General features: G+C 45.2%; 1 protein-coding gene across 1 annotated transcript; it reads right to left on the reverse strand.

Annotated features, from left to right (window-relative positions):
• Positions 1–25427: 25427 nt before the first annotated feature.
• On the reverse strand, positions 25428–109681 carry Drgx (Dorsal root ganglia homeobox). Its single transcript, XM_075881553.1, has 8 exons — positions 109315–109681; positions 65249–65350; positions 39515–39606; positions 38257–38358; positions 32337–32566; positions 30775–31212; positions 28261–28496; positions 25428–25982 (listed from the first exon to the last, which is right to left on the reverse strand). The coding sequence occupies exons 2-8, from the start codon at positions 65331–65333 to the stop codon at positions 25561–25563; spliced, it is 1605 nt and encodes a 534-aa protein (XP_075737668.1). The 5' UTR covers positions 65334–65350; positions 109315–109681; the 3' UTR covers positions 25428–25560.
• Between the last annotated feature and the right edge of the window lie 34498 nt (positions 109682–144179).

Genomic DNA, 144179 nt, shown 5'->3' on the forward strand with positions numbered 1-144179 from the left:
TGTGTGTGGCTTTTTATCAGAAAAGTGAAATAAGGTAATGCTTCGCTCTGATTCAAAATCTCTTCAGTGTCTTTTGAATCCCCTCAGTGATTTTTAAAACCGTCATCAATAAGGCGTACAACTAAAACACTAAGTCTATTTCAGCTTCATCTCTAGTAGCATCTACTATCTCTTTTAGGTCAGCGCACCTCACAAGGCCTGAAAGCATGCTGGATGAGTGAACCTCATGGCCAGTCAGAGTAAGTGATGGCCATGATGTATCATGTGCATTGAAGTCACCAATGAGTTCCAGGGGGAAGAAAAGATGTCCTTTTTAGTAGGGTTGAGAGCTGGGCTAGTTGGTGAGACATCATTTAACCATATGATGTAGTAGCGCAATTTTCACGGGGACGAAGAGGACAAGAACACACGACACTCGCTACACTCGCAACTAATTTTATTTCAGAAGCAGCACATCATATATAACCCATAACCCTAGCGACACAGAAAAGAACTACGAACATTGAATAATTGCCAACAGAAGCTTTTGCGCAGACTCAAGCGATAGTACACGGCAGTTACACTTACACTTTAAGATGACATAACTAAAAACATCCCTGGGTAAGCACACATAACCCAGGAAAATGCTATTTCTTCAGCGTAGACATACAAGATATGTATTACAACATCCCGCATGGTCCGCTATTGTCAAGTGTAAAGCAATGTATAACAGAAAAAAACGATGAGTTAGAGTTTGTGTATAAGTGTGGTGTATCGGTGGATGCCTTTCTTGAATTGTTAACCTTTTACCTTAGGTCGACATTTGTTATGTGGAACAAGGCTATGTACCGACAAAAATCCGGTATCACAATAGGCTCGAAAGTAGCCCCGGTTTTAAGCACAATTTATTTAGCAAAAATGGACAAGGCAATAGATTTAAACCTTAAAGGGCTTGCACTCAAAGTGTTTCGGTTTGTAGATGACTTTTTGGTTTTTATTGAATCGGATGGTCGGGATAAAAAGGTCGCAGAAGTTTTGAAAGTCTTCAAGAAAAATAGTAGAGGGCTTGAATTTACTCATGAATTACCAGTCAGTCACAAACTGCAGTTTTTGGATATTGAGTTAGATGCCACAGCAGAACATGTATGCTGGTCATACAATCCGCGAACGGAAAAACCCTTACTTAGCTACCGATCGGCACATTCTAAAGTTGTAAAGAGTGGCATAGCCTTTTCATGTTTGAGAGCAGCCTTGACAAAGTCATGTCCAGAAAAGATTAGCGAAAGCTTCAACCAACAAATTATCAGGCTAAAAAATGCTGGGTACGAAAAACACGTGTTTTGTAGATCGGCTAACAAGCTGATTAGTCACGTACGCAACAACTTTCATAAAAAAATGACAAGTAATGAAAACAGGAAGAACATAGTGTCAGTTCCATATGCGCACAAGATTGCCCATAACTTAAAAAACGTAGGTAATCGCTATGGCCTAGAACTAGTTTTTTCGGCACCCAACAAGCTTAGTAAAATATGTTCCAAACTAGACCGTAAAGTTTCCATAGCAGTAAACACTAATGCTGGTAGTTGTACGGTAAATCACACAACAAAGTTTGTTAAGTGTAGCCTATCAGTCGTGTATTGCTTGCCGCTAACGTGTGGAAAGGTGTACATCGGCCAGACGGGTCGATGTTTGAACACCCGACTTTTAGAACACAAGCGATCATTAAGAACTGACATTCATTCTCACATAAAGAGACACTGTTCCCAGTGTGGCTGCTCACCACTGTTCAGTGACACGACCGTAGTCTTCCGTCATGGAAACCAACTAACCAGAGAAATTGTCGAAGCCTTCCACATTAAAAAAAGAAAAGAAGGATGCATTAGTCAGTCATCGGTTTCGTTAAGTGACCGAGAAGCCAACTACCTCGAAGGACTTAATTGAGATCAGTGTTTGCATGTGTCATACTCTCCTTTTTGTCGTTTCAAAATTTTGTTTCAAACACGTGTGAATTCCCGCAAATTTTTTTTGTTTTTTTTTATTTGATGTTACCCAGGGCTGTTTTTAGTTATGTCATCTTAAAGTGTAAGCGTAACTGCCGTGTACTATCGCTTGAGTGTGCGCAAAAGCTTCTGTTGGCAATGATTCAATGTTCGTAGTTCTTTTCTGTGTCGCTAGGGTTATGGGTTATATATGATGTGCTGCTTCTGAAATAAAATTAGTTGCGAGTGTAGCGAGTGTCGTGTGTTCTTGTCCTCTTCGTCCCCGTGAAAATTGCGCTACTACACCATATGGTTAAATGATGTCTCACCAACTAGCCCAGCTCTCAACCCTACTGAACTTCATTTCTATTACAACGGGCCCTTTTATATGTTCTAACAACTTCATCCTATATGAACCCAGCTCCCTGGTCACAGTCTTGGCTATTTGTGTTTGCAAGGCAAGGGTGGCGTCCTGGAATGCCAGGTACAACGTGTGCCCCAAGGAACTCGTAATTATGTGTGGTTTTCTTCAACCTTCCTCGACACACTCAAGAAGAATATGCCGGATTGTAAAATCCGAATTATGGAGACAGGCAAGACATTTCAAGGAAACTCTGAGGATAGCTTGTGCCGTACGTTACGACAGGGAGCCTAACAGACTCTTCAAGGAATGGTGCAGGACGTCCAACAATTTGGCGGAATGGTTATGGGACAACACGAGACCGCACTTGCCAAAACCAAAAAAGACACAACCTTCAGAAGGAAAAGTGATCGTTCTGGGGGACGTTTCAGTTCCCGAAGAGTACAAAAAGATTCTTGGACTGGGTCCGAAGTTCTGTTTCGAACCATCGCTCTCTCCACCGGAAAAAGTGACACTGGTCAAGACCATGGCGCGTCGTGTGTCGGAGGAGGATCGTCCAAGATTCATCACCGAGTGCGTCGATGTGCTTTTCAGGACAATAATCAGCGACAGAAAACAACATCACGTAAGGAATTTAGTGAACTTTGGTGTAGAAAACAGCTTGCGTTTTCTTACGTCAGATAAGGAAGGTTGTTTGGTTGTCATACCGGAAGGTCTCTTTCAAGATAAGGCGTTGGCAGCCGTAGAAAAAAATTTTGTCCGTGTAGACGTAAAAGCAAACAAGGTTAAGCAAATGGCTCTCACTTTACTAGAGAACAGTAATTGGAACGGCTTGCATCAGCAGTAAAAAGCGGAGGTAGCTTACATCTTGAGTTGTTTTTTGCGGCAAAGACTCATAAAATTGATGTTCCATTCAGAGCCATTGTATCCGAAAGGGACTCGTGGCAACTATGCTTGTCTTCGTATCTTCAGTGTCACCTTAAGACATTGAATGTATCGGATCCTTTCAGTCTGCCGAACTCTGAGGCGTTAGTTTCGTATTTAAGCACACATAACCCAGGAAAATGCTATTTCTTCAGCGTAGACATACAAGATATGTATTACAACATCCCGCATGGTCCGCTATTGTCAAGTGTAAAGCAATGTATAACAGAAAAAAACGATGAGTTAGAGTTTGTGTATAAGTGTGGTGTATCGGTGGATGCCTTTCTTGAATTGTTAACCTTTTACCTTAGGTCGACATTTGTTATGTGGAACAAGGCTATGTACCGACAAAAATCCGGTATCACAATAGGCTCGAAAGTAGCCCCGGTTTTAAGCACAATTTATTTAGCAAAACTGGACAAGGCACTAGATTTAAACCTTAAAGGGCTTGCACTCAAAGTGTTTCGGTTTGTAGATGACTTTTTGGTTTTTATTGAATCGGATGGTCGGGATAAAAAGGTCGCAGAAGTTTTGAAAGTCTTCAAGAAAAATAGTAGAGGGCTTGAATTTACTCATGAATTACCAGTCAATCACAAACTGCAGTTTTTGGATATTGAGTTAGATGCCACAGCAGAACATGTATGCTGGTCATACAATCCGCGAACGGAAAAACCCTTACTTAGCTACCGATCGGCACATTCTAAAGTTGTAAAGAGTGGCATAGCCTTTTCATGTTTGAGAGCAGCCTTAACAAAGTCATGTCCAGAAAAGATTAGCGAAAGCTTCAACCAACAAATTATCAGGCTAAAAAATGCTGGGTACGAAAAACACGTGTTTTGTAGATCGGCTAACAAGCTGATTAGTCACGTACGCAACAACTTTCATAAAAAAATGACAAGTAATGAAAACAGGAAGAACATAGTGTCAGTTCCATATGCGCACAAGATTGCCCATAACTTAAAAAACGTAGGTAATCGCTATGGCCTAGAACTAGTTTTTTTCGGCACCCAACAAGCTTAGTAAAATATGTTCCAAACTAGACCGTAAAGTTTCCATAGCAGTAAACACTAATGCTGGTAGTTGTACGGTAAATCACACAACAAAGTTTGTTAAGTGTAGCCTATCAGTCGTGTATTGCTTGCCGCTAACGTGTGGAAAGGTATACATCGGCCAGACAGGTCGATGTTTGAACACCCGACTTTTAGAACACAAGCGATCATTAAGAACTGACATTCATTCTCACATAAAGAGACACTGTTCCCAGTGTGGCTGCTCACCACTGTTCAGTGACACGACCGTAGTCTTCCGTCATGGAAACCAACTAACCAGAGAAATTGTCGAAGCCTTCCACATTAAAAAAAGAAAAGAAGGATGCATTAGTCAGTCATCGGTTTCGTTAAGTGACCGAGAAGCCAACTACCTCGAAGGACTTAATTGAGATCAGTGTTTGCATGTGTCATACTCTCCTTTTTGTCGTTTCAAAATTTTGTTTCAAACACGTGTGAATTCCCGCAAAATTTTTGTTTTTTTTTATTTTATGTTACCCAGGGCTGTTTTTAGTTATGTCATCTTAAAGTGTAAGCGTAACTGCCGTGTACTATCGCTTGAGTCTGCGCAAAAGCTTCTGTTGGCAATGATTCAATGTTCGTAGTTCTTTTCTGTGTCGCTAGGGTTATGGGTTATATATGATGTGCTGCTTCTGAAATAAAATTAGTTGCGAGTGTAGTGAGTGTCGTGCGTTCTTGTCCTCTTCGTCCCCGTGAAAATTGCGCTACTACACCATATGGTTAAATGAAAAGATGTCCTGCTGATGTAAAAACTCCCTTTAGGGATCCATGCAACTTATCTCGAACTGCAACATCTTTATAATGCTAGTTATAACTCTGTAATACCAATGACATGCTTGCAATACCTAAAAATAATGAGATACCGCAATTGATGCGTCAAGTTATTAGGGCCACCAACGCACTAAATCATTGCGTGTGTATGTGTGAATTGCAGAAGAATTTATTGAAAGGCCAGTTCATACATGATGCTCAGGGGAGCAGCGCAAAAAACGGGATGGAGAAAGATTGAACACACGTCACAACCGCTGACGAACAACTGTGTGTAAATTTATTACACCTGGAAATATATAGCTGAAAACAAGAACAAAAACCATCACGTGCACAAAAGAGTGAAAGGCGAAAAACATTATCTCTTTTTTTTTCAGGAGGGCGAGTGAAGGCTCACTGACACACATGTTGCCTTTCATCTTGATGTGAAAAGCCTCGTTCAGTTTGCGCTGCCTCTTGTTACGATAACTTCAGAGTATCTTGCATTCGCCCTCCTGGAAAAAAATATAATAGTTTTTTAGTAGTTAACTAGTACTTTTCGACTCGTGGCATAATCCTTTATGCGTTTCACTCCTTTGTGTACGTGATGGTTTTTGTTCTTGTTTTCAGCTATATATTTCCAGGTGTAATAAATTTACACACAGTTGTTCGTCAGCACTTGTGTCGTGAGTTCAATTTTTCTCCGTCCGATTTTTCGCGCTGTTTCCCTCAGTATGTGCGAATGTGTGTGAAAGAAAAAGTGAGCAAAAGAAGTATTCTTGGCGAGGCGGGATTCAAACCCACAAACCCAGGATGCAAAGGCGCGTCTCGTAACCGTTAACTAGGCTATCAAGGCACGACAGCAGAGCATAGCATCGCCTCGTATAGTATAGTAATGCAAAGATTAGGGAAAAAGAACTGAGTTCGAGGGGAACATATGTGAAGAAAAATAGGAATTGAGAATTAATACAATATATAGAGAGAAAGAGGGAGAAATACATATAAGGAAAGTGAAATAGAGGAATGAACAGAAAGCGAGGAAAAAGGTAAAAAGAGAATAAGACATGGGGCGGAATAAAAACACAAAAAGAAGGAAACACAGAAAAAGAGACAGAGAAATAGAAAAATGAAAACGTTCCGAGAAATAAACAGTGTGACAATGGCATAGAAAGAAACATATGCAATAAATTATGAAAATGGAGCATGCATAGCCATGCACAATGTAGAATAACGAGTATTGGGAAGAAGAGAGGTGAGAGAGTAAACAAGTAGCCCAGCCAGGATGAGTCAAGTGCCGATCAGCTCGGCTGTGAGCCAGCCTTGTGCGATTTCGTGCAAGCTGTACTTTTTGTCTTTTTTTTTTCAGGTGAATGCATTTTTTTTTTGCCGAAAGAAACCGGAAGTAAGTCCGAGGCTACAGGAAGTACCCCAATACGAACTTTAGCAGTGCATGCAGATCCACATACGCAGCGTTTGATACAGGGAGAGACACGATTTGCCGACCGGAAGACGGCGGGAACGGAACCAAGGATGAAGGTGGCCGCGCGGGCGTCGAGACGGTGCGCGTGCCAGCGTAATAACCGCGCCAGCCTCGCAACAGCGCCGCCGCGGGCTAATGTAAATGGATTGATGGTCAGGCGGCGCACACCTGCTCGAGGCGAGCGAGGCGCGCGCGGCCAATCGAGTTAGCGCTGCATGCGGCCGCAACCGAGTTACCCACATCTGCGACGCGCGGTTCGCGGCGCCGCAGCGATCCCGGGGCCTCCTTCGTCCATAATTAATGCTATGTGATTACGCGCTCCAAAGTGGCGTGGGCGCGGCGCCGCCGAAGCCTTCGTGCGCCGCTCGTCGCTGTCGACCGCTAAATGTATACGCGCGCGCGCGCCATCTCTGTCGAGACACTGGGCCTAGCGAGCGTAGCCGCCGGCACTGCTACCGGTGTTGGTTCATTTTTATTAGCTTCACCCCGTAAACTACAGTGGCGTGCTGAACACGTAATTACTTCCCAAGCGTCGTTGTTGTTCCTCTCCTCCGTCTCTCCCCCTCTGTTCATTTCCCTTCTTTCCTCCTCTCTGTTTTTAAAATGCACACTGCAGAGACGTAATTTATTGCAACAGACAACTCCGTCAAGATAAAGGGGTGGGTCAAGCCTTCTTCACCGCTTATTTTGAAGCGACCAGATTATGAATGGTTGTTTCACTTACGTTTCACTAATTACTCATTACTATAGACAAAATAGCTGCTCGCGAGCTAATGCGCAAGATGAGTAGAAAAGAGAACCTAGCCGCAGAAGTAATGTTCTAGCTTTATTTTGGCCAGTAATATATTCTGCGCAAGTGAAAACTGCGGTGTGCGATGCTTGCTTATCTTATATGTGAAAACGTGCGATGATAGACTGCATTAGAGTTTTATATCCAAAACTTGTGAAACCGATGCTGAAAAAATGCCCAAAATTGAAAAAAAGGAAATCACTGACCAAGCACGTCCAAACCCTTCATACAGATTGTTAACCAGTAAAGCTGAAAACTGCCACCGGCGGTTTTAGGTGTCGCAGCCGAAGCCAAAGCGCCGCTCGAAAAACTCTCTCCGAAAGTCAGCTCCCACCCCTGTGAATGTGTTCCCGCCATTGCCACATTGATGGTGCTCTGCCCGCAACGCCGCATCCTCGGCGCGCCCTTGTCGCTTGCAATCCGCTCCGAAAGGCTGACGGATTCTCGGTGCGCAGTTGCTGCGTGCGCTTTGTTACCCAGCCCTTGATTTCTTGTTCTCAGACTGCTCCATCAGCCACGGTGACAATAAATTCTCTCATGGATCTGCCATCAGCGCTATTCTTTGAAAGTTGTCGGCTGTTCGGGTGTTCGTATGACCTCCCATGTGGAAGAACACACACACACACACACACACACACACACACACACACACACACACATATATATATATATATATATATATATATATATATATATATATATATATATATATATATATATATATATATATATATATATATATATATATATATATATATATATATATAGACCTCCCATGTGGAAGAACACACACACACACACACACACACACATATATATATATATATATGTGTGTGTGTGTGTGTGTGTGTGTGTGTGTGTGTGTGTCAACACGAGGCATGAGGGCAAAATGAATTTGTAAACAAAACGACTGCTTCATATACATATACATATTTGCGTAGCCATAACCGGAGTAATAACGCACGATCTCAAGTAACTTTCGCGTACTTGTGTTGTGTCGGCTACAAACCATATATTTGTCCCCAGATAATGAGGGCTTATGCTCGCTATTTGCGCGGGTGTGTGACAGTTCGCTAACATGCGAAAAGAAAAGAATAATAACAAAGCCTATGAATTCCACGCCGACCAATTGTTGTGTATATCGAGAGGAGGGGTGCAACGGTGGTCATAAATAACAATGAAAGCAGCGTCCCTCGCGCCAGCACCCTACGCAAACTTAACACCCCATCGGCGTTATAGGCAGGGGAGCCCGCGGTCAACTTCTCCCTTCTCAAACACTGTTCCTGGTGGAGCTTTCCGCACATGCACCCTCCTATGCGTGCGCATAGGCAGAGCTGGATGGGCCTCTTCCCTCGTTCTCTGCTGTTTCCGTGCTTGCACAGAGGCCCCAGCCCTCCTCTAGTGCTCGTTATCGCTTGAGTGGTCGTCGAGGGCTCTCCCGCAGCGTCGATTGAATGGAGCAAACCCAAAAACCGAAGTGCGCCGTTTTTACATAGTGAATCGACCGGGAATCATGCACCACTTGTAATGGGACCCTCGAGGCGACATCAGTTTTGTTTTTGTTATTTGGGGTAGCTGGGTTTTTGCTTCTGCTACGCTTCATTTCCGTTTGTCTTGTTACGCTCTGTTTCAGATATGTGAAGGCCACAGGGTCATTTATATAGCTTTACCGTACTCTCTATTTTTCTGCCATTGATTGGGACATTGATCAGGTAATCTATTGATTCATTCACTGTTATCCACAAGTGTCTTATTGACTGATTCATTGATTCACTATTAGGAATTGATTGATTTACTCTGAGCAATTGATTGATTGGTTGGTTGATTGATTGATTCGGTCAGTCAAGTGCGTCATCCAGTGGCGCGAGTGGGCATACAGTCAGCTTGTGCCTGTGAAAATGCACACAAGCTGCGTATGACTGGGAAGCAATTGTGATATTCTAGAATTTCGAGGGATAACAGCACTTGTACCTCTCTCGACGAATGCTCTATTTCGATGTATTATATTGATGCAAATCATGAGTCCTTACGGAAATAATTCAATGAGGTGGTTACATGGAACAATTCTTAGGCACTCCGTAAAAGGGAACATGGAATTATTGCTCACAGTGGGGTGTTATCGAAGCGCACTGAAATATTCGCGTCTACATAAATTCTGCAACGAGTAACTTCGCAAAAATTTGTTAGTGGGCTGGTTGGTATGTGCTCATTCTAATAAACAAGATGCACTTTTATTACTACCATACAAAAATAATAAACAAAAACCTATCAAACCAACACTAAACCAAGGCGAATGAGAGGACATGCACGTTGCAAGGAGTGCTCGTTCATTCGAACACGCCAGTGTCTAGTTGTGTAAGCTGGACTCCAGTGGCTCACGATTACCAGCCCATTCGCTCACAAGCTGTCACTAAATGTACTATACCGAAAAGCGTTTGTTTCACTTCAGTAAAGCGAATATCTATCTATCTATCTATCTATCTATCTATCTATCTATCTATCTATCTATCTATCTATCTATCTATATATATATATATATATATATATATATATATATATATATATATATATATATATATATCGGATCCTGCCCACGGCAAGGTATCTCTTCACCCACTTTTCTTCATATTTACATCGGTCTAATATCTTCCCCTATACTTTTCTTGGCGTTATTGTCTGTTAGATCTTAATAATATTCTGTAAAACACAGAAAAACGAGCCCTTAAGTATACACTTCTTTCCTTAATTCATTAACGAGGGTCTCGTACTGGCAGACTTAGTGCCTTTAGGTTGTATATGAAAGACTATTGGTCAGCTGCCCACTCGTATTAAGTTCACATGCTACGTGACGCCAAATAGGCTCAAAATTAATGTGCTACACTCGCCGCCATGGCCACTGGTGGCGCTGACGGACACTCCCACGTTTAATTCACATATAAACCCAAAAAAGTGGCTGGGGGGGATGGCTGTCGTGGTAGCTCAGTGGTAGAGCATTGAACGCGTCATTCGAAGGTTGCAAGTTCGGTTCCTGCCCACGGCAAGTTAACTTTTCAGCCACTTTTCTTCATATTTACATTACAATTTGGTCTAATATCTTCCCCTATACTTTCCTTGGCGTTATTGTCTGTTAGATCTTAATAATATTGTGTAAAACACAGAAAAACGAGCCCTTAAGTATACACTTCTTTCCTTAATATATATATATATATATATATATATATGCAGTCGAAAAAAGGAAGACGACAAACGTACGAAACGCAGTTTTTACTAACGTTTCGGCAGGTGGGCCTGCCTTCGTCGGAGTAAATGATGAGAGGCCGCGCAGGGCCTATTTGGGCGGCTGGCTCCAGTATCACGAGCATGCGTAATTTTTCGATTTTCATGCTAAGTTGCAGATCAAGAATACAAGTGAATCGATAGATGTGATTGTATGAAATACACGTGACATTTCACAATAGTCATATGGCATATCTTACATACATGGTAAATTGTGTGCATCGAAGCAGGTTTATAAGACAGCACTAAAAAATAAAAAATAAAATAAAATTGGATGAATAGAAACACGCGCTGCGCAGATTCATACAGGGTACCAAAGGACACATAATTCTTGCATGAGAACACAAATCTCTAAGGATAATCTATGAAATGAGCAAAATAAGAAGTGAATAAACAGAAAATTGAAAAGGCAAAGTTGATAAAAAATATATATAATAACTCAATACAAGAATTTTCAAAGGTATGCATGACATAGAAAGGAGACAATGTGTACGCAATAATACGAAAATAGCTGAACAAGCACGGCAGACATCCACCAGTCATTGTTAAGTGTATTAACGAACTAAGGCAACATGCTAGTAAGTGTTCCCGGGCTTTCGTTCATTCCGTTTGAGAGAGTTTGGAATTTATGAATAAGGAATGACTCTCTAATTTCGCGATCATGGTGTGTCTTGAAACCAGATTCAATTATTGTGGCTTGGATGTTACTGAAGGAATGACCTGTGTCGGTGACATGTCTTGAAATTGGTAAGTGAGGAAGGGCATGTACATGAGCTCTATGATTGTTGAATCGGTACCTAAAAGCAGTTTCAGTCTGACCGAGATACTGTAGATGACAAATTGAGCACTCCAGCAGATAAATGGCGTTCTGTGTGTCACAATCGAAATTGCCTCTGATATTTATTTTGAAATCAGTCGCTGTGCTGGTGACACAGGTTGTCGTAGTCATGTGAGCGCACACTTTGCAGCGAGGTTTTTTACAAGGATGGCAACCAACCAGTTGAGTGTTGTCATCACATTTGGTTTTAGACGAAGTTAACAAATCGCGTAGATTTTTGCCTCGTCTGTATACAACTCGTGGTGGTTGTGGAAAGGCTCTTGTAAGGCGTTCACTCTGCTGAAGGATGTTGTGGTGTTTTCGGAGAATACTTGTGACATTAGGCGCCGATGCATTGTGTGTTAAAACTAGGTTTACTTCTGAATGACTATTAAGATTTTTCTTGGTTTTGCAGAGCGCTGTGCGTTCTAATGCGTCGGCCCGCCTCACCGCATCATCGATTAACATAGCTGGATATTTCTGTTTAAGTAGAGCACTGCGTAGTTCTGTACAGTTGGCGTTAAAGTCGGACTGTTCGGAGCAAATTCGCTTAAAGCGTAACGCCTGGCTATATGGTATGCTCAATTTGCAATCCCTCTTGTGGCTACTTTCAAAATGTAAGTACCGGTGCCTGTCAGTGGGCTTGCGGTACAGTTTTGTGGTCAATTGCGTACCATGGATACATACTGTAACATCGAGGAAGTCAATGGTGTTTGGTGAGTATGAGTGTGAAAAGGATATGGAGGGATGAACATTGTTAAAAGCGGAAATAAAAGACAAAAGTGTCGCTTCTCCGTGTGGCCAAATTATGAAAATGTCGTCAATGAATCTCTTGTAGTAAAAGGGCTTCAACGAACGACTCGACAGGAAGTTGTTCTCGAGGATTCCCATGAAAATATTTGCGTAATTGGGCCCTATTTTTGTACCCATAGACGTACCGCTGACTTGGACATAATGCACTCCATTAAACTCAAAGTTATTGTATTGTAAAATCATTTGCAACAGTATAGCCAAAGTGGAGCTATCAATTGGCTTATCAAGAGTGGAGTGATCATAAGCCTCAGTCACGGCGCGTATCCCATCCAGGTGAGGTATGTTCGTGTAAAGAGATGCAACATCAAGAGTAACAAGAAGAGCGTTGATAGGTACAGTAAGGTTGTTGATGTCTGACAGAAAGTGGGTCGTATCACGTAAAAATGACTGGAACGTGGGAGGTATCTGGCTAATCAGGCTATCAACGTAACGCGATAAGCTTTCTGTTACGGTGCCTATGCCGGAAACAATTGGGCGACCAGGGTTATTTTGTTTATGAATTTTTGGTAACAGGTAGAATCTACCCGCGACTGGATCAAGAGGAATCAGGGAAGTTGCCTTATCACTTATTTTTTTATCCTTTATCAGTGCTTTGATTGTGCTACCTAACGTTTCTTTATATTGCGCAGTCGGATCAGCATCGAGTCGTTTGTAAAACGAACTGTTATTTAACTGGTTGTCAGCTTCAGCGATATATTTAATTGTGTCCATAACCACGACGGCGCCACCCTTGTCCGCAGGTTTGATTGTGATATCAATCCGTTCACATAGATCTGCCATAGCTTTCAGTTCTAGATTCGATAGGTTTTTCCGAAAAGAACGTCGCTTGTTATAAGCTTCAATGATATCTCGCGTGACCGCTTTAATAAATATGTCAAGGTGTTTGTCTCGTTGAGACGCAGGTGTCCAGCGTTTAAGCGACGGTAAAGCTGTTGGATCATCGGCCGGAGTCACTTGATCGAAGAAGTATTCATGCAATCTCATATTCCGTGCGAAGTTATCTAAATCTTTATACAACTGGAATTCATTGTAGCTGCCACTTGCAGGACAGAAACTTAAACCACGAGATAAAAGGCTTACTTGTTCTTTGGATAAAGTGGCGCTTGAAATATTGACAATGTTATCGGGAACAGGGGTGCGCGTGATTTCCCGGATTGGGGGTAGGGGCGTTGAAATGGGGCGTATTACACCGTCTCTAAGCAACTTCTTGCTTTTATGTGTATCGAGTACGCAGCGTTTCTTTTGTTCATACGTGTTTAAAGACGATGATTCCTCGGGAGATAGGCTATACTGATTGAGCAATTGTTGCTCCCTGTTTATCAAGGATTTCAGTGAAGACCGGTAGTGGTTTAGCACAATGCCTACTAGCTGAAGTGAAGCATTCTTTAGTGTTTCACGCCACTTCTTTGCATTGCACTCAGATAACTCTGATGTGGCAGGCTGCAGACAGAGACTTAAACCCCTAGGTGGAATAGACGCCACTAAATACGCTTCTAGAGTGGACACATGTAGCTCATAACGTATACGTTTTTCTACAGATTTTCTAATTTTTTGAAATTCTTTAGAACACTTCCAAGGCGCATCGTTGGACAACGAGCGCTGTAGTCAATTATTAGGTTTTCTCTTTAAAACGTCCGAGTATTGCTTTCGAAGAGGGTACCTGAATCCCGTAGAAGGAGTGGCCGCTTTTCCTGGGGCTTGCAGGGTAGACTCAGCTGGCGCCGTGTTTTTTTGGGCAGCGGAGGAGTGGTCTTTCTTGTTGCGGGACGCGCAAGCACGACCAGAAGCTTGCTGCTTGGTAGAAGTTGTAGACTTCAAATCGGCGAGCATGGTGCTGGTTCTTGACTCTGCCATAGACGGCTTGATGCCAGAAGAGCGAGTATTGGTACTCAGATTGTTATTCTTTGATTGCCTTGTGTCACGTTGCGTTTTTCGTGTATTCACGGCCTTTGATGTGGTCTGGTGGCTGATTCGCGTAGTCTGCCCATGAACGCACTCGGGCGAAGAAACACAGTCACTCCAACTCGTTGAGCTCGCCTCACCCGGGGAGTCGAAGCACAGCTGCCTGATGTGACTTGACATCAACGCGACGCCCTCAAAGCTCACGTGCAGTCCATCAGCGGCCAGTACACGCCCGGGTGGTAGCCACTCGAACATGTGGTCCAAAATAGACAAATGACTAAAGCCTTTGCAGAAACTCCGCAATAGGCTGTTGAAGTGGCTTGCCTCTCGGTTGAAACAGTGAACGAACACTGTGTTGTTGTTTCTTCGACGTCGATTCGTGGCTCGTGGCAGGACAAGCGTGGCGTATACATGGCTTATTTCTGGACGCTCTTCGTGAATTACGTCAAGGAGGTGTCGATAACAACGGAACGTTGCTAGCCCACTTTTTCTTGTCAGGTCGTTGCTCCCGACATGAAGAACCAGAGTTCTTGTCGAGGAAGGAACTAGGTCGAGCAGAGACTCAACATCACTTATAAATGCACCCGGCTGTGTTACGAATGCCGGAGTTCCTTGCAGCAGAGGGTCGAAGTACTGGAACAAGTACTTGGTCTGTGAATCGCCCAACACCGTTGTAGATATTGGGACCTTCGGATATTTCCAGATAGTGCGTTTCGACGTTGTCTGCCGGATTTCCATAGCAGGGAAATAGGCGAGAGATAAATCCAATGGTTCCGGTAGGAAATGCAGTCGAAAAAAGGAAGACGACAAACGTACGAAACGCAGTTTTTACTAACGTTTCGGCAGGTGGGCCTGCCTTCGTCGGAGTAAATGATGAGAGGCCGCGCAGGGCCTATTTGGGCGGCTGGCTCCAGTATCACGAGCATGCGTAATTTTTCGATTTTCATGCTAAGTTGCAGATCAAGAATACAAGTGAATCGATAGATGTGATTGTATGAAATACACGTGACATTTCACAATAGTCATATGGCATATCTTACATACATGGTAAATTGTGTGCATCGAAGCAGGTTTATAAGACAGCACTAAAAAATAAAAAATAAAATAAAATTGGATGAATAGAAACACGCGCTGCGCACACAATGCATCGGCGCCTAATGTCACAAGTATTCTCCGAAAACACCACAACATCCTTCAGCAGAGTGAACGCCTTACAAGAGCCTTTCCACAACCACCACGAGTTGTATACAGACGAGGCAAAAATCTACGCGATTTGTTAACTTCGTCTAAAACCAAATGTGATGACAACACTCAACTGGTTGGTTGCCATCCTTGTAAAAAACCTCGCTGCAAAGTGTGCGCTCACATGACTACGACAACCTGTGTCACCAGCACAGCGACTGATTTCAAAATAAATATCAGAGGCAATTTCGATTGTGACACACAGAACGCCATTTATCTGCTGGAGTGCTCAATTTGTCATCTACAGTATCTCGGTCAGACTGAAACTGCTTTTAGGTACCGATTCAACAATCATAGAGCTCATGTACATGCCCTTCCTCACTTACCAATTTCAAGACATGTCACCGACACAGGTCATTCCTTCAGTAACATCCAAGCCACAATAATTGAATCTGGTTTCAAGACACACCATGATCGCGAAATTAGAGAGTCATTCCTTATTCATAAATTCCAAACTCTCTCAAACGGAATGAACGAAAGCCCGGGAACACTTACTAGCATGTTGCCTTAGTTCGTTAATACACTTAACAATGACTGGTGGATGTCTGCCGTGCTTGTTCAGCTATTTTCGTATTATTGCGTACACATTGTCTCCTTTCTATGTCATGCATACCTTTGAAAATTCTTGTATTGAGTTATTATATATATTTTTTATCAACTTTGCCTTTTCAATTTTCTGTTTATTCACTTCTTATTTTGCTCATTTCATAGATTATCCTTAGAGATTTGTGTTCTCATGCAAGAATTATGTGTCCTTTGGTACCCTGTATGAATCTGCGCAGCGCGTGTTTCTATTCATCCAATTTTATTTTATTTTTTATTTTTTAGTGCTGTCTTATAAACCTGCTTCGATGCACACAATTTACCATGTATGTAAGATATGCCATATGACTATTGTGAAATGTCACGTGTATTTCATACAATCACATCTATCGATTCACTTGTATTCTTGATCTGCAACTTAGCATGAAAATCGAAAAATTACGCATGCTCGTGATACTGGAGCCAGCCGCCCAAATAGGCCCTGCGCGGCCTCTCATCATTTACTCCGACGAAGGCAGGCCCACCTGCCGAAACGTTAGTAAAAACTGCGTTTCGTACGTTTGTCGTCTTCCTTTTTTCGACTGCATTTCCTACCGGAACCATTGGATTTATCTCTCGCCTATTTCCCTGCTATGGAAATCCGGCAGACAACGTCGAAACGCACTATCTGGAAATATCCGAAGGTCCCAATATCTACAACGGTGTTGGGCGATTCACAGACCAAGTACTTGTTCCAGTACTTCGACCCTCTGCTGCAAGGAACTCCGGCATTCGTAACACAGCCGGGTGCATTTATAAGTGATGTTGAGTCTCTGCTCGACCTAGTTCCTTCCTCGACAAGAACTCTGGTTCTTCATGTCGGGAGCAACGACCTGACAAGAAAAAGTGGGCTAGCAACGTTCCGTTGTTATCGACACCTCCTTGACGTAATTCACGAAGAGCGTCCAGAAATAAGCCATGTATACGCCACGCTTGTCCTGCCACGAGCCACGAATCGACGTCGAAGAAACAACAACACAGTGTTCGTTCACTGTTTCAACCGAGAGGCAAGCCACTTCAACAGCCTATTGCGGAGTTTCTGCAAAGGCTTTAGTCATTTGTCTATTTTGGACCACATGTTCGAGTGGCTACCACCCGGGCGTGTACTGGCCGCTGATGGACTGCACGTGAGCTTTGAGGGCGTCGCGTTGATGTCAAGTCACATCAGGCAGCTGTGCTTCGACTCCCCGGGTGAGGCGAGCTCAACGAGTTGGAGTGACTGTGTTTCTTCGCCCGAGTGCGTTCATGGGCAGACTACGCGAATCAGCCACCAGACCACATCAAAGGCCGTGAATACACGAAAAACGCAACGTGACACAAGGCAATCAAAGAATAACAATCTGAGTACCAATACTCGCTCTTCTGGCATCAAGCCGTCTATGGCAGAGTCAAGAACCAGCACCATGCTCGCCGATTTGAAGTCTACAACTTCTACCAAGCAGCAAGCTTCTGGTCGTGCTTGCGCGTCCCGCAACAAGAAAGACCACTCCTCCGCTGCCCAAAAAAACACGGCGCCAGCTGAGTCTACCCTGCAAGCCCCAGGAAAAGCGGCCACTCCTTCTACGGGATTCAGGTACCCTCTTCGAAAGCAATACTCGGACGTTTTAAAGAGAAAACCTAATAATTGACTACAGCGCTCGTTGTCCAACGATGCGCCTTGGAAGTGTTCTAAAGAATTTCAAAAAATTAGAAAATCTGTAGAAAAACGTATACGTTATGAGCTACATGTGTCCACTCTAGAAGCGTATTTAGTGGCGTCTATTCCACCTAGGGGTTTAAGTCTCTGTCTGCAGCCTGCCACATCAGAGTTATCTGAGTGCAATGCAAAGAAGTGGCGTGAAACACTAAAGAATGCTTCACTTCAGCTAGTAGGCATTGTGCTAAACCACTACCGGTCTTCACTGAAATCCTTGATAAACAGGGAGCAACAATTGCTCAATCAGTATAGCCTATCTCCCGAGGAATCATCGTCTTTAAACACGTATGAACAAAAGAAACGCTGCGTACTCGATACACATAAAAGCAAGAAGTTGCTTAGAGACGGTGTAATACGCCCCATTTCAACGCCCCTACCCCCAATCCGGGAAATCACGCGCACCCCTGTTCCCGATAACATTGTCAATATTTCAAGCGCCACTTTATCCAAAGAACAAGTAAGCCTTTTATCTCGTGGTTTAAGTTTCTGTCCTGCAAGTGGCAGCTACAATGAATTCCAGTTGTATAAAGATTTAGATAACTTCGCACGGAATATGAGATTGCATGAATACTTCTTCGATCAAGTGACTCCGGCCGATGATCCAACAGCTTTACCGTCGCTTAAACGCTGGACACCTGCGTCTCAACGAGACAAACACCTTGACATATTTATTAAAGCGGTCACGCGAGATATCATTGAAGCTTATAACAAGCGACGTTCTTTTCGGAAAAACCTATCGAATCTAGAACTGAAAGCTATGGCAGATCTATGTGAACGGATTGATATCACAATCAAACCTGCGGACAAGGGTGGCGCCGTCGTGGTTATGGACACAATTAAATATATCGCTGAAGCTGACAACCAGTTAAATAACAGTTCGTTTTACAAACGACTCGATGCTGATCCGACTGCGCAATATAAAGAAACGTTAGGTAGCACAATCAAAGCACTGATAAAGGATAAAAAAATAAGTGATAAGGCAACTTCCCTGATTCCTCTTGATCCAGTCGCGGGTAGATTCTACCTGTTACCAAAAATTCATAAACAAAATAACCCTGGTCGCCCAATTGTTTCCGGCATAGGCACCGTAACAGAAAGCTTATCGCGTTACGTTGATAGCCTGATTAGCCAGATACCTCCCACGTTCCAGTCATTTTTACGTGATACGACCCACTTTCTGTCAGACATCAACAACCTTACTGTACCTATCAACGCTCTTCTTGTTACTCTTGATGTTGCATCTCTTTACACGAACATACCTCACCTGGATGGGATACGCGCCGTGACTGAGGCTTATGATCACTCCACTCTTGATAAGCCAATTGATAGCTCCACTTTGGCTATACTGTTGCAAATGATTTTACAATACAATAACTTTGAGTTTAATGGAGTGCATTATGTCCAAGTCAGCGGTACGTCTATGGGTACAAAAATAGGGCCCAATTACGCAAATATTTTCATGGGAATCCTCGAGAACAACTTCCTGTCGAGTCGTTCGTTGAAGCCCTTTTACTACAAGAGATTCATTGACGACATTTTCATAATTTGGCCACACGGAGAAGCGACACTTTTGTCTTTTATTTCCGCTTTTAACAATGTTCATCCCTCCATATCCTTTTCACACTCATACTCACCAAACACCATTGACTTCCTCGATGTTACAGTATGTATCCATGGTACGCAATTGACCACAAAACTGTACCGCAAGCCCACTGACAGGCACCGGTACTTACATTTTGAAAGTAGCCACAAGAGGGATTGCAAATTGAGCATACCATATAGCCAGGCGTTACGCTTTAAGCGAATTTGCTCCGAACAGTCCGACTTTAACGCCAACTGTACAGAACTACGCAGTGCTCTACTTAAACAGAAATATCCAGCTATGTTAATCGATGATGCGGTGAGGCGGGCCGACGCATTAGAACGCACAGCGCTCTGCAAAACCAAGAAAAATCTTAATAGTCATTCAGAAGTAAACCTAGTTTTAACACACAATGCATCGGCGCCTAATGTCACAAGTATTCTCCGAAAACACCACAACATCCTTCAGCAGAGTGAACGCCTTACAAGAGCCTTTCCACAACCACCACGAGTTGTATACAGACGAGGCAAAAATCTACGCGATTTGTTAACTTCGTCTAAAACCAAATGTGATGACAACACTCAACTGGTTGGTTGCCATCCTTGTAAAAAACCTCGCTGCAAAGTGTGCGCTCACATGACTACGACAACCTGTGTCACCAGCACAGCGACTGATTTCAAAATAAATATCAGAGGCAATTTCGATTGTGACACACAGAACGCCATTTATCTGCTGGAGTGCTCAATTTGTCATCTACAGTATCTCGGTCAGACTGAAACTGCTTTTAGGTACCGATTCAACAATCATAGAGCTCATGTACATGCCCTTCCTCACTTACCAATTTCAAGACATGTCACCGACACAGGTCATTCCTTCAGTAACATCCAAGCCACAATAATTGAATCTGGTTTCAAGACACACCATGATCGCGAAATTAGAGAGTCATTCCTTATTCATAAATTCCAAACTCTCTCAAACGGAATGAACGAAAGCCCGGGAACACTTACTAGCATGTTGCCTTAGTTCGTTAATACACTTAACAATGACTGGTGGATGTCTGCCGTGCTTGTTCAGCTATTTTCGTATTATTGCGTACACATTGTCTCCTTTCTATGTCATGCATACCTTTGAAAATTCTTGTATTGAGTTATTATATATATTTTTTATCAACTTTGCCTTTTCAATTTTCTGTTTATTCACTTCTTATTTTGCTCATTTCATAGATTATCCTTAGAGATTTGTGTTCTCATGCAAGAATTATGTGTCCTTTGGTACCCTGTATGAATCTGCGCAGCGCGTGTTTCTATTCATCCAATTTTATTTTATTTTTTATTTTTTAGTGCTGTCTTATAAACCTGCTTCGATGCACACAATTTACCATGTATGTAAGATATGCCATATGACTATTGTGAAATGTCACGTGTATTTCATACAATCACATCTATCGATTCACTTGTATTCTTGATCTGCAACTTAGCATGAAAATCGAAAAATTACGCATGCTCGTGATACTGGAGCCAGCCGCCCAAATAGGCCCTGCGCGGCCTCTCATCATTTACTCCGACGAAGGCAGGCCCACCTGCCGAAACGTTAGTAAAAACTGCGTTTCGTACGTTTGTCGTCTTCCTTTTTTCGACTGCATTTCCTACCGGAACCATTGGATTTATCTCTCGCCTATATATATATATATATATATATATATATATATATATATATATATATATATATATATATGAGATCTAACAGACAGTAATGCCAAGGAATGTACAGGGGAAGCTATTAGAACCAATGGAATGTAAATAGGAAGAAATAAGAAAGAAAAGTGGATGAAAAAATAACCAGCCGTGAGCAGGAATCGAGCCTACGACCTTATTTCATTGAACGAGGGTCTCGTACTGGCAGACTTCGTGTGTTTAGGTTGTATAAGAGGGACAATTAATCAGCTGCCCGCTCATAATAAAGTTCACGTACTACGGGACGCCAAACATGCGAATTAAGAGTGTTTTCACACTCGTCGTTTGGCCTATAGATGGCGCTGACTGTCACTCCTACTTCTAAATTCACATATAAACCCAAAAAAGTGGATGGAGGGAAGGCCGCTGTGGTAGCTCAGTGGTTAGAGCATCGAACGCGTTATTCGAAGGTCGTAGGTTCGATTCCTGCTCACGGCTGGTTATTTTTTCATCCACATTTTTTTCTTATTTACATTCCATTGGTTCTAATAGCTTCCCCTGTACATTCCTTGGCATTACTGTCTGTTAGATCTCATTAATATTGTGTTAAAACATGGAAAACGAGCCGTTAGGTGTACACTTCTTTACCATATATATATATATAAATAAATAAATAAATATATATATAAATATAATATATATATATATATATATATATATATATATATATATATATATATATATATATATATATATATATATATATATATATATATATATATATATATATATATATATATATATCGTTTTCCTCTTTTTTCGTTCATGTGCATCGGCTCAGTGGTGTGACAAGCGAAGCATCAGTGCAGGTTTTCCCAGGAAATACTCACAAATCGTGCTAAAGCCAATTCATATATACATACCAATTTATATAAGTACAGGGGAAACTCTCACCCAGCCTTGAGCTCCTCTGATACACGCTGACCACCACTGCCCCGGGAATCAGATGGAGAAGGACACTTCAGTGAAAGGACAGGACGGGCGACGAAGCCAGCGTGAGTCACGTGTTGGACATGCTAATCATAATAACTCGCAGACTATAACGCAAGGTAGAAATGTACATAATTAAGGCAGATTTTCGAAAACAAAACAAAACTGCATTGTGTGTAGTCTTCTTCCACTCCCTCTTTATTAGCTTTGTTGCCCTGCCACGATAGCCTTGCACAGGGCCTGTAGTGTAGGGAGCATTAAACATTGTTTTCTTGCATTCAGAGAAGCTTGAACGTTATGTCTGTCGGTGCTTGCTCCGTCTACGTGGTGCTGTCTACGCGTCTATGGTGTGATTTAAAGTTAATTTTTAAAAGAAAAAGCTGAGAAGTTGGCATGAAATGTCACACTATGAAATGTATATCGAGTGTGTTAGTATAGTTATCAGTGATGATGAGGGATGATGATCATAGGACACTGTACGCGATTTACGCACAGACGCACAACACGGTAGCTTTGAACGAAGGCTTGTGAGCTTAGTAGGTGGCCATACAGGACTTACTTCAGCTAAACCGACGTCATAGCGTTTTTAAGGATGATAGTCCTTCTCGGGATACTTGAACGCAGAAAGCTTGGTCTGTCTGTCACACGTTTTAGCTAGCCGGCCAACGTTTAAGCATTTGCTGGAACGCCCAGCTGAACGCCCAGCTATCTTGAACAGGTGGCTACGTTCATAGTTGTGAACATTGTCGATCAAAAATCAAATAAAAACGCATATCTGAGGGGCATCATCAATACTTGATTATTAGCTGTGTGTTCATTTACTAAAAAAAGACATCGATACAAAATTCCAAAGATCTTGGTGTATCTTACGCAGCGCAAAAATGTGATGCTATGCATGACAAAGACGGCTGGCAGAAGACTATAGTCTTTTGCAGCAAAGCAGGCAGATACGCGGTCATTTTTTTAATGAAGCAATTATAGACGTGGAGAGCTTCGAGTAGCCCATATGCACCCACTTCAAAGCCCCTGAGGTCGCGAGAAACCGGGGTGGCGCATCAAGCTATAGGCAGGAAACAGAAACGGTGCGCGGCGGTGGTTTGGTTCCCTTTTCAACAGCGTTCCGCGCTAGCGCCTCCCCGCCTATGAATACGCATTTCCCCCTTCCCACCCTGACGGGGGTGCATGTGAGCTCCCATTGCCGAACCCTCCCGGCTGTTCGTGCTCTAGCTGCCTCCAATAGTGCGTGTTCAACTGTACCAAGCTTGTGTTCCTCCTATATATGCGCAGTGCCTTCTCTGCGGTCGTACGTGCACGCGTGAAGGGCGGGCTGATTCAACCGAACAACGGCAGCGGGTGCGTGAGCTCTGTCCTCTCATACACATTACGTAACACGGTCACTGAATGATGGACTTACCTCTTTCACCGGATTGTGTGCAAGGCCTCAGATGCACCTCGCTTGGACCCCGCAGCTTGCTTTATCCGTTTCTTCTAATGGCGCGGAAGGAGCGAGTGTCGTTTACGCTCCTATTTTTGGTAGTTGGTGAGAAGAGAGCCTACAAAAGTGACTAGTGCACTCAAGTTACGTGCGTGCACAGCTTCACAATAAATGCAGAGATCGGATGGAGAGAAGGCTATATATAAGTAGCTTTCTCGGAGTGAAACGCGACATATAATTTTTAACAAACAAGTGGTATAGGTAGCACGATATAAACAAGTCGTGGGACTACAAATATGGCCTACTTAAAGGTGATGTTATCTCGGATGTTAGTCGACGAGTGAACATTACGCCCACGCTACGCAAACTAGAGACGGTCAAAACAAAAGTATGGGCATTAATTATCTCACTCTCATTAGGCCTTCTTTCTCCCTCGGAGGAGGCACTGTATTTACAGAGGAAGTTAAGTGTCTCATTCGTATAATTTCAGGCCCAGAAGCAGCACTGTCGCTACATAAGAGGCCATAGTGAAAGATTCCATATGATTGTTTCTCATCTTACGTTTTGACCTAAATCAAAAAGTCAAATCGCATTTCGTATGACGTATCTGTCGAAATCCGGCCACTGCTTTCGGATAATAAATGTGCGATCTCCTTGCTCGCTAGATCACCAAAGACATTGCGCCACCTCTGTGAGTTGTTGTGAAGAAACTTTCTAAACTTCCCAGAAGTAGTCGGGGTATCTTTTGTTTTTAATTCATTTGTCTTTCTCAGCATACTTGTGGAGAAAAATGCTAAGGCACATACAACCACAAGAAAATAAAAAGTATGTGAACTACATAGTTTTCTTCACTAACTCATATGACTGTTACGTTCGCAGGTTTGCCCTATTTCGAGGCACATAAACAAGAAACTACTCAGTCAAGCACCAACTACATTATGCCGTTTTCGAAGCAATTTATTTTGTCAGTTCTATACAATTACAACGTGAAATGATGCCAAGGTACAGAACATTGCTGCGTCGCTGATAGTCGCGTTCCGCATGCATCGTATGTATATGTACATGTTTCAAAGGGAAGCTGGGCAATGTGGGTAGAGGAATGGTGCATAATGGCTAGATGGCTAGCTTCCTACAGTCGAACGAAAATTGCTACCACAGGGTTGTCAGATAGGAGTGTGTGCATGTAGATACACATATACCATCGGGCTACTAGCGCAGAGTAAAAGGCGTTGTTCGAACTCTATAAGGTATTCTGTCCCCAAATCCGTCACCTGAATTGACTAGTTTCAGAAATATCCCGCCAAGTGGTCGGAGCAATGGAATATAGGGTGTGAAGAAAACACTTCTGAGATGTAAGCAGAGGAACCTGTTTTTTCTGTTTGTTATTTTCCAAGTTACGTCATCGCTAAGTGCTCCCGTGAATGGACATGCAATATAAAGTCATGACATGATTGAAAATCTATCGCTGTATGCCGAGTCGAAAATTCGGATACACGTAACTAAAACTATCAGTCTGGATTATGAACAAATGAATTCGGCCTCCACTGCTTAGGGCCCGTATTGGGCAACGGTACCATTTTCCTTCTGCTTTCTCCTCTCCCGCAACTTCGTCATAGGATATCACGAATCCGCGTCTCCACTGTCGATTAAATTGGCCACTCGGCAGTACTCTGTGTGATAATCGAGCAAAACTAAAAAAAAAATAATTCTTGACCTCATGCGGCCCTTAAGGTCTCGCCGAGGGAGGGTCGCATCCTGCAGCCCTTGAGTCCATTCGAGTCTCTCAAGTGGCGATAATAAACATCTTTCCTTAAGCTGCAATGTGTAAGCGCATCGGTGACAGATTTCTATACCTGCCCGCACACTTGTTTCGGTCTCTTGAGATAGCTGGGCTAGCAGGAAGTTCCCCTGTATTAGAATGTAGGTGGTAATGAGAGCTCATTGTTGCATTTTTACAGTTTCTGTCTGATACCTAAAGGTGACTACTTTATGATACAGGAACATTCTTTGCTCTGTAGCCGTTGAACGTCCTACGGCTATTGCCATAAAACCTTGAGGGCCGTTAACAACATCGAGATCTCCCTGTATTTTTCGGAAAAGAAAAGCAAAAAGAGCGGCGCAACAAGGATGAAGAGGGGCGATACATTCTACGCTGCGCTATGCGGAATATGTGCCCACTGATGCGTGACCTGCTGCACTGAAAGTGCAGTGTGCTGCGTGGACGCCTAAGCGCTCTCCGACACCGTGACAGCCGGTGGCTTCAGCATGGCCGCTGACTGAAGCATGACTGCCTGTGAGTGCTCGCGGGCCTTGCGCCGCAGCTCGGACACGCTGCTGGTGGTGGTGACTTCGTCAGAGCCGCCATTCACGGTGCCACCCGTGCTGTTGCATCCTGTGCCGCTAGGCAGCGCTGGTGCACCGGAAGTGATGATCGCGCTGCTGCCGCCTCTGGTGCCACTGTTGCCTCCGGCGGCAGCGCTCGCGGCGGCGGCGGCGGCGGCAGCCCCCAATTGGCTCAGCGCCGCAGCCGCGTGGTGGTTATCGGTGGAGGAGGCTGCGTGGTGGGGCGGTGCCGCCGAGTGCGCGGGAGCCTGGTGCGGCGCGCCATGGGATTTGGCCACGCAGCACGCGCATAACGGGTGCATGCCTGCGAAAGAAAATGGTATGGCCACTGCTTTAACGGCGACAACTTATCGTAGTTCCCGTGTGGTCTGCCAACGCAAAAAGAAGACTGACGAAAAATGAAACATAATGTACATATATTTCTCCTAATGAGCTGAAGAGCATTGAAATAGACTGATTCGCACGTAAGTGTTTCAATGTGTTCAACTATGCCACTTACAACACTGGTGACCACCTTACGACAATGCACTCCCTCGCTGGAGAAGGATAGGCCACCCTGGTGCAGTACTTGGCTACCACCTCCAAGAGAATTACTAATGAGCTTTCGGCCCTCAGTACTCCACATTTTACAAGAGCGAGCACTTAGAATAATAGATAATGTGGCATATAATGAAACCAACGCACCTTTGTTCTACAAGTTGGAAATTCTACCTTTCGATTACATTCGGCAACATAAAACCACTATCATCTTCAGTATGTCAATGCACACAGTTTACCTTTCGATGTATCTATCTTTTCCTTCTCCTCCCGCGTCACTAGATGCATGATATTGCGTAATTTTAATCTTCCATCTACTAATGATGTCTATGTTGAATGCTTACTACAGTTCGTAGGAGCTAAAGCGCGGAGTAACCTACCACTTCAGAATAAAGATACTAAGGCTTTCTCAAACACACTGAAAAAATGTTTGCTACATGTAGAACAACAGCGAGGATCATTTACAAAACCTTACACATAGTTTAATGTTTTGTCTGTACATGTTTCTTTGATTGATTAAGAACAAAGTGTAACAATGTTATAATCTTTACATTTCTGTACGTGCTATCATGCATTTACGTCACCTTAAATTCTAATGAAATCTTTCGTGTGTTCTTGTTCGTTTTCCTGAAGAAAAGTTCCTTTAATGTTGTCATGTTTTATGCAAATTGGTATTCTGCTTGTATACCTTCTCCCGTTAGAACCCTTACTAGCCTATGGCTATGAGTCTAATCAGTGTTGTGAATTTACGTGAACTGTATTCAAAACAACCTCAATGAATCTTGAAATCTTGAAATCTACTGAGCAATTTCGAAGCAACTGCCCAAGGCGGTGGTCAGAACTGCGACGCTGCGGAGGGCGCTAAGAATATCTATGTCTGAAGGAAAGAAGTGTAAGTTTAAGGGCCCGTTTTCTTTGCTAACCGCAATACTAATGAGAACTGACAGATAATGATGCCAAGGAAAGTATAGGGAATGTTATTAAAAGTAATTGTAATGTAAATGTTAAAAATGAAAAGTGTAGCAAAAAACAACTTCCCCCCGGCAGGACCCGATTCTTTGACCTTCGAACAACGCGTCCGATGCCGTACAACTGAGCTTCGGTGGTGGTCATCTAACCATCCTGTTTATGGGCTATATATGTGCATTCAAACATGGGAACGTCACTCAGTGCCATTTATTGCTACTTCAGCGAGTATGGATTCCTGTTTTTTTTTGCCAGTTTGCGTGACGTAATACATGATTGCATACTAGTTGGCAGCTGCCCAACAATCCCTCGCATACTTCCTGAGCATCAAGTCTGCCAGAACGAGACCCTGGCTATGAATGAAGAAAAGAAGTGTCTATTGAAGGGCCCGTTTTCTTTGTCAAACACAACAATAATTAGAACTTACAGACAATGATACAAACGAAAGTATTGGAGATGTCATTGGAAGTGTCATTGGAGATGCTATCATCGCTGCTCTGTCAAATATAAAGTTTTAAGTAGTGACGATTCACATTTACGTGAGTAGTATTTGCACCTGTGGGAAAAAAGCACTAACAATTTCAGCGGAAACTAGCTGGTACGACTGTCTTTCACAGGTAAATGTAAGGCACGCATGGGTTCTGCAGGAAGAGCCTATATATTTTTTTGGTTGTAACCGAGTATAAGCTCACACAAGATTTCTCTAAATGCCCATCTCTGTCAATTAATAATAAAATAACGTTATAAGTTTACTACCCCCATAATAGTTGAATTTTTTCCGTATTTCTCAAAATCAACAAGTCGAGAGCAGGCATGTTTGTTTTTAGTAACGATTGCACATCACCTGCAGAAATAAGCGATAAGACTGTAAGCCAAAAGATCACATGCCTTCTTCGATTCACGTGATGCAGTATATATAGCATCTAGTTATTGCGAAACGGGCGCAAAAAACAAAAGCTAGAATGCTTATTTCAATTATCAGATCGTTATTATTATATGGTTATTACCAATGAATATTAATGTCGGATTCAATGGCGATATACGAAATTATATTGGACAAAAAGTCAAAGACAGCGTACCTTTGAAAGGGAAGGAGGCTGCGGCTGCCGCTGCAGCGGCGGCATGTCCCGCAGCAAACTGCGCTGACAGGTGGGGCGGGAAGTACATGGGTGGCAGAGAAAAGCGCGGGTGTGGACCCAGCAGCGAGTCCTGCGCCGAGCATCCCCCGCCGGCCCCGGTTGCTCCTCCCGCTCCTCCACCGCTTCCCGCGCTCACACCGACGCCCGGTGGTCCACCGCCCGGCCCACCCAAACCTCTGCAGCACAACGATTATTTCGTCAGTCACGTCCTACTAGGAGTTGACGGCGGGTTACTTCTAAACGGGAAGGAAGCATTTCTTGGTAAACCAACGACTGTGATAACGACATCATTTTATACCCTCATATTGCGGACTACCAAACGCCTTCCCCATGTGGAGTCTTCTAGGGATGGGCGCGAATCTATGCCGCCAGTTCTCTGACATTACGAAGTCGTGGCATCAATAGGCGTAACTATATGGGTGAAGATGTTTCGACGGCTGCATTACAGCTCAGGGCTGCCTGAGCAGAAGCTCTTTGGTTCTGCACAGAAACCCACAAGCACATGCTTCATCGTGCCAATACAAGCAACCTGATCTGAATGCCCCACGTACAGGCAAACGCGTTGAGACACTTGGTGCCTTTTTCATGGGACAGAACACGCCCCGTTGGTTTCATGACGGGCATACATTATCGTGGTACGAAGCTTGCGCCGCCGTGTGAGTCACTGCTGATGACTCTTAGGTATTTTTTTCGGAACCATTGCGAACTCATTAAAGCTGTCGTATTGTAGCATCGCTAGGCCCTGTCAGAAGAAGACTATGGATATTCTGGATGCAAGTAATGGCCACCATCACGTGGCGGAGCATTCCTATTTTCTCGACATACTTGCACACGTACTTAGACGTCAAGTTTCACTCTAAACTAGCATCTTTTAGGGTTTTCTTACGTCATAAGCATGGCAGCAACGTTCACATCACGCACACAACTACTCGATTAGCAAAAGACGTCGGTTCACACCCCGTCACATTTGGCTCAGCGTCAGACGAGTTGAAATTTAGACCACATGGTTTGTGATACTTGAAGAATTCCAACAAATGAACGGGACAAGAGAAAAGACAATGAGTCATATTTGTTAGTTCCAGTGGTGTTTGCGTATGCCTCTTTCTTGTGTCCCGTGCTTTTGCTGGCTTTCTTCCCGCAGCAACATCAGCCATTGCACGGCATGGTCATCTCCTTGTGGACTGCTCACATAACATCGATTCCCGCAATAAGCGGGATCAGCCGGTATTTTTATCACTAATTTCTTAATCTGAAGAGCAGCATAAATTAAGTTTGAGCCGGGCAACCAGAACTCAACACTAGACATCCATTCACCAACACGTTCGGAACTTAAATAAACGACATGTCAAGTCGGAGTGCGGTGTCAGGGCCACGCAACTACCTCTGTTGTCAAAATTATTTGAACCATGCATTTGCTACGCATTATTCATTAAGTTAAAAATAAAAAAAGTCTCTGACTTTCTTTTTTTGCTATACTGTGGTGCATGGTGTAGAGCTGTATTCTATTTTAGCACAAGACGATACGTTTTGGCAATCTTAATATTTACTGAAGCGTTTGCAATACAGTTTGGCGGGTAACATGCCAAGCTGGATAGATGTTGCTCATATGGCGTTCTCTCTGTATATAACTTGTTCGTCCTCTTCCTCAAAGTATCATTACGGGCAGTAAAATGTCACTCTGGTAAAAAGCCTGGAAAGTCGGTGTGTGATCTTGACAAGCCGTGAGCACAACCATTATATTTGAGTTGAAGGTTATTTTATTGCAATATCAATTTTATGGAAACTGACAATAGGCTGTTGCCGTCGTTGTCACTGTCACCGTCATGCTCCGTATGAAGTAAAAAAGTACAACATCGCCCGCGCATCGTACCTGTGATAAAAGTGTGCGGGTTGGTGCGACGAACGCGCTGAAGAGATGAAATGAGCCTACCCATCTCCGTCGCACGGAGAGCATGTGCGATAACATCACTCCGTGTGTGAGAGTTGCCGTTGATTACTACTAAAGCAGAAATGAAACTTCCCGCCTGTCTTGATCGAGCATGGCGGAATACGGGCAGATTTATCTCGAGCAGCAACCGTGCACTTAGTTTATAAGGGCGCTGAAACTGTGTGTGTCTGTGTGTGTGCGTGCGTGTGTGTGTGTGTGTGTGTTATTGGTTATACTCAAATGAAACATGCACAATGAAGTTTACCCACGTGATCAAAGAGAACTGAGACGTCAGCAGGTCGATAGGCAAAACCGCAAAAATGTTGGCCGAAATAATGTACGTTTTCAGCAAAAGTGGTCACTTTCAAATAAAAACTATAAAGCAACCTTTTAATCTGTGAAATTCACGTTAATTAAACAGCGTCTGCGTGTTCGTCGAATTGTAATTATACCATCAGCAGCAGATCCCGAGAGGTCAATACGCCAATAAATGCCAATCAATGCTTCCATATGTGTAGTACACTCACGAGTCAGCGAAGGCGGAGAACAGCGGGTGCTGGTGCATGCCTCGCAATGGCAGTGACGCAGCGGCCGCGGCGGCAAAAGACGACAAAGCGTCCTTGAAGAACGGATGCTGCTGTTCCATGACAGACGAGACGGACGAGGGCACCGAGGACAGACGGGACGTGGCACTCAAGGGAGGTGGCAGCAGCGACAGCGGGGCTCTACCGGCGGCTGCCGCAGCTGCCAGCAGAGGTGACGAACCCATGGCTGCCTCGTGAGCCTTGGCGAAAGCCTCGAGCCGCGACTGGTCGGCCGCGAGTCGCGATGGGTCGAGCAAAGAAGGCGCCGCACCACCGCCATTGGTCGTAGAGGAGGCGGCGGCTGCGGCGCTTCCAGCCGAGTCCGACTGCGCCGACGCCTGGGACTCGTCGTCGTCCTCCTCGTGCACGGCCAGTGAAGAGCTATGCAATGGGAGGAAAATGTGGGCACGCACCGCGCTTTGGCAACGTAAACCTCAGACATGACCAATAAGTGCAAGCTAGTTGGCTGTCAATTCTGCTAGCTCGACCACTTTAAAAGCTCTCTCCGAGGTAGTAACGAAGCTTTTCCGAACGAAATGCAGACTATGTTGGCGGAATCAAATAGGAGGTGTCATGGCGACAAGCGGATTGCGTGATAAGGATTGCACGACAATGGTAAAACTATAATGCCAAATCGGTAAACATAGTTTCGCATGCGTCTGTATACGGGGCTACGTTTTTTTTTATTTGACGGAATTTAATATTTAGCTCCGGTGCTTGCACAAATGTACTTCGAATAACGAATGAGTGCATCACATCCTCACTGATAATTCAAAGAAATATGTGGGCGTGGTTCCGTGCGATGTGAATTTTTACTACAGTACATCTATTATATCAAGACTGCTAGAAGATAGGGCTGCCTCACTGCCCCATTCCGAACCCTTGTGTTCCGTTCATCTGGGCACTGAAGTTTTACGGTTTCACTGCTGCGCCTTTCTTCGTCACTACTGCGTGGCGGTACCTACGTCTATTATTTGACAATCACCAGGCGAAACTTTCTTTTTTCATATTCAACATTTGTTTTGGCTTCAACATGATATGGTTACCTATATAGCTATTACCATATTGCAAGTATGGCATGTAACCCGACACGTAATAAGTGACCGTTTAAAAAGAAACAACCAAAGCAAATGAAGATTCACGTGTAGGGGGTAACTAAATCATGAAAGATTACGTTGGTTTTGTTCTCCATACTTAGGATGACTGTAAACTGAGTCTGTCACGCATTGCACTCAACTGAAAGTTCGACCTAGCAAGAAAACTAGCTAGTTTCACAATTACTGTTTTGTAACTGTCCCCCCCCCCCCCTTTTTTGGGGGTGGGGTGGGAATTCCCGTTCCCCGAAAGCGTAGCGGAGAATTTTCGACTGGCGAAATTTCGACTAGTGACAAGTTAAAGAAAGATCAGCTCGTAATGGCATCTTGAGTTACATCATGATAGTTGTCTGCCATGGCAACATCGTCGCCATGGGCTGGCCTAAAGAGGTGCAAAAGAAGATCTCGCACCTGCTGTGCACGTTGGGCTTGTCAATCCTTTCGCCAGGGGAAAGTGGACTCGGGGGTCCACCGTTGTCGCCACTTGTGGCCAGGTCACCACCTCCGGCTCCAGTGGCATCAGTGGCCGTACCACCGGAAGAGGCGCCGTCCGCTCCGGTCGCCGAGCGGTCTTTCTCTTCTCGTTCTTTGCGCAGCCGCTCGGCCTTGCGCCACTTGGCACGTCGGTTTTGAAACCAGACCTACAATGCGGTTATATGGCTGTTTGGTGACTTGACAAAATGTACGCCTTGTTATAAGACGGAAATTTTCCGTCAGTATTCCCCCCAAGAGAAAACAGCTGTCTGCAGCCCAGTAAACCGGACTTATCCCGGAAACAGTAACCAAGTTCGTGTTTGGCGGGGCCTTATGCTTAAAACGCGGACCGAGTTTGCTGGTACACGAAGCGGCGCATAGTTCACGCAGCTCATATAGAAATAGTGTCCCAAGCAGAAGGGCTGCCAAGAAGCGGACGTTCACAACAATCTTCTAATGGTTTTAGTGCATTTTATTAGAACGTCAATACAACTAACACCTTTGCGATCTATCCGGATTACTCTCGAAATATACTACAACGTGAACTAATTTCTTTTATATGTCCTTTGCAATAACGCAGGCTATGTTTTGTGTGTTACAGCAACGACTTTTTGGAAGGGAAGAAATGAAGAGAAAAAAAAAGTCTTCTGCGTGTAACGCTGCTTAGGCTACCCAGACAAAATACCGTACCTAGTTCATTTTAACAGAATGCACACACAAAGCTTTTCAGTAAGCAATTTCGATTAGGAAAAATAGTGTTATTTCCTTTGCTTTTGCCATTATTTCGGTAATAATGCCGGTCTCTGTTAAAAAGGTTGACTGTATGCGCCATGGCGTCTGGATAATTGAGTACACGGCCATATGCACTGCGTAACCTGAAATAGTGTTCTGCGTAGCATGTAAGTCCGCTTTCTGTTCACAGTGTCTCCTTTCCACCCACTTTCAATATGACCAGTTGGGGTCGGCCTCCCTGTGAAGATCATAAAGTGGAAAGCGTGTTTGCAAAAGATAGCCTCTATAGAGACGCATTACCAGAATATTACATGCGCTAGAGGGCTTCGTAAGAACAGAAAATGGCTCGTTAATTCTTACAATAAAATACTTATTATCGTTGAAAGAGTCTGTAATAAAAAAAAACGAATTCAGCCCATCATGCCTACTAAAGTATGGTGTTTGGAAAGGCTCTCTGTGACTCGTATAAACTCTTGCGCAAACTTTCTAAATGGTCTTTCACTATTTTTTAAGCAGACAAACATGTTGAAACGCTTTGCGTATGAGTTTGACGCGTAAATTTATACTACTGAGCAAAGTTCAAGGTTTCGCATATTCTGTTTCTTTGCTTTTACTCAATATGGCACACTTCCTACAAGTCCAAACAAGATGAGTAAAAAAACTAATATAAAGAAATTTAATAAAGTTTGAAATATCAAAGCACGGTGAAAGGCAATAAAACAACATTTCCGTGAGTCGAAGTGGGAGGAGAAGAAAACAAATCTTCGATAAATTAATTCACCTTGAATATGGTGTCTCTTATTTAGTATATGATGGTTAATATAGTATACTTTGATGTTGAAGACGAAAACTGGATCGGAGGATGAATACTGATTCCGGATTTCTATGCTAGAAAAGAAATTGTACACGTAAGAGTTTTCAATATTTCTCCAAACGATTGAATACCGTTAGCCTGAATTATTTCAGTGGGTGATTGATTGATATGTAGGGTTTAACGTCCCAGAACCACCATATAAATATATGAGAGACGCCGTAGTGGAGGCTTCCGGAAATTTCGACCACCTGGGGTTCTTTAACGTGCACCCTAATATGCATGAGCCCATGGGCCTACAACTATTTCAGTGGGTGAGTGTTGCAGAGAAAGTTTAAACAGACCCCAAAGCTTTCCTCTGAACCTTTTCGAGACGGGTAGTATTGTTTAGTAAAGGGGTGCCAAACAACGCATGCGGATTCACATTTTCGTCTATGTTCACTTGTACACAAGTAATTTTACACTGCAAGCAGATTTTAAGCTTATATCTTACAATTATAAAAAACGTATCCAGAATAATATGTATCTAGAAGAGTAGAAGAGTAATGTATATAGAACAATGTATCTAGAATACTGTATCTAAAAATCTACATATAAAAATATGCGACTTCCCCTATAAAATATTGGTGATTCGCATATCTTATCGACGCATGGCTGCAGATATTCTTTTTATTTAATGCACCAATCTCTAAATGTGAGATAGTCGGCTGTTGAATGGCGTACTTCTGGTTATCAGTTATTTCGACACACTGCTTATCACTTTATTTCTCGCAGTAAAATGATTATTCTAAACCTATAGTCATTAGTACTAGAATCAGTTCGACTAAGCTTATTCAAAGCAATGGACGAAATTGATGGCGTGCTATGAAGTACAACATGACTTCGCATACTAGAAATGGCTTCACGCGTACACATGCTCACTTCTTCATGGCTTAAGCTCGGGTGGTTGTATGAGGAATAAATATTGCCCTGCAAGAATCTCAAATCAAGGCTTGAACCCTAAGTGCAGTGTATTCCTGCAATATTGTCACATATTTTTTTTATTGGGCTATCACTACGCCGACAACTTTTCGCGCTAATCATCGTCCAGCATACAGCGTTATTGAATCTGCTGACGATAACTTTGTCACGACGGTGATGTCTGAGGTCGTGGGACGGGGTCACGGGCTCAACAATGTATTTGACAGGGAACGTGTGTCTTTTGATACGGCAGGGGCCAGCATAGCGTGCAAAAAGTTTGCTTGTAAGGCCAGAGCGGCATACACAATCAAACGAGAGAACCATTCGGAAGTCTGGTGAAAATGTGCCAACGTCATGTCGCAGTATTTCGTGACCCCTAGCGCCGGTTGTAAGTTTACAAACGAGCTGCTCATTATCTCTATATCTCGCCGCATCAGACACCTGCGTGCATTCGGAAGCGGCGGGTCGGTATGGAAGCAGTGTGTCCAAAATACAAGAAGGCTCTCGGCCGTACAGTGGTAAAAACAGCGAAAAACCAGTGGTAGCTTGTGTGCCAATGTTGTATGCGTGTGGGGCAAATGGTAAAACAGCGTTCCAGTTACATGTTAACCCATGCGACGTACATAGTTATCATGTTACCAAGTGTGCGGCTGAACCCCTGCGTCAAGTCGTTCGTCTGTGGGTGGTATTCGGCATACTTAAGGTGAATGATGCTGCATTCAGCGAAAGGGGAATGGTTAATAGCCTATGAGGATTGCAGGAGATTTGTGGAATGAGCAAGAAAGACGCTTCAAAGCTATGCATCCTCAGCATTGCTGATTCACCGATTCAAGTTGAGTGTCATGCACCTAAGGAGAGATACAAGCCTATAAGTTAGAGCTCTCAGTTCACATGGCTGTCGGAATCTCAAGCTTTCAATGGCCGTTCTGTTGAGCAAGCTTTTATCATTATTCGTTGGCTGTAATAAAACTCGTAGATTCTGCCACCGTAAGGTGTAATTGAAGCACTGCATCGTTGGAAGATCGGGTATTCATGTATCTTCTAATTACATGGTGACTACAGTAAGCGTTATGATGTTCTTAATAATAGCAGCAGAACATGCACAACTTCTGCACTGACTATTGGCCCTTATAAGTGCGCCTCAGCGGCTGTAAAATAAAACGGCACTTCGCACCAGTTTTTGGTGCAAGTATAGTTTAAATGCAGCTAGTGCAACAAGGTGAAGTCATCATTAACATTTTGAACTCTGTATGTTTACACGAATGTACAATCTTGGGAATATACGTAAAATTCAGGTGAACGCAAGAAAATTCAACGACTCTAGCTGTAGGAGATGCAGCACAACACCTTAGTATACAAATGTGGCCTGAATACCTTTAGTGATTACGGAGATTTTGACTGAGGGACGCTCGGAATATCAATGAAATGGCCGTCCGACCATCGCTGCCTATAAGTGCCCTCAAGAGCGAAATTCTCTCGATCTTTGACGTTTTAAATACACCACCATTCAGAGGCGCAACACCAGTCCTAAGGTCGTTTCCATACAGTGAACGCCAGCCATCGGAAGAGACACCTTCAACAGTGCCAAGAGAAATCAGCGTAGAAGCGGAGTATATGATCGCTAATACCACCACTGAATTCCCCCTAATATCCCGAGTGTCACGTTTAAATATTATCGAACGCGGAAGCGCGTTACACGGTCCTTGCACGTCTCTATCCCTCAAGACGTATACGGTCTCTAATCTTGAGCTGCCCTCATCTACCTCTCCAAGGACGGGCAAGGAAGTTTCGGCGCCCGCTCACTGCGCGAGATCCTTTTCATTTGTGATTGCGCACGCACCGCGTGTACGGTTGAGAGCAGAGCAGCGTCAAGCAGGTCTGCGGCGGCGAAAGCAGCCCAAGCGGTTGCCACGGCTTCGGCCGAGGCGACTGCGGCGGCGTGTGATTTACGCGCGCGTCGGTCGGAGGGGGCTAAGTGAAACAAATGAGGCGGATTTTCTCCAGCGCGGCTGCTCTTCGCGGTCCAGCCAAAGCCAGGGCGGCCCCACGACTTTCCCGCCATTGGACGGCCGACTCAATTAGCCCCCGCGTCAGCCGACCGAACCGCGCGCCAGGCTATGACCGCGCCGTCGCTTGGCCGCGGCTCCCGGGTCTATTATAAAGGACCCTCCCCTTCACCCACCATTCCCACCTTTCTTCGCGGCTCGAGTCAAGCGAAGGGTGCAGCGAATGCCCGCTTTGTTTAGCGGAGTGCCAGTCTTGCTGGCTCTTCTTTTGGGCTTTGTTTCCCGACTTATTTTGCTTTTCTCTTCTTCTATTCTACATTTACCACTTATACTTTAGTCACTTTGCGCTGCTCGACAGTGTACTGCAGGTAGCCTGCCCAGTGCAGGTGTGGTGGCTGCTTCGAAAGGACACGAAATGCGCGAACGGCACTGTGCGCTGCAGCTATGCGTTATCCTCTCGCCACGTGCAGGGTAGCAAACTGGACAAACTCTAGTTAACTTTCCCGCTTTTCCCGTATTCTCTCTTTTGAATATATTGCACTCCGAAAGTGCACCTATGTCGAAAAAAATATTATCAGCAGTGTGTGTTCCGGTGAGAAGGGATATTTGACGTTTCATTTGCCTTTTACAAGCGCAGCATGGTAGGTGTTCGTTATAAAATATTGTTAGCAGCTTCGCTAGTGCTTTCAAGTTTAATTGCGATACACAACTTTGCAGCATACTGTGGATGCCGTCCGACTTTTTTTTTCGCATAACATGGGATATGCTCGAGTGTAGCAACAGATGTAGGGAATAAGTTGTGCTTGAGCAGAGTATGACGATGGGCGAGTCGGTGCATGCATAGCTTAACGAAATATTTTTGACGCATCTGAGAACACGGAAGAAAAGGTGAGAAAAGACGGCACAGGGCACCCTGTCCAGTCGTCTTTCACTTCGCTTTTTCTTCTTGTTCTCAGATTCACCGCGAACATTTACTTGATATAAGTCATGCGCTCATTGCATTCATGTCCACCTGGTAGTGCTTTGTGCGTGACACCCATGTTCCCCTTCTATTCCACCAGTCCTAGATTCGTCTGCAGACTGGCATTTGCTTCAAGGCATGCCAATGGCATAATAAATAAAACACTTGCTAAACCGCAGGTCGTGGGATCGAATCCTGGCAGCGGCAGCAGCATTTTCGATGCAGGCCGAAACGCGCGAGGCCCGCGTACCTGGATTGTGCACGTTAAAAAACCTCATGTAGTATGGAATTTCCGGAGCCTTTCACTACGTGTCCCTCATAATTATATCGTGGTTTTGGAACGTTAAACACCAACAGATATTATCTATCGATGGAACGCTTTCCTACCTGGACCCTAGCCTCGGTGAGGTTTATCTTCATGGCGAGGTCCTCTCGCGTGAACACGTCCGGGTAGTGGGTCTGAGCAAACGCCTTCTCCAGCTCCTCCAGCTGCGCAAAGATAAAAAGGAGGTGGCGTATCTGTATTAGCATATCATCGCAGTTTACCGTTGTTTGGCATACGTCATCAATACCAGATGTGTTAAGAAAGCAGCCACTCATAAAAAGTTTCTAAATGCACAATTCACGTGGCCTGTTTTGGCAGCCCAGCTAAAGCGGGAACTTCTTTTTTTGCTCACACAGAGCATAGAAGTAGCGGCTCCCCTCGTCGCACCTTTTAAACCTCATTAAATTGGCTGCTATAGTTTTTTTTGTGTGTTGGTGCGTGAACATTTATACCGACAATGACGAGTGTACAGTCTACCTTGTACAGCCGTGGCCACTTCTGTGTAGAGCAGCCGGTTTTTGCTCTGCAGGTCTTAACCTTGAGGCAGTTTCAGGCTCTTAAGTGGTGTATCAGGAGCATGCGTGGCCTAGTTGTCAGGCTGACCATGTCAGAGCCTGATGCTGCCTCAAGGTTTTGCCCCGCAGAGCAGAAACCGGCTGTTCGCGTTCTCTACACAGAAGTGGCCGCGGCTGTACGTCTTGTGGCTCTTGTGAGACACTTAAACATCAAATTTTAGTGTACCGCATTCTTTATGCAGCGGGCATTGCTAACTTGGTTATATAGAGTCATTGGACTTGAGTGCGCTGCCCCTGCTAACTGCCTTTTTCCGTAAATGTGCGCTGCTCGACGTGGCCGGGCTCACCGAGCCCTGCTAACTTTTGTAAACGAAGCCGATTTAGCATCGTATATGTAGGCAGTTTTGCTTGTTAATAATAATTATTCTTCTACCCATGTGCGTTATTTCCTTACTCTCATATTTTCTTTCTTCGGTATATCTTCATCTCCTCTGTCTATTCACCTCATCTTGAAGCAGCCGGCAGGCACTGTCACCCTCTAGATGGTCGCTGCCACCATACTCTCTCCATGTTTCCTCTGTATGTTTGTGTACGCTCAATAAAAAATATAACAATAGAGGAACATGCACTCTCTTACCATCGCCTGTTTTTTACTTCTTTAACAGTACAGTTATCCTGCACAAGACTGGTGATGTCTTCTCCTCAAGATACCAAATGCACGCTTAGGAAAAGAACAAAATGGCATAGACAAGCATGTGTGCATCTGCGGGCTTGTTGGTGCAAAAACAGGAAAGCATGAGCTCACCTGTTGGACGGTAAACGTCGTCCTGTTCCTTCGCTGCTTTCTCCGCACGAAGGCATCTTCGTGAAGCTCCGACTGGTATCCATAGCTACCATCTGGAGAAAAAAAAATGTAATACAGGCTCACCCCTGAAGGATTCTATTAGTTTCATAACATTGAGTATCGATGTAGACGTGCATGAATGTACAGGGTCAGAAATTAAACCTTGTTAACAATACGTGTTTTCTAAAAAAAATTAGAGCTTAAAAACCACACGGACGACAAAATTTGGGAAACAACACGTGCGCTACGTTTTGTGTTTCTCCTACCTGTGTGCGGGTGGTTCTTATGAGCTAAAATTTCGTCAACATCGTGATAAATGTTCCTCTGCACGAATTATTTATAGTATGTATGTATGTATGTATGTATGTATGTATGTATGTATGTATGTATGTATGTATGTATGTATGTATGTATGTATGTATGTATGTATGTATGTATGTATGTATGTATGTATGTATGTATGTATGTATGTATGTAATATCAGCGTCAAATGAAACCCGAACAGCGGCAAGCCTTCCTGATGGTATAGTGCGTGCCGTCCACTTATCACCATGAACAGGCGCGCGCATTCTGTTCGGCAGCTCTACGCATATATGCGTGCCTGTCCATGGTGATAAGTGGACGGCATGCACTACACCACTGGGAAGGCTAGCCGCTCTTCGGGTGTCATTTGACGCTGATAGTACGCCTGTATGCATGTGCCTATGTATCCCAATATTCGGTGGTAGGACACCTTACTCTTTAATGGAAACTACATAATTTAATCGAGTTCTTTCCTCTTCTGTGGACGCACTGTCGTGGCCATTTCTTCATCTTCATCGCTAGCTTTTGAGATATTTTAGTTTACAACACCAATTTGTTAGAATCGGAATACGTTACATGTAGCGGTTAAGTCTACCACGAGTGTTGCGCTTGAACAGATGGTAACATGGTGTTGTATCTTCGTAACGCACACAGATTCCACGTAAGTTAGATCAAATTTACTTTCAGTTTCAAGAACGCGTAGCTTAACAATCATTCACGCGCACGTTGGTTATGCCACTTCTTTAATACTTTTATTATCATGATGAAAGGAACCTGTCGGATATTGGTAATTTGTTTTAGAGCCATTACCACACATAAGACATGGCCGGTGGTGGTACATCTGATTTATTAGATGCGAAGCAGCTTATGGCGGAGTTCGATTCGATATGTGGTGTTACCACCCTTATTGCGCATGCGCGTCCTCCCCTTGTCTCTCCTCTCCCACTGTCCCCTCTCTCCCCTCCCGTAACGTCTACACCCCTACAGCGCATGCGCTTCTCCTGCACCTATGTCTCCTCTTCTACGCTCCTCCCTCCCTCTTCTCTAGGAAACGCAGGCCCGAGCGCACTAGTGCGTTCGGGCCTGCAAGTGGCTGTTTGAGGCCGCGTTCACACTTGGGTAATGAAGAAAAAACGAAAACGCCAGAGCGGCCGGAAAACCACGACCGCGCGTGTCGATGTTGTTCACATTCGTTCTGCCCCATCCCGCCGCCGCTGCCGTCACTACCTTGACAATTAATTCGATTTTGCCTGCTTTCTGAGAACTGAAGTTCGTATTCTAGTCATAGACACAGAGTAGTGAGAAGAAACAGTTCGCACCTTTTCAAACGTTGTTTTGGGAGATACGCCAGCAGAAACGACACGAGCGAACGCATCGGCAGCGACGGCGCGGTTTCGACCAGCTGTACACAAAAGCGAGACATGTTGAGGCATGCCGACTCGCTGCCACTGCACCGCCTACTTCCTGAGTTCTCGGCGATCGTAATCCAAGTCAGGCTCTCGATGAACGCGTCCTCGTTGAGGCCATCAAGCTTCGTCGGGCTGCACGGGTAGTTTGCGACTTGAGCCAATGCGAGCCACTTCCGACGCTTGTGCCACCATGTTGTATATGCGACCGGCTGGTCAGGTCACGTAGTTTGATCTAGCGCAGCCAATTCTGTGAAGCGGAACCCGGATTCAGTTTCGCGTGGTGGACAAATTGGTCTCAGACCGAATATTGCGCGCCGGCTGCGCGTCGTGGTTTTCTGGTCTCTTGGGCGGCGAAACGAGCCAGTTTCCGGAGGGTTTCGCTGGTTTTGCTTTCTTCAAGGCCAATTGTGAACGCGCCCTAAGAGGTTGTTGTCTCGCCCTCTTACACTCTCAGCAATCGCGAGATGGCGTCGGGGAACGAGATTCTGCAGACGCACGATAAACCCACGTGCCCCCACATCACGTGGCGATGAACCAGCTTGGCTTGCTCCAAGAAGATTACGGGACTAGTAAAAACAACACACAAAAACTACAGTGAATTTATGGTCTGCTCCATTTGCAAGGGTACGTTAACATTGGACAAGGTGCCTGTGATGAAGGCTACTTTCAGTCAACCCATGAGCTGCTACGCATTCTACTCATGGTTTCCCATAGTGCGAGGTGATGTAATTTTTTCATGAGAACCATAATACCCAGACAACCTTCATACGTATTTATCAAGTTATAAAGGGTACTCAAATTACGCACCCACCCCGGTGTTCTAGTGGCTAAGGCACTCGGCTGCTGACCCGCAGGTCGCGGGATCGAATTGCGGCCGCGGTGGCAGCCTTTTCGATGGTAGCGAGAAAGGTTGAGGCCCACGTGCTTAGATTTAGGGGCACGGTAAAGAACCACATGTGACTAAAATTTCCAGAGCCCTCCACTGCATACTTCAGAATAGTATGGTGCTTTTGCGATGTTTAACCCCAGCAAATATTATTATACTCAAATTACTGCCGTGCTATGGAAAGCTTTTAAAAGGTACGTGCGAAGTTGAAAAGCCAATTGCGCAACATTGTTACGAAAGCATTCAGGTGAGATCAGTGCACCTGACGCTGGTTTATGTCACCACCTCTCTAGATTCTCTTGTCATGGTGGTGCCATGGGCTGTGCTTTGCCAACGTCTGGAAACCGAGTATGGCAAAGTGTGTTTAGATTCATCTATTCCGAAAGCGTTTCACCGTCTGTCATCGCCCTACCAGACTCAAGGAGCACTTCAAGCAACAAAGCAAACAAATTCATGCTACGCTCATTCAAAGTGTAGCAAAGCAATGGGCGTTAGTCACTTAGTGCGTGTGGCTGGTTATGCAGACGAAGAATCTTTTATGCAGGATTTGTCCGAATAGGGATACCCTAACAGGGGAAACTTACAAATACACAGAGGTACCAAAAATTTAAGTGGGTGGGAAAGAAATAAAATTCGAGTAGAAGTAAAAAATATATGACAGAGACAACAGAATGTGCAGCTTCGGGCTCCTAAATATAGTAACGAAGCACACACCTTTTAGCGAGACCCATAACAATAATGAAATAATGAAATCTACAGATTACATAGTTACACCGACTCACCAACTCTTTCAGCCCACCCACAGGTTCACCCTTCCGTAGTACGTATGCTGCCATAACTGAACATAATTATTTGAAATGACTCTACCAAATCATCAAATGAACATACTAATCAGATGCATGTGCGCGTTCATCAATATACATATATACATATTTATATATAAATATATAAATATATGGATATACATACATACATACATATATATATATATATATATATATATATATATATATATATATATATATATATATATATATATATATATATACGGTACTTTGTTTACACGTAACGTAACTGTGTTCAAATTGATATAGACGACATGCAATTGCAATCATTAAGTGAGACATGAACTGCTCTAACACGTCAACATGCACCGCGTAAAGGCTGCTCAACCGTTTGTATATTCTATCGTTACCGCGTATTCGGCTACAATCAAAAGTAGCAACGTTCTCATCATTTTATGTTACAATACACCTTTGCTAAACAAGGTGCAGGGCGTGAACGCAAACACTGCTTGACACAAGGTTATGGGCCTTGATCGTTGCTTCAAACAAGAGCTTGTTTGAGGATAAACGTTTTGTGGGCTGGAGGTAAAACTGATTGCCTGCATTGCATTTAAGCACTAGAGATAACAACAGGAACAAGGTACCGTAGGGGCGGCCAATGTTTTGATAGGATGAAATATCCTTCTAAAATTCGCCTTTTTATCCTTGGCCTGTTCGACATGCATAGCATATAATATAAACCACTTTGCCAAGGTTTCACTTCGCGTAGTCGCCAACGTCTGCCTTCCATCTGCACAACTTTTCTTTCTTGCCACTTGATGAAATTGCAACCACTAATGAAGCATTTGGACGACCTTAGTTGTGTGCCTAACAAAAAATATACTGGAGCGCGACCCACACGGTGGAACGGAGCAAATCCAGCTTCGAATTCTCCGTTCCTGCTGTAATTAAAAACCACTGTATTCCTGGGAAAATGTGGGCACATCATTGTTGAGCACTTTCGAGAGTGACCAGGTAATCTAAACATATTGTCAGAGTGACCTTATGAGAGCCCGCACTCAGAAATGCTTCCCATGGAAAAACGCTGAGCAATCAGCATAAAGCTGCTTAGCAGGAATATAGCAGGATTGGAAAAAAATCCCGACGCCCATTATGTGTGTGCGTCGCCTGTCTTCGTATACGCACCTGTGCAGTATGCATATAAACCACACCCGTTGCGAAGGAGAGGCATTGAGCCTTCACAAACAAGCCGAGCAAAAACTGGTACAATGAAGGCTTATGAGGCCTATACGTTGTTTAGTCCCCCATCAAAACACGCCTAAATGCTGAACTTGCACGGAAACTAGCACTAGCAGAACGGTATGCCTAGACATAATACCAGGAGGTCCGTGAACCTACTGACACGTCGCCCTAGAAGACGCATGAACAAAGGGTAGGGCGTCAACGCACGGGCTATTTGGCACGAGCGAGACTCTTGCGTCGAGGTCGAGAAAGTTGTAACTCCAGCGCCTCAGGTACGCTGCTTTTGCTTGCTCATGGTTCCTTGAGTGAGATAAATTGTTGACAGCACCAAGAGGCTGTACAGACGTAACCATTGGCTACGAGGAACACTTAACACATCGGAACTTCGGCGACATCAAGGAACGAAATGACATAGGGACGCCTGATTTTGGATCGCTACCCTATTTTTGTGGCAGCTGCGGCTCCTGGAGATCTTCGAACGGGAGGCCACAGCTCTTCTTCGAGGCTAACTACATTACGAGTGCTTCTCAGAAACGTGTTACTCTGCCAACGTTGTGTGGTGAACAGGTTTATGACGTCGTTTGCGCTGCCGTTCAACACAAGCAGCCAAGTTAAGTGAGCTAAAATAGCCACGAGTCAAGATTATTAAAGCTCACTTCAGTTGCTTGGCGGGTTATGTCGTCTGCAGAGCATGCCCCAACTACGTGACCAATAGCACGAAGAAATAGTGATTACGTCACATCACTCAAGGAGTTAAGAGCACATTGCAATTTTGGAAAAACCACATACACAGCAGTGCATCCGACATAGCTATTGTTGTCACGCTGCGTTTCGTTTCGCTTGATCTCTTCGGAACGAACAGTTCAGGCAACGGCTGTTCACAGAAAATGACTTGTCGTTCAAGAAAGCTTTTTACCTTAAATTTGTGAACTGAAAACGCTTTCAATGATAAGAGAAACAAGAAAACCGAACTTTAAAATATTTATGAACTATATGCGCGCACAATTATCAGCCAAACAGTAAAGCAAGGTCGCTAAAGTAGTTGTGTTCAAAAGAAGGAATCAGAATGAAATATACAGGACGCAAACTTTACAAAAATGAACTTGTGGGTGAGCGTGTTGAAATCATAGTGCCATCATGATCATCATTATCATTATTATTTTTTAAACCACCACGCCACGCCTCTTTCGCAGCTGAGGCTAGCTCACGCTGCGCTAGAACAGAACTAGCTCACGTGCCTGGCGCGTCGGACGCTGGCAGCCACTGCGGCTTTGCTTCAACGCCTGGAATAAAGTGGCGAAATCGGCACAGCCCTGTCGGCCGCCTTCTACGTCGTGTCACGTCTCTCTCCTCAAGCCGTACCTAGATGTTTGGGCAACAATTCAGGAAATGTGTGCCGACCTTCAAGGTGCGTCCGGTGGGCGGCTATGCGCTGCTAGCATTGAGATGCACAGCCTGACTCGGAAACGTGCAAGTGTCAGACGGCTTCTTGCAGCTACTGCAAGAAACGCAGGCACAACGAAAAGGCGTGCCTTAAAAAGTGGAAAAAGGGAAGAACGAAAGATAAAGATAACATCCAATATCCCCGGAAAGAGACTTCGACAGCTGCTTCAGCGCTAATCCCAACACAGCAGGACTCCCCAGACAAGACGTACACATAGTGCACTTCACGAGTTCGACATCTTAATCGGCGCGCCCAACACACAGCTCATCACTCAGCAACGCATACGTGCAAGTCCTTAGATTTTGGATTCGACTCAGGTGCAGTTTGCACACTTATTAGAAAGGCCACGTTCAAAGCCACGTGACATGACACACCATACCTTTAGACAGACAACATTTTACTACGGGCATCGTCAGACTAGTTCCTTCAAGTATTCAGATGGGCAACAGTGGATGAAACTAACATGAACCGGGCTTTAACATTACCGCTTGTGGCCATCAAGGCCACGAGTTCTAACCTACTCAGACGATATAAAGATCACGAGCATGAACGTATAATCACACGAAGAACTTCTTACGAAGCTCTAAAAAAGTACCCGTCTATGCTCGACGTGCACATCTCAGGGCACGTTCATCCTGCGGTACAGCTTTAACTTGCAAAAGGAGTGCAAACATATATTCGTTCGAAAGAAAAACGGGTCGTTGCGAATATGCAGCGACTACCCATCGCGTGATGAACCAGATGCCAAAGAGGCCGTTTACTTGCGTCCCACAATCGGTGAAGTGCTCAAAGCTACGTGAAGGAAGGCAAGGTCTTCAATATCCTGTATTTGGCGCATGCGTACCAGGAACCTAACACAATGCCAGAGACAGCAGAGCTGTTGACTCTGAATGTGCTAAAAACGCCTTACAGGATACAATGGTTATCCGGCAGCTGCGGCAGCTGCATTTCCGATGGAGGCGGAAATGTTGTAGGCCCGTGTGCTCAGATTTGGGTCCACGTGAAAGAACCCCAGGTAGTCGAAATTTCCGGAGCCCTCCACTGCGGCGTCTCTCATAATCATATGGTGGTTCTGGGACGTTAAACCCCACATATCAATCAGGATACAGCGGTTACTTTAGGAATCTTTGCTGCACCAGCCATTTTTCAACACTTCATAGGTACTATGTTGTCTGGCGTTACAGGCGTTCGCACATACTTAGATGACGTTATCATCCGTAGAACAGACGCCACGGAACATGCTGACAGATTGGAAAAAGCTCTGAAAACGGTGCGCAAGTGCAACCTTCGCCTCGGTAAAAAACATGTGCTGTTTTGCAATGTGACAAGTTTCTTTTCTGGGACGCCGAATTGTCGAAACAGGCCTGTAAACCAGCAAAGGGAAAGCTCAAGTTATAAAAGAGGCCCCAGCACCAAACTTCAAGTAATCAAATGATTAATTTGTGAATATACTGGCTTTATTTCTACAAAATATTCTCGAAGAACAGGGCAAAAATTACCAGCTGTCTCTACCAGCTTCTTCAGAAGGACGCCACGCGTGAACATGGGAGGTGAACATCGAACAGCATTTCGTGAATTTAAGAAATCGCTTCTCAGTGAGTCCGTACTGCCACACTACGACGAACGAAAGGAGCTTCGTGTCTTATGTGACACCTGCCATATTGCATAGGAGCTGCTCTCTATCCCCGTGATTACCATAAAATATAGGTACCAGGACATAGTTCGCCTGCTGGGCACGCCGGGACATATTTTTAGGCCATCTGTGTATAAGCTACAACGCAAGCGACTGGCTGAATTCATACATCCAGCAGGTATAGGCAGGCCGCGAAATCTTAAGCAACGGCAAAGTTGCAGGCACAAACGCCGGAGCAGATTAGCAGGTTATGAGGAGCTTACTGAGCGTGGAAGCGTGGCAAGGTCGCAGCTATGGCAACCGCTGCCTGTGTGTGAGATCTTTGCAAAACCAAGGAAAACATGCATTTCGCTCATGATGACTAGGCTGACAAGAGCTAAACACCACCATTTTTGTGCTTTCATCCCTATTGGCATCTGATTGGCTGCGGGCTCGCAGTGAGACCGTCATAGTTTCAGCACACAACTTTTATCTGAGGCATCATTAAAAATGAGTGTTTCCTGTCTTACATTACGATTCGGCCAACAAGCTGACCCACCAGACACCTCTTTGGTATCTAATAAGCATTTAAAATTAAAAAAAATTATCTTACTCAAGCAAATCGAAAGCTGTGTCCTTCAAGTTAGATATCAGAGATACGCTTGCAAAGAATACTAATGAATGACCAAACCAACGAAACCTTAACCAGATCAATATATGGGAAATAAAACATATAAAACATAGAGTTGAAACTTTCTACTTTCATCTTCGCCAGTCTTAAACAAGAAAAATAAGTAATAAATAATAACTTACGTGCACAGAGGCGCAATGGCGCCGGCGTAATTCGTGCCACTCTGCGGTGTACAGGTATGCTCAGTCATGGAGCTGTCTATACACCAGCGACGAGGGCTTCGTGAGCCTTTAAATAAATGAAATCCCGAACGAGTGGCAGTGCCTGCAAGCTATTCGTAGATGTTATCTCGCTTTATTAGTATTTTTTCTCGCGCGTAATTCAATATCATATGAGGAACGCACTTTGGTGAAAAGTGCGTCCTCGGAATCGAGAACCGAATACGAAAAAGAATATTAAAAAAAAAGAAAGCTCCGGACGAGTTACCCTCGAGCTTCAGGAAAAAGCAGAAAGACAAACAGAGTGGAAATAAAAGACGTGACGGCGAGGGTATGACATTACTTAAGTCTTTAAAGCGTCGCGTCGAACAAATTGGCTTTCCCAGTTATATAGCGTCGCTCGCCGCGTAGGGGCGCCAGTAACCGAACGCCATGAAGAAAGAAGGGCGCCGCATTTTCAGTTACTCTGGCGGCGCTTTCGATTCTCCCACCACCCCTCTTTTCGCCGATTCGTCGGTGGTCTGATAGATAAAACAGAAAGTAACTTGAAGGAGACAGCAGTCGAAGAGAGCGAAATAAAGTTTAAGGTGGAAAGAGAACGACAACATTGGGGAGGGAGCGAGGTTTAGAAAGTGGTAACACGAGAGGCGGGGCAGAAACGGAGGGCAGTGGCTGTCAGTATACAGCCGCCCGGAGTGCGAAAGGAGACGCTTTCGAGATCTTGTCAATAAAATATCACTAAGCGCTGTTTTTTTGTGTTATTCTCTTCCTTTCTCTGCCTCTTCTCTTCGCCTTTTTTTCTTTTCTTTTTCAATACTTATCCACGAGCGACCCCGGGACGGCAGGGTACAGCCTCCTGCTGGTTACAAGTGTGTGCGTCGCGGCGCCTCAATTTTCTGTCTTGCTTCTAGCTTTTGTTCTGTAAAGCACTCGCTATTTATTTATTTATTTTACGGTGCTCCGTCATGCCATCCGCATGTGTTCCCCTTTTGATTGCCTTAAATTGATAGAGCCACCGCGGTGGAAAGGGAGAGTGATAGATGCGTATTATGATGCATATTGCAGCGTGCGCGTGCTCTCAGGCTTGGGGTCTCCCCCCCCCCCCCCCCCAACACCACCACCAACCCTGAGCGCCCATCAATATATACATGTAACGCAAGACGCGGTGGGCGCGCGTGAAGGGGGAGAGAGTGTGCGCTACCGAGTTTGGCTAATGCGCCTAACGGCCCGGCGCACTTTGAAGTCGTCCGCGGTGAATAAGCATATGTACGTTGCCGCGAGCGCGAACGCGCGCACAGACGAGCGGAATAAGTTGAGTGGGTTTGCGCTGAAAACTCGATGAAGTTCCTCTGCGCTGCATTGGTGAACACGCGTGTAGTACACACACACGGACGTGCTATGTACACGAGACGCGGTTTGAGGGCGGCGACGGCCGCTAAGAACCGCTATCGAGAATTGATGGGTTCTCTGGAGTGCTGGCTGGCGCAGACAGCGAAGAAGACATTAGACACTGATTCGATAACCAGAGCTAACGCTATGCCGCGAATACTCGTCGACAGCCAGCGGCTCGGGTGTCAAATGTGCATCGCCCATAACGCTCGTGTCAAATCGTTGTTCAAGAATCGAATCGAGTCTTTCAGCCTTTCTTTAAGCCCCGCGTTTCGGTATGAGTGCTTCAAATATGGCATTATGCTGATTGTCTCGAAAAACTTAACAGCAAGGTGATTTTGTTGGGTTTGCAAAATCTCCCAGGCATGTATTTATAAATACGTTGTGGTTCTTTACGTTTTATTTGTTTGGAACGCCCCTATGCATGACGCGGCATCAAACTACAAAGATCATACTGTAAATATGTGTCACTGCAGATGTTATCTACATTCTCTGCTAAAATTAACGAATGAAAAAAAAGAAGTAACAGAAGACACCACGCGATGGTAATTGCGAATGCTTCTGCGAGTGTATTAAGACACCACTCGCACTCATTCATACTCATCAGTGGCGTGATCAAAAATAGGTTTAGAAAGAGGTTCGATGACTCTTTATGCATGGTATACTGTGTGTGTGTGTGTGTGTGCGTGTGTGTGTGTGTGTGTGTGTGTGTGTGTGTGTGTGTGTGTGTGTGTGTGTGTGTGTGTGTGTGTGTGTGTGTGTGTGTGTGTGCATGTGTGTGTGCATGCGTGAGTGCGAGTGCGTGCGTGCGTGCGTGCGTGCGCGCGCGCGTGTGTGTGTGTGTGTGTGTTGACCGGACTAGGGGGTTGACCTCCCCTGCCCCCTCGTCATGCCGCGGACATTGCAGCCTATTACAAGAAACTCTCAAAAAGAAAGAATAGAGAATTTTCTTCATCGTCACCTTGGCGGCATACAATTTTTGGGACCAATAAGTTTAGTCTGGTAGAATTTTTTGCAGTGAATGGTTGAAGCTGTCAGTGTATAGGCGGTTGTGAACGCGCATACTTGCGTGAGGGACGTGTTACAAGTGTCGTATGTAGTTTGCGGGGCAGTCACTTTACTGCATACGATTTCAGTACTAGAGGCTCCGAGTTCGAGTCCCGCCGTCGGGCCACATTAAATGCGTGCAGGATTGAAAAGTGACGTCATTCGCTTAGATAACACATAAGTTGGTGTGTCGGTCAATCGATCTTTTGGTCTGTATTGCAGGAACTTTAAGTGAAGAAGTGCTACCCACATTTAAAGAACGCTGTCGGGAAGTAGCGTCTTGGCGTTGTGAATGTCACGGTGCTATGTGGCCTGCAGACAGCTTCAAAGGAATTCTCGTGAAGAATGCTTCCCATTACATTATCGATAAAAATATTCAAAATATCTGTCTAGAACATCGGTTTGTTCATAAAATTCGAGCAGTTCTGATCGTTGCGCCTCACTGACGAGAGCGCTGCTTTTGTGCGAGAAGAATCAACCAACGGCGCTCTTTAAGAGCATACCAGCTTCATGTATAACACTCTAACTATGGCGTTTTGTATACCGTACGACCAGTGGGAAGCTTGGTCAAATAGGTCATGGAAACCATGCGTTCACTCCGAAAAACGCCGCGGACCAACGACTGACCGTTTTTCAGCTGGGGTACCTACAGGAATAAAGTCTACGCAATTATCTATGTCATACATGCAGAGTAGGCTTCATGTGATGCTGCTCGAGCAAATCAGCGCCGTATATACTTGACCTGTGACACTTATACCGGCATAGCGTGCTTAGAGTACCTGCTGTCGCAGAAGTATTGTCCATCGTATATGCAGAAACGAATGAACAGTACCACCGTACCTTTGCGGAAAGCGATGGGTTGTACACCCATATATACATTCACCTTACAATCTGTCTAAGTAGTGTGCTCTCATTTCAAAACAGTCATGTATCACCAACTCGCCCAAGCAACTATATTGACAAATTACAATATGCAGCTTCACAAATCGCCAACAGAGGAATGGCTGACACGCGTACACATAGTTTACGAGGAACAGACGAAGTCATCGAACACTTCTTTGCTGTTGTTCTTTTTATGACAGTCAGCGCCACTCTATCAGTACATAATTTAACTGCCTTGAACAACGACAAGCCGTATACGTTGCGTATTTTTGTGCGTATGTCTTTGTGCATATATGTCTGTCTGTGAACAACCTCTCGACAGGTCAGTCACGTCATGGCTGTATTCGCCATGACGATAGTTATAGCGTGAGAACAGAACGACGACACAGAGACAAGAAGGACACTTGTCTTTCATGTCCTTCTTGTCTCTGTGTCGTCGTTTTGTTCTCGCGCTATAACTATCGTCATGCCATACCAACTAGCCCAAGCTGCCACACTTCTAAATGTACTCGCCAGTGCGAAATACATGGTAACCACACATTCTTCGTTTGATAATTTTTCTGGGAAGCCTTGAGGGGAAGGTAGGTAACCGAATGCTTGAAGGAAACGAAGAATGTCGTATCGATTACACGGTGAAATGTTCATGTAATATGAATGGCAGTAAGGTAATGCATTATGAGAAGATTGCCAGTCGTGTATTGCAGAGCCGTAAACGCAGTCGAAAACAGCAGATAATGAGAAGTTTTGAATAGATAGCTAAGTGGTCAATTCTTAGAATTGAGCGAGCTGACGTAACTCAGAGGTATGCACAATTTCATGCTAATGAGACGAGACTACTTCAGCGCTTATTAATGGTACTGCTGTTTGTGGTGAATACCCACAGAACTACACCTAAGTGTAAATAAAGTTGCTTTTCTCTACATTTCGTAAAGTTCGAGTATGTTCATAGTCAAAGGCAAGTTTATTTTATGTTTCGAACTGACGCACACTTATTACTGGTTTTCCTATACATATTGTTATCAGACAATGTCCCATTGACACCGGCGATGCCTCCCCTGTCCATCGGTGGCCATACCGCGTATCTCCAAACGAGCGTCACATAATTCAAGCAGAAGTCGACAAAATGCTCGCCAGAGACATAATTGAGCCATCATGTAGTCCATGGGCTTCACCTGTAGTTCTTGTCAAAAAGAAGGACAACACTTGGTGATTCTGTGTTGACTACCGACATCTGAACAAGATTACTAAAAAAGACGTCTACCCGCTACCGCGCATAGACGACGCCGTGGATTGTCTTCACGGCGCTAATTATTTTTCGTTCATTGATCTAAGATAAGGGTACTGGCAAATCGCTGTCGACGACATGGACCGCGAAAAGACCGCTTTTGTCACGCCCGATGGTCTTTACCAGTTTAAAGTGATGCCCTTCAGGTTATGCAACGCTCCGGCCACCTTCAAGCGGATGATAGATTCTCTTTTGCGTGGGTTCAAATGGTCAATTTGTCTATGTTACCTTGACGACGTTATCGTCTTTTCTCCGACCTTTGAGACCCACCTCGACCGCCTATCCTCAATACTGGCTGTTTTTTCGCAATGCCGGTCTCCAACTGAACTTTTCAAAGTGCCACTTCGGATGCCAGCAACTAACCATGTTGGGCCACCTTGTCGACTCCTCTGGTGTACGCCCTGATCCTGATAAAGTGCGAGCCGTGCGGAACTTTCCCATTCCGACCTACACCAAGGAAGTCCGCAGCTTTCTTGGTCTGTGCTCGTACTTTTTACGTTTTGTGAACAACTATGTGGAAGTAGCCCGTCCTCTCACAAACTTACTGAGAAAAGATGTCTCATTCACAATGGGTGCTGCGCAGGCTACGGCGTTCTCTACAATTATTGCATTACTAACAAAACCACCTGTTCTGGCCCATTTTGACAACGCCGCCCCTACAGAAGTCCGCACCGATGCCAGTGGCCACGGAATTGGTGCTGTTTTGGTCCAGCATCAAAGCGGTGGCGCCCGCGTTATCGCCTATGCCAGCCGTCTCCTCTCACAGGCAGAAAGGAACTACTCAATCATCGAAAGGGAATGCCTTGCTCTCGTTTGGGCAGTAGCAAAATTTTGGCCCCATTTACACAATCGACATTTCACCGTCACAGCCGATCACCACGCACTTTGCTGGCTCGCATCCTTGAAGGACCCCACTGGGCGTCTTGGTCGATGGTCATTACGACTCGAAGAGTATAACTACTCGGTGTCCTACAAATCTGGCCGCTTACACCATGACGCTGACTGCTTATCTCGGAATCCAGTGGACCCACCTGAGGCGTTGGATGAAGCGCCAAGTGTCCTGTCTCTCTCCACTATAAGCAACATCCGGAAGGAACAGCGCCGAGATCCTGTCTTACGTAACATTATCGAGAAGCTTCATTCTGCAGCACCCGATCCGTCTACTCCATTGTTCGTGCTCAAGGATGCCACATTGTACCGTTACAACGTCTGCCCTGATGGGCGCGAACTGCTCCTTGTAGTATACCTTCCCACTTACGTGCGAGCGTGATCAGCCCGCTTCACGACGCTCCCACTGCCGGTCACCTCGGCCTGTCTCGGACGTATGACCGTGTACAACGTTGATTTTACTGGCCCAGTCTTTATCGCTCGGTCCGCAGCTACGTCGCCTCATGCGACCAGTGTCAACGCCGAAAAAAAAAACCTTCGGTGAGCCCTGCTGGGTTCCTCCAACCACTTGACGTTCCCTTTGATCCGTTCTTTCGATTTGGTCTTGACCTCCTAGGCCCTTTCCTTGCGTCCACTTCTGGGTATAAGTGAATAGCTGTTGCGACGGATCACACAACGCGGTACGCCATTTCACGGGCTTTACCAACCAGCTGTGCCACAGACGTTGCCGATTTCCTTCTGCACGACGTCATACTTCATCATAGTGCACCACGCCAACTTCTCACAGATTGTGGGCGCTATTTCCTTTCCCAAGTAATTGACAACCTGCTTCGCTCCTGCGTAACAAAACATAAATTTACGACAGCCTACCACCCGCAAACTAACGGACTGACTGCGCGATTCAACCGGACTTTGACAGATATGCTCGCCATGTACGTATCGTTCGACCACCAGGACTGGGACGTTGCGGTGCCCTTTGTTACGTTCGCCTATAATTCCTCACGCCACGATGCAGCTGGTTTTTCACCTTTCTATCTCGAGTTTGGCCGTGATCCAACTTTACCGTTTGACACCATCTTTCCGACAGCCGTTGACTCGATGACCGAATACGCCCGAGATGCTATCACCAGAGCTCGAAAAGTACGAGAAGTTGCCCGTCAGCGCCTCTTAGCATCGCAAGATCAGCAGCGGCAGCGTTACAACTCCCATCATCGCCAAGTTTCCTTTACTCCGGGTTCTCTTGTGCTATTGTGGACTCCAACCAGGCACGTTGGACTTTCTGAAAAACTGCTTTCCCGCTACTCGGGACCCTACCGCGTATTGCGCCAGATGACAGATGTGACCTACGAGATAGCCCCGCTCGAGTCTTCCTCCTCCCCTTCACTGTCTACAGACGTTGTTCATGTATCTCGCCTTAAGCATTACCACTCGGCAACATCATAGAAAGCACCGAGACGGTGCTTCAGCACCCGGGGGTTATGTTATGAGACAATGTCCCACAAAAGCAGTTAGATAGGTGCGGAGAAAGACGACATGATTTTGGTGTAGGGCCCCTTTGTGGGTATGCGCCAGGGTAAGAAGGATCATCATCTTCCGCTCTTGTTCTTCATCTTGGCTTGCGCGTTGGCGTGGTGTAAATATATCTTGAAACGCCTAGTATCGCGTGTACCTTCACGTAACAATATATTTCCTGGCCTACTTACACCGACCTCACTACAGCAGTCGCAGAAAGCACTGTAGAAATGTTTACGTGGGGTAGAAAACTAGAAATTCCTCTACAAGACAGCTTCACTATCTCTTACTCATTTTTTTCAGTTCATATCTCGCATAGTCTTCGCTTCATGATGAAGTTTATCCTCCTATAGAGCTTCAACTGCAATCACAAATTTGTCAGTACACTTCAGCGTTGCTATACCCCTGACGATTGTGTCCACAAGGTCATACTCCCCTTAAGTCAAAATGGCTGACGCACGTACATGCAACTTATGCGGGACTGAGGAAGCTACTGAACATGTGCATGATCTTGTTTTCAGTATGGCATTCAGCATCACTCTATCAAGACAGCATTATACTGGACAACTTGGAAGGCAATATACCCGTAATATGGACGTATGCATCCATAGCACAGTAAAATGACCAGGGCCTTGCTAGTGTGCTTGAAATCGCGGTAGGCCTCGCGCTTATTTATGCACTTGGTGAGCATGCATCTTCAAATGTGCGTGTAACTAGTGTTCTCTCTCTATCTTTATCTATCTGTTTTCAATTCCTAATTGCCTTTTTTAAAAAGGAAACTGTCCGCGAGTTTGCATGCTTAGCTTATTTTCTTTTACTTGCTCATCTCTATCTCTCGTTGCCTCTCAAATAAACACCATGGGAGCATTTGGCAAATTATAGTGTAGCTCATGCAGTTTACCCATGACGTAAGTAAATGTAAAACCCTGCGTACAGGGTCCTTGAATATTTTCAATAAAAAATTGTCACTGTTCGTAAAGTGATGGAAACTAGAAGGGCTAACACGGACATACTTCGCATTAACTATTTGCTTTTCATGAAACATAAAAAAGAAATACACACAGAAAAGGGCTGTAAACAACGTTACAACTCTATAGTGGCTGGTTCTAATTTGACATCACTATTTAAGAGTCCAAATCATAATCCGATTTCGCTGCCTGTAAAAAAGAAAGCCCGAATATACTTTCATTGCTGGCAGTTAGGGTCCGGGGTAACATTTGATACTGCTGCAGCCCTCGAAGCGTAGCCGGGAGAGTGGCTCGACACCGGGTACCGGAGAGTAGTCAAAGTAGGTCCTGTCCAGATGGAGTCAAGGTTCAACTGCGTCGAACTCTAGGTCAGCTTCGTCGAAATGTCACAGCTGTATCCCTAGATTACTTTGGGTTCAATTGTGCGAGAGCAGCCTCTTTTGCTGCCGCGCCAGTGCGCACGGTGTTTACACTGAACTTTGTCCGGCGCCGGGACCACGGGGCCTGCCTATAGGGAGCAACTTCGCGTTTTCTGCAGTATGATATCGGGGGCCCGCTTACGGAAATGGCTCCAAATTCACATTGTCTGACGACGTCTTCTATTGGCGCAAATTCACTTTGAGTTTGATTATTGAACGAAGTCTATTCAAATATGCACACCCATGACAGTATTCCAACAAGGCCACCTAAGAAATCTTGACTATGGATTAACTGTGACCCCTTTCCTGTTAAAAACTTGAATTTACTACACGAGCAGTGTTTTTAGGCGTAAAGAGAATATTGCTCATTCTTTGCTGGTTGGTGCTTAATTAAAGCGAGCGTGATATAAATAAGCAAGTTAACACAAAGCTGTTCGTTTGGAAGAGCGTTTTTGATTTGTACTTTCACGATGTAGTTTATGTTATATCGACATTTTTCGCATTGTTGCTTTGAAAGCTTTTGGCATGTGTCATGTCATCTTTTTTTACTTGCACAGTATGATAATATCATTATTCTTGCACTCTCTTCCCAAGGAAACTGTGTTTAAACACACGAGAAAATGTACAACCACAAACTATAGCTTGTGCCGTATTGTAACTCCCACATTGTTTTTTGCTTTATACAAATTGCGGTCAAGATGCAGGCTTATGACACGTACTTATTTTGAGCCTAAATGGATGAAAAAGTGGCCCGCAGTACTTGTCTAAATAGCGTTCTTATTTCGGTTTATTGTCGCACTCTCAAAATGGCTGTTTATTAAGTGCGCGTTACGTCTAAGGGTGAAGTTTTATAGGAGAAGTTTTACAGCACCTCAAGCATCAATTATGCCTCTTTTGAACAGGATTAAAAAGGTAAAGAACAAAATACCGCAAATGATCAAACACTCGTAGAATAAACTATGAAAATCAGAAAAAATAAGTAACCACCAATAAAGGAAGGCGGAGGGCGTTGAGAAAAAAAATCTGAAGCAGGTACCAACAGATAGTGGTTGATGCCACCTCTCTAGTCCCAATCGCTACCATTAGCTTAAAGGAAATGACAGAAAACGCATTTCAAACGCATGACACAAAGCGCTCAGTAGCACTCTAGAAATTGAGGTATATCGCCAAGCAGCGCCGCTTCATCAGCGAATGAACAATAAAAGCAAAATAATAAATGTTACGGAAGGAGTGGCACTCTTGCGATGCCATCACCCCACTAACGTTTTCGAGCACGCATCTGTGCAACTTTCTTCGCGATGTTAAGCACAGAGAGCGGGACGCGGCGACTTTGAAATTTGACATTGCGTGCGCACGCCTGTAGTTTTCCATAGATTATGCGATTTCTTTCTTAACTCTCGACTTATCGCATCTCGCGAGAAAAGCAGGCGCCTTCCTGCTGGAGGCACAACTAAATTTTAGGACAAATCTCGTCAGAGCGTTGTGGAAAAGAACGTTTTCTCTCAGCATCCGTTGCGCGCGCTATACTGTCGTATACAAGGCAGCCGCGGAGTGAACCAGCCTGCCTCGGCACTCGCGCTGAGCTGACGACATAAACGTATTTACTCCTTGTTTATACGGCGCCGTAATGGGCTTCTCTCGAGCATGTGGAGTGCTGTCTTGTCGAGAGAAGCCACTTTGCAGTTCTGCTCATATACTTTGAAAACTTTATTCTTGTCTTTTTTCTTAAAGCTGATATTTGTTTGGTACGCGACCGTATAAGCTCGAGCGTTCAGAGCTAGCAACCATATGAAAGAGGCATACATCGGTCCTAGAGTAAAATTGGATGAAAGCGTTACGCAAGAATTTGTCCTACATTCTTTTTTTTTACTGTGAGCAAACTATAAAAAATAAGAGGGAAGGGGGTTGTAGTTTTGTGATGCTCACATTACATGCTCTCTCTATTATACAAACGCAATTCATCATTCCAGCGATGACTATGATGTAGCAACGCTTAAAAGATGTGCTGAAGTCGATGTAGGGTCAGGGCTGTTTATTATTCTTTGCGACGAACGTCCTTTTGTTGCATGGTTTATGGTTTAGTGGCTTTTAGAAATCGCAGATTTGAGACACAGTAAAGAATTGTAGATTCTAGTGTTGTTGCCACGTGCGGCGTTAGCACTCAGTGGTGAAGTTCTTCCCGAGCTTCACTGGTAGGTAGCAACATATTTTATTATTTTTTTTTGTAGCGTTCACAACTAAAACATTGTCCTTTTGTTCCTGAGAGAGACAACGTTGATAAAAGTAGCGTCGTCGTCATCTATTTCTAACTACTGCGACTCGCCGCGCTTCTCGCGCAGCTCAGGCCCACAGCTCGAGTTGCGAGCTATACTCAGAATGAGCTCGATCCTGGTGGTTTGGACGCTGGCAGGCACCACCATTCGCTTTGGCAGTTTTTAATACAGTGGCGAGATCGGCACAGCCACCTCGGTCACCGTCACGTCATCTCACGTATCACTGCTACTCGCTACAGTGCACGCTATTTTCTGAACTCAGACGTTGCGCGTCAGTGCTGTTTTACTCTTCTTAATGATGTTGACTTATCCTTTGTGCGCAAGTTATAGAGGAGAGCAGCAGTGATTTTTAGGCCTAAAATAGGGATTCCGCGCAAAGTTGGAGCCGTTGACGAGATCACCATAATAGTTCATCTCGTGTAAGCTTGAGCAATGAATGCAAAACTCGGTTCGGTTAGGAAGTCAGAACAAAATACTCTTGGATAGAGGGTGCAGTCGACTAAAATGGACAAAGAAATTCCAGTCGCACACACCAAGTTCATCTCTGATCTGTTCTGTTCTGTTTTAAGTGTTTTGCTGTGGAGAGGTTAAGGTGCAAATTGCCTCGGCTCCAGTTCATCTAACTTGTACAGGCTGTATGGTGCCGGGCCAATTGTAGTCGTTTTGTTTTCTCGTGGTCAGCGCTGGCTCCGATCAACTAAGATTAAAAGTATTACAAGCAGAACTCACGAGGTACGAAAGGAAGGTACAGCGCTGACTTACTGAGCTTATTTTTTCTCAATATTAGAAATCAACGAAAGGAAAACGCTTTCGCGATTCAGACTTCTTTTTAATATTTCAGCGTCCAATTCATACTGTGACTGAGAGACAATGGACAAATAAAGGACAATGATAAATAGATATATTGATCACACCCTGCTCCATTGTATGCTTCAAATGAAGACTGCGTAGGCAGTCAACACCTCGAGCTATTCCGCACAAGGTTTCTTTTTTTTTTTAGATTTGTGATTCACTCTTAGACGAGAACGATATAGGTAAACACCGAAAAAAAAGCCCAGTGTTCGTTATTGTTAGATGATTCATTGTATCGCTCTCACATTATTCTGCCATAGCAAATTACTTTCTTTCAAGCATACGCTTGCAACATGACTCTCTAAAGAAAGGAGAAAAGAAGTAAGGACAAATAATGAATTGAACGCGCGGAGGGGCATCATGACACGGGCCTGCGGCGGCCGTCGGTGGTGCTTTCGCTGGGGCGCGCCCCACTATTCCTCGCTATGCCGATAGCCACGAATGTTGGCGAAGAGACAATGCCCACACACCAAGCTGTGCCATTGTTAGCATAGCTGCATATTTTGCTCCACAGCGTCATGTAGAGCATGTGCCAAACAAGAGAGTTTTGTAAGGAAAGCGACCAAAATCAATCTCATAGAATGCTATACACCCACGAGGTGGGGAAGGTGCAAAGAATATCCAACTCTTTAAAAGCCTCGTTGTTCTGTCTCTTGTAACCGACGCTGCCACACCTGTAGCGTCACATAAGCCAGTGCCGGTTTACTGTTAAACTGCTCGTATGGGACGCAGCCCAAGGCTGCTGGACAACTATATAATATCCGCTGCCCCTCCCTTTCTTGGCAATTATGTGTTGGTCAACACTGCATCTCAAAGATCTGCTTGAACTGCTTGTCATAAGACAGGAACTTCGGTGTACGACGTGTTCTCAGAGATCTTCGAACAGGCTGTGTGTCGGTAGTGCTGTCTGCGGTGATGTCTGGTTCTACTGGGTCAGTCACAGGAGTAAACGACCCAGCAGTCATCGTAATCCTGGTCAGGCGTTCGGGGCACTTCCGAATTGCGGGTTGGCTGGACATCTTTTGTCATACCATCATCGAATAGGTCTTTAACACTGAAGGCTTCCGACGTGGGTTGTAGAGTCTGTCTACTTCGTCTGTACTGCTCACCATCCTCAGAGAGTACTCTGTAGGAGCGAGGTGCAACCTCCTCAAGCACCATCGCTTTTCTCGACCATCCCTTCTCATCTTTCAGGCGAAAGATGTCACCTGGCTGAAGTCTTGAAAGCGTTCCCTTTGGTGCACCACAGTGAGGCCACTTTGTGACTATTGGGCTGCCATGTGGACTAAATCCGGGAAGACCAGTCCTGAGGCGGTGATTCATGAGCAGTTCACTAAGGGAACTACCGCACTCCAGAGGGCTTGTGCAATAATTCTGAAGGCCTTGGTAAAAGTCACCTCCTGAATGCTGGGTCTTCTTCAAGACATATTTCACCACTTGCGAGCCTTTTTCCTCGTGTCCATTTGAACGTGTAAAGCGAAGACTCGACGTGATATGCTTGAAGTCGTACGACGCCGCGAAGCGGGCAAACTCTCTTGATGCAAATTTTGGCCCGTTGTCGCGGAGAACTTCAATTGGTAATCCATGCCTAACAAAAATGGACGACATTTTGCGTATCACTTCTTGTGCTGAAGTACCCTATAGCTCTTCAACCTTCGGATAACTGAAGTACACGTCATAAAGCGTCAGGTACATTTTACCTGGATATTGGCATAGATATGCTCCCACACGAATCCATTGAGAACGCGGGGCTTCTCTCATCAAAATCGATTCTCTCGGTTGGGCATATGCATTGATCTTGCAAGTTTCACATCTGCTTATCATTTTCCTTATGTCTTGAGTCATTCCTGGCCAGGACATCAAAAACCTTGCCTTTGCGAGTGGTTTGTTTATACCTATAGGTGTCCTGTGTGCAGCCGACTCAGCATTTCTGATCGTAATGACCATGGTATGACCACTTTGGCTCCTCTAAATAACAGCTTTCTAATGACCGACAATTCTGAGCCGTAAGCTTTGTACTGACCTGCCAGTGGTGGCTCTTGCTAAGATTGAATTACTCTGATGACATCTGAGCGAATTGTATCTTTTGCTGTCTCTTCGACAAGTCTCACACTGGTTTTCTCATCGACAAGTCTGGACCAGACCGATACTGCATGTACCTCCACATCCCTATTTTCGTCTTCTGTCACGTTGCAGAGAAGATTTGAATCCCTAGATAGCATGTCTGGCAGGACTAGAAGTTTACACGGAACATAGGGAAACTGGTATTCGTATCTCATCAGTAGGAGAAACAGGCATTGTAGTCGGGGAGGCATGTCTCCAATACATTTTTTTATATCGAAATCAACAGCTGATGATCTGTTTCTATGAGCCCCCTTCGGCCATATATAAAGTAGTCAAACTTTTGCACGAGGTCAAAGTTCTCACACGCAGCAAGTCCGAGTAGCGCACATCTTTTTAACACCACACAAAATTTCAGGCTCACTGTCTTGCCTTGGTACGTAACTGGAATCACAACTGTTCCGAGATGCTTGATGGCTTGATCACTGTAAATACGTAGCGTCTCCTTGCTCTTCTGAAGCTTGTGCTTCTGGCACCCGAAGTTCTTGAGCCAACGCAAAGGAATCAAGTTTACTTGTGATATTGTGTCTACTTTGAGCTTCAGTTTGCTGTTTTTCACAGTTGCTTTTATCATCTATTCCAAACTCTTGCTGGAATAAACTTGCAACTTTTCGTCTGCGCGTTCGACGAGTTGCTGCGTGTCTCTTCGACATCGTCTACCGCTTACTTCGTTCTGCAGGCTACTGTAAAATGATTCTTTCGACCGCATTTTCTGCATCGTTGACCGTACACCGGGCATTTTTCTTTCGGTTCATGCCACCTTTTGCACTTGTTGCAGGCTCTTTGGTTCAGCGTCTTCCTTTCCTGACACTTCTTATTTGCTGACGGCTTCAACAGCTTTTGTGTCCGGAGCTTGCCACTCTCTTTTCTGATTTGCTGCTATTTGTGTGGATCGTGCTGCTTTAATGGCATCTTTCAGCGGTAGCAAGTCCTCTCTGAGCAGGCGTTCTCGAAGCTAGTCGTTAGCAGTTCCGAACACAATCTGATCCCGTATCACAGATTTCCACAAAAGTCCGAAATTGCAACTCTGCGCTTTTAACTGCAGGTCTCTCAAGAAGCTTTCAAAAGATTCGCTATCCGCCTGGACGCACTTCCCGTACAAGTACCGTTTGAAAGTTTCGTTCGTGCAAGGCTGGCATTAGCTTTTAACTTTCGAAGAACTGTGTCGTAGCTCTGCTGTTCTGTTGCCGTGCAACCGAAAGTGCGGAATACTTCAATAGCTTCTGACCCTGCGACATGGAGTAGCAATGCCATTTTCTGCTTCTGACTGCATTCCCACTCGCTTTCCGTGGCTTCGAGGTAGAATTTAAAACGCTGACGAAACTTACGCCAGTTATCGGAGACATTCCCGGAAAATACGAGATTATCCGGCTGCGTAGTTCTACCATGGCTTGAAGAAGCAGTGACCCCGTTCACTTCTGACATTTCTGACACCATGTAACCGACGCTGAGGTACCTGTAGCGTCTCATAAGCAAGTGCCGGTTTATTGTTAGACGGCTAGTATGGGACGCAGCTCAAGGTTGCTGGACAACTATATATTGTCTGTTGCATCTTTCTCTCTTTCTTTGTTTTGCATTTCTCGCATGCCATAACCATAAATATTGTTGACGTCATAGAGTTTCCTTATATACACTAAAGGGAACTCTGGCGCTAGTGTTTATGGGAGCTGCAACGCACGACGCTTCAGCGAGCATAGGAATGATGGGTGATACACACATTTGTCTGATGCTCTTAATTCTGGCCTGCTTTTGGCTTCGTGTGTGTTCTTGTGGCTTGGAGTTGTTTTCTCACGAAACACAAAACGTCAGCAAATGGTCAAAGGTTGCGCTTTACCACCTTATTATTTTATACTTGCTTTTCCAAATTAGGTCACAAAGTTCAAAACAGTTTAATCTTTCTTTCAAAACAAAACTGAAACACTGCAATAAACGAAGCCGCAAGTGCGATTCGCCGCCAGCAAATACGAAGACTAGGCAAATGTGTGTACTACCCATCATTACCATGGTCGCTGAACGATCGCCGCGACGGATTCCCCTCTAGTTAATATTCGGAAACTCTATGGTTGATGTCACCCTCTATTGAACGTAAATTATTTCCGCATCCATGCACTACTGATGATTTACTCTCACGTTTAGCGCAAGCCGGGACATGGTAATGTAGCCGGGATAAGCTGGGACATGGTAAGAGACATGTAACCATATCAGTCATCTTTCAACATTAGTGCGCAAGTTCGTCATCTATTTTCTTCATTTTTTAATGCGTAAACGTGATGAAATGTTTTTCGTCTCTTTTCCAGTCCGCGGTATTACAGCCGTGAAAAACCCGTCCAGGATTATATTTGTGTTAAAACATAAAGTGTCAGCACCATTTTGTCTTTGAGAAAAGTGTATACGCTGGCTATTTGGTGTACATTGGTTGTGACATCTTGGCAGTACAAACAAACGGGACAAAATAAGAAGATACGCCTTCATACTTTGTCCCGATTATTTGCACTGCGAAGTTGTCATAATGAGTCCTGTTGTCTAGTCATCCAACGCCTGCAATCACTGACCGTTTTTTTCCGGGCCATATTCATACACTTACATGAAATCATTGCTGACATTCGCACTATAGCTTTACCGTTATTTATCAATGAACAAGCATTTCAGATCAACTAGCGGGATTAACAAGGCAGCGTATTGGTTGCTGAACATATCTCTTTCAACATGACCTTAGTCATCGTGTTGCATGCTTTTATTTGGCATGCCAGGTGCAGTGAGGTCCTTGTGATTATTCGCGAACAAAATTTCTTATATCACTTCATCATACATGTATAGCTCAGACGATGTCGTATATAAACCTGAACCATATATGGGCAAACCAATAAAAATAATCCGGCAGCTTTTGGTTATAATTGCATCAACTTGCAGCAGGCCACCGGGTACCGTGTGCTCACTGCCGTTTAGTGTTGTTTCAACTCCCTATAAAAGTGTGTTTTAATGAAAAAAAAGCCTCATAATTGCAATCAAAGGGAAATAGTCAGCAGATTGAGAAAAGGGAAGAGGAACTGTGTAATGAATACTAGATATAATTACTTCACTTTGCAGCAAGCCTGCTTATCCTGATGACGTCGCTGATTATCCCTCATTCATTTACAAAATATACGTACAAATGGATGCTTTGGTGTAGCGTACTAAGAACGCACAGTAGAGCATATGAAATCGTGCACCATGGTGTAAAGTGCACTGGGCTAAATAAACGTTTACATTTCCTTTGCAACAGAACCAACCATTATATGCGATGAACCGGAACCACCTTTGTTCCACTGTACTATTCTCGCACCAACGATTGAGAACTCAATTCTGTAGGTTTGCTTAAAAAACCGATCATTTCATTCAAATTAAAATATAAACTTTGCTGAGTAAACAGGGTCATGTGAAACTATTGGTTATAAATAGGCACTGCACAGCGTTCCTTGGACTTTTTATTGGAGCTATGCATAAGCGCATAAACTTTAACTAATGCAGTTTGCTGTGGCGGCGTACTTACATGGAGATCCCGGAGAGTAAACAGAGAAAGGCAGGGGAGGAGGTCTTGGACCAAGGCTGCTTATCGGACAGTGGTAACAGAACATAGTCACCACGGCAGGGACTGCGAGAAGCAAAATAAAAGAAAAAGTGTAAGAGGGGTGTTGTACCGACAATGAAGTTCTGAGTGGGAAGTTTTTTGTCTTTCTCTCTCATATAGAAAGAGGAGCAAGAGCTAAAGGCCGCTTTGCCTGACAGAGGCTATTGCTTCTATGCGTATTCGGCATGCATGTTATAAACACTTCAAGAATATGTACTTCGATAATAATAATAATAATAATAATAATAATAATAATAATAATAATAATAATAATAATAATAATAATAATAATAATAATAATAATAATAACATATTAATAATAATAAACAAGTTCATTGTTTCATCTTAATGCAAAGTAGGAGATCGGCTACCTTCCTTAAGCGCGAAGCATCAAGTAGTGAACCTTATGCACTTTGACAGTATCTGTCTTTGTACACACCTGTATTATACAACCATCTACGGCCGGGTGCCCTCGAGTTCGTCTGACTTTAACGACGTATAAAGCAAATATGGCATATGAGTAAATGGATGTATGGCGAACATGACTGGTCAGCCTAACACGATTAATCTGCTAAGTATACCAAAAAAAAACTCTTTCCCCCAATATGTGTGGCGCATACCCGCATACCCCATCTCATGGTATACGATCATTCGCTACACATGTTGGTAAAATAAAACTTAGTCTTTCCCAACACAGGAACATCCGAAATCGCAATAGGAACATTTTAAACATTCCAATTTAGAGTATTGAACTAGAGAAACAAATACTGTTCTTTATAGTTCTTGATTTCAATGCAGATATTATTCAAGCAGATGAACGTGCTGCAATGACCCTCAACAACCAGAAAACCCGGTGCATATGGTTAGTTAAGCTATCGCATCAGTAGTTGCGTTTATGCTTTTGTAACGACAAAGTGGCGGTGCCTGTATATCGTCAATTGCGGTTAAAGTGTTGGTTATATGGTCTTATAGGGACTCAAAGTTCAAGTTTGCGGAGCGACGGCATCGGCGACAAGCTCAGGGAAATCGGGAATATGCACGGCAGAGGGTGCAGGCGATTTAGTGCGTTTCACCGCAGCGGCAGCACGTGCGGCACGCTTTCTAGAGTCGGTTCGGGGAACTTCGGCGCCGTGCCTTCAGCTTGGCGCGCTGGAACAAGACGCTCGCTGTTAGACTTTGCTTTTTTGTGATGGCATAAGCGACCACGTGGAAGCGTCAACGAGGTCTGATGTATTGTGCTGGGCCACGAGAGTGCAGACAGTACCAAGACACGCGATCTACCTGTAAAACTATCGGTCGCCGGACAAGCCGTACAAGAGAGGAAAAAAAGAAAAACAAGTACAGATCACCGCAGGTAAAAGAATGTACAGCATGTTCTAGCTCTGTCTCGCCTTGCGTTTGGATTGTCTTAATTCACTTGAAATAATTTGTTCCAACTGCCTGAATCAGTACGTAACACGGCGACTCCATGTAACGACTGCAGTAATGATATTTCGCTGTCTCCTCGCATTGTGAAGGTTCAGTTACGGTTTTATATTGAAACAACTTCGTGTTTTCATTTTTTGCGTTCTTCAGGGGTACCTGTGTTTGTTAAATGCTCACACTCGCATAAGTCAAACCGTGGTTAGCGTTGCGTTGTTGGTTTTCAACTGAACTGCGCATATTGTGAAAGGTTCGCCGCCTGAAATTAACTCATCAGGAAGGCTGCATCATCACGCCGGAACAAACGTTCATGCATTTCGTCTTCAGCAAACTTCGACATCGCCTTGCGGGTTTGTTATATATTTGTCGCTTCAATGGGATAGCATTTATTCAAGTCGCTGAATTGAACTGGTGCCTAATACATTCGAAAATGTCTAATTTTCTTTCACGCGTGCCACGTGTATGCGTGTTACGCTCCGTAGAGTGCTTCTAGTGTGTGTTTATAGGTGCACTAATTGCGGCAGCTCGTCGCGCACCCGATTTCACGTCATGCCTGCAATTCGGCACCTCTCACGTGGAGCTGCTTTCCCACAGCAGGTCTTATACGCCTGTACAGTCGACATTCTCATAAAATGGGTGTGCAAGCACAACGCAAGAACCGAAAAAAAATCTAGGTTAGCTGTTTAACTTGCTTCACTTGGGTAAAGCTAAGCTAGCTGTCTCGCTGTCAAATGCGTGGATGACGCTCCAGTAATACGGAGGACATGACTCTAATCTTATCAGGATTTTTAGTGCAATGACCTTGTCATCTTTGTTTCTTTTTCGCACGCCGCGAAAGTTCGTTCACGACAGTATACGCGCCTGCTACTGCCAGCATGCACATCGAAAAAAACAATCATGTTTTTCATGGCCTACAACGTAGAACATTGATCGCGTGCGTGGCTTCATTTCGCACTAAATATAGACCATTATTTATATTTACTGTAAGACAGAAGAAAGCTTACCTCGACCTATCGTACATTGTAATTTCGTGGACTTCAGAAATGCATTTCGCGTCAAGTCATTAGTCCTTGTCGTCTGCTTCACAACGTAAACATGATTAAAAATTTTTTCTATTTTCAAATGTTTTGCAAGTGGTGCGTGGTTATGCAAGTGCAGCGCGAGAGCCCTGCACGTGCACGGAAGCAAGTGGCAGCGCGGAGGAGAGATGGAAAAACGCGCGACGTACATCCCCAATTTCGATTTTTGTGCCAGAGATGGCACTTCCTGTCCAGAGTCGCAGTGCCACCAACCATTGCTTTGGGTTCATATAGCAATGTAATAAACATTAGATATGTGCCTCTGTGATTCAGTATAGCGCTCCATGGCCCCACAGCAATAAGTTAGGGAACACTGCTTGTCATCGCACAGTAACGTAAATAACTCTTTGATAAAACTAACGTCACTGTTACATTTTTACGTGAGTGCCAACGTCACGTCGGATAATTTGGTACTTTTTAGACGTCACAGTGTAACTAATCTGCCTCGCAAGCTCACCTGATGCACACGACTGCTGAATTTACACAGATCCGTAGGACAAATCCGCTCACGAAAGAGCTGCATGTAAATACGTCGATCAGTCTAGTATTGTTTCGCTCAAAGTGAAAAATTACACCACAGGCTGAGTGCTAAGTGCGACATTCATTACAATACAAGGCATAAGGTCTGCCGCAGTGTTTCTTTGTTCCTCCCGGTTCCACTCTGCTTACTTCCTATATTCTAATGTTACACTTATCATTTTTCGTTCCGCACTCTACATGGTTCTAAAAATCTTCTCTGGTTTCCTCAGTATACTCCAAGTTTTTGCTCATATAGTACCAGTTTTTTAACGTGTGCCTTATAATCATTTGTCACTTACATTCCCTGCCCCTTCCACTGCATTTTGGAACATGTTGCTTCTGTCTTGCAAATAAAAGTAATAAAGTAACATTGTTAATACTTTTAAAACTTACAACACATTTTTTACCTTATATCAATTGCAGTTTCAATTAGGTGTTTTCACGTCTCAGTTGTTAACAACGGACGCTTTGTTCAGCTCCTGAGGCTACCAAACTGCTTTCTTATGAGATTCTGATGTGCCTTGTCCTACTGTAGATGACGTGCAAATTTAGAAGTATGAAGAAAATCGGACCTATAAGATTAGGATATTTCTACTCGCTGATTTACAGGCTCCCTAATCACATCTAGGTGCTAGAAAATTTATCGGGAATCCAATAGTATGAGCTGCCCTATAAATATATGGAGGTTGTACCACCCAGCACCTTTAACTTTTTCTTCCTTTCGCTAAGCTACAATGTTTCACGTTGTTGAATAGTGCTGTACTTCTAAAACGGTTAACGTATTTGTAGTATTCATTCGAGTGCACTGACTCCTTTAGATTATCTTGTTAATTCCCAATTTTAAGCTCGCGTCATTTAGGTGGAGGTGTTGTCTAAACACAAAACATTTTTTATGGCTTCCGATGTGTCCCAAAATCGCCTTATGATCCCCATCTGGTCGTGCGACTTATTACGGCAAAGGAACCTCTCGCTCAGGATGGAGCTACGTTTAAATTGGTTGAAGGCACAAAGCGACACTTGAATTTACAGTGCTAAAAGCACTGGTTGCACTTGTGTTATTTGTATGTTTGCTCGCAGCGTCAATCAGTTTCCATCCTATCTGTGACAGTCTTGGCTTGTTACGCATAGGGACAGAAACTCATGAGTGCCCATTATTTTTTGTATGTGAGTGCGTTAGAAATACTTTCGTACTTTTGTGTGGCATAACCAGACAACACCGAGTTCTTTCGTAATCGCCGAAGCTTGTCATCCGCCATTCTTCGTAATTCAATTGGTCGAAACTAGTCGCCATGTTTTCCGTATTTAAACTCAGCACGAGATGCATCCATTGAACCTCGCACCTAAAGAAATAAATAAATGTATGCTGCACAATATTGTTTAGGAACATAAAAGTTATTACCGAAGTATGAGAGAAACATAATCTCCCTTCTTGGATGCTGCCAAGACCAAAAATACAATGATCGGTCGAATTAATATTACTAAAAGGGACGTGTTCGTGACATCCGCACAGCAGCTGGCACTGTTTCAGATGTATTCTTTATATCTGCAATTTATTCACGTGTATACAGACCGTTCTTGTCATGCCAATTTCTCCTTACTATCTTTCGTCATTCCACACTTGACCATAGAGCAGACATTTGAATTATGTGAAGTGACTACTTCTACTGTTGCGGAACTGTTAGCAATTCTGTCTGCGCTACGCTTTATAACATCCGGAATAGAGGCACAAAATAGCTCATATTTAGCGATTTGCAGGCTGCTCTATCGTCGCTACAAAGTGATAAAAAACTCTTTCTGAACGCTCCCCTGTTATAAGAGACCATAAAAGAACACGCAAAAGCAAGACAAATAAACTACGTGACTTCATTTCAATAAATACAAGGTCACTGCAGCATTCCAGAAAACACTATAGCGAACGCCGTGGAAAATAGGGCCCACAATAACGCAAGAAGAATTGTTATGCCAGTTTTACACACTAAAATGCGTCTACTTTTCTGACAGATAACCTGTAGCGTGACCAAAGACAAATGGTTCTACCAAAAGTCTAAAAGTTCCGACTTATATGTAACAAACACTTGCATAAAGCTAAGCATTCCATAAGAGTGAAGAGAAAATAGGAGATTTGAAACATTAGTCCACCGCCTACGGCTTCGTGCAGCATTTACGCGACACTTCCTACACAGGCTAAAACGTGCGCCTAGTACAGAGTGTTCCTGCGGCCACCCTGACGATGATGTACGTCACCTGCCTCTGGACTGGCAGAAATATAAGGCACACAGAAAATTATTACGAGCAAGTTTGCAACTTTTAGATAGGAGGCCTTTCACAGGGGCGAAAATACTAGGTCCGTGGCCACCTGCAGGTCTTCAGAAAAGAGCGCTTGTCGTCTTTGAAAAGTTTCTGGAGGAATCAAATATTTTATGTAAATATTGACCTACCATATTTGATGTCACCTTCATCCTAAGAGAATGTGTAATATTCAGATAGCGTTTTTCATTTGTACAATAATTTGTATTTGTGTGAACTAACCTTATGTGCGGAAATTGTGTACATATGAATCTATTATCTGAACTGTCATGTGATGTGGAATTACCTTGCTGTGAAACATATGAATCTATTAGCCATATGTGAACTGACCCGTGACGTTTGCTATTGTGTACTTTTAAGTCGTGTGTTGTACAGCCTTGCATTTTTTGTCCTTATTGTTTACCTTACGGCACATCTTCTCTACTAAGAGAAAAAGAGCAGCTGGTGCCACCATAACGACACCAACCACTCCTATTTCATCATTTTAATAAAAAAGCGCGATGTGATTTTATAACTATTTTTTCCATCGGGACACTTCATGGTGGCAAAGTCCCGAATAATTTTGGCCGCCTGAGGTTCTTCAATGTGCAGTTACAGGCCTAAGTACCAGAGTAATTCTGCAGTTCCTCTCCTTCTAGATGTAGATACGGGGCTGGGAATCAAACCTGAACCATCCTATATTTGGCTTCGACCATCTTCACTATGATGCACGGCATGATTAGCTTGAAATAAATGCCAGATATGCATGACACGAATGGGAAAGCTTGAATAACATGACAGGACTTGCACGACAGGAAGAAAACGATGTAAATTAGATTACATTGATGCATGACGGGACATGAAAACACGTTTTCCCAGATATAAAATGCGTTGCATTCAAATAACGAGCTGCAACTTATTCAATGAGAGGACGCAGATGACATGCGGGCACAATGTGACGCGTATAACAAGCAGTGCACGCATGAATAGTTTGTGTGCGCGCAGTAGATACAAGGAAGTTGAACAAAAGCCGTTAGGTTGGCTTCTCTGTGTTAGTATATAGCATCACGAGACTATAGCGCTTGGCGAATGAGGGTAGAGCAGAAGGTAAAGAAGTGATTCGCGGTGCTCCATCCCGGATTGATTCACTGAACTTTACAGAAACATCGCGGTAGTAATCAATCTTGAACGCAAAAAGCATAGCATTTTGAAATAGCATATATGGTTTGACAAAGATTAAAGTCTTGTACCTTGTATAGTTTAAACTGCGTTCAAGACTTGTAAACCATCGTTAATAGTCTCACTCTACGGGCAGCCAAATTCACAAATAGTTTCCAGGTCTCCAGACCACGTCTATGACCAGGTCTCCAGACCAGGTCTCCTACCTGTTCTACACAGCCGTCTTCAGTTAGCAAGCCGCTAAGGCTTGTGTGCATTTCTTTTATTCCACATCGTACTTTTCTTAAGAGAAACGAGGAAAAGTTTCTTAACGACTTCAGGTCATTTCCTCCGCTACCAGCATCATTCACCTACCCAGCTGTTCTTTAGTTTTGCCTCCTTGTGCCTATTAGGAGTTTTCCGAGTTTAGCCGTTTCCCCGGTCACTAAAGAGGTGTCACAGAGCTACAAACTCAATCCTGCCATCGGTCACCGCACAGCTTCCACTCGAATGAAACGTTGTTCGAGACTCACAGAAGCAATCCAGCTGATCACTTTGTTAGCTGAGCAGCAGGTGAGGTCAGCCGGGGCCAGCTACAGTTTCAATAAAAAAACAACCCAAACAAAGGCAAGGCTCGAAAAAAGGCAAGAGGTATCCACCAGCCACAAGTCTTTTGCACCGAGCAACAGGAAGGAATTAGAAATCTCTCAGCCTCCTCTGGAGGGCATGATTCCCCCCTGCCCACATTGGCCCAGGATGTCATGTGCTGACCGCTCGTGGTCACTCAGATCGTTAACAACTGCTAATTGATTAATTACGCCCTGAGCCTGCCAGCGCGGCTGCGTGGGCCACTGGTGCTTGCCGCGCACGAGAGTGGACCCGCTTCTCCCCAATTCCTGTGTGACCACACCTCCTCCCCTCATCACTAAGTTTTCTCGTCCCATCTCCCCAATTAGCTACGGCGGTGCCGCGTTCTTGCCGACGGTGTGCCAGCGCCCGCGAGAGCTGCAGCCCTCCCCCTATTGCGAGCTCCCTCGTCCCTTCTAGAGCGCCCCTTGTCGAGTTCTCGCTCACATCACCAACGCCTCGCCTCCCATACCCAGTGTAGCCGACCTGCGGCTGCCTTGTGTGCCCCGCCAGAAGAGCGAAGGCGGATTGGAAAAACTATAGGTGGGCGGGAGAACGCAGGAATGAAAATGGTTAGCGAGGTAGCGCCGAACTGGCCCCTCACGCTGCCGGCCGGCTTCAAGAGGAGGCGGCGTAGCCTGATGAGTTGAATTAGGGAGCGCGGGCGCTCAGTACGCGGTGCGCCTCTGGCGTACACACGCAGCGCTTGCCGCGCTCGCTCCTTCGTTCCCGCTCCCTTTGTTGCGGCTTTCTTCCCTCAGCCCATCTGGCCGCGCTAACTTGGATCTGACCACGCCGCTGCCTGTGTGCACTGCGGGCGCGCTCGCCTTGTTGTGGACTCTCGTGGGGACACGATTGAAGCCAGAAAATGAAAGGAAGCAAGAAAAGAGATATACGAACGGATAGAAAAGATTCAGAGTCAGCTAAGGTGCGCGATCTCTGGATACTTGGGACGCAGATTAGCTTAGTGCGGGTACGTGCGGAATGACCTCGAGCCGCTTCGATTAACGCTGTCGCCAGGCGTGAATCCATTCCAACGCGTCCTATGAACTCTATTTGCTGATTTCCTCAAAGTAGATAACTCACAGCTTCGCCCCCCAACTTTCCGGACGCATTTCATAACATTGGCCTCGTGAAACAGCACTGTCAAGATAACTACGCATAAGTAACCTGACAGTGAAAGAGAAAGAATAACAACATTTAGAACACTGTTAAGTTCGGAAAAACTGATTCATGTGCTCAACTAATTGATCTCTCGAAGCTACTACAATGCTGACGGAATCATTTTTGTTGTAATTTTGTTCATATTTTTTGTCCGCTTTATGCGCGAGGTGACACAAAATACTCAATGGAGCTTTTATGTTATCTCGTGTTTTGAGGCGGATCAGTTTTCAAATGCCTTAAGTAGTCGTTGCCTTACCTACATTATTTACACATACCAGCTCTTAAGCAAGAACTGTTTTAGGACCTTCTCACACCTAAACGCGTAATGATAATCGGTTTCATGTTTCTATTATTTTTGTCCTAGAAATGTTTTCTTCGATTGCCTTTTTTCTTAATTCAAGCACCGAGTATAACACCTCCCCCCTCCTATCACTTGAGCTTCCCCAAAGAAATCGTCATGATTAAAAACTGCCCTTCCACAGTATGCAGTGAGACTGCATCTTTACTGCACCGGTTTGTTTGAATTTATTTATTGTTCATTCTCCCCACCACCCGCATAAAGAACTTGTAGGTCCTAAGTGTTCTGAGATGAATGAATGAATGAATGAATGCATGAATGAATGCATGCATGCATGAATGAATGAATGAATGAATGAATGAATGAATGAATGAATGAATGAATGAATGAATGAATGAATGAATGAATGCGCTTTCAAAATAGCCGTATGTGCTGATTTCAGAATTGTAAAAGAATAACTCACTGTTTTAATATTTATTCATGCTGGTTGTCTTCGTTGGGCCTTCACTTGTTGAAGTTTATAGTGCGCTACCGCTGCTAACCACACTGCTTTCTATGTGGCATACAGGTCACGGTGCTGGCATATTGAGTGATGTATAGTTCATTACGGTGATCACTTTGCAATCGCCCATGCGAGCGCTCCAGTTATTACAAGCAATTGAGGATGAACTTTGTTCTGCAGACAAATTCGTCGAGAAGCAACATTGGTGCTGAGGCTGTTCCACACTGCCGCAGGTTAATCAGCGGAAGCTGGGGCTTAGTTTGATTAACGACGTGGTGGCGACTAAGGGGTTGACCAACGCCAGTGCAACTAATTAGAATTATTCGGAAACGCCGGCACTGCCGGCTTTCCGGACAGGGCTAGGGTGACGCAGAAAACGAGAAGAAAACGCGGTGTCCCTGAAACACACCGTGTTCACGCGAATGCTCCTCGTGTGGAGGTTGTAAGCCGGTGGCCTGCCGGTACTTCAACAGCGGATTCAACAGCGGCTTTATACTGAATTAGGCTTTACTAGAAGGTTATTCCATTAGAGGGGATTTATGCTTCAGGTAGGCAAGTATACGTGGGGCATCCTATATAGTAAAAACTAAAAAGAAAGCAGTGATGAATGGAAGTTGAAAAAAAAACAGCAATACAAAAAAAACAGCAAAGGTATCCTTATAACGTACTCAACATGAACGACTTCGCCAACGGCTTCGTAATTATACCTTCTGTATTTTCACTTCTCGTTGTGTGCCCTCCGTTATACATTTTACAAAGAACGGCAAACTGTTAGTCACTTGGGCACGGCGTTCTCATTTAAACAGGGGGCTAACTGTGAAAAGTGTCTGTGTGCCTAATTCAGACCTGAGTTAGAAGACCCCAGGTGGTCAGAATCAACACAAAACCACTCAGTGTAAGCAGTGTGGCTCACAATCATTTAGCGATTTTGGCCATTCGAATAACCGCATTTTTTTTCACTTAATACTATAGTGGTATCTCCTAATGAAGCACCGGAAACTTTGGTTGAAAAGCACAGCTCATCGCAAGGCTTACTGGCGAGCTGGTATTGGTGCGCGTGTTGAATTCGCGAAAATGCGGTGTTCGGACGTCGCGCGAATATACGCAGCATGAGTTCGCGGAGGACCGTTAGCGCTTGCACGCCCCTGCGTTTGTGCGGCGTAGGCTGTCCAGCTCACTAAAAGCGCGTCGCTTCGTACACTGGGTAGGGCGTCCGGCGCTGCTGATAAAGCTAATTACAAAACTCGAGCGACCGCCCTTTTATGAGGGCGCTAATGAAGTTTACGCAACGGCCGCCGCACTCTGGGGGAATGAGCCGGTGAGAAAGAGCACAAAGATCAAAGAATGTGGATAAATTATCGGGCGCGCAACGAGGGCGTGGAAGCGTTCTCGTTGTTTTGAAGAAGCGCGAGCGCTTTCAAACGACGTTGTTATTTACTGTCTTTGCGGACCGCGCAGTGTTGTGGAGGCTTCGCATCTCGCGAAATTAAATCCATGCCACCAAAGTACATTGCGCCAAATTTACGTGTGGACTTATGGTGACTCACATCCACGTCTCACTTGTCTTTCCCCGCGGAAAGCGAATTATAGCTCGCTAATACGCTGTCTGTATTTTACAGTGTGTAAGAATGAAGCAAAAAAAAATACGTGCCCTTTCATTAAATGACTCAGGTAAACAAGTTCAAGTATGACTTCAAACAATATAATACAAAAATGAACGACGCTTATCATTAAAATCAATAACGACGAACGCTTGGTGGTATATTACAAAAGTTGCTTCTTTTTTTTTTTTTTTAGCCTATACCATGGCATAAATAGGGGTAGTATTTCACTCATGCGGCACAACCAAAAAACAACGAAAGAATCAAAATTCCTGCCACAAAATAAAGAGAAGCATTAAAAAAACAATGTTATCTTAACGATTCATTGCGCAAATAAATGAAAAAATTGCCGATATAATGTCCTACTGACACGAGACTGCGTCGAGAGTTGCATCGCCCAGAACGCAACCTTGTTACAATCACAAACCCACCAACGCCGGAAACTAGTCTAGTGTTTCGAACAGCAGGCCCGCTCAGTCGCTATTGTTGTCGGATCGCCTCTGTCTCACAGTCACTATTTTTGACATCGTGACTGATTACCCGCGACTCGCATCGCCCCTCTCATATACACCCTCCCTCCCCCATGGGTCCCGCTGCATTTCGGTCGAACCGTATTAGAGCCCATTTCCCCAGAAAGGACCACCTCTTGGCCCGCTTGCTTTGTTGACGAGTGACACGGGGCTACTTGTTAAGTGTCTAGCTACATAGACAGCCGATCCTGGACTCTTCACAATGAAATATTCTGTATCGCTTTGTAGATAGAAAAAAGAAAGCGATCAAGATGCCCCCCCCCCCCTCCCGCCCACCGTAATGTCTCTTTCAGACTGTCGTGAGCAGTCTGAGGGAGTGGGCAGCCAGCTCTCTTGCTAAAGATTGTCGGTGTCCGGTGGGACCGTCAGAGGCGTACGCTTCCTGATTGATGCCTTGCATGATGGATCGTTTTCCTGTACATTGTGGCGGCCGCGCGCGCCGGTTTCACGTGCAGATGCCACCGCTCTGAATGGTACGCAGCATAAAGACAAGATTGTATGAAGTCTATTGATTAAAAAAAAACATGTGTGGTGGTAACTGCCGCACCATTTATTACAAGCACGGCCGAACTAACGAGCGATTGCTTAAATTTAGCGTGATTTCGGCCATTCGGTGCAAGTACCCTCGCCACAACGGGTTGCTACGCTTCGTGCAGCGTAATCATTATTTCCACCCCACAAATTTTTCCACGAATGGCTCATTATATGTCTTTAGGACATGGTGTCTTTTAAGTACTCTTATTGCTTTGAAGTAATTTATTTCTATATCATGCTGTCATATTATCGTGCCTGATACTTTTTTTAAATCCTTAAACATTGCTTGAAGAGTATTGCGGGGAAACCAAAGCGAAAGTCGTGTTAGTAACGCCGAAAAGTGGGTCACTTTGGTTTTCATACGTGTAAATAAGTTTCGCGCCTTACTTTCGGTAGTAAATCGCGAGCAGCCTGAACAATTATCAATCTTCAGCGATTTGAAGGAAGCCCTACGAACTTTGCTATCAGCTCTCCGGCATGGACTATACCAACAACTATACTCTGTTCCAGAAGTTGCGTGCAGCAGAGCCATTGCTACAAAACCCTCGAGCCCAGGTTATTGCGAAGCGAGATGTAGTCCCTATAATACGTAGCCCGCTGTTTGTCTTCGTGACTTTTGCAAGCGGTCTCGTCAGAAGATTTTGACTTGAAGGCTTCTCTGCATTTTGTAGCTGTGATTTGTATTACGATTTTGTCGCATTTTATTGTGATAGCAGTTATATGGATAATTTCGGCTGAATTTTACCGCCGGCGTCGGCGTCGATATCATGCGCCATATATGTATACGTGTATATATATAGATATATATATATATATATATATATATATATATATATATATATATATATATATATATATATATATATATATATATATATATATATATATATATATATATATATATATATATATATATAAACGCAAGAAAGAAAGAAAAAACAGAAAAAAACACTCCGGTGCGCGGAATCACACGTGGGACCTCTGCGTCGTGATCGCGAGGCGTTAACCACTGAGCCACTCCGGAACACGTCCTTCACCGTTCGAACAGCAAGCTACTTTTATCTACCAATTACCGCTGCTCACGAGTATCTCGAAGGGAATTGTGTTTTCAGCATTACCAGCAAAATGGCGCAAACAGCGGGCACCGCTGCGAAGAGCGCGCGTCGTCACATCTTGTGGCGGCGCCCGCTCTCATCTGATTGATGTGTGGTGTTTAACGTCCCAAAACCACCATATGATTACGAGAGACGCCGGCTCCAGAAATTTCGACCACCTGGAGTTCTTTAACGTGCACCCAAGTCTGAGCGCACGGGCATATACAACATTTCCGCCTCCATCGGGAATGCAGCCGCCGCAGCCGGGATTCGATCCTGCGACCTGCGGATCAGCAGCCGAGTACCTTACCCACTAGACCACCACGGCGGGGCCCCGCTCAAATCTCCTACGCGTACTTCGCCCGGCGGGATAAAGGCGCGTGAGGGAGTGACGCTGCCTCACGCGCCCTTATCTCGCGGCGGCGAGGAGGGGACGGTCGTACGCTTTGGCTGGCCTCGGGCGTTACCTTGAACAATTCTGCTGTAGTTGCCTGGTGCACAAAGGTCACTGCAACCATTGCAGTCTCCGTTCACGTAAAGCGCACGGGTTTTAGGCGCAGCAAAGTAACCAATGAGACACTTATTCGCGTGCACCCGTACCTGTGAGTACGTTTTGTGCGTGAGGAACGCTGGGCATGTTTGGATCTGCTTTCCATTCTGCACTTGACCTTCCCATTCGTTGCTATCGCGTTCATTGCTCGGCCTTTCCGGCAAAGCTGTGACTTTTTTTGTAGAAAACAATTTTTGTGGCTCCATGATTGTGAAGAAAGATTTCTTGCTTGTACGTGTTGTAACATGCAAATGACAAACGAAATAACGCTGTTGTCACTCGTATGTGTTATGTTTTTATTTATAAAATACGAAGTTATGTTACCACACTGTCTAAAATCTTATGAGTAGTCCGCACACCCTGAGCGTCCACAGCGCCGCGAAGGACCCAGTCTTGGGTTGTGATTAGTCCGCGGTGGCAGATTTAGTCACTTCTGTCAAAATGGCGATGCCTGGTTCTCCCGTGCGATATCATTCCCGGATGAGCTTTTACGACAAGGGAGCGAAGCAGTTCGATCTAAATTTGTTTGGGACACTGCGTAAGGAGGCTGGCAGAAATACCAGCATGAGCTCTTTCATTAAGAGAACGGCTGCGTTCCCCTACATCAGTGAGCGTGCGCTGTACAAGTGGGTAGCGGAGCACGACAAGCACAGCGAGGCACCGGCAATAGAGCCATAATTTGGTATAGAATGCAAGCGGCACTTCACATGCCAAAAGGCATGCGTATACGAAATCTGATAAAGCGTAGGGCTTTCACAGTCAATTCGCTAGTGCGGCGCTTTCCACCAAAACATAAGCCACTGAACCCTAACCCTCAAATGTCTACATGAAAGTATTTCGAAGATACCCCCCCTATCCGGTGCCGAGGAAAATATTTAACTGCTTTCACAAGCACAGCTCAGCTCACTGTGCAGTTGCACAGTGTTCCGAGACGCTCATGCCGCTTTTGCTGCAGCGCATGTCGCTAGCAGACGACAGGGCGTGGAAGGATAAACATGGATGGGCTCGCCCGTCTGATTGGTTGAGAAGGCTTGAAGCTTCCACAGTGCTGCACGAAACCTCTGGAGCAGAGTACAGTCTTCGAGATTAGGCATCTCTTCCTACTTCATTCGAAAAAGGAGAGCACACAGTGGGAGATCTCCCTCACTTTTAAAAAAAGCATGTGTCAGCACCTCCTCCCCCCTCAAAAAAGTTTGTAGTGACTGCCGTCGACTTCTTATCACCAATTAGGACAAATAGGTTGGACAAATAGACAGCATTCATGCTGTGATGGGGTTGTTGTGATGATAGTAACGATTAAAACAAAAAAAGTAGTGACCCCCACTCCGGTATTATTTCAAGTAGCAGCCCTCCCCCCAAAATTAGCGGATGGATCCGACCCTGACAGCACTTGACGTTTCTGTGACTACCAAGTCACTGGAAGGTGATAACCACGTCGACAATGCTGCTGATCAGGTATTGAAGGCGACAGAATGGAGACCTTGATAGGGAGAGGCACTCTATATCAACTACAGATGCTGCTAGCCACTTTTGTTTGATCGCACAAGAAACTACTCTTTCCACTTGGCAAACAGCAGGTAGACTGAATGACCAGCGTCAAGACTACCCGAGCAGTTTACTTTGTTTTCAAACACCTATTGAAATTTACAGAAAAAGAGGCACCTCACATTTGCCATTCATGGCTAACAGTGGCTTTCATGAAGTCATTTTCTATTCGAATCAAAATGCCTGACAAATTTTCTTGTGACAACTGGGGCGTCGAGAAGACCTTACCACACATCTGCCACTGTCCTCGCTACAAAGGGCAGAGACAATCAATCGTGGTTGCGCGGACCGATGACGGCCGTAACCCATTTTGTAATGTCCTCCGGAAACTCGTGGCTGAAGGTGACGATGGCATGGCTGAAATTCTTGAAAGCATACTTTCACTGGTGGCTATAGACCAGTGGTGATGCTGTGACTGTGAGGAGTGTACCTTTGTGTGTGCGCGCTCCCCCTATTCCTATTCCTCTCTACCTTTTTCCAACAATGCGGTAGCATGCCAGCGTACCATCCTTCAGAACTAGTTAACATCCCTGCGTTTCCTATCTCTCCTGTTCATTCATCTCTTCTTGAAAAATGCGTGAAGAAGCCTTTATTGTGATGGGTTCAGCTTGAGATCTGTAGGTGGGCTACTTTCAATGTATCATTGTGAGCCGAATCGGAGATTTAGGGCTGAGCCGACGTGAAGTTATAGCCATTGAGCCAACTTGGAAGTTTAGGGGCTAAGCGAGCTATAAAAATATTGAAGGTGGTTCATCTTGAAGTCTGGCGTGGGGCCGTTACACGTGGAATCGAAATAATATATTGACAATTAACGAAAGTCATTGAGGAACAGCTGCGGTTCTGCAGAGAAAATACTGGCTGTGACAGCGTTGCGGCGCAGTCGACCGGTTTCAAGAGGGTTGCATGCTTGATTAAAACACCGCCGTTGTAGACCATGATGTTACACTACACGTGGTATCGCACGTCCCGCCATTAGTCAGCGCAGCGCTCATGCACTGTTCACTTCAGTCTTGTCTTTCTGCTTGCACCTTTTCTGTTCTCTCGCCTCATCCCGGTTAGCGATCGAAGCACGTGTGTGGGCGCGAGAGCAAACAGCACATGCATATTACGGTTCAGCCTCAGAGTCATCATCCACTGCACTTGGAGCCCCCAACCACGGGGTCGCACACAATGATGATGTGATTACTGCGCAGGGGAAGTGTCACGCGACTGCCGTTCCCTACCTCCCAGCGCGAGACACGTGGCACAAATGTTATTATGCTGTTCAAGCTTGAATGCAACGCTTAGTCGGTCGATTACGCGCATAATCTGGCACGAACGCAACGGGGCCCGAAATCTTACTGTGCTACGAATCAGGCTGATATAGACAGACTTAGGGACGACAGTGTATACACAGTTTCGCGATGGCGATAACATTAGTGAGTATTTGATCCCAGGAACATTTCCGGTCAGTTCACCTATATGAATGGCTAAGGCCGAAATGGTAGGCGTGTTGTCAAGTTCATTGAGAGTACGGTAGCTATCTTTTATATGTTTTCAGGTTGTAAGAAGGCACATAAACTGAAAAGTAACTGTTATTTTAGAATAACAGAGAGCTGATCTAGCCGGTAGGTATTGACTCTAAGCAATAGTTTCGAAGCGAACTGAGATTTCTTTCGCAAAACGCACCAAGAAGTTCACTGATATCCGTACAAGTGTGGTGCAGATGTTCACTATCGCTTCTACGTATAACAAATGGGCCACTGTGGTAAATTATAGAACCTACAATTAGAGCATAAGAGATCACTAACCGGAGGCTCACCTTCTAATCGATCTATACATTGTCGAGAGTGTAAGTCCACGCCATAATTAGATGAATGCACAGTTTTATACCGACACAGAACTGAAGACACCCATGTAATGATTGAGGCATGGCATATGTGTTATAGTGGTTGTGAATGCGTGAGCCAACCACATATTAACTCGCATAAAGAAGAAATTGAATGCCTTAACAGTTATCTATCATAAAGACTCCAAGCATGTCGGATCGATAGGCTCGCAGATGAGGTTTCGCGCCTTCTATCTTTTCCGCTCTTGTGCAACCTTCGCAGTTTTAGTCAGCGCTCATGCTGTCATGAACTCTCTTGTGACCCTGTTTGCACGCCCAGTCTGTTGGAATGCTTCTAGGTACCTCCTTGGAAATACTCGGTTCACCATTGAACGGTAGGAAGTGGAAGAAGGAACCTTGCAACACCCTCATATCCAATGATGCCCCTCTTCCTCCATTCTAATAAGAGGTTGCGAAGCGTTGATGCGCTAGCGCTAAAGAAATCAGTTGTGGTCTAGCCTTGAGGAAGACAAGTGTGCTTGTCTAAACGTCGTCTCGACACAATTCATGTTTACGTATTTTTCATTGGTTAACCACTGTCAGAGAACAGCTCGAATCCTCGGCCTTCTGTTTCACTGAGCCCATGGTACTCGACAAGGAGGCGTTTCTTCCCTGCCTATATTAACAGGACACGTAAGTCGACAAAGTTTCAAGACGACCAGTATCTTTGTATTTCAACTGCTAAAGGGTTTATACTCGGGCTATAGTGTACACAACTATACACAAAAAAATTTATTGAAGACAAAACTTCTAGTTTGTGCATATATATATATATATATATATATATATATATATATATATATATATATATATATATATATATACCAGATTCTTTGAGCGTCATTCACGCTGGACCCGACGTATTGTAGGCAAGAAAGGGACGACAAAACTTTCGTGGAAGCGTCTTTACTAAACGTTTTCAGCTGGTGGACCAGCCTTCGTCAGAGTAATGTGACAAGAGTTCGTACATGGCTTTAAAATCTCCTTTTAATAACAGGTCAGCGCCATCTGCTCTGGTTAGCATTACAATGCGCATCATAAAATGTCAAGTGCTTCAGAAAAAAAAGAAAAAAAGACAAAAATACGAAAACCAGAAGGGTACATACATGCTAAAGACATAGTTAAAGATTCCCTTACATGTACTGTGATGGCGGGAGTCTTTGGGTAAGCATGGTATGACGTCAGCGTACATGTAAGGGAATCTTTAACTATGTCTTTAGTATGTATGTACCCTTCTGGTTTTCGTATTTTTTGTCTTTTTTTTCTTTTTTTCTGAAGCACTTGACATTTTATGAGACGCATTGTAATGCTAACCAGAGCAGATGGCGCTGACCTGTTATTGAAAGGAGCTTTTAAAGCCATGTACGAACTGTTGTCACATTACTCTGACGAAGGATGGTCCACCAGCTGAAAACGTTTAGTAAAGACGCTTCCACGAAAGTTTCGTCGTCTCTTTCTTGCCTATATATATATATATATATATATATATATATATATATATATATATATATATATATATATATATATATATATGAAAAGTAGTTATTGAGGCATTATCTTTCGAAAAAAGTTTGCGTTGCCCAGAGGGCGCTTCAAACTTTGAGCACCGAAGTTAAACTGTGTCGCGCTAAAGTATTTCTACAAGATTACTGGTTTAAGCAATTTCTACGGCACAATTTTTCCCTTAATCTCAAAGCGCCACTCTTTCATGACTATGATAGTTCTTTCAATTTTAATTTAACTCTATTTTTTTCTTGGTGAAAAATTGCAATAGGCAGCACATTTCGCGTTGTTTATAAGAAACACAAATTTGTTACCCAGTAATAGACTTACATTTGCTTTTTTATATGTACCTGCAAAAAATGATTAATATACTCCTGGAGCGAATGAAGCAAAAACATTGCCAGAAGATTGTGACAAAGTTAGAAAAAATGGCATTTTAACTCATTTGGTGGCTCAGTTTTCGCAATGTAACGGCCCAAGTAGAAATGTGGCTTATATAGTGTTGCATAGTACAGTTTGTTAGAAAAACATGCAGATAGTTTTCAAAGAGTGGTTTTATTTTAAGAGAGAGTTTAAGCACATGACCGAGTTAACTGGCGGAACATGGGAGAGGCCTTTGTCCTGTAGTGAACGTAATCAGGGTGATGATGATGATGATAATGATGAGTGAAACAACTTTATTTGGTCAACAATAGGTGCGAGTTAGCTCAGCGTCACTTGGCTAGGCCCACTCATGGATGGCTGTCGTGCGGGCCCTCTGGACGGCCAGGGTATGAGAAGAGAGGTCTGGCGCCTTAATAAGCTTGCTCACTTCCTCTTGCTGGAAAGGGGGACCGGCAACAATACAGTCCCATCCGGACATGCTCGAAGTCCACATAACAACCACACGAGGAAAAATCCGGGTTTTTGAACCATTCGAGTTATATTGTGTGCAGTGCCGGAGCACTCGGGTACGTTCTTGTTTGGAGCAGTCCGAGAGTATCAGCTTCGCCCCTGCACAGTGAGGAGTGTGGCAAGGGCAGCACTCTCCTTGAGAGATAATGGTGCTTGCATATCTCGATGTACGTGCAGAGAGGCTCGGATCGCCCAAGAGATGACGCGTTGCCCGGCACACGATCAGTCAAACCTTGTGCAGCCGAGTGTGCTTCTTCGTTCGGATTGATCGAAGCACCCTCAGTGGTTCCAAGGTGTGCAGGAAACCAGACCAATGAGTGATTTTGAAAAGATATCTTCCATCTGAAGAAGTAAGTTGGTAGGAAGCCTGCCAGTTGCTCACTTTCACTGCATAGCACATCAGCGCGAGGTTCCGGCGGGCTTTCGCAGCAGTGAATAATGCATGTTATATGACAGCTTGTCACTTGTTTTAGTAATACTGCTGTATAGGACTTCAAAAAGGGCAATAACGCTAATTTTATGCAATGATAGCTTCCCGCTTGAACCATTAAAAGGTAAGTTATGTTCAACCACTTCATAGTCCCAAGGGTCATGGGGCAGAATTATGATGCAGTCTATGGCTTGCAATACAGTATTTGGGCGTTAAGATTCATTAATATCCAACTCTTAATGAATCCAGCAAGATTTTGCAAACTGAGTTACGCCAGCTTTGTCTTTCTCCAATGATAAAGCTGCCCAGCCATCACTCGTTTCACCGCTGCCCATATCTAACTTTTTCGCGCAACTGCTCGCCCCGCTGTTTCGTCAATGTTACGCGTGCTTCGAAGGGCAGAGAGTCCGCAGTGCGGCTCCTAACCCTCTTCACTAATCCACCAAAAGCTCACTCACAAATTAATGTTTTGGCGTCTGTGCAACTTTTGCAAGCCGATCCTGCCCCACGCAACCTCTTTTCTTTTTTTTTTCTTCCTTGCATCATCTGCTCCTGCATGATAAAAGCTACGCTGACGTCTAGGCCATCGGTGTTGCGTTTGTGTGCATGGCGCTCCCGCGTAGCTTTCGACGCGTCAGAGATATAGAAGGGTGCACCGAACATGACGGCGAACAGAAGGACGCCGTGATTGAATCAAATAGCCCGTACAGATACGTTTCGACGTGGAACAGGCGAGCCTAATTTGTTCAGCGAACAAAGATATATATTTATATATATGGTGTTGCACAGATTAGGGGCCGGAATTCTCTAATCCCTCAAGCCCTTCGACGGCCACTCGCAAGCGTAAACATGATTAAGGGCATACGGCGGATAAGTTGCGGGACGGGAGTGTCGTGTTTTCACTTCCTTTCACTCTCCCACGTTTTTTTTTTATTTCCTCTGTGCCACGCTTTTCTTTTACTTATTTAGTTTTCAGGTGGATGTTTAATCTCGACCAACCGGCGCCTTCCTCAAACCTTCTTGACAGAAAACACCCAAAAAAAAAGTCATTTCATTCCTCAAGTCGCGTTGATCCGATTGACACTACATAGAAAGAAAAAAAGAGACCAAATAAAAAAAATAATGCAACAAAGGAGCAACAGACAGTTGCCCCCTCCGTCTCTTCAAAAGCTGCGAATTTCCCCCGCCCACCTTGTACAGGAAGTAACGAAACTCGAATCTTGTTCGGGGGCTTCGATAATGCTGGGCCACGTAGGGAACGCGGGCAGCGCCCCCACCGAGTGCCGTAGGCCACCGCCTAATTCCGCCGATTGTGTGACACAAGAAACCCGGCACGTGCACGGCTTCCGAAGCCATGATGAGCTGAGGGGTGCGAGTGCGTAGGTGCGGCTTAGTCGAATTATCGACGTTGCTGAATAACACCATCACCAGGTCTATGAGTGAGTCCCGTATCCGGTCCTTCGACACCTCTTCGGCACCCGTTTTTATTACGATGAAGTTATATTACAAAATGCAATTGGCGTGTTGTAGATTACGGGATTTTCGCCACGTGATTTTCACCGATAAGGGTGACCTCGCGCAAATTAACAAGTGACATATATACGCAAGAAAAAAAACGCGAGAACCTTCATCTGCAATCTACGAAGTGGTTTATTGAAGCTGTGGACACTGTAGTAGAATATTTATTCTGCATTCACCAGTATAAAAGAATATCGGTATGGTTCAGGGATTTCGTCGGCTCTGAACTCATTTCACTGACATAGCAATTATATGGACACACCCGGCGCATATGCCTTCGGCGTCGGCATGGCCGTGAGGTTCTGTGTCGAAACTGGTGACATTGCCATGTTGTTACGTGTTGTATGCGGCTGAAAGCGCGCGAGGGTGGCGAGCCAATGGTGTTCAAGCGCATATTAAGCGTACGGGCCGTCTACGACGCGCGAACGGCGCATAGCGGTTCCTGTGTGTAGGGACGGGGGTGATTCCGGCAGCTACTGCGAGCTTTCACCACCCAGAATGGTCGCCCGTTGTAGAGCACACCGTATCTTCACAGTGATAAACAGGCGGCTCTTTTGTGCTTTTGGTGTCCTTGTCGCAATGTTTGCGATGAAACCATAGCACCGCACGAAGGTCACTTAACTCGCTGCAACAGCCGCGTTGCCTTACGCCAGCGTTTCGTTGTGTTGCGCCAGGAAGAATGTGAAAGCAGTGGCATGTTTTAGGAGCTGCTGACCTTGTTTCGAATAACATACCAATTATCTGCTGTCCCAATCCTTGTTTTGCATTTTCGGCAAAACTGTGATTTTTTACAGTGGCGCTACTATGCTTTTCTTAAGCCGTCACTGCGTTCGTAGAAACTATCACCACCACGTATAGTCCCTACTTTTCAAGCACGCACAACGCAACAACTCGGCTGGTGCACGTTCTCTTCATCCACGTCTTCATATTCACCTTCACTTACGAAACATGTGCGCCCGGCATGCGTTTGCCGCTGCGCAGATTTTTCCCGGTGAGGAATGCCATAGTTTAGATGGCGAGAAAATGAGCGCGGAGAGCAAGAATGAAAGAGAAAGAGAAATAACAATTTTTTTCTGGCGAGGCGGGGTTCGAACCCGCGTGCCCACAATTCGAAGGCGATAATCGTAACCAGAAGACCAAACAAGCACGCCAGCAGCAAAAAAGATAGCCTTGTATATTATAGTATAAAAAGGGTGTGGGAAAGAGAAGTGAGGGCGAGGTGGAAAGATAGTAGGATGAGGAATGAGGAGGAGAGAATGTACTATCAGTTGAGAGAGCAAAGTGAAGCATTGAAAGAGAGAGAGAGCGAGAAAGGGAAGAAAAATAAAAAAGAGAGAGAGAAAGAAACAGAAATACACTAAGAGAAAAAACAGAAGAAATAAAGAGAAGAGAGAAATAGAAAGAAAGAGCTATAGAAAGAGAAAACAGAAAGAAAGCCCCCCTACTCTGCACTTCAGCCGGGGCACGCATAGTGCAAAGTTGCCCTAATTTTTTTTTATTGTGAAAGCAGCCAGCTATGGCACTTCCTTGAGAACTTCATATTAATGAACAATAGTACACGAAAATAAAAGAAGAAAAACTGCAAGAAGTGGCTCAGTGATGGTTGGAGTGTTGCATCTATCTGAGCAAAATTATATTCTTTGGCTAGTGGAGCAACTAACGAGACCTTCAGTTCTTCCATGGTGCCTCAAACAGCCAGTCATAAACCTGACAATACCATGGATCCAGAAAAAACCAGATTCGGCAATACCAGCCATCGAGTAGCTCTCCTTACTTCTGATGTACGAGAAGTACTAAGACTGCGCCCACGTCTACACCGACGGCTCCGTCCTGCCAAACAGCTCAACAGCGGTGGTCGTTATTCCAGCGCACGCTACAACTATCCAATTCAGAACAGCTCATGCAACCACATCAACGGCAGCAGAGCTGCGTTGTGTTTCATTAACGACCAAAGAACGCAATGGTGAACGATCTTCTGCGACTGCAAAACGGCACTGCAGTCACTTCACTCATATCGACGCCGTAGTCCGCACGAGCAGTTGGTATATGGGACAACAGAAATGCTGCACCATGTAACAGAGAAAGGGCACCACGTTATATTTCAGTGGTTGCCAAGTCACTGGGGATTTATCGGTAATGAAAGGCTGATCAAGCTGCCCGTTCAGCCCATACAGAAGACAACGACTAGTCAATACGTCTCTCTGGGTCGGACGCTGCTAGGATGCTCCGCATGCTTGCTCGCCAACGCTCCATGTCACTTTGGAATGAGCATCTTTTTACGCATACAAAATTACGATCCCTTGATCCTACGTTAAGCTGGGAGCTTCCAACAAAACTTCTACGAGGTGACGCTAGTGCTTTATGCAGACTATAGTTGTAAATCACATTTACCCATGCGCACGTGTTCCGCATAGGGATGGCCGACACCACCGCCTGTGCACACTGCGGAGTTGAAGAGACAGCTTGACACGTCTTGTGTGACTTCCCGGAACATAACCCAGAAAGACAATACCTTTCAAATACATTGAACAAGTTAGATGACCAGCCGCTGTCAGAAGAAAGTATACTGTGCCATCGTCATCACTCATCATTACAGAAAAAGGCCGCGCAAGCGCTACTGGGCTTCTTGCGAACTACTAGCCTGTCGGAACGCCTCAGAGTGGACTGATTTTGTGTGTGCCTGTGTGTCAGTGTTTTTCTCTTTATTTTTTAACTCTCTCTCTGTCTCTCTCTCTCTTTCAACCCCTCTTCACCAACCCCAGTGTAGGGTTGCATACCAGATACTATAGCATCTGGTCAACCTCCCTGCCTTCCTTTTTCTCGTTTCTCTCCCTAACGAGCCGTCGTAGTGTAGATTAGAGGGTAATTAAGGTAACGTAAGAGCTCGAGAACGTAGGTTCTATTCCCGGAACACACAGACTGTCGAGTTCTGTTCCCGGATGTTAGAAGGACCTGGCCTGTGGTCATAAATAATTTGGGTTACCTTGTTCAGGCATGTGTTGCTATCATCAAAGAGTTATTCATCATGAAACAATAAAACCTTTTTTTAATTGTTTTTTTTACCTTTCGCGCTTCAGTTGCGTTCTTGATATTGCATGTGTGTCCTCAAATTTGCAGAAACTAACGTTTTGCTCACAGAAAAGAACAAAGAAGTGCGCATTGTGGTGGATGTTTGCCGTATTAGTACCAATAATAACAAGACATACGTATGTTAGCCTTTATTATTATGCATAAAGAGAAATTCAAATGCGTATGCAATTATATTTCACGAGTTCCCCCCCCCCCCCATAGGCGTCAAAAACTGAAGTGTGGATCCTCTGGTCTCTTGAGAATCCATAAAACATTTGTTATTTTTATTCTCTTCCGCCGACGTGCGGTCTTCGGTTTGGTGGCAGGACTTCGTGTCTTCTTTTTTTGTCATCTTGCGACCATGCTTACACACCTCCCTTTCAGATTGATTGATATGTGGAGTTTAATGCCCCCACAACCACCATATAATTATGAGACGTAGTGGAGGGCTCCAGAAATTTGGACCACCTGAGGTTTTTAACGTGCACCCAAATCTGAGCACACGTGCCTACAGCATTTTCGCCTCCATCGAAAACGCAGCCGCCGCAGCTGGGATTCGATGCCGTAACATTCGGGACAGCAGCCGAGTACCTTAACCACTAAACCACCACGGCAGGGCCTTCCCTTTCAAAGCCGTTGATGCTAATAATTGTTATTTCATGCCATCACTGAAACCATCACCTCAGAATTTTAGAAATTCGCAGACGTATCAGAATACGAAAGCATAAATTTAGAGGAAAACTCGTATTATAGTGCTCAAAAATGTCAAGCATCAAGTAGCGTCAGCAATGCAGGGCCAATCACAAACTCGTGCAACCTGTATGCAATACGCTCAAACACCACTCCGCTGTTGGGCCAGATCCCTACTGTAGCACTCTTTGGGATAAATGTTTTTTTTTTAAATCTATACAATTTTTTACTGTGCAGTTGATCGTGTCTCTGAATCGTTCAATGTCCTGAATAATAATAATAATAATAAAAATAATAATAATAATAATAATAATAATAATAATAATAATAATAATAATAATAATAATAATAATAATAATAATATATTATTATTATTATTATTATTATTATTATTATTATTATTATTATTATTATTATTATTATTATTATTATTATTATTATTATTATTATTATTATTATTATTATTATAATTATTATTATTATTATTATTATTATTATTATTATTATTATTATTATTATTATTATAAGGGGGGTTTACTGAAGGAACTGAGCAAGCGGATGGTAGCTCGAAAGGGACGCAGGCGGACCCAAATGACGGAGCTCGATCGCCGATCTCGTGCCTTTTTCTTGTATTGATGATAGTCGAGCTGATGGGCCCCGCCGCGGTGGTCTAGTGGCTAAGGTACTCGGCTGCTGACCCGCAGGGTGCGGGTTCGAATCCCGGCTGCGGCGGCTGCATTTCCGATGGAGGCGGAAATGTTGTAGGCCCGTGTGCTCAGATTTGGGTGCACGTTAAAGAACCCCAGGTGGTCTAAATTTCCGGAGCCCTCCACTACGGCGTCTCTCATAATCATATAGTGGTTTTGGGACGTTAAACCCCACATATCAATCAATCAATCGAGCTGATGGTATCAGCGTCTTTCTTATTCACTATAATTACCCCCGGCGAAAAAGTTGAAGCCATCCTGGTGATCTAACTCGTGGGGACAAGCGGGCCGAAATAGGACTTGAGACAGTTTACGTGAAGAATATCAAGTCCACGCCGACGACGGTCGCTCGGTGGCGTGAGAGGTTCAATGGCGTAGTTCACGGGTGAGGTACGCTCGACCACGGGGTAGGAACCGTGGTAATTAGAGAGTAGCTTGGGTGATGCACCAGGGGTGCAGTGTGGTACATGCAGCCATACAAGTGCTCCAGGAACGAAAGTTGGTGCAGAACGATGGTCGTCCTCACGGGTCTCCTTCTGGTGCTTTTGGTCGGCTGTAGTAAGCCGCTTGGCTAGCTTGCGGCACTCTTCTGCGTAACGAGCGGGTTCCGAGACAGGCGTGCATTCGGAGTTATCTGGCAAGCATAGCAGTAAAGTGTCGATAGTGTGCGATGGTTGGCGACCGTACAGGAGAAAAAATTGGGAAAACCCGGTAGTGACTTGCGTAGCGGTGTTATACGCGTATGCCACAAATGGAAGAACGAGGTCCTAGTTTGTTTGATCAGGAGCGACTTGCGTCGTGAGCATGTCCCCCTGAGTACGATTGAACCGCTCAGTCAAACTGTTCGTCTGTGGGTGGTAGGCTGTACTGTTCCGGTAAACTATATAGTACTGCTGAAGAAGGGCTTGGATTACATCGAGAGAAAAACACGCCCTCGGTCACTGAGGAGTTCACGAGGAGAACCATGACGAAGCACAAAGCGATTGAGTACGAAAGTTGCGACGTCTTGTGCTGCAGCTGTGGGACATATTAATTTTTATATTATTATTATTATTATTATTATTATTATTATTATTATTATTATTATTATTATTATTATTATTATTATTATTATTATTATTATTATTATTATTATTATTATTATTATTATTATTATTATTATTATTATTAATATTATTATTATTATTATTATTATTATTATTATTATTATTATTATTATTATTACGTCGACGCCAACGCTGGCGGTAAAATCCAGCCGAGAGTGCCCATATAATTGCTATCTCAATAATATTCGGAAGATGGACGGGGAAAAAAGGGTCGTAATCTTATTAAGATGTGCTGTAACAAAAGTGAATGTACAAGAAAGAATAAAGCTGTTCTTTTTTTATTATGACCATGTACAGTACGTACAGTCGCGCTATGAACACACTTTTATTTGACAGTAGTAAACGCTGAACTACGGGATGCTGCAGCACTTTCCAACGTTTCAACCTTACACGAAAAAAAGGGGCACATCGAAAGACGCAGCTGCTATGCTCACCTCATTGTCGCTCCTTGTCAAGTCATACATTTACTTTCAAGGCGAAAGCCTTGGAAGTCTCTTCAAACATAAAAGTTTACCGTTGGCGTGCCGCGTCAATGGCGTCGGCGACGAGTGACCCCCCCCCCCCCAAATCATCGTCACGTGATGACGTAACATGATGTCAAATAATTCCAAAGCTTCTGACGTCACGTTACGTAACGTCTGAAGATAATGTGATCTCAAATGACATCACCCCGCCGCGATGGTCAAGTGGCTAAGGTACTCGGCTGCGGATCCGCAGGTAGCGGGATCGAATCCCGGCGGCGGCGGCTGCATTTTTAATAGAGGCTAAAATGCTATAAGTCTGTCTGCTCAGATTTGGTTGCATGTTAAAAAACACCAGGTGGTCGACATTTCTGGAGTCCTCTACTACGGCTTCTCTCATAAGCATACGGTGTTTTTTGGATGTTAAACCCCACATAATAATCAGTCAATCACATATGACATTGTAATTATTTGCTTAAAGGTGTACCAATCGCGAAGTTAGCGTAAAACGAGAAAAGGTGCCTGCGATCTTGGAGGCAATGCAAAACTACGTTAGGTGTAGAAAGCTTTCGTTGAGTGGCGTGGCAGGGTCAGTAAATCCTCCGAGATGAAAAGGTAGGATTTTGTTTTTACCTCATCTTAGGGGAATGCATGAACAGACGTGTAAGTTTTAGTACTTTTTGTATGCCTTGGTGCAAAGATAGCAAAATCAAGGAGAAGATAGGCTGGGAAGTTAACTAGATGAGCGTCCGGTTTGCTACCCTGCGCTTGCGATACAAAAATGGTGATTAGAGAAAGAAGGAGAGCACTGCACGTACAAATATGTACAGTCGGCCAGTCACTGAGGCGGGAACGGCGCTGACCTGTAATTCTTCAGCGTTCAGACATGCGACTGGACAAATGCGCCCTTTGAAAGGGTCGTGGATAACCCGTGGAAACTAGTGAAGGGCCGAAAACACAAAATCAAGAGCCTCCAACAGTTTCAGGGCGGTCGGAGAATTTAGCTTATTCAAAAACGCAATCATGTGCGCTCAAAGTGTGCGCCCTCGAAGATAAAGTGTAAATTAGCACACTCACTACTATAGCAGTTTTATTTCGTTCGGGTGAAAGTAACGAACATTGATTGGCTAATCAGCGACAAGCTTGGAGTCGCTGATTCACGACAAGGCAAAAGTATCATGAAACAGGTGATTCTGCTGTCCGTGCTCATGCCCTTTTTTCTCAATTTGTTGGTGAAACTACGCTAAGTGTCGATCCCTCAATTTCTAAACCGGGATCCACTTTTCTTTTTGAACTTCATTACGCCGGTAACAGAATGCAGTCAAACATGAGAATGGCAAGTCTTGTATCGAGAGAGTATCAGTACTCCCGTTACCTATGTTCCCGGTGTGTATGATGCGTCACAACGACTCATCGTCTGACGACTCACGGCACAACGAGTGCGTGGAGCTTCTTCACTTTCTGTAGGGGAGCTGCCGCAGCGTAGGCCCTAACCAGCAAATTCACGTTAATTGGTAGCCTGAGCCGATTTTTCAGTTAAAACACTCCCTGTCAAAAAAAAAAAGCTGGTTACCTAACGCTTACAGTACGCATGATAACAAAAAAAAACGGGCTGACGTATAGGAGAGAAATGGCAGCGGGTGTATAATTACGGCCCGAGAACGACAAATTGAGGCGTCGTGAGTCAGCGTAGTCGCGCACGCATGTACGACACGCGATAGATGTGAGATTCGGTGTATAAGCTTTAATGAGGTAGGCAGGTAAATGCATGAACGGCTGAAGCGCGATGAGCCCGCCGCGTGCCGCTAGTTGCAAGCGCACCCATTTAGCTCGTTGCCGTTTTAGACTCCGTGCTGTACAGCGACCGTACACACGTGGAGCAAGCTAATTTTATTACGAGAAACGCTGGTCTAAGGAAGCTTCTTGAGTCTCTTCCGTCGTTCCCGCTACCTGCATGCTTACCGCTCTACAGGCGAGCGTGTACAGGAGGAGAAAGAAGAGAAACAGGGGCAAAATGAAGCCGGCGTCCCAAGCGGCTCCCGTCCCTTCGGTGTGTCGGCGCAGTGTACTCGCGGTTCTGCACCGTGCGGCGAGCACCACCCGGGCCGAGCCGTACTCTCTCGTTAGCAATCGGCGGTAAGAGCGCACTCAGGCTTCCTTAACGAGTTTATGCGTCATTAAGCCCAACTGCCGCGCACATACTTCCTCGTTCCCGCCGATACTTGTAACCCGTGGCTCATACGTGAACGTACTGCGCACGGAGCCTTGACTTTTTATCGCCGCTTCTCTTCGTCTTTTGGGTTGATGCCGTTCTTGAGAAATAAACTTGATTTGTCCCACTTCTGCTTCAATTAGAGCTTCGCGTATAAGTTTTTTTGAGGGACGGGATGCACGAATGTCGAAACGTCGGCGTGGGTGCGTGGGGAAGAAAGAGAGGTAGAATGTGAACTCCGTCATCTGCCGCGTTATCTCTTTATTGTACAACGCTGGTGTACACACTCTTGCTGTAGATTAATACTAAACAGGCGCATAGATTGACAAAGATGAGTGCAAGACCCCGTTATCAGAACTAAGCTTCTCGATTTGTTCAACAGTTTAAAATAGCGGGCTACAGATGCGACGAAAAAAAGAAACACAGACGATGCGAACGCACACATTTGCCCTTATAGACGACTGTTGTTTTTTTTTACCGGCAAGTCATGAGATCGAATCCGTTCCGGTCGCGGTGGCGGCGTTTTCGGTCCAGACCCAAATGTCCGAGGCTACTTATATATATCTAGATGCACGTCAAAGAACCCCAGGGGGTCAAAGCTACCAGAGCCTTCCCCTACAGCGTCTCTTGTACTGATATCTTGGTTTCGGGACGTTAAACTCTAATAACATTTTTTTTCTTTATACCACGCTTAGCAAATGATTTACTTATTGGCTGTAAAGGGAAACATTTGCAGTTCACGTATAGTTGTACAAAACAAAATTTTGAACTTTGTCTTCCTACGCAGACATTATTCCTTTGCGTGCTTTGTGGATGAACTGAGCTGTGTTACCTCTGCTTGTGCTGCAGTTACCTTACGACTATTGCGTTGCTACTTCCTTTTATTTTCTTTGTTTCTTTCATAAATGTCAAATTAACAGTACTTATTATAGCACTGAGATTAACACTCGTACAGAAGTGCATGGCGTTGCGCTGAAGAGCCCGGAATGACCGGTTGGACGTCGGCCACACTGGTCGCATTCCGAAGGGAGCAGGATGCTTTAAAATTTCGTTTATTAGGTATTCATCATCGTAATCATCGTCATCATCAGCCTGACTACACCCACTGAAGGAAAAAGGCTTCTCCAATGTTCCGCAAGTAATCTTGGTACTGTTCTTGCCTCTGCCACTTTATCCCCGCAAACTTCCCAATCTCATCTTACCACCTAACTTTCTGCCTCCACTTTACCCACTTGCCTTCTCTGGGAATCCAGAATGTGACTAAATTACCAGCGCTTACCTTCCCTGTGCTACGCGCCCTGCCTAAGACCACTTCTTCTTTTTGATTTTGATTATGATGTCCTTAACACCAGCTGTCCTTAACACTATGATGTCCTTAACACCTTAACACCCTGGCCCACTCTGCTTTCTTTTTGCCACTTAGAGTTACACTTGTCATTTTCCATTCCATTGCTAACTACGTCGTCATCAACTTAAGTTGAACCCTCTTTGTAATTCTTCAGGTTTCTTCTCCTTAGTTAAGTACCGGTAAGATGAAGTAGTTATATACCTTCCTTTTGGATAATAGCAATCGGCCAATCATAATTTCAGAATGTTTGCCGAACGTACTTCGCCCCATTCCTATTATTCTAGTTACTTCAATCTGGTGGTTCGGCTCCACGGTTACTACCATTCTTAAATAGACATATTCCTCTACAATTCAAGTGCAATGCCACCTATCTCGAAGCACTGTTGTCTTCCGAGGTTGTCGTATACATTAATTTGGTTTTCTGCAGCTTAATTTTAAGACCTACCTTTCTGTTCGCCTTGTCTAATTCAGTAATCATGAATTGTAATTCGTCTACTCAGTTACTCAACAATGCAATTAAGTATTCACTGCATGTAAAAGAACTTTATGTACTGTCATATATGTGAGAATCCGGCGCTGATTGCTTGTTCAAACATTCCGGTCGGCTTCCTTGAGCATGTATCACGACGTATTTCGCAGCCTCAGCATGAATCGGTGGCTAAACACTCAAAAAGGTTGTGCCCACAGAGCCAGTTTCAGTTTCATACAAAGGGAGTTGTATAGTGAACACAGAATAGAGAACCTAAGTGCTGACGAAGAGAAGTGCTTTTTTTTTCCTCGTCGACTAAGTAGCTTGCATCGCGTTAGCGAGAGCTCACGCAGATAGAAAATGGATGAGAGTGGCAAGGAAGTTAACCAGAGATAATCCCGGTTTGTTACCTTGTACTGGGCGATGAAAATACAGAATGCGTTATGGTTTTTCTAATACAGGCGACTCATATGTAGATACTACAAAAGTGCATCGAGCGAGCTCTAGAGCGACGAGCGTGGATGTTGGCATTTAAGATTGTCTGCTCGTGTATGAGTCCAGCCGCGATTGACGAAAAAAGAAAGAAGTCATGCGTCCACGAAAATTGCAATGCGTCACACTTGAGTGTCCGCAGCTTTTGCGCGGGCAGAATCCAACGGTGCATGTGCCGTGTAAGTAGCGTCTTTGGGCTTCTTCAGTGAATTATGTCGCGCGGCTTTGTAGCGAATACAGCAATTGAGCGTAGATAAAATTTCCCAGGCCCACGATATTTGTCAAATGATAGACGTGTGTACCCGTGCCTCCGTCAGGAGACTTCTAAGATTATTAAATATGCCTTCAACGATCTAATCGAATCCACTTTTTTTTTTCACGACAGCCTTATGCGTTTAAAGTGAAATCAAGAAAGATATCTCAAAGCGAGTGAATCGAGCAATGTGTCCCGGTTAGTTATTGACGTGTGATTCATTGAATTCGTAATAACTTGCTTACGACCGGCAGGCTCACGGGGCCCGCACTGGATCGTCCGCCCGTCCTCATTCTTCTCCAATTTTCTCGTCAAGTAGAAGCTTCGGGGATAAATATTTTCGGAGGGCTCTTTTCGATATCGTCTCGTGAGGAAAAGCTCCGACGGAAGCCGAATAAGCAAAGAAATCAAACGGCCAATCATAGAGCTAATGAGCAAAATCGAGAGGGGAAAGCCTCCTTTCCGCCCGTGCATGGGCGGGAGCGAATAGTGTAGCTGAGGCATATGCTCGCAGCCGCCAAGGAAACCACGGGGGACGTGCATAATGAACGACTTTAAACGACGGGCTGATCATTACTCGACTCGAGCGGCGTAATTGGGTTAGGCGGCCGGCCTTCGGAGCCGCTCGCACTGCGCCATGTCCGGGGACCCCGGCGCGACAACGACGCGGCAAATTCGCCAAACGCGATTAGCCGTGTAGAGCGCGTGCTCGCGTTATGTCGGCCGTGCGTGCGCTACGGCGCCGATCGTGCGACCTTACCACGCGCCTCCTTCCCGCCTCTTGCGCAACAATGGACGCTCTCTCTGCACTACCGACAAATGCTGTTTCCTCGAACATCCTCGAGAGCGCTCTGATGTCATTATCTATGGGTGGTGTGCGTGCAGGCGTGCGCGCTTACACACTACGCACACACATACACAACACACGCGTGCGTGCACGCAGTAGTATGTACGTGAGGGGTGGGGTTGGAGAGCAGCGCCGCATTACACCCAACCGCTACATGACACGGTCTCAAACGTCTCTAGCATGTCTCGGTTGGAATAAGCTGGGCTACCTTTTCCTCTTTTTTTTTTGCCCCCTCCACTTCTGTTTCGTTTTCACTTCATTGTTGTGTTCGTTGTGCCCATAATTTTTTCAGCAGTGCGAGTAACTCTTGAATTCCTGTAGCTGAGAGCAGTGCTTCTTGATTTGGAACCAGTGCTATCAGAGCATTACAAAAAGCGCTTGATTACGACTCGTGTGTCACAACATATTTGGCTTTTATTCTCTTGCTTAAGTACTCAAGTGAAAGGGCGGGTAATCAATAATAAAGGGGTTGGTATTGCGCAGACGTGTGCCGGTTGACACAAATGAAAGGCGTGTGCGGGTTGACGTTTGAGAGCACTCAGGTCGTGCTACCAAGGTGACTAGGAACAGCTTGCTGTATCGAGAGAACAAGCACGCTAGTATTGAAGTTGAAATTGTACTTTTCTTTCTTTTTTTTTCTAACCATCAGTTCAGCGCACCTATGCTAGCAGTATAGCGCTTAGTCACTTTTACATGTTATTTTTCTAATGCTTCCGAAACGCTATGAAAGGATCATCACAATATATAAATTTGTCTTTTGAACAGCGATAAAGAACATTATATTAGAATCTCTAGTTCGGAGCACCCTTCTGCGCTGACGAAGTCTTGTGAGTGCCATTAGCAGACACTGGCTGCTTTTTCCGCAGCACACCCCCGATAAAACAGCGATAGCGGGGAACGCGCCACTGCACGCTCGCAAATGCACGGTTTGCTAAGGTGTCCATTGCCACTGATCTTTCATAAAAATTTGTTATCTAACAGGAATCCGACCAGAGAAGCTTAAAAAACTGGACAAAGGGGAAACAGATTGAGGCGTTCTTGCGTGTTTCCCCTTTTGTTACTTGCTTTTTCACTTCCGCTAGTCCGCCTCGGTGCATCAGGGGCTATATAGTGCTCGGCTGCTGAACCGAAGGTAGCGGGTTCGATCCCGGTTGCAGCGGTCACATTTCCGTGGAGGCGCGATGCTAGTTGCCCGTTCACTGTGCCGTGTCAGTGCACGTTAGAGAACACCAAATGGTCGAAATTTCCGGAGCTCTTGGAACTTAAACCCGAGATATTATTGCTTATTCTGACTAGATGGAGTCTCATTAGCTCTAAAACAACTAACCCAGTCGACTACTATTGTTTTTAATCAGCTACTGCAGTCCATGGCCCCTACATGACCGACACAATCTCCAAATCACGACATCGGCAAAATATGTGGGGAAAGAAGCATTGAACTACAGAGAGGTGGTAACAGAAGGAGGAGGAGAGAAGAGCAAGAAGACAGAAAGCAGGGATTGATTGATATGTGGGGTTTAACGTCCCAAAACCACCATATGATTATGAGAGACGCCGTAGTGGAGGGCTCCGGAAATTTCGACCCCCTGGGGTTCTTAAACCTGCACCCAGATCTGAGCACACGGAGAGCAGGCAGGGAGGTCAACCAGGCACATGCCCAGTTGGCTACCCGACGCTGGGGGAATGGGAGTGTTATGATTAGAGAGAGAGAGGAAAGAGAGGAGAAAAAGATAGGAGAAAAAGAGGAGAAAATTTTCAGTACACGAGCAGACGCGTATGCAGCGGTGGCACTGTGCGAAGGTCGAAGGCGTTCACATAGGCCCGTAGTGATGGAAATAGAAGGTCCAAGTGCAATTGTGGGCAACTTCACAAAGGCAGTGGCACTGCGCTCTCGAGCCGCAATTTCTTTCCATTGGGCATCCTGTGCCGCGCAGACCGTTCGCACGCATCCCCCTCTACGTTACGATACAGCTATTCATGCCCAAACTCGTACGCTATTCTCAGTTCATCAATTTGGGCATAATTTATCGCATTCCGCCCCAGATCCCCCTCGGGCATGGAGCAAAAGTTATTGTTCGGTTGTCTCTCTATTTCGTCCCTACAGCGGGGGACGCTTTCACGTTCGCCCTCTTTTTCTGTTTGGTTTCCTTTTAATCTAATGCAACAATTTTCTTCTTTACTTTTTACTTTCTCTCTGTTTCCCATCTTCTGCATCCTTGTAGCGAAATATTGCTTTCGCATCTAACAGAAATAGAGAGCGGGTGAGAGAAAGAAAAAAAAGAAATGAATGAAGTAACGGCGTTTCCATTCGAGACCGATTTCCGCTCAATCCGCCAAGAGTGGGCTGATTTTCATTCCGGCTGCCTTTTGTTTCTCCTGGGGTGATTCTCTTTAATTCGTATCAGTGCACCGCTTTAGTCAGTTGCCGTCTTCCGCTGCAGCTGCGTGCGGTGCTCCCTTCATCTTCGGCGACCGTGGAAGTAATTCGATGACGAACCTCGTTACACGGCCCCCGTGGTCCCCTCCCCCCTCGACCGATGCTTTTCTGGGGAGTCCACTGAGAGTCCTCGGTGCTGCCAGGGGCAGGTGCGCTCAATATTGGGAAAGAGGCCGGAGGAGAGAACGTGGAGCGTGGCGTGAATCGTTGAGCGTTCCAAGATTACTGACGTCGTCTTCAGAATAATTTATGCGCCAACAGTGCATCACAGGCTCTCACCTTCGATAGGTGTTGCCAGTCATACTACTAGCTCTCAATTGTTTTTAAATGTTCTTTTCTTATTTTTGCATTAGGTCATATAACCATACACGTTACTGATTATATCGTTTGCAGAAAAGATAACAAGGGAGAAATTACAACGTCATTCGTTCTTCAGGTTCTTTGCTATTAGAAGGTCGCCTTCTCTAACGCCCTTGGCAGCAGAACGGGATGGAATATTTTCTAACAAACAATTATGGCTTGCAATATCTTCTCAGGAACACTTGTCGATGCGTTGCCCTGAGAAAGCTGCCATCGCTTTGTGCGGCGTTATTTGGGGTAATATTTCGCTCCCAGGTTAGAAATTAAGTACTGGATATCTTTATTTCAATATTTTCATCCAAATGCAGTCACCAGTTGACTTTCATGACACAAAGAGGGCAGTTGGAGATGCAAGTAACGCCACTAGCTGATTCTGCATGACGTTCTCTTCATATGCGCCCAGGTTTATAGTTTCTTTAAACCAAACAATGTTCTGTATACGTTACTTGACTGTTCACGAAGTTTTACGACATGACATTTTCGCAGGCGTGGCTTTTCGCAACGTGAACAAAAAATAAAAAAGGCTACAATTCCAGCTCGGTCAGCTCGTGACTGCAATTACTAAGTTGGGGCGCATAATCAGAAACCACCAAGAGAGTGCTAAGTAGAAACTCCTAAGCAAGGAGACCGCTGACAGAAATGATCTTGTGCCGTTGCATAAGCCGTATGAAGGGATCTTCGTGTGTCCTCTGCTTAATTGACTGGAGTTAGCGGTATTATTAAACAGCGATTTCTCCGACTGAGTTGGTGTTTTTGTGGAATAAACGTTTTTGGTTTTCAAGTGGCGGCTCTATGTTGGCTCTTTCCGAGACTCTGCTATCGGCCGATGTTGCAGAAGAGATGGACAAATTTTTTATAGGGTAAACCACTGTGCTACAGCAGTGACCAAAAGCACATCTTGTTGCTTTATAGCGTGTCTGTTTGTGCTACAGTGATGTTCCTTCATCACGCGCAACGTGCTCAAAGTGGAGTACCAAATGTGTAGGTCTTATTAGTGACTCGACGAGTTTGGGAGAATTTTAGTTTTTTCTAGAGCACTTTTGTTAACCTATGCTATCTTCTTCTCACTTAGGTGGTTCTTAGCAGTTATAATTCTGAGCCCAGGGGCGTGCAAATGCGTAACAGTAAAGTAGTACTCAATGCAGAAATCAACACGTGGACGTCATGCGCTGCAGATGCGTCTGAAAAAAAAATTAGCAGCGTATGCACATAATGTTTTCTTCCTGGCTGGAAGTTTCCCAGGTTCTGGCGCAGCATCTGAGGTGAACATGGAAGCTCCAACCTGGCCAACTACTAGACCAGGTGGCGGAGCAATACAAGCTCTGAGACTTGTGCTTTCTCTTTTTCTTCTCGCATCTTCCTTCTTTCTATCTCGCAAGAGGAACAGCGTGGTATCCCACACGGGGACACACAAAAAGTGAAGTGGACCCCTTGAAATATCACTCCGCGCGCTACGAATTTTTCGAAGGGGGAGCGTCAGATTCAGTGCCATGATAATGACCCTTGTGCACTCAACATTGATTGCGCGTGAGTTTTCGGCAACCAGTTTTATCATTGTGCTGAAACGCAGTGTCCATTTGTCGACTTTACCCTGGCGAACCTTCTTCTGAAGTTCCACAAGTGTTTCAGGATGGTTCGGGAGATATGGCACTTCAGCGGTGGGACGACTCTTCAAACGAAAATGACATCGCTTTCGAAGCACTGAATAAAACAATAATTGCAACCGTACATTTAGCAATGAACAAAAAATAAGAACGAAAACGACACCTCTTCTAAATGTCTAATGCGGAACACGTTCAATGAAAAAAAATTACCCACGGTGGTAGCCGAGTGTCTTTGATGCTTGAGTGTTGATCCGCAGCTCACAGGATCGGTTCCCGGCCGCAATGACCACATTTAGACGGTGGCAATAGGCTGGAGGTGCGTGTGCTTAGATATGGTTGCATATTAAAGAAGCCCGGCTGGTCGAAATTTTCAGTGGCCTACTTTAGGGCTTCTCTCATAATTATTGGGTGGGTTTGGGACGTGAAACCCCTTCGTGTATGATGAATGAAAAAAAAACAATAATTGTTATTGAAAGGACAGGTAAACAATTGGCATTCGGAATAACAGAAGCACGGGTTGACCTAACTGGTGGCCTAACTGAACACATAAACATTCTCCTAACCACAATCATAAACTTGGTGGTACTGGCGTGAGAATACTTCTTCATCGTAATCTCTCACTTTTATTACGGTTTATGCATTGCACTACCCGAAAGGTAGTTTTTAACTGATATCAAGTTCTGCAAATTAGCTTGCCTTCTTTCGTCCATCTATACGTGTGTTCGACAATTTTTAAAGAAAAAAATCTTTCTTTATGTTAGCGCCTATGTCCGCCAAATATTACTCCGTCCTCGTGTTGTTCATGCGCTAAAAAGGCCGAAAAAAGACAACGCTTCTGTATATGAGAGCAGGAGGCGTGATTTTTTTTAAAACCTATGTAATGCACAAACTTTTTGAACAGATCTCGTACCGAGTGCAGCCTCCGACCACTGCATTACCTCTTAGGCTGCTCAAAAACCCTCACGCTTGAGGACGCGTTCCTTAAATCGTTCACTGGTACTCAGGGACGAATGCGCCCGCAGGTTTTTTTTTTTCTTGTGCCATTGTCACCCTCTACCTCTCCCGACGACGACACTGACTTTCCTAATAGGGGCGTTAGTCATGATTATGAGCCGGCATAGCTCAATCGGCAAGCGCAGTGAAAACAAATCGACTATCACTGCCACCTTCACAGATGTTACCACGCTGCCTTTTTTCGCCCGTAAAATCAAGCAAAATTGAAATCTCGTAAGGCCATAGATAAAGGCAGCATTTCGCTCAGCAACTGCCCGACGTCACTGTGTGCTGGTTAGGAACTATCACAGTGGTTTTGTCAGACACGTGGCAAATACCTTAATATATTCTATCTCGTATTATTATCTAACGTAGTACACGATTATTATTAAATTTATGTTACTTCCGAAGGATATAGGAAAGAAGTGTACATTGAAGGGCTCGTTTTTCTTTGTTAGACACAATACTAATGAATTCTAACAGACATAAACGGCACTGTAAAGCGTGTTTTGTGTTTCTTTCTTCACATTTACATTAGAATTGCGTCTAATATTGTCCCTATATGTTTCCTACATGATTTCGTGATCATCATCATCATCATCAGCAGCAGCAGCAGCAGCAGCAGCAACAACAGCAGCAGTAGCAGCAGCAGCAGCCTGACTACGCCCACTGCCAGGCAAAGGCTTCTCCCATGATCCTGGCATTTCAATTACTGCTAGAAATTTCATTTTTGCATAAAAAAAAACGACGCAGCTTTGAAATTTTTGCCTTGTGAGCTTAGGCCGTCTTGGTGCTCTACATCAACTTCATTCTCACGCATTTATTCTCTCTTAACTTTTTCCTCTCTCGCTCAATTTTGACAGTGTCGACTTCAAAGTGTCGGCAAAGGCGAAGTTTTCCTGATTTTGAGCTATTTCGGCAGTTCCATTTTTTTGCCAAAGCAAACACAAAAAGAAAATAATACAAAAATGAATGAACTATAATAGTCATGAGAGCATAGCTCCTTAAATTGAACCAAACGATGGTTTCGTATCAATGACAATGACTCAAACCAGTAATATTATATAAATTATTTGACGAGACAGAGTTTCACTTGGGTTCTCAAAGTTTGAAGTGCCCTCTATGCAACACATTGTTTTTTTTTGCCAAATATAACGCCTCTATTACTACTTCTTACATTCACATATACCTGCACAATTTTTTTAGCATGATTGGAGATAACTGAAAGTTGACCGGATACACTTGGCATTGAACGACACTTTATATATATATATATATATATATATATATATATACATATATATATATATATATATATATATATATATATATATATATATATATATATATATATATATATATATATATATATATATATATATATATATATATATTAGCTGAATCCCCGTTTTCATAGATGTAAATATATTTCTGGCTACTTCTCTACCTGGAGTGCTCCATGGCTCTTCCCATGTAACACGAAACAACTTTTCGGCATGACCCTTTCAGTCACTCTTCACGTGAAAGAAAAGTACACAGAGTTTCAGGTTTCCTTGTGTGTTTTTTGCGAAAGCTTACACAATTATAAAAAAGACGATGAAGTACACCAGATTTTCAATCGCAGCCGTAAAAGGCAATAAAGTGGTTGCCTACACGCTTATCTTCTTTCTCACCATTACAGGAGAGTACGTTTATATTGTTTTAAGCGTATCACTGCTATTGGCTTGATGTCATAAAACATACTTCCAAGCTTTTAACTGAAGAACGATGTTGTATACGCTTAAATTCTCGGGATGAATAAAGTGATAAATTACATGATAATTATGATAATGAAGAAAATAACATAAATTGGCAAAAATTAGCATTACGGGACCAAGCAAGTGAGCTCCTTCAAGGAATAATAGGGGTAAACTTATCAAAAGCGTTTTGCAACTGTTTGAGTGCTTCACCTATCACTTTCTTACGAACAAAGAAGCTTGCTTTACAGTAAATGTCAGTCCTGCAAGCTGGGAAAAGGCGCTGTAAAGCGTGCTTTGTGGTTTGCATTTCAGTATTCAGGTGAAGGTCTCCTTCAAATGAACTTGACTGTCGTGGTAGTAATAGTGGCGATGAAGCCCAAAATGTAAGTGCGAGTGACTAACACCGCCTACAACGAAAAACAAACACAACGAAACGTTCGCGCGCTGCTACTTTGCTGTCAGCCCGTAATATACCTAATCTCAATAAAGATGTCTGGCGGAACTTGCGCGGCTGGCCCAAGGCAAAATGCATGTAGTGCTGTTAAGTGAAACAAAGTTCTCGTCCAGTCCAGCACAGTCGCCTCTCATCGTTTCAGTCATACTATGTCGTGGACTACATTGAACAAGTCTATTTTGATAGTTGTTGGTGCTTAACATCCAGAAACCAGGATATGGACATGAGTGGACACCATAGAAGAGGGCTCCGAAAATTTAGACCACTGGAGGTTCTATTACATGCAACTAAAATATAAGTGCACCTAACGTGCACCTAAGTCTGAGTACACGAGCCTTAAGCATTTTCGTCTCAATTGAAAGTGCAAGCGCTGCAGTCACGATATTAACCCTGTGACGCGACCTTCGGGTCATGAAGTCCAGCAGTCTCGCTTGACAGCGTGCCAAAATTCCCATTAAGAGTCTTCTTCATCGGCAGTGTGAACCTCCTTTGTTCTTGATATTTCTGCGTCGTCTGGCGCCGGCCTTACGCAGAGCGAAGGAGCTAATGAGGTTATGGTCGTGACGTCACATCTGGCGCGAAAGAGCGGTTGCACGTAGGGTCTAAGCAGGCAGGTTGGTGATGGAGCAGTGTGTAGGCTAGGAAAGCAAGCACGCAGCCGTGCCGTTGGTAGTTAGGCAATGCATGGTGACGTGATCACGACAGCATTTTTGTTTGTTTGTTTGTTTGTTCACGTTTGACATACTACACACAGCTAGCATGAACAGCTTCGCTGTTGAAATTCCGTTTCTGAAGAAAATTGGGCCGTGTTGTTGAACCAACTGAGCTCTATTGACATTCCACCTTTCCATGTAACAATAGATATAAAAAAAACCAGACAGTGAGGTGTAGCGCAAATATTCTCGAGGTTCTGGCAACTTGAATTTCGTGTTTTGTCTATGTACCACCTCTGAAGCTTCGAAGGTTTAGGTCAAGGGGCAAAGAGAACTTTGCAACTCTGGTGTTTGTTCATAACTTGATGATGAATTCTCATAATTTACTACTAAAAACAAGTGAGAGCATTGTAAGAAGTTTATTGCATCCCAATACTGTTTCACTACTTTACAGCTAACTCTGGCAAAACGGAACCTACGCATGCGCAGCGTCACAATGAACACAGCAGCTGCCATCTTGCAGTGGCGGTAGCTATGGTCTTGATGCTAAGCTTGAATACAGAAAAATTGAACTTCGTAGCCTCAATTCTTAGAACGTAAAGTCAGGCGCCATCGTCTGACACGTTCTTAACAAATTGAAAGGTCGTGTTCTCATAGTACGTTTTCCTGTCCTTGAGCTTCAGCCAGCCTGCAGCGGTTGTTTGTGGGGCTGAGAGGTTTTGATACATATATATTAAAAGCGAGTTCACGTTCTTGAAGTCAAAAAGCATCTTTGTAACGAAAAGCTCTGAAAGAAATGTCTTAAATCAGTCATGCGAACGAGGCACGGTGGGTCAAGTTTTATTATGTGAGCTTTTAAGTTTAATTGGTTCCACAAGTCATCTCGATTTCCGCATGAAATGTTAGGAAGAATATAACATTTTCTGTTTTAACCCTGGACGTAATGCACTAATGCAGCATGCAGTCATCATTATTAGCAGAACTTTTGACTGTTTCACAGGTTATTGATTATCATTGCTGTTTTGAAAACCGATAACTGTACATAATTCTTTGCTGTATTTTGCAAAAATTGTTTTTAAACGTCGTGAAATCAGAACGACTTAACCAACTTTTTCAAAGATTTTTGTTTCTGCTGACGACTCCTCACAAACTGCGCACCCTCGGTCACCTTTAGTGTTGTGTATTCAACGCCATAACTATACATGAAACTCGTCTCTAAGCCGGCTTTACATTACAGTTCGACTTACTAGTGTTTAGTTTAATAATATATCCTAATTCAGCATGAAAAGGTGTTTATTTAAAAAACTATTTTGTCTGCAATCTTAAACTACTCATTAGATGTCGCAGTCCTTACTCAAAACGTGGGTACCTGCATTTCGATTGTTAAGCAGCTGCAGCGAGCTTTACTTGCATGGCTTGTTTTGATCCTTACCATACATTCATTTTTTTATTGTTTTGGCTTTTTTGTATTCGGTAATTAAAACATTTGAATAAATATTTTAATTTTATATCAATTTTTACTAATGCTACAATGTTTGTTCACTTTTTTTTTCTTCACAATTACGTTACAATTACTTCTAGTAACATCCTCTATATTTCTTTTGGCATCATTGTCTGTTAGTCATCATTAATATTGTGTCTAACAAATAATTCACACTTCTTTTTTTCTAGACCTCATATATGGCTGTCGTGGCAAGCGAAATGAAGCAGTGGAACGAGAATATATTAGAAGATGAGCGAATGGAGAACAATTACGCAATGATGTTTCGCAGGCGTTCTTACCAAGTGCTGGGTTATGTTGACAAGTATGACACGACCGCGGCTCGTTAACAACACCGTGAGCAGCGGCACTGGCAAACACTCTCGAAGCGAGATCCGATCTACACATCCACAAGTACCCAATAAGGTGGAGTGGGGAGATGATCGCTATTTTAGCTCTGATGTGGTATCAAGTATCGCACAGGTAATGGGGTAGGTATGGATTTGACTCCCACCACGGACGAGTTTAGTTTTTGTGCTGTTTCAATTTTATGCTTTGGAATATATCTGTACTTAAATTAAACAATACAGCTACTTTCATTTCTTTGTCTTGCGGTGTTTCTTGGCTTGGCAACAAGTGGATTCTATAGTCCTCTTCATGAGGCCATAATATAGGCTCAAGGTTGAGGCCGAAGAAATTCTAATACAGACATCTCTTGTAGCAATCTACAACGTCATCCCAAGGTTCCATACGCACACCAAAATATTTCTATGTTGTTGCGATGAGAACAAAGTGCTAATGATCTTGCATGTGTCATTTACATTTAGCGAACTTCAAGCGTATGTGCACGTCTAGAGGTGTTTGTAACCACTTTGCTAGTGACTTCTACAATATTTCCCTTGTTTATGGTTGCAACAAAACTTTTAAATACATATAAAGCTTTGCGTTTGATAAGTAAAGGTTGTTATCTGAAAGCTGTAGTAGCCATCTCCAGAAATATCTGTAGCACATTCTGCCTCCGTTTATATTCAAAGGAATTTGATTTCAATAATATTGCTTTTTTCCGTGGAAAAGAACATTGAGATCCGGCGTGAAAGTCCACGTTTTTTTTTTGTTTATGCATTGACGGGAAGCTGTGAACTACTCGTATAGCACCCTTGTCACAGTTTGACAGCAGTGAAACTGGAATGTATTCAGCAAGGATGGCGACCACGTGTTCCCATCAGTGCACGATTTTGAGGCATTAGGCAAGGTTTTAATTCCGGTAAATATTTCGAAATCTTGCACGTACTGCAAGACTTTATTTCCTCTTCAAGTGCTTGTTGTCGTAAAATAAAGCTCTCTTAACCCTTCACTGAACCCTTCACATTATGTATTAGGTCGGGTTCACAGAGACGTTAACTAAACAGAACAAACCACTTAGTTTACGTCTCAGTGTGTAAGTCGCACATTTACAATGCAGAAGACGCGTACGGCAGCATGTCGCACCTTACCTGTCTGAGGAAAAGGGGGAACGCTCCGAGCTTGTCAAAACTCGTTCGCTAGCGCCAATGCCACCTCTGGTTGATGGCTTCTCAGAGTGCAGAAGGCAGTGGGAGCACACGACAGTACGTTGTTTGCGGTGCAAAGACGATTCACCGGCGGCGAGGAACGGAAAAGTCCTCGGCAGAGCCGGTGGTGTCAGCTAGTGCAGACTCTCAGTCAGACGGCAATCGCACTATGGATTACAAAACCGCACTTTACGCCACACGCACCTTGGCTACCACCTCTGTTCCAAAACCAGCTGGAAAGTTTTTGCGAACTTCAGCTCGCATGCTGGACACATGAGCGTAGCACATGAGCGGCGAGCTGCGAAGAAAATTCTACACGCTCTCCTTGCCAGTTAGAGACGCTACTTTGACTGACAGCTGGGCCCAGTTCAAGATCGCGTACTGGCCAGTGAGCGATGAGGCAGCAGCGTCCATGATCGCTGTGCGTTCCGAACAAAAGCGCGATGCCGACTGGCTGCCGCTTCCATTGCTAGCTACCGATGCGCGCGCCCGCGCTGCGCTCAAAAAAAAAGATCTGTTCTTCTCTCCCCGTTTTCCTCACTCACTTTCAGACTCCCCTCGCTCTTGTGCTCGTCGCTCATCTTCTCCCGTCCAACGTGCTTCCCTTTCTCACCACCCGGCGCGCCACTTAAGATTCCAGATTTCTGATCCCGCTCTTCCCTGCGCACCCTCGGCGTTCCTCCGCGCACTCCTCTGCATCCCTCAAATTCGCTAGTTCCCGCTGGTGCTCGGGAGGAACGGGAAGCAGAGTGCGACGGTGGACGTCGAACTCGCAGCATGAAGGAGGGCGTTTTGAAAACTTATGTGAGTGTGCGCTTCTACGTCACATCCGCCTCTCCTCTACCATCAGTGAGGCTGGTCCCATTGGTCGAGCCCGTGTCCCGGAGGGCGTTACTGCCTCGACATCGATCGGTGACCGACGAGAGGCGTGTCAGCCGGCTGGCGCCAGCAGCGGCAGTAACAGCAGCATCAGTCGGTGTACACCCCTCGTGCGGGTTCTCACTTGTCCACTTGGCTCTAAAGAGGGACAGTGACCTGATGTGAAGTGAAGTTGTCATGACAGTGGAGCTCTAGGGTCGCACGGTGCTATCCCGTCCTCTGAAAACCCAATAAACTTTCCTTTACCTTTTCTTTGAGTCATTATTTTTCTATGACGTTTTTTTCTTTATTTGTTGCCCTCACGTTGTTTCTTGCTTGATTCGATTTGTTCTACTGACATTGTTCTACTGATTGATTCTACTGACATCAGTAGATCATAAAAACTTAGAAAAAGATGCTGGAGACGTCAGCTTGGCTAATCGCCTGACAAGCTACTGCAGATGGCGCTTGCACTGAATTAGGAGAATAAAAGAAAATAACATTATTGGTTTTAACATGTCCAAACGAACAAATTGACCCACCGTGGTTAAATGATGGATGTGCTGGTCTAATGCTGACTCGAAGGTCGCGTGATCGAATTCGAGTCATTGTGGGCACATTTCTGTGGAGCCAAAATGCTTGAGGCCCGAGGGCTTAGATTTAAGAGCACGTCAAAGAAGCACAGATGGCCGAAATTTCGGGAGCTCTCCACTACAGGACCCCTCATAATCATATCGTCGTTTTGGGACGTGAAACCCCGACAATTAATAATAATAATTGTTGGAGTTCAACGTCCAAAACTACCATATGATTATGACCGACGCCGTAGAGGAGGGCTCCGGAAATTTCGATCCCCTGTGGTTCCTTAACGTGCACCTAAACCTAAGACCTTGGGCTTCAAGTATTTTGCCTCCATTGCAAATGCAGCCAGGATTCGATCCCGTGACTTGAGAGTCAGCAGCGGAGTGGCTTCGCCACTAGATCACCATGGCGGGTCCATAACACATGTTATTACTAATACTAAAACGAACACATCATATTAGGCACGTCATAGTTGTACACTCGTAATTAATTTCGAACAGCTGGTGCTCCTTAGCGTGTACCTTACACGGGCATTTTTGCACATCAACCACATTTAAATGCGGCCGCCATGGCCGGGAATCGAAGCGGCACCCACATGTTTAGAAGCGCGACGCCACAGCCGCTGAACCATATCGGCGAGCAATTAATTTGTCGCCGCTGGTTTCAGCAAGAAGCAGCAGAAATGGTGCCCTGCCTCGGCTGCTCTCGCCACAATGGGGCATTTCGGCAGCTCGCGTTTCTTGCCAGCAACAGCGTTTCCACAACAATGAACCTTGGATATTTTTAAAGCAGCCTGAAATTTAGCTTAGTGGGTGTCGATAGGTGAGGAGTAAACTTAGTAGAAAGGACGAAATAGAAAAATTCATGAGAAGGAAAACTAAAGAGCACAGCATTGAACAGAGCCACCAAGCTGGGAACTGTGAGAACCAGAAAGCTTGCCTGGAGGAGAGTAGGCAACAATGCTTTCGAATGTGCAAAAATTGTTATGTTTATGGAGCTATAACAAGCTTTTGTGGCAGCAAAAATGAATAACAGACAAAGCAGAGGAGAGTTTGGGGAGACCGAAAGCGCTGACAAATTTCGACGCTAGCCGAGGCGGCCGTCGCAGTTCCCTTATTATCGAGTCGCCGGCGCCTTATTATGCCGCCTGGCTCCCTCACCCTCATGGTGAGCCAGTGTCACGCGCCCTCCGCCGGCAGAGCCGCCGTTGGCTTGGCAGCGCACGGCGCGGCCTTTCCGGGTCGGAACAGCCGGCGGCGATATCTCGTTAATTCGCTTGCCTCGGACTGCAAATAATTAATTGCGGAGCGCCTCGGGGCTTCCGGAAAAAGAAAGTAGAGAGTGAACAAAAAGAAAGGGGAGGGCGGGAAAAGAGATCCATGTTCCGGGTTCACGCGCGAAGGTTGGCGCCAAGGGCGGCCAATTGGGACCAATCCCGGTAACGAACTTTGTGCACAAGAGCCCGTGGCTGGGTCACAAGCCCCCGGCAGGCGGACAAGGGGCACGGCATCAGTACGCTCGCTTTCTCGGGCGTAACTTTTACAACGTCATTTCAGGCGTCCATGTGAAGCTTGCGATGGTGATTGGCGCAGCGCGACGTTGCACCTGTCGAAAAGACTCGACAAGAGGTGCAGGTTGACCTTTGTCCTCGGGTTAGTGAGTTACGCTTACATTAGAGCTTTCGCCAAAGATCTGGAGAGATGAGACAGGCTGACCGAATGCTTCAACTTGTAAACGTGGCTTAACGACAAAGTCATGATGAATGGCATTGATAACGTTTGTGGTGATACTGATGTACACCCAATAATATACACAATTGGCGCTCACACTATAGATGAGAAACTTTATTGTGCTTTAAAAGCTTTATTATTATGGGCTATCGAAAATTTTCCGATAGCGAAAAATGGGACAAAAAGAAATTGGCTAGAGACCCCACCTATAGACCCTCACATTTGGTCCCCTCGTTGTGTCAGGAACATTTCAGAACGCTTACCACAAAGTTGTTCAATAAATGATCACTGCTAGTCATTCTAAAGTCACGGAAGAATCAACCTAACGATTTCAGATAATTTTTTATTTGAATAAATTGTTCTATATAACAGTGACTGTCTCTAAAAGTCTTCTCGTTTGTGAGTTTTCGTTGTCTGGGGCCACCAGGCTTATGATGTGCTCGGTATCACGATTCACTGAAAAGTTGCCTTATGAGACATTCCAGTGTAAAATGTTGTTGCGAATACAAGCCCAGGCCAAGCAAACTAGAAGGCTGCACGTTCGTCATCTTTCGGCCGCAAGTTATATTTTAATTCACTTTAATATCTTCACATTTATATCACAGCTACCACAACTAATATCATTTATACTTTCCTTGGCTTGATTCAAGTATGTTAGTTCTCATTGAAATGCGTGATGTAACACTTGCGTATATACTGGTGCTAAGGTTAGGTTTCCAGCTCACAAAAGCAACCTTTATTAGTCGTTTTCTCTCCTCTTAAACAATCTTACAGTAATTTAGTAATTTGAAACGTGCATTGTAAGGCCTCTTCGCCAGTTTACAGGATAATTTATAGGTGCGTGGTATTAGCGAGACTCCTTATCATGTATACTCAAAACGACTTTCGAATGTCAGAGCACTTGCTGAACGCTTTAAGACAAATGCCTTAAATGTCTCACTGCGCTTTGAGCTTGAGTGAAACACAGCAGGCGAAAAAGCGGTAAAAAAAAAGAAAAAAAGACACGTGACCTACGAGTGAGTGGCGTGCGTGGCTGGAGGCAACGTTTTACCACGAAAGTGTTTTATGCCGGGGTCCACCACGGCTCCACTGACGTACTTCCGTCACGGAACTAACGTTGAAAATTACCTACTGATACACCTTTTCACTGAACTCTCCCAGGGTGCCACCATAGTCTTCTCTCGGCTGTTTTTAAAATGTGTGACCCCCCCCCCCCCCCCCCCAAAATGCACAGCCGAGGCGGTGACGTCAGCTTTTTTACCGCCGTGCAACAGCCCAGTAAGGAGAAAATTTTTACTTCTTAACAAAGCTCTATTATAGACTGAAAAGATAACAAGCCAGAAAGCAAGCATTTGTCGCGGGAACTCGAACCACCAATCTCTTCATTCCCAGCTCACGGCCCTAACAAGTACGTCACAGAGCCTACGTTGGCGGTGGGTGCTAACGGCAACCAGTTTATATACACCATACATCATTTGAAACTCCTAAGAGCTTCGAAGTTTTAGCGTGTCTTTGTTATGAGTGGCGAGATGGCACGTTCGGCTCGCATTGGGCAAAACCCCATCGTTTTTGGAAGGTACCGCCATCTACTGTACTGAACTCTTCTCTCCTTCCTTGCCCCGCCCGTATTCCTCCCGTTCTTCACCGCTGTTTCTGCGCGATGATTGGTCTCCTTCGCGGTCGTCCGTGGAGAAGCGCGACTCATGCGCAGCGCTGATATTTTTCTTTTTTACTCGCTCCATTTTTCTCCGGGGCTGGGCGTAGCTCTCGGACAGCGAACATTGCGCGTGCTTTGTTTTCTGCGTTCTTTCTGGCACTATGCCTTGTGGTTTCGTCTATAATTGTTGCGACCAGAATAAAAGTGGCTATGGTTTCTTCACAATATCTAAGGTAAATGCGACAGCTTTTGTAAGAAGCAGTCACTGCACTACATAGCCTGAAATAACGGCGCTCTTTTTATTGCTCGTACGAAAGCATCACCGAATTCTGAATGATTTTGAGTAGTCTTCCTGCATGATTAACATTGTTTTTGTTGTTTTTTTTTGCGGCTGATTGTGTTTTGCATAAAAATATAGTTCTCCCGAATGTGCTGAATATTCTACCGAGAGTCTGTCAAATCGCACTTGGGCAACTGTGTTTATGTTTGAAATGGACTACAACAACTCCTTTCCGCAGTGAACAATTACCTGCTTTGATACAGCTTCTCAATTGCGCCTATCATGATCGTTAGGTTCTCTTGAAAATTATTGTGGTGAAAATTAGTGCATGAATGAATATATCGAGCTGACACTGACGATGGTCACCAATTGGGGTTCTTTTTTTATAGAGGGAGAGGGTATTAACACGCAAAGTATTGTCACAATTTCGGTGTGGCACTAGAAAAAAAAATAAAAACAAGCACTGCCGAAAAAAAAAACTTGTCGAGAAAAAACATTAACTTCCTGATAGCAAAAATGAGCCGTTATGTCACGTGGCGTTAGTTATGTCACGTGACGGCACTGTTATGTCATTATGACACCACAAGTTTTGCGACGTGTAATAAATTTCCGTCATATGGTGAGGTCATGTCGTGATGATGATTATCTACATCACCTGTTCCCGACGACACGTGACGCTTACAACTATATTTCGCGTTTCATGATGGGTATAAGGTTCTCATCAAAACGATAAGCGCGCCCGTGATATTGCTAATGAGCAGCGTGAGTTGACGAAATTGTGTTTTTTTTAGTTCAGTGATTGAATCGTGATGTCAGTGCGCGCATGACTGGATGATAATTATTATTTGGTTTTTTACGAGTGACGTGCAAGGGGTGTTCACGGGATCTTACACAATTGCTGGTGATATCGACTTCGTGCCATAGGCTTAAAATCCTCGCTCGCTCAGTGAAATATCTAAAATCACCTTCCTGCGCTTTTTTGAGGTGCCTTTTTCTATTGATGTAACCAGAGCTCAAACTACTGCATCGATGAGTTTGGCCACGAAGATTTTGCAGTCAGTTACAATTATGACTCTTGCGTAATAATTTAGAGATATTTCATACTAATACTTTGGTGATGAAGTGTGTTAGTGACTTGTTACTTTGTAAACGATGATATACGTCGGTCCTGAGTGATCAACAGCCTTCTATACGTTGTTGCTGTATTCCATTGAAGACCAATCTAAGCCGCACATTTTGCTACGATTTGGACAAAAAGCCTAAAACCCGACGCAGGTGAAACAGTATTTTTTCCGCCAGCCTGCTGTGAAGCACAGGAAGTCCCCTCGACAGAGACATAACCTCGAGCTGATAGTAGTGAGTGGGTGCTGCTATTTGCTCCTTTTCACGTATATAGCAGTTGCCATGCCTAAAACAATATGTGGTGCAAACGTAAAGCAGGTTATCACCTTTACAAAACTTGCATCATAGAACTTTCTACGAAGATGCTTTGAAAGTAGCACGCCACATTTACACGGCTATCAGAATAAACCAATCTTCTAATAAACGTTCACTTCCGTGTTCTCTATTTTATTATAATAATTTTTCCAAGTTCGCTATGCCACCGGGGTGCGCAAGTGGCACAAAATGACGTACCTTCATTGAATTTGGCAGCGTATCCTTGGGAGCCCCAGTGATAAATGGCGCCGGGTGGAGCGCGCGCCGACGGTGGCAGAGGAGAATCGACGAGTAAACGCGCGCGCGGAAACCAGTGTCGTTACTTTCCTAAATCAAGCTTTAGCGTTCGGTTTAGCGTTGGGCACGCCCTCAAGGTCGTCGCCTCCACTAAACGTCGCCTACACGGAGCGTGGTCTCTCCTGCACGCGTACTTATCAGATACGTAATTCGGGAGAGGGCGAGGGCCACATTGCCCTCTCTTCAAATTGTGCCTATCGGTACGATGGCTGCGATTACGAAAGGAGTGCGCTGCTGACACACGACGCAGAAATAATTGTGGCAGTCCACGCTTGTCCTGTGTATACTTGTGTGCTCGTTTCGTGCATCTTTTTTTCTATTTGAACAGTGCGCTTTAGCTGTCAAACTGTTAAAGTTTTAAGTCCACGCTCGTCCTGTCTATGCTAATTTTGTGCGTGTGTTCGGCTTGAGGTGGGCGCTACAAGTTTCGGACTGCTTTCCGTTCTTCACGTGACGTTGCAATTTGTTGTTGTCGTCACTGAAACAATGGACAATAAAACATCGATTACCTCTGTAAAGACACATTTCATTTTGTTGTAATACGATTCCTATATATAGGGGGATCAGCGATGTTTTTTTGTTGTTGTTGTCGTGATGGCACGTCACAGACTGACGAAACCCGTGACAGCACAAATCGGCGAAATTGGTGACATCGTGTGGTTGTCGTTTGATCAAAAGTGGGCCGATTCCAAAGGCAGTGCAACAGAAGACGTGATGCAGAAAAGTAGAAAGGAGCGCTAGTGTGATTTACGCGAAAGGTGAAAACTTGTTACGCGGTATGCATCAATGTCCAGCCTATCTCTTACAAGTGAAGTCATCGTTTCTTTGGTGTCACTGTGAATCGAGACCTCTCCTAGATCCCTCATGTCTCTCACATGGAAACTAAACTCGAGTCCATTGTCAAAGTATTGAAATTCATCACCGTAAAACCACTGGGACCATCAGTAAGTTCTACAGATTTGTCCTAAACAACCTGTGGTGGATTGTTGCGCTATAGCTATGTCGTGCTTTCAAAGATTTGTAACTCAAATTTACGAGCACTTCATATCGCGCAAGCACAGGCACTACGCATTTACTTCTTTCTGCCGCGAAGTGCCTCAACAGTCGGAACAGTCTTAATGGTACAAGAACACAAGGTCTCGACTTACATCCAAACTGACGCCCTGAGCGTGCTTATTCGTCACATTAATTCGATGTCATAACTCGTAACTGCATAAACAACGACAGCAGACATTGTTCTCTTCTATGTAATTAGTTCCCGTCGTGCCTTCCTATCATTGGATTTCACACCATCGGCAAGTTGCCAGTCAGCCTTGTGGAGCAAGCGTCCAACCGAAATGCGCCTTTCCGTCCCAAGAATGTGAAATAGGAGAGACAAGTTTATACTGGCCTTTAAGCACCTCTCATAATAGTTTCCATACTATTTACGTTAACAGAATTCAGGTCTGTGCAGGTGACTCTACCACTCAAAACAGCTACACCGGAGCAGCCCTCATTCTACCATGATACATAAACCTCACTTACATTATTTGTCACGGGACTGCAACTGGTGAGAAGCTTCTTGGCCTGCGAGGTGCCGTCAACTATATCAACCAACAACCAGCTTCTCGGTAGGTAGTGCTATGCGATTCAGAAGTAATGCCTTTTGTCGCCATTTCATCTTAGATCCTGTAAAAAATTTGTGCCGAAGATACAATAATCGCACCAGCATGCGATTCAAAAAGGACACAATGTCGTATTTCAGGGATTCTCAAGGCGTAACATCATCTCCAGCCAAGACCTCACCGATGAAGCTGCCAGAAAAACGCACGCTGAAACAAACCTTTCCTTTATCTTGTTATCAAGAATTGGTGTGGCTCAACACTTAACCTAGCGCACAACATCAGAAAGCAGTGTTGGGAAACGCCGAAGCTCGTTCACCATCGATTGCACGCTATAGACCCATCGCTTCTACTGTGCCTGCTTCCTGGTCTTTTCCGGGAGGAAGATACAATGTTGTGTCGCGTGCGTTAGGTTCTAGCATTTAACAATGCCCATTGACTCGAGATAGTAAAGGCCTACAGCGCCCTGTGCAATGGTTCCGCTGTCGAAAAAACTATTGAGCATCTCCCTGCGCTCAATACCGAAACGCATACAGACACGGCCCGTGTTACGGAAATGGGAGGATCTGTCCAGCTCAACACCACCTAGATGGCCATGCTTTCACCATCGACGAAATCTTATATTATGGGACTACACTTCACACAGTCCCCAATGATAACGGAAGCGCTGCTGCGATGTCTGAAGGATACCGAAATGATTCGCAGTCTGTGATGTCAAGCGCGAAATTGTTGATACTATGTAGTATACATCAACGGAACAGTGAGTGACCTTTGCCTCATCTAGTCCAGTTTTTGCTTCCTTCCCATGCAGGGTAGCCTATCGGGGCTTCCCTGCTTTTCTTCTATTCCTTTCCCTCTCTTCTCTTGGATAAAAAAGTTTTCTCCTGGACTTTGAACTTCAAGTTTGTTTAAACCGTGTCTCGCACTGTAACTCGTTAAGCATAGCAAAAAGGCTAGACCTCCACCATAAATAAATGCATTGAACCTTTGTTTTCTGGAAGAGGATGGCTCTCCCTGCCGCCGTTTGAGATTAGGTAAGGAAGGTGTTGTTGTGCGAACAGCGTCAAAAATACTAAACGGACATCAATTGACGTGTGGTGTTTAAGTCTCAAAATCACGATATGATTATGAGAGACGCCGTAGTGGAAAGATCCGGATATTTCGACCATCTGGGGTTCTTTAACGTGCACCAAAGTATGAGCACACAGGCCTACAGTATTTCCGCCTCCATCAGAAACGCAGCCGCCACAGCCGGGATTTGATCCCGTGACCAGCGGGTCAGCAGCCGAGTACCTTAGTCACTAGACCACCGCGGCGGGGCCTATATAAGCCTAAGCGGACATTAGTTCTTGTTAATGTGTAGAGTTGTATACATCTTCGGTAGACGGTAAATAGAGCCACTATGGCACAAGATGGTCGACCACTTCTACACCACTTGAAACAGGTCACTTATACAGCATATTGCACAGGTGATTTTCATCCTTCCTCATTAGATTACGTTTATGATACCTAATACATAACCGAGTGTGGAACAGTATGTCTACTTCAAATGTTACAGAAAGAGTAGCATCTTAAAAATGCACATAATATGGATACCTACTAGAAAACCTTTTACGTCATAAGCGAGAAAGCGGTATTACTAGTAAGTTGTTTACCCTGACGTGAAGCCTGCGTTCGTTATTACAAAAATTGCTCTGAATTTGTTTGGCAACGAAACATAAAATGATTTATGTAAGCTTAGACAAAGGCGTAAGGGAAACAGCAATATGGGGTTAAAGTTAGCCCCTACACTCTTGAAAAAAGGCAGTGCTACTTACTAGCTTTTAGTTAGTAAATAGTTGTCACAACATTCACTACCTAAGTAGTAACTTAAGGTAGTAGACCACAGACGTTTACTATCTTATAGGCAACCAGAGGTAGTAAATGTCTGTAGTCTACTACCTGCAGTTAGTCAATGTTGCGTAGGTAGTGAATGTTGGGACAACTTACTACCTCAAAGTTAGTAAGTAGCACTGCGTTTTTTCTAAGAGTGCAGCCTATCACTACAGCACCATTCATAACTGCATTCATAGAAGAACAAAATCATCGGTTTGTATCATTAGTGGTTCCAAACAACATTTTTCCATCACAATGGTTAGCGATGCATTTGCGTATACGTTTTTGGTCAACGCACGCAGAAAGGAAATACGGGTAATTATCCCGATCGTTTATCGTGCTATTGTTCTGACGTTTGGCAAAACACGTCATCTATGCAGCAGAAACGCCGAAAACGCACTGCCGTGTCTCTAAAGGAAGTCGGGCAACAGAAGTCAAAGTCGTTTTACCGGAACCGGAAATGAGCAGGCGACTTCCGGGCGCTGCTCAGTGACGGAAGTAGTTGAGTGCATTACGGTCGCATAAATGACGCGTTTCCACCGACGATGTTTGCGTGTCGAAACACTATCAAATGAATGGGTCCTTGCAGCAGATCTTGTTCGCGAAAGCAACCACGACGTATGCGCTCCTTCCTGCAGGCGTAAGTGCTCTAACGACACAGCAATGTCACGTAAGGAGCGCATCACGCGCACACGGCTCGGTGCACGTAATGCCATTCTGATATTGACAAAGCTATGCTGCACGATAAAGGACAGGTAACAAAGCGGAACAGGTAACCAAACAATGGCATAGGTCACGAAAGTAATTCGATGCTCATTGATCGCATCATTAAACATGTAACTGTTTCTCTGAGGACAGCCCAGAAGCATGAAAATAAAGAAATAAGCAGGCATTTCTTTATTTATGACATGGTGCGCTGTGTCACGCGTTGTTTACTTATATTGTCCAGGCCAAGGTCAGGAATATGACACATTTGAATCACGGTGGGTGACGACATTTGCTGAAGCAAACTTCAGTGCTGCTCCTCTATACTTCTGAACAGCGTAGTTAAAAACGACCAGCCCCTCTCCTTGCTTGCCTCACATACACAATCCCGCACCCGGAGACGTATTATGAGCAATTATGTGTAAGTGTGAGCGCCTGCTTGTGTTCACCCATTCCACTCTATCTAGAAGTTTTGTGCACAACGTCGTGGTCAGAATTGAAAGTGTGAAGTTGTATTTGAAAGGAAGAACTTTATATGTACCGGGTCGTACACATATAAGAGCTATATCTTATTACTAATTACTTTCAGTTTATAACTCATTCAATTTCTGAAGTAAACCACGCACTTTCTAACGTTTAATGTTGGTGTATATCAATGTAGCAATCAAATATTAGTGTACAGAATTACATGGCAAACCGAAGGTGCCTTTAGCATTTGGATAGCGATGATGTGTTTTTCGTTACGGCCAGTGGACGATCATGTATGTATGTATGTATGTATGTATGTATGTATGTATGTATGTATGTATGTATGTATGTATGTATGTATGTATGTATGTATGTATGTATGTATGTATGTATGTATGTATGTATGTATGTATGTATGTATGTATGTATGTATGTATGTATGTATGTATGTACAGACAGTTTCGTCCATGCTTGCTATTCTCTGGCAACATTGTGCTTTCACCAGAAATGCTCCCTGGAAAACTTCCTGGTTACGTTGCTATAGCATGGTTTTAGCCTCTGTTTCTGCGCCGCTCTGTTTGTATTTCAATGTTGTCTGCAGTAAGGCTTATTCCGATGAAGCGCTAACGACTCGGGCGCTGCTGTGCAATGCCCGGATGAAGTCTGCGATCCAGAGCTAATTGTGGGTTGTAAATTAAAACGTTCTTTTTCCGGATAGATGAACGCAAAAAGAGCGTCTGTATTGCAGCGATCGGTCCAGAAAACTGGACTTCAACGAAGAGAACGTAGATCTAGTGTGTCAGCTTTATCAAAGGCAAGTAAACATAAGCGCATAAAGTAATGGCCCAGCGGCAATGCTCAGACGTTATAGTCGAAGGTCCTCAGTGAAAAGGCACACCTCGCACGCCGTCCTTTTCCCCTCGTGGCAGATGAGTGGGCTCATGCGCATGAAGTGGATAGCAAAACGCGAAATTTCGCGAACGCCGACAATACACCGTAAAGGTGTTTCGTGCAGTTGAAGCTTCATCAGCAATCTCTACCATTACGAGCGACACGCAGGATACCGAAGCAGCCGCTCTTTACATGAATCGTCGCACAGTTGACTTCGGGGCGCCCCCGTTTTTTTACCGTTACACTTGCTTTTTATGAGGGCGACGCTTGCGAGTTGGTTCACACCGGTGCTAGCAAATGAATCATCGCCAGTTTTGTTGCCGCCAATGAACAACATTGCACTCTATAGCTAAGTAAACATTCGGTGTGAGTGTGGAGTATAGATGCAGGCGTGATAACATGAAAGTTCGATTTATGAATAGCGTACTTGCGAGTAAACTTTTGCAGTTAGCGGGACTCAGTGACACCAGACTTCGTCACATACTGAGTATATTTTAAATCAGTCACACCAAACACTTAGGCTTACGAATTATTCTGATTGGCTCCGACCTTTATAAAAATTGCTCGCGTGATACGGGCGCAGAATGAGCGTCATATCATTTTCGAAGTTCAGTGCCTAGATTACAGTAGATAAATCTGCCCACGATTGTGGCAGGGGGTAGGTTTTTAGCTTCACTCGAAAAGCCTAATTGCCCATCTTCCCTATCCAGTGGGTCAGGTCATTCTTCTCCTCGCCACTGCAGTTTCTGCCTGCACCTCTCCTGTGCAACGTCGTCAAGCGCCTTGACATTGCTCTTAACACATAGCTCAAGGAATGCGGCGCAAATGGAGCAACAAACTCAAACAGCCCTGGCAAACACCGCTGGCACCATAGAAAAAGTATGACCAGAAATCTTCATGAGTGGACCACTCGACGCACGGTAGTTTGTTTACAAACAGCGAAACCGTCTATAGTGGACTTATTCCAACTGTGCTCAGTAGTTTAAGACGCTGTCGAATTCCGGCACCTGACTTGAAGCCCACAGTGTACAAATCTTCATGCCTTGGGCCAATCAGCCGGTATCATTGCAACTACGCGATCTAAGTGTCGGTGGGGTGGTTTCTTGATCCTCGACAATGCATCTGACGGGTCGGGTAACTAAGAACGTGATCCGTTCACGCATAACCATTACCTCAGTCAAAAGGCTTGATATTTATTTCGCAAAGATTCATAGTCTGACGCCAGTTGCTAACCATTTAACAGAAGTGTCCATTCAATGGGCATTCATTAGTATTGATTCATTCATTTTGTCGTAACAGTGGCATAGTTATTTCTGTGCGTACGTAAGCGTGCACGTGTGCGTGTCAATAAGCCTTTCAAAGTGATTCACTAAAACAAAATTAAGCAGCCATCACGCAGTATGCTTCGCATTGAAATGAGAGAAGCAATGGTTCGTTACGAATTCGCAAATTGTAGGTACACGCTGTAAGCCGACGCCGCGCTCAACCCACATTGAAGGGAAAACAAGGGACAGGAACACCGGTGCGTATGCTCTGTTTTGTGTTTGCAGCAGATCGTATATACGTATGCACGAACACGGACGCGTCATGCCACCGACCGGCCGAGGCGCGAGAGGAGTTTGACGATAGTGCGTGGCGGGCGCGCTTCCTCAATTGAGATTTTAATGAGGCGAAATAGAGTAAATCTATGCGTGATCATACGGCTTTTGCTTGGGTCCTTTCGGGGCCGTCAGCGACGTGCCACCGCACGCCGCATCATTGAGCTCGCATTTCTATCTGCACTAATGTGCCTCCTACGCAATGCCTTCAGCAATACCCCCCCCCTTTCCCCCCAAAACACCCTGCCTAGCACTCGTACCCACTTCAACTAACCTTCTCCTCTCTTAGTGCTCATTCCCCCCCCCCCTTTGTATAGGAGCGCGGCGTAGGGTTGATTGCCTCAGAATTTCGACCGAGTGTTATGGGGAAAATAAGGGCGAGAACAACATTCGATCAACCTTTGTGTAGACGCAGCGGGAACCGCAGAGGGATGTGATCGGGTGCAAGATGGTTCGCGCGAGGCACTGGGAGATGTGTGCGGGGGTCAGAGGGGATGACAGCGGATATGAATATAAAGGCTAACGAGCGACACGCAGCGCTCGCGCACGATTGGCATCTAATACAAGGATGGGGTGGGAAGGGGCGAGGGTAGCACTCCGTATGACGGGTGATGTCTGTCTGAGTAAAACGAAAACGCAGCAAATAGGCAGAAACGCAACAACGGGTGATTTTCACTTATTTCTTTTTTTTTTTAGTCATGAAACTCAGTTGGTGCTCTGTAAAGGAACGGGTGAATGAGAACTTGCGCATGTTGTTTCAATATTACGAGTTTGCGAATAGTTGACGAGCAAACACCGATCTCGATCCCAACGTATATTAGCATAACACGGAGGCACAGTAGTTCGAGTGATAAGAAAATAACGCGAGTCTTCTTCGCTGTCCCGCAGCGCAAACACCACACTGTGAAAGTGCAGACACCTGACAGGCTGGTAATTTACCAAGCTCTAAGGAAGTCTGAATGGCGTTAACAGTCGGCCCTGTACCGGTGGCGAACCAAGCATGTGGTATCGCTTATTGCTCGTCTATTACTTTCTTGATATTATTTGTTCTTTTACTTTCTTTCTGTTCGTTGCCTGTGCTACATACCTTCATTTTACTATCGGCATATGTGATTACGATCACACAATAGAACAAGTTTCATAGTGACAATCTTTTAAGATTGTGCTAAGCGGCTGTATTAAACTACACGATGGCCAAAGTTTAATCGAACCACACACACGTTTGTGTGTGTGTGTGTGTGTGTGTGTGTGTGTGTGTGTGTGTGTGTGTGTGTGTGTGTGTGTGTGTGTGTGTGTGTGTGTGTGTGTGTGTGTGTGTACATGCGCGCGCGCGTGCTGTTCGGTGACAATGCTTGGCATAATAAACAATCTCTTACGTGGACTAACCCCCCGCCATAAGGCCTTGGGAGACTTTCGCGAGTCCTTTCCCAATTTCTACATTTTCATCTCTTCTGATCGAGTGATCATGTTACATCATGACGAGAACATTACGTCACAGATCTTCGAAGATTTTGACGTCGTTGTGATGATGCATGATGGCGTCATTCAATTAACATTGTATATGGGTGGGCGCCGACCCCTGAGGCAGTGAAGCTCTAAATGAAGGGGCAAAAACATCGCAGTCGGCTTAGCATGTCAAAGTAGTTTAATGCTAGTCTCTCGCAGTGCGGCTCGTTATGTCTTGCTGAATGTCTCGACTACGGCCGTGTTATGTGTGGCAGGCTTATTTTAACAACTGCGACATTACAGCACAACTGTGATGACCAGCTGCCTCGGCTTCTTCAGCAATTTCTTTCTGTTGCCGCTTGCCCACAGGACAGGATGCGCGGGTATCCTCTGCACTGAGCACTCGTAGCGCCATCGACACTACCAGATTAACTCTGTGACTGCAGTCACCTGCCGTCGCTCCGTCTAACATCCCTCTCTCCTCTCATCGTGCAACTCAACCATGTGCGCATGTCTTTGACATGTAGCACGGAAGTATTTAAAGGAAAAATTGAGAGAAGTATTCACAAAGAGAAAAGTACTTGGGCCAAAGTCACGCCCGGTCTGTCAAGTTAAATTTGGTAAAGGGTATGAGTTGGCGTTGCACTAAGGCGATCGTGCTGTTTCGCTCAACTAACCTACATTTTTGTCCGCGGTTACGGTGTGGGTAACAATACATGATGCGTTCGCACCTGAATGTTGGTTGTGGGCACCGAAGCTGCTGATGGGGAAGATAAGTTAAAAAAAACTGAATACAAGCAGGAAGTGAAAGAGCTATTAGTGCCCAGCGATGAAGGCTAAGAGATATGCAATTGAACAAAGCTCGTTTCACTCCGTATGGACTGTAGGCCCTACGTGTGCAATGTTCTTTAATGGAAACCCAGCATGCTGCCTAGAACAGACAGTGTGAATACGCATTTTAACGCGTTCGAGAAGCCCGTGCCACCTCACGAAGTGAGCGCTTCAGCACGCTTCCTTGACATTGTGTGGTGATGGTGCCACACCCGTGGGGCGCGTTCGTGCGTGCCTGAATCCAGCCCAGGCGGCGTGGCACGTGTCATTCGAAAGTCCGGTCAGGCATCGTCGCCGATTGCGCATGGGTGACACGTGCCGCTCCAACAATGCGATGCCGCATGCCACGCCACCTTCCAATCAGCCTCGCGGCCACCACTGAACAGGGGGTGGTGGTGACACGTATACGTGAGCATGGAAATTTAACAAATGTATGCCACGTGAAGCAACGCTTTAGTGCATCACGTCAAGACTCCTCCTCTGACCGTAGTCACTCACTTGCATTAACAAATCGCGATTGATAATTTCAGCGGGGTTGTTTACACACACAAAAATTGCCGAATCGCCGTTACATTTACGGGAAGCAGCCGCTATATATGAGTCGAGTCGGTGGCGACGGCTTGAGATGAGAAGCTCGCATAAACCGTGTGTGCTGCGGAAGTATTACTGCAGCGAACAACGCTGATCAGTTTGTTTCTCCCTGCAACAAACACTTCTCAAAACATCGACGCACTTTGTGAACACGGTAGCGTACGCGTTCCTCTGTTACTTCTAGCGGAATAAAGCATTTTTTTTAATTTCTTCAATACGACTCTCGGATAGATCACAATGCCATCCTCTGATTTCGAGAATCTTGCGGCATGCGGCTGGATGTATTAATGAAGCGGTAAGATAATGTTGTCACGCCTACAGCGACTCCCAGTTACTTCTCAGTGTGACAATAGCACAGCCGTATCAAGCTAAAGCTCTTTTTAAGAAGTGCAGTTTCTGCGCCTTGATATTGTAGCTAAAGGTAAATGGTGCGTTTCAACTTGCTTTATACAAACACTTGTGTGCGTGCATATACACATGTCTTTAGACACGTGTGTGTGTTGTGCGTGTGCGTGTGTGTGTGCGTGTGCGTGCGCGCCTGACTTATACACGTTGTAATTATTCCAGTTTTCTCCAGGAATGCAGTGTCAAACGGTATGCTGCTCTGATGCATAAGCACAGTGGCGTTAGTCAATTAATGCCCTTTGAAGTTAGCCCAGAATTTTTCCTCCGACCCAGGGCACACACGCCAGACAGCGAGTAAAATTATGCCATTTGTTTTCTGATCAATGTAAACTTCTGTTCAAAAAGTAACGTAATAAAATATTGATTTGGCATGCTTCGAACGGAGTCTGTTCATTACGGCTGTCCGCGCTACGTGCTTCTTTGAAAATTGATGCTTGATGCGTGGCTAAGGAACAAAATAATCACAATCATTGATGGAATAAAGTTTGCGTCAAGACAAGAGACAAATCACAGGATGTATGCTTGGTTAGTCTAAGCGCAAAACTATACAGAGTGTAACGAAGCATTTGAGTCCAACGTGGACGGCACGTTAAAGAGGCTCATCAATTATTCGCAACAGAGGGGTCTCCCACATTATAATGCATTTTCGTAACAACAGCAATTTTATTAATGTCAATGAAGCGCTTCTCAAGTTGCTTCTTCCATGTTGGTTAGTCTGAAGAACTACATTGTATAAAAGTTTTTATAAACACGTTAGCGTGCGTAAGTCGTGCAGTAAAAAATATTTTTCTGGTATTGTCATATTGTGTTTCTGGCAGCCGTTAAGTACTTGATCATCAATTATTGCCCTGCATAAACCGTGCATTGTGTGCACCATCCCTCCTTAATAAAAAAAATGGCTTATGCACTATAAAGAATGCTGGCCACATAGAACGAATTCGTTGTTTTGTTATAATAGAGTAGAACAAACTACGTACCATGAAATCGCACTCATACATTACTTACTGTTTTGTCGCTGACAATGATTATGTGACGTCGCACCATTGTTCATTTTCATCAGCTCCTCACTCTTCTAATTCATGAAAACACCTACTTGTCCTTGCGTCTATCAACATTCTTCCTTTTTTACTATTTGTTGTGCTCGTCTGCTTTATTTCTTTCCTTTCATATTTTCTTCTATCTCTCTTTTCTCCCATTTTCATCTCCTTTCTCTATTCCCGTCTCTATATTGAGTAGGAATCATTGTGCTCCTCTATATGACGGCTTCCAGCAACTTTCCTCTCTGTTTTCTTTATTTCCTTACTAATTTGTGAATGCTTACTTGGACGTTTTCTTTTCGAGTTCTCATACCTAACAAGTGTTTCAAACATTTCCATGCATCTGTACGCAGACTGCTTGTGACAGCAGTGTAACCACGCAATATATGCATCAGGCCACATAATCCTTACACTGTTTCCTTCATTATTTATTTTCTGTTGCGTTTTAGCAATTTTTATAACACAGACATAATCCTTGTGAAATGGGCGGCTGTAGAAAACGGCGAATCCTTCATATAATAAATTCAAAACTATGTTCAACAAAAGCCGGAAGTCATTTGAATGACTATTTCATGCTTTTTTTGGCACTCTCATTAGAACATCACACAAACAGAATGCGTGCGTGTTTTTTTTTTCATTTTTACTGCAAATTGCAGTGACACGCGAGACTAATCGGCGTTCGTTTCACACGCGTCCGTATTCTCCCGCTTTGCACATCATTCCAACGCCATCCCTATTCCAGCTCTCATAACATTCACTTGTCCTCCCGTGTGATGGGGAGACGCCGTAGCTGCCACCGTGCCAGGGGCCGACGGACACCGGCCACCGCGAGTATGAGACATTGAAGGCTTTCACTTTAACGATTCTCCTACATGCAGCATATGAAGGTTTGGCAAGTAAATAAATAAATAAATAAATAAATAAATAAATAAATAAATAAATAAATAAATGACAAGACGCCACAAAATTTTTCCCACCGCAGTTCAATTGTGTACTCCTGTCGCTCCAAAGTTAAGCGCTAAGCACGCTTCATAGAAACACAGGAATGACCCTATTTGCTCATCTGGGCTACTTTCACAATCTTGAACCTTTCATTTCGACTATAAATTGAGTGACTGCACATTCCTACTGCTTTTGTTGTATTTTATTTTATTCATTTTATTTTCTCTATTCACCTACGTATAATAAATATTATTTCCTGTACTTACGGGTACTACGGCTAAAAATCTAGAAGCTAGGGCCACATAATTTAGGCTACATTCTTGTGACGCAGGTTCAACTACGTCCAGCACAGGACAAGCTTGAAAGTACTTCCTCTTTCCATTGACCAACGGAGTAAATAGGTTAGAGAGGTAGACCCGAAGTGACTATATTTGGCTAAGAATGCCTTCCGAATTAAAAGTGCGTGTAGGACGCCACAGGTAAAGTAATCAAGCCGTTCAAAGGACTCAGCCTGAAATACGTTTTCGTTCAAGTTGTACACAACTGTACGTGCAGCGCCATCTATCGCAGTGCTCGCGCAACTGAAAGGCAGCTAGCGTATGAGCATTCGTATAACGAGGGCGCATATTCATTAACCGACCTGTCAGTCAAGACTGTTTGACTGCGTTGCGTCGTATGGCAAGGCAACCATGAAGAATATTTGGCTTAGAAGCCATCCGGAGCAAAAACGAAGCCGCCCTGTGTAAAAGAAAACGATGAACTTGCAGCATCAACTTGTAAGGCGGGCGTTCTAGGAAAAGCAAATATAATTCACAAGCTGCTGTTTTCAAAGTCAGCGATACCTACGCATCCACCCCAACTTTCGCATTAAAACAATCTGGTCAACAACTTCCTTGTAAACCCTTTGGTCCATGTTTCTTCGCTGTAGGCCCGTGTGCTCAGATTTGGGTGCACGTTAAAGTACTCCTCGCGGTGAAAAATTTCCGGAGTCCTCCACTACGGCGTCTGTCATAATCATATGGTGGTTTTGGGACGTTAAACCCCATATATCAATCAATCAACCATGTCTCTTCGCTTCTATCTGCATTTTTATTAACTTGATTTTTCAAGTTTTTTCTTTCAAAAGAGTTCCTCATTTAAAAAAATCCAGTGTCAATTGAAAGCTAATTGGTTGTGTATAAATTTTTACTATACTGTATAAAGCACATTCAATCACTTTCACGTGAGTTTGAGTAATCCATAACGCTTTCTCAACCATTTTTAAGAAACTTAAAAAAATTCATTAAAACACGCCAAATGTGTAAGCCATTTCATGGTTACGAGCAATTTTATTGGGCCCTACATAGCAACATTTCAGTGAGAAAACTCATGCCGTCATGTGCCGTGTTAGTCTGTGAAGAAAACAAGTGTACAAAAGGTGCGTACGCAAGGCTATGACTGATTAGCTTTACATTCACAGCCATGGAATTTCCTATAAATACACTAGAAGGAACTGTGGTGTTAATGTACGGGAGCTGCAACGTACAGCGCTTGAGCGAGCATGGGAATAATGGGTAGTACAATAATCTTCGTCCTTTCAATTCTGCTTGGCTTTGCCACAAAATGACATTCAGCAAGTGTTTAGGAGCTGCGATTCACCATCTGAGCCCATTAGGCTCACCAATTAAAATAGGGTGCCGAAGTTCACAACGATCCGTTCTTTCATTCAAAACAACATTAAAACACAACAATAAACAAAGCCGCAGGTGTGTCTGGAGCCCTAAAGCGCGGTTAGTACTCTAATACGCGTGCCACCCATCATTCCTATGGTCGCTAAACGATCTACGTGTCACAGTCCCTTCTAGTTAATTTGAGGGAACTATGTTCTCAGCAATAACTGCACTTTTATGATCCTTAGTATGCGACTGCAGCACCGTCAGAAGGGATCCGCAGACATTCGCTTCCCTACATTCACATTTGTATTTCCTTATCCCAATTACACTCACTCAATAAATGGGTAAAAAAAGACAAAATGAGAGCACCAACAACACCAATTTTCTCTTTCCTTCCTCCTCTGCCTTGTACATCCCAGCGGGCATAGAATACACCACTTCTGCTCTAGCGGCCAGCTAATGGGACACGTAATTACCCAGGCAGCCGCTGATTTCGTTATGGCTCTGCGCGGGCTAACGCTAAGCAAATGCAGCAGCCCCACTCACCTCGTACAACTTGCAGCAAGCAGATTGTCAGCACTTCTCTCTGTCCTCCGTGCTTTAGCCAGCCGCTCTTTTTCTTTTTACTTCATGTGTTTTCTATCTGTTTTCCTTCATAATTTGAAAGTATGGACATACACGATAAAAAAAAAGGATGGCTAGGGTGAGAAAGGCGCTTCGTGTGCAGACCTTTTTTTCTGTACAACGGCGTTGCACGAAATATGCAGCATCAGCCGTACCCCGAGAGTGTACTAAATGGAGAATACATCAATAGTCCGCTGAATTTTCTGTCGAGGTAAAGAACGCAGAGCTGCTCGAGTAGCCATCCGTATAGCCAATCACAGATGCAAGTAAACCAACATAGGTGCATTTGGTGTGCATCTTAAATTGATGTCACGGAGCCGTGACGTGGCCGAAGACAGGAGACTTTATTTTGGGATTTAACTGTTTATTTGGGCGAACCTGTGCCCGGTAAGTGGAAAGTTCGATTACAGTAGCAGTCCTGCACAGATAGCAGAGAACGGAGCGTCGGCTGTCGATCAACTATTGACAAGCGGCGAAGCGTGTCGGCATTTATACTCTTGCCGTCGAATGTTCAAGCGTTATCGCTGGCGGTGGCGTAGGTTCCAGAATAAGCTGTACCGTTCGCAGAGTGAGCGTGATCTTATCGAAATGATCTACTACAGTCAGGAAGCTTCTCGAAAACTGCAGGCGCGGTTTGCGCTGAGAATTGTGTAGTGTTTTCGGACGATAACACAACTTGGGAAATGGAACGCGTGGCATTGCCCTCCTCTGAAAAAGGCATCGTCCCGATGCTTTAACTAAAGATGAAGGTACAAGAATAATGCAAGAAAGTACAATGAATAAAATACGATGTAATGTAATACGAAAAACACTGTTTCAGTTTGTTAACGCGCATAAAACGGCATGAGGCGCGCGACATGGACGACTTCAGATCGCGATCGGCGTCATTGAGATTTCGTGATGCCGTCGGGGACAACCTCGTAATCAAGTGGGCCGACACGTCGAGCCACCCTGTACGGTCCGAAGTACCGTCGTAGAAGCTTTTCACTTAATCCACATCGGCGTATCGGCGTCCACACCCAAACACGTTCACCGGGCTGGTATTCCACGAAGCGTCGTCGAAGATTGTAACGGCAGCTGTCGGTCGTCTGTTGATTCTTGATACGGAGACGCGCGAGTTGTCGGGCTTTTTCGGCGCGTTGAAGGTACTCACTCACATTGAGGTTTTCTTCGTCGGTGACGTTGGGTAACATGGCATCGAGCGTCATTGCCGCGCTCCTTCCGTAGACCAATTTGTATGGAGATATCTTCGTCGTCTCCTGCACCGCCGTGTTGTATGCGAAGGTCACGTACGGAAGAATGGCGTCCCACGTCTTGTGTTCAACTTCGACGTACATTGCCAGCATGTCGGCGATCGTCTTGTTAAGCCGTTCGGTGAGGCCGTTGGTCTGTGGGTGGTACGCTGTCTTCCGGCGGTGGTTTGTCCGGCTGTATGCCAAGATCGCTTGAGTTCAGTCGGCAGTAAATGCCGCTCCTCTGTCGGTGATAAGGACCTTCGGGGCGCCGTGAAGTAGGATGATATTTTCGTCGAAGAACTTAGCTACCTCGAATGCACTGCCTTTGGGAAGGGCTTTTGTTTCGGCATAGCGGGTGAGGTAGTCGGTAGCTACCACGATCCACTTGTTTCCGAAAGCCGACGTCGGAAACGGCCCCAGTAGGTCCATACCAATCTGCTGGAAAGGTCGGCAAGGTGGTTCAATTGGCTGCAGAAGTCCCGCTGGCCTTGTCGGTGGTGTCTTACGTCACTGACAGTCCCGGTATGTCCTCCCATAATGAGTGACGTTGGTGATAAGACATGGCCAGTAGTACCTTTCTTGTATCCTCGGGAGCGTGCGAGAAACACCGAGGTGCCCTGCCGTCGGATCGTCATGCAGGGCCTGCAGGAGTTCTGGTCGGAGAGCTGAAGGCACCACAAGGAGGTACTTAGCTCGAAGCGGTGAAAAGTTTTTCTTTTGTAGAAGACCGTTTCGCAGGAATAACAACGCAAGTGCGCGCTTGAATACCTTCGGGACTTCGGCGGTCCTGCCTTTGAGGTATTCTATTAGGACCTTAAGTTCCGGGTCGGACCGCTGTCGTTCAGCGAAGTCATCGGTAGTTATTGTTCCTAAGAAGTAGTCGTCATCCGGGTCGTCGGGTGGTGGTTGTTCGACGGGCGCACGAGAGAGACAGTCGGTGTCGGAGTGTTTCTTGCCGGACTTGTAAATGACGGTAATGTCATATTCTTGAAGTCTCAGGCTCCATCGTGCGAGGCGGCCTGAAGGGTCCTTCAAGAGTGGCTAGCCAACTCAAGGCGTGGCGGTCGCTCACAACTTTGAAGGGCCTGCCGTAGAGGTAGGGGCGAAATTTCGACGTAGCCCAGATGATGGCGAGGCACTCCTTTTCTGTGGTGGAATAAGTGGCTTCTGCTTTGAATAGCGATCGGCTGGCGTAACTAATAACCCTCTCAAGTCCGTCAGCCCTCTGCACAAAAACGGCGCCAAGACCGACGCTGCTTGCGTCAGTGTGTATTTCTGTCTCAGCGAATTCATCGAAATGGGCAAGTAATGGAGGCGTCTGGAGGCGATGTTTAAGCTCCTGGAAAGCTTGTTCCTGTGGCATTCCCCACTTGAACGCCACGTCGGCCTTGGTAAGGCTAGTGAGAGGATCGGCGATGCGGGCGAAGTTTTTCACGAACCGAATATAATAGGCGCACAGGCCCAGAAATCGGCGCACCGCCTTCTTGTCAGTGGGCGGCGAGAAGTCGGCGATGGCAGCTGTTTTCCGTGGATCGCGGCGAACTCCAGACTTGCTAATAACGTGCCCCAAAAACAAGAGCTCCTCGTACGCAAATCTGCACTTTTCTGGCTTCAGCGTGAGTCCTGACGTCTTGACGGCTTGAAGTACAGCTTCAAGGCACCGAATATGCTCGTCGAAACTCGAAGAAAACACGACGACGTCGTCCAAGTACACAAAGCAAGTCTGCCACTTCAATCCTGCCAGTACTGTATGCATAACGCGTTGAAAAGTTGCAGGCGCTGAGCAAAGACCGGAGGGCATCACCTTAAACTCGAAGAGGCCTTCCGGTGTTATAAACGCCGTGTTCTCTCGGTCTCTTTCGTCGACTTCGATTTGCCAATAGCCAGTCTTGAGGTCCATTGACGAAAAGTACTTGGCGTTGTGGAGCCGATCAAGTGCGTCGTCGATTCGTGGGAGAGGATACACGTCCTTTCTTGTGTTTTTGTTCAGGCGGCGATAATCGACGCAGAAACGTAGGGTCCCATCCTTTTTCTTCACTAACACCACGGGGGATGCCCATGGACTCTTGGCGGCTGGATAATGTCATCCCGCAGCATTTCATCAACTTGTCTCTTCATGGCCTCATGTTCTCGCGTCGAAACCCTATACGGACTATGATGGAGTGGTCTGGCATTTTCTTCGGTTATGATGCGATGTTTTGTAATTGGGGTCTGCCGAATTTTCGATGACGACGAAAAGCAATCTTCGTATTGCAGGAGCAGGGCCTTGAGCTGTTCTTGCTTATGGTTCGGAAGTCTGGGATTGACATTGGAAGCTTTGGGAGGGGCTTGGTTCCTCTGAGCAGGTTGCGCAGAATCGACGAGGGCAAAAAAAAGCACTGGTGGCTTCGACAATTTCTTAGATGTATGCGACCGTTATTCCTTTGTTCACGTGTTTGTACTCATTGCTGAAATTCGTCAGCATAACCGTTGCTTTGCCTTTCCGCAGCTCTGCAATTTCTCTTGCGACGCAAATATTTCGGGTGGCCAACATATGCTGACTGCCTTCAACGACGCCTTCCAAGTCAGGTGATTTAGGACTGCCGACTGAAATAATGACGCTTGAGTGAGGCGGAATGGTGACTTGTTCTTCTAGTACATTCAAGGCATGGTTTCCTGACGGCGTGCGCGGTGGTAGTGCTTCTTCTGTGGATAACGTTATCGACTGTGTTCTTAGGTTGATGAGAGCATCATGGAGGCATAAGAAGTCCATGCCAAGGATGACATCTCTCGAGCAGCGTTGTAGGACGACGAATTCTGCAGGATAAACACGGCCGTTAATGGTGACTCTCGCTGTGCAGATTTCTGCAGGCGTAACGAGATGACCTCCGGCTGTGCGGATTTCAGGGCCTTCCCAAGCCGTCCTAACTTTCTTTAACTTCGCGGCGAACAACCCACTGATGACGGAGTAGTTGGCTCCAGTATCCACGAGAGCGGTCAATCCGTGGCCGTCGATAAAAACGTCAAGGTCACTAGTTCGCCATCTCGCATTACAGTTAGGGCGTGGCGTCGGGTCACGGCTGCGTCGGCTTGTTCCGCTGCTTCCATGTTGCGTCGTCAGATCACCTTCAGTAAGTGAGGTTTCGCTGTCAGGGCTTTGCCTGGTTGGCGTTGTGTTCGGAAAGCTCCGTCGCGGCGTCGTCGTCGTCGGAGGAGGATTTTCGGTAGCTCATCGCACAGCAACCGCACCTCCATCGGTTGCTGCCCTTAGTTTCCCGGATACAGGCTAAGAGACCAGCCCCGCGTTGGGCCAGAGTATGCGGTGACGTACGGCGGCTGGGCGACGGCGAACGGGAAGGGCTTCGTGGTGTCCAATGAGTTTCGGTCAGGTAGTCGGCGATGTCACGTGGCCGTTCTCCTGGTTGTGGACGCGGTACATTGACGGCGAAGCCACGCAGTCCCATCTGTTGGTACTGGCAACGGCGGTATGTGTGTCCGGCCTCGCCGCAGTAGTAGCAGAGGGGGCGGTGGTCAGGGGTGCACCAGATGTCAGTCTTCCTCGGCGCACTGCGCTGGGCCGTTGGCGAATGGTATGACGTCGGTGGGTGTGGCGGCGGTGGTGGCGTCTGTCGACGGAAGTGCGATGGGGCGGCCTTTTGGCGTGGACGGGGAGGAGCGTTGTGGCGCACTGCAGCGGCGTAGCTCATAGCTTCCGGCTCGGGCAGCAGTGCTTGGAGAATTCGAAGCGATTGCCAAACTTCTTCTCGCAAAATGTCGGCGATCGAATCCACTTGAGGCTGCGCCGAAGGCAACAGCTTGCGCAGCTTTTTCCGCACGATCGCTCGGATCGTTTCACGCAGGTCTTCGGAGTTGCTGGCTTGAGCAGCAGCGCATTTTGGAGTCCGGCGACGATTATACTGTCTGGTGCGCATGTCCAGGGTCTTTTCGATAGTGGTCGCTTCGGCTACAATTTCTTGGACGGTGTTCGGTGGATTTGTCATCAGTCCCGTGAAGAGCTCCTGTTTGACCCCTCGCATGAGGAAACGAACTTTTTTCTTCTCAGGCATGTCTGGGTCAGCGTGACGAAATAGTCAGGCCATTTTTTCTGTGAAAATGGCGACATATTCATTTGGTAGCTGAACCCGGGTCTCTAATAAAGCAGCGGCCCTCTCTTTACGAGCGATGCTCGCGAACGTTTACAGGAATGTGCCGCAGAAAACATCCCACGTTCGGAGCGTGAACTCCCGATTTTCGAGCAAGGTCCTTGCAGTGTCTTACAAATAGAAGAACACACGACGGAGCTTTTCGTCATGTTCTCAGTGGTTGAGGGCGGCCACACCGTCGTATGTTTCTAGCCAGGACTCCGGGTCTTTGAACGATGACACATGGAAAATTGGTGGTTCCCTGGATTGATGCATGACCATCGTGGAATGGGATGCTGCGGTTGTCATTGTCACTGCTGTCGCGGTCATGGCCTTGGTCTTCCGCGCCTTGTCTTGTAGAAGCCCGTACTCCGGTGGTAGCCCTTGCTGTCGGCGGCTTGTTCGCTGCTCCTGGTTGGCGTCGGTGTCTTTTACACGACGTGGACTGGGTTCGCGGCTTGACGGGGGCGTCCGGTACATGAAAGAAGCAGAACCTCCACCATTTGTCACGGGGTCGTGACGTGGCCGAAGACAGGAGACTTTATGTTGGGATTTAACTGTTTATTTGGGCGAACCTGTGCCCGGTAAACGGAATATTCAATTACAGTAGCAGTCTTGCACAGATAGCGTTTAAGAGAATTTTATTTCCGGATAAAAATACACAGCTTCTATGCACACATAAAAATGGACAAAGGTGAACAATGCGTACGTACAATGCAAGCTGTTATATACAGCGAAAGAACTTATAGCGTATGCAGTGACGTACAATGCAAAACTTCTACATCAAAGACAGGACATTCGTGACATCTAGATGATTGAACTTAAATGAACAGTAAGGCTATATGAAAAAACAAGGGGAGGTCAATCACAGTGTAGCGTGATATTTTGCATTAACCTGTGAGGACAATTTGCTCTCGCTCTCAAGAACAATATTGTGCTAAAATACATGTTTCTGAAGAAGAAAAGAAAAATGCACACTGTAATGTCACACTGGTACAAGCTCTAGCCCACCTCCTCAATAGGAGAGGAGAGGCATGGACACTCTTTTGTTTTTTACGATAAGAAATTGCGTAGACCACCGTCGAAAGAAAGCCTCCTCTCCCTTCATGACTAGTTCTGCGTTAAGATGCATAAGCATTATGTTTCTTAGCCGATGTAATAGGGGAAACATGGCTCTCTGGGGGCATCCCCTCAGGCAGGCCAGTCCCAATCGTTTTCATAACACGAAGGCTCCGATAGCCATTAGGAGTACGACAAAGTTATCCCTGTGGCTAGACTTCCACTGCATACTTGTTTGGAACATCCTGGTAACCATGCGCCAAAAGGTGCGTGCTACTATACATTCATGGAAGACATGGTTCAGTGTTTCAACGCGACCGCATTGCGGGCATGTGGCGGAGGGCGCTACGGCCCACGCCACAAGGCGGTCGGCCGTTGGTAAAGCCCCTCATTCCCTGAGCCAGTTTAGGTCACGAACCTAGGAGGCGAGAGACGTGTTTGTAAGAGTCCAGCGTCTTTTCGCCCGGCATTTCCGGCGTTGTTCTTCAGATAGGCTTTTAAATGCTATTAATTCGCTCATGTCGGTGGGGGACATTTCCATAAGTTCTTGAGCAGGAAAATCGTATCTCCATTGTTGCAAAGATTTTATAACATGTGTGTAATACGCTGATGGCTGCTCAGCAGCTGGTCCCGTGTCGTTTGCTAAACCAAAAAGTCTTCTAGAGGTTCCTAGCAGATACACTACAAGTTGCCTGCCTCGATACGATGAGTTCTCTAAAAGTGCCCAGGTGTTTTAGAGAGCCAACATGCGGCACATTACATCAAGGTTGGGTACACTGAGCCCTCCCCATTTCACAGGTAGGCGGACCAAGGCTCTGGCAACAGCTTCGGCGTGGCCATCCCAAAAAAAAGGAGCCGCACGCCAAAGCCACTCTCAGCAAACCCGTCGAGGTGGTCGTGCAATTCTGGCTACATAAAGCTGTGGTGCTGTTATGCTGGATTTAATTAGATAAACTCTTTTAGTAAAAGGTAGTTGAAACGTTCTGGCGACTTCAATGCCTCTGTCAACTTTGTGTTGGATTTTTTTCCATGTGGTGCGGGCTACCTCACCAGTCGAAACGAATGTTACACCTAAGACTTTAACGCCTTGGACGATTTGGACGCCATCAGGAAAGTCTTCAATGTGCATCCCAAAGCACAATGCCTTGCTTTTTCCGGGATTAAGACGTGCTCCCGACAGGTAACTATACGTGTGCAATATTCGCAGAAAGGCTCTGTAGCTATCTATGTTCCCAATAAACAACGAGATGTCATCGGCGTATGCCGCTCCTTTCACTTCGCCCAAGCCTGGAAGAGGGAAACCAGGTATCGAAGTACAGTTCTGGATTTGTTTCAATAATGGATCTATGCATAATACAAAGAGAATTGCGGAGAGGGGACAGCCTCGTCGTATGCCCCTACTTACTGAAATAGGTTCAGATGTATAGCCATTCACTACTAATGACGTTTCTAAGTCTGTGTAGAGTAAACGGAGGGTGTCGGTTAAATGTGCTGGGAAGCAATAATACTCAAGCACAGCGAAAAGATAGTTCCATTCTACACGATCAAAAGCTTTTTCCTGATCCAACAAAACAAAAACGCCAGATATTTGGGTTCTTGTAGCGTACGTGAATAAATCGCGAGTCAGCCTAAGCGAGGTATAGAGTGTACGACCTGGGACACAGCATGTTTGCATGTCGCTTACTATTTCCGGTAGAATGATTGTTATGCAGTTTGCAAGGATGGCTGTCAATATTTTATAACCCGAGTTAAGTGGGGAAATGGGCCTCCACGCCCCTGGATTGGACGGCTCTCCCTCGCTTTTAAGCAAGAGTATAACTCTGCTCTCACGAAACGTATTCGGTCTGATTCCGTTAGCAAGAAGTATATTTAGCATTGTCAAAAGGTGGTCTTGTATTGTTTCAAGGAAGGTTTTGTAGAAACTCAAAGGTATCTCGTCAGGGCCGGTGGCGGCGGTTGGGTTCATGTGCTGAAGCACAAAGCGTAATTCATCCAGCGTCACTGGGCTGCACAGACCATCGCGGAGCTCCTCCGGTACGCGGGAAATTCCCGCGCAAAACTCGTTAACTATGGTGGTGTAGTTCACGTCGCTCGCGTTCTCCGTCCTGAAAAGATTGAACAAATGTGTTTCAAAGGCCCTCATTATGTCTTCTGCTCATGAAGACTGGTCACCGTTCGGCAACTGAACGAAAGGAACATGCATTTGTTCACCCAAGGATCCGTTGCGAACACTTCGAAGAACCGCTTGATCTGAAACCGGTCGTCCGTTGATAAAAGACTGCGCAGCCGTGCACGAACTAAGACGTAGCAAAAGTTCGTACCACACCTTTAACTGATCGAGATAGTCATGCATTGCGAACGTCAGCGTCTTGCCTCTGCGTACAATGCGCGCTTTTCGTAGCGTGTCGTTTATCTCTGTCGTAGGCGCGCTTTCTTTTCGCGCCCCGCTTTGATAAGCTCTGCGCGCCAACTGTGTTTCAGTGCGTCCCATCTGCGGGGTTCAGGCGGCCTATCGCACGCTTGCTCTTGTGCATTGCGCAGTAATGCTACGCTTTCCGGGTCGTGCACGAGTGTGGTGTCCATTTTCCAATCGTTTCTAAATGTAGTAGATTGTTCAAAGAGAAGTTTTACAGACACTGGAAAGTGGTCTGTAATGCATGGAACGTCCGGTGGGAAATGTATGACCTCGCAACTAAGGACATGAGTGGCTAGCACTTCTGGAAAATAGTAGCGGTCTAGCCGGGTCATGTTGCGACCCCGTTGCCAGGTTGCAACGAAGTCATTCCCGTGAGTGTTGACCCACGCATCCCTGAGCTTGAAATTGTGCATGAGTTGCCGCAATGCACTAACTCCGCTATAATGTCTGCTTTGTCTGCGTCCGCGCGCATCTCTGTCGGTGTCAAAACAGTTGAAATCTCCAACTAAAAAAGTGGGGTAACTGTCAAACCTAAATGAGTCGAGTGAATTGAAAAAGTCGGCCGTGCCCCCACGTTGAGCTGGGGCATATATTACGCGCACCCTTACTCGTCTGCCGTGAAGGTCAAAGTGTTCTGCTAGTGTGCGGCGGTCAAAACCATAAACACAGTGTGCTCTTCGACGTAACGCTGGTGACAAAAACACAACTCCGACTCCGCACATCTTTGAATCAGTCAGCGAAAACAAGGCCTCAACTCCAAAATGTGAACAAAAGGATTGCACATCAAAAGGGGTTCTAAAATTGCATTCCAGTAAGAAAAGGATATCGACATGACGTGACCTTGCGAAGTGCATGACTTCTCTCTGCTTATCTCGGCGTTCTGAAACCCCTGACGTTTAAGGAGAGAAAATGGACCGTAGCCATTTTGAAAATAGGGGGAGTGCGCGCTAACTTCAGAGAAACCCCTTGCAGGGGGTAGGGCGAGAGCTCAACGAGTAAACAAAACTAAAGAGAGTAATGCTCTGACGTCGTCAGAGCATTAGCGAGTTTTTGGGGCTTACTACTATCCGTAGAGCCCTCAGAGTCTGTGGTCGGTGGGTGGGCTCGTTTAGTGGCTGAACGGTCTATTTCCATGGCGCTGGCACCGACACTCGCACCGGCGGCCGCACCTGTAACCTGGTAAATGGGGTTTGACAGGCTCAGTTTGTGGGTCTGAGCCGAGTACTTGCTGGTGCGGGCGCTCGTCGTTGTCGGTGGTGTAATCACTGTTGTGGTCTTGTCTGGGTAGATGATCGGAGCGTTTGCACGTCCCGTCGTTCGGGTGCCACGTCGCATCGAAGCTCTCGGCGCCTCGGAGCTACTGGTGGTGCCAACTTTGTCAGAGCTGTAGCTCTCGTGGTCTCTGCTAAGTACGGGCACCCGGGCTTCGGCTTTGGATGAGCTGTGTTCTTCATACCCGTCTTGCGAGAAGTCGCTGGTCTCGAACGGGGTGTGAAGGGTTGACGAGGCTTTCTCAGACAGGTGTCGCGAGAGCAAGGTTTCCAGCTCCAGTATTTTCTAAGGAAATTTGTGCAAAACCAACTCCTGCTTCTTTTTTAAGTCTTTCGTTGTACTCTTCTACCTTTGGGTTCGTTTCTCTGGCCATTACAGAGCTTCGGCTTTTGACTTTAATGGAATGTGGGATAAATCGTGTTTTCCAGCCTGGGACAGGCGCCTACACGCTGCATTTTACGGCTCACAAACCGAGCAGTCAAGGTCGCCCCGTTCGGGATTAGAAGGGGAAAGCTTACTAGGAAAAGCGTCTAGCAAAAGGCCGGTCCGGCGCCACCGTCCAAGTCCAAGCCATTGTTAACAGGCACGCGTGTCATTTAGAATGACATGGGAACGCGACCACTTAGCCTGACCGAGACATAGTGGGGGCAGGTAAACGACCATATTCTCTCGCGCTGTTGTTAGGATGTCGGGGCGCCTCGCTGTCGCATGTACACCTGGTAAGCAATGGTGTACCCATCGCTCTTAAGGACGCTTCTAGAAAGCAACAGTTAATGAAAGAACTTACGGGGCCCGAGCGTGGGAACGGCCGCCGACGATAGTCGGCCGAAGGAGGCAGCTCGGCCTGGCATGGGAGAGAGTGTCACGTGCGGAGGACCTTTCCCTTTGCGTGTTTCATTTTGGTAAGGAGGTTTTTACAAATGTAGTGCCTTTTATGAAAGTGTTTCTGTGATTGGTTGTGATGCTGCGAGTCCCAACATGTGATTGGTTTTTGTAAAGACTCTTTGTTCGACCAAGGGTTAAAAAGAGGATGTTTGAACTTGAAAAGTGAGCGGAGCGGAGTCGGGGTCAACGGCGGCTCTCACCACCGGAGACCAGCTATGCGGGCCGAGGGGTATGCCACCATTTTCTATGTTTTGTCTTTGTAACCCAGTGCAATTTGTAAATTGAAGTTGTGTTAGCTAAAGAAACCCCCAATGAGTGCTCCCCGAATTCATCGTGTTGACTTCTCATCGATTGCCTCCGCGGAGTTTCAACCACACTTATTCGTCTCCCTGGTCGTCCGATGCGCCTAACTTGAACAACCCCGACGTTTCGCTACACAGGGGAGGCAGGTCTCCTGCGTCTTGTGGTTCAGCATGGGCGTCAGTGTCGCTTGTGTCAGTGTCGCTCGCAGGCTCGAGTGCCGTATAGTCATCTTGCAATGCGGGCGTGAGGTCAGTGCACGCTTGTTCTTAGGTTGCCGCTGCTGCAGCTGCTGCGAAGGACTTCGGACGTACGCAGTCAGCTGTTGCATGGCTGCCCGAGCACTTGCGGCACGGTTCTGTGCATCCCTCTGTGGCATGTCCAAACACGTTGCAGCACGTGCAACGGGGCGTGGCACAATCTTTGGCGATGTGGCCGTCATTCCCGCACTTAGAGCACACTTTCTTGACACCCCGGTAGTCACACATGACATTGTAGCCTTGGACTGTCAGAAAGTTTAGTATTTGGCTTTTAATTTCCACTCGCACCACGCGGACACCTGTGCCAACACCAGGGCGGCCCTTGAACATTGGCTCGTGGCTATATTGCACGTTGCCGTAGGCGGAGAGAGCAGTCGCTAGGGCTGCGTCGCTTACCCACAGCCGTACCCGGAAGACTGCGACGTGGACCATTTCAGGACCTACGCTGGCTAGTGGAACTGATTCACCGTTCAAGAGCATGGCGCCCCGGCTCTTCAGCATGGTGGCTGCATGGACGTTTGCGGCTGCGGTGCCGAACTTTGCACTTCCCATATGCTGGAGGGACTTGATGCCGGCTGGGCCGGTTACTGCTTCGAGGGCATCTATGATGTCGTCGACGGTGCTCCCTTCTGGAGCTTCAAAGTTAAAGCAATGAGCTTTCGGCGGTGGCGCTGCGAAAGCCATATCACTTTCGTCCTGGCCCTGGCTCCCACGGCTTGCGCTGTGGTGCCCGGGCGTTGGCTCACGACGAAGGCTTGGACAGAGCCGGGGGGTTGTCAAGGGGCTCACTTGATGCTCTATAAGATAGGTTCGACGACTGGCAGCGTGCCTGGTCGCGAGAATCCCGGTGCCAGATAAGCAGTGAATGGAGCGTCGGCCGTAGATCAACTACTGACAAGCGGCGAAGCGCGTCGGCATTTACACTCTTGCCGTCAAATGTTCTAGCGTTATCGCTGGCGGTGGCGTAGTTCCAGAATAATCTGTACCGTTCGCAGAGTGGGCGTGATCTTATCGAAATGATCTACTACAGTCAGGAAGCTTCTAGAAAACTGCAGGCGCGGTTTGCGCTGAGATTTGTGTAGTGTTTTGGGACGATAACAAAACTTGGGAAACGGAACGCGTGGCAATATCAGTGAACTATAAATTTGATTGATTTGTGGGGTGTAATGTCCCATAACAACCACAAGATTATGAGAGATGCCGTAGTGGAGGGCCCGTCTCGCCATTCCTTGTCAGCTTTCACGCAAAAAAAAATAAAAAGAAGAGCGCCTCGTGGCTCGTGATGCGTCAGCCGTGCTGTAGTCAGATTAGAACGAGTCCTCGCTCCTAGTGGTCGGACGCAGGCAGCCGCCGCCGTTATGCGAGATCGGCTTGGCCAAGTCAGTCACTTTAACGTCGTCTCTCTGCATCTCGCTAAATGTCCATGTCATTGTTACTAAAGCTGTGAATCAACGCTGCGATCACAATCGACGCTGTCCCGACATATGACCCCTGTATCGAATCTTTTTCCTAAGTAGTATTCAAACACTAGCGTGACCCGCAGGTCGCGGGTTCGATTCCCGGCTGCGGCGGCTGCATTTCCGATGGAGGCGGAAATGTTGTAGGCCCATGTGCTCAGATTTGGGCGCACGTTAAAGAACCCCAGGTGGTCGAAATTTCTGGAGCCCTCCACTACGGCATCTCTCATAATCATATAGTGGTTTTGGGACGTTAAACCCCACAAATCAATCAAATCAAACACTAGCGTGGCTCT

The sequence above is a fragment of the Rhipicephalus microplus genome, chromosome X, assembly GCF_043290135.1.
Source record: "Rhipicephalus microplus isolate Deutch F79 chromosome X, USDA_Rmic, whole genome shotgun sequence".
Classification (NCBI taxonomy): domain Eukaryota; kingdom Metazoa; phylum Arthropoda; class Arachnida; order Ixodida; family Ixodidae; genus Rhipicephalus; species Rhipicephalus microplus.

Excerpts from the sequence above, each read along its gene's own strand:
- Drgx (XM_075881553.1), bottom strand. The coding sequence starts at position 65,333 with ATGTTCTGTTACCACTGTCCGATAAGCAGCCTTGGTCCAAGACCTCCT. Across the intron at positions 38,359-39,514 it reads CGACGTTTACCGTCCAACAG|CTGGAGGAGCTGGAGAAGGC; the intron begins GTGAGCTCATGC and ends ATCTTTGCGCAG. Across the intron at positions 32,567-38,256 it reads TCACCGAGGCTAGGGTCCAG|GTCTGGTTTCAAAACCGACG; the intron begins GTAGGAAAGCGT and ends ACCGCATTGTAG.